The 126,078-nt window shown below is 39.5% G+C and overlaps 7 protein-coding genes and 3 pseudogenes across 12 annotated transcripts; 3 read left to right on the top strand and 7 right to left on the bottom strand.

The window, feature by feature from the left end:
* Positions 1-15,235: 15,235 nt before the first annotated feature.
* LOC144642537 (uncharacterized) lies at positions 15,236-20,539 on the bottom strand. Its single transcript, XM_078501509.1, has 2 exons — positions 19,854-20,539; positions 15,236-17,324 (listed from the first exon to the last, which is right to left on the bottom strand). Exons 1-2 carry the CDS (start codon positions 20,440-20,442, stop codon positions 16,432-16,434), a joined length of 1,482 nt encoding a protein of 493 aa, XP_078357635.1. The 5' UTR covers positions 20,443-20,539; the 3' UTR covers positions 15,236-16,431.
* Positions 20,540-28,881: 8,342 nt separating this feature from the next.
* On the bottom strand, positions 28,882-66,971 carry LOC144642533 (RING finger protein 145-like). Of its 2 annotated transcripts, XR_013568745.1 has the most exons (3): positions 66,574-66,971; positions 63,403-65,480; positions 28,882-29,317 (listed from the first exon to the last, which is right to left on the bottom strand). XR_013568745.1 is itself a non-coding variant. In XM_078501507.1 (2 exons), exons 1-2 carry the CDS (start codon positions 66,692-66,694, stop codon positions 63,913-63,915), a joined length of 1,689 nt encoding a protein of 562 aa, XP_078357633.1. In that variant the 5' UTR covers positions 66,695-66,971; the 3' UTR covers positions 63,033-63,912. The 2 variants fall into 2 exon arrangements, 1 of the variants encoding a protein (XP_078357633.1); XM_078501507.1 differs by lacking the exon at positions 28,882-29,317 and having other exon boundaries at positions 63,033-65,480.
* Positions 32,512-35,242, bottom strand: LOC144642534 (uncharacterized). Its single transcript, XM_078501508.1, has 2 exons — positions 34,532-35,242; positions 32,512-33,735 (listed from the first exon to the last, which is right to left on the bottom strand). Exons 1-2 carry the CDS (start codon positions 35,112-35,114, stop codon positions 32,771-32,773), a joined length of 1,548 nt encoding a protein of 515 aa, XP_078357634.1. The 5' UTR covers positions 35,115-35,242; the 3' UTR covers positions 32,512-32,770.
* Positions 36,899-45,458, bottom strand: LOC144642536 (uncharacterized; annotated as a pseudogene). The gene is made up of 3 exons (XR_013568746.1): positions 44,880-45,458; positions 42,029-43,195; positions 36,899-36,909 (listed from the first exon to the last, which is right to left on the bottom strand). The product of XR_013568746.1 is annotated as an uncharacterized LOC144642536 (transcript).
* Positions 50,913-58,293, top strand: LOC144642523 (uncharacterized). The gene is made up of 2 exons (XM_078501492.1): positions 50,913-57,760; positions 58,110-58,293. The coding sequence occupies exon 1, from the start codon at positions 51,265-51,267 to the stop codon at positions 57,268-57,270; it is 6,006 nt and encodes a 2,001-aa protein (XP_078357618.1). The 5' UTR covers positions 50,913-51,264; the 3' UTR covers positions 57,271-57,760; positions 58,110-58,293.
* On the top strand, positions 58,607-60,220 carry LOC144640506 (uncharacterized; annotated as a pseudogene).
* On the top strand, positions 66,863-80,212 carry LOC144642532 (poly(U)-binding-splicing factor PUF60-like). 2 transcript variants are annotated; one of them, XM_078501505.1, is made up of 12 exons: positions 66,863-66,977; positions 68,213-68,312; positions 69,747-69,955; positions 70,577-70,668; positions 70,852-70,972; positions 73,176-73,268; positions 74,036-74,163; positions 74,698-74,990; positions 76,479-76,652; positions 78,107-78,462; positions 78,875-79,064; positions 80,073-80,212. In XM_078501505.1, exons 1-12 carry the CDS (start codon positions 66,927-66,929, stop codon positions 80,180-80,182), a joined length of 1,917 nt encoding a protein of 638 aa, XP_078357631.1. In that variant the 5' UTR covers positions 66,863-66,926; the 3' UTR covers positions 80,183-80,212. The 2 variants fall into 2 exon arrangements, with proteins under 2 accessions (XP_078357631.1, XP_078357632.1); XM_078501506.1 differs by lacking the exons at positions 66,863-66,977; positions 68,213-68,312 and adding an exon at positions 68,344-69,317.
* A 1,947-nt stretch (positions 80,213-82,159) lies between these two features.
* LOC144642541 (glutaredoxin-3-like) lies at positions 82,160-94,653 on the bottom strand. Its single transcript, XM_078501516.1, has 13 exons — positions 94,531-94,653; positions 92,403-92,511; positions 91,789-91,863; positions 90,881-91,003; positions 89,089-89,173; positions 88,488-88,577; positions 87,678-87,760; positions 87,525-87,586; positions 86,556-86,613; positions 85,857-85,912; positions 85,677-85,716; positions 84,755-84,847; positions 82,160-82,475 (listed from the first exon to the last, which is right to left on the bottom strand). The coding sequence occupies exons 1-13, from the start codon at positions 94,590-94,592 to the stop codon at positions 82,431-82,433; spliced, it is 981 nt and encodes a 326-aa protein (XP_078357642.1). The 5' UTR covers positions 94,593-94,653; the 3' UTR covers positions 82,160-82,430.
* A 1,282-nt stretch (positions 94,654-95,935) lies between these two features.
* On the bottom strand, positions 95,936-101,161 carry LOC144642522 (uncharacterized; annotated as a pseudogene). The gene is made up of 3 exons (XR_013568744.1): positions 101,081-101,161; positions 97,188-100,711; positions 95,936-96,372 (listed from the first exon to the last, which is right to left on the bottom strand). The product of XR_013568744.1 is annotated as an uncharacterized LOC144642522 (transcript).
* A 4,036-nt stretch (positions 101,162-105,197) lies between these two features.
* On the bottom strand, positions 105,198-123,608 carry LOC144642530 (uncharacterized). Of its 2 annotated transcripts, XM_078501502.1 has the most exons (15): positions 123,075-123,608; positions 120,990-121,109; positions 120,435-120,592; positions 119,838-119,947; positions 119,190-119,250; positions 118,282-118,410; positions 117,290-117,474; positions 116,604-116,809; positions 112,780-113,007; positions 112,148-112,213; positions 110,111-110,289; positions 107,918-108,255; positions 107,083-107,225; positions 106,232-106,291; positions 105,198-105,823 (listed from the first exon to the last, which is right to left on the bottom strand). In XM_078501502.1, exons 1-15 carry the CDS (start codon positions 123,112-123,114, stop codon positions 105,693-105,695), a joined length of 2,154 nt encoding a protein of 717 aa, XP_078357628.1. In that variant the 5' UTR covers positions 123,115-123,608; the 3' UTR covers positions 105,198-105,692. The 2 variants fall into 2 exon arrangements, with proteins under 2 accessions (XP_078357628.1, XP_078357629.1); XM_078501503.1 differs by lacking the exon at positions 112,148-112,213 and having other exon boundaries at positions 123,075-123,606.
* Positions 123,609-126,078: the final 2,470 nt, after the last annotated feature.

The raw sequence follows: 126,078 nt of genomic DNA, 5'->3' as shown, positions 1-126,078 counted from the left end.
GATAATGTTTAAATGCTGTAAGATAAAGATTTCAATCAGAGCGAAGACGGTTTACCTCGAAAGTTTCAAATATTATCATGTCTGCCGCTTCGTAAATATGACGCGGCTACTATTATGCCCCAAGTTGCCATCTTTGTAACCATAAACTCTCTTCGGGGAGAATCTGAGAGAAAGCTGTTTGGAATTGGCTTGGTAAGACTCTTTCCCCAGGGGCACCGTTTCTTCGCGCAGTTCAGTCGCCTTTCCATCGCCCCCACAAAAAGCCCCTGGGTCTCCGAGGATGGTTTGGTTATTGATTATATTGAAATTGCATGCAACTCCTGCATTTTTAGCCAGGGGACATGGGAAAATACCTTCACCTCCTCAACAACGACGATTACTTTCACAAGAATGCCAAGGTATTTAATTGCCATATATATATATATATTCTTTTAAATCGTAGCCTGCGTAGCTGGTGCCTGTGTAGGTTTTGGGAAATGCGAACGGCGCGAGGGAAAGGGAGAGAGCCTTCTATCCTTTTCGCTCGCGTGGCCCTCTCGAGCCTTTCGTGTTACCCAAACATGTCCTCAAAAACTACACAGGCGTTTTAAATCGGTAAAACAGAAATTAATTGAGTTTTACTTCCATTCTACGAAGAAATTAACTTAGTAATTTATTTTATGTTCTTTTCAATTCGATCGTGTTTAAGATGTTTCTGTTGCCCTTTTATACTTCGATATCAAATATTATTGCTGGATTTTTCCAAGCAGATTGTAGTCAAAATACTACCAGACTTGTGCAGCTTTTACAAAGGACAAGCTAGCTGATTGTTGTGCCATAACCCTGGCTGCTGTACGAAGCAGTTCACGTCTCGTACGATCGCTTTCGAAGTAAAAAAAATGTTGTCTTTCACTCAGGCTTTCAACAGTTCCAAACTGATCAAATTCGACGTTCCTTTACAAATTGTAGGATGATAAGAAGTCTAACCGTAAAAATTTTATATTCAATCCCAAAGCATTAAAGATAGCGAGTATGAAACCACATCGACATCGTGAAATGATGAAAAGATGAATATTTTGTTCGCGTTTCAAAAACAACGAAGTTCCTCGCCATTAATTGTGAAGCGGCATCAAGTGATATTATCTCCGGCTGATAAGGTCCAAACGCAGTCCATTTTTTGGTAGCATTGTATTTTAAGTGAAACATTTTGAATCATGTTCTCTTTCATATTGTTCAGTTTGTTTCATGTTAAAAATTTTAAATAATTGACAATCCGACCATCCCAGGATATAATTTCCGCCCAACAATACTCTCGCAGAACTTCTTTTTCGCAAAAGTGTAGCCACTATAGATGCGAAGACTTTTCTTAGCGGCGCAGTTTCTGACTCGTTTCTCGTGCTTGCAATTGGTAGCGTCCTCTCATTTAATTTGTTTGCACCAGGAAAAATGCGTCTTAAACTCATGAGGTCCTGTTAGGCCGGTCAATTCCGAAAAGCGAAACGACGTTTAAACAGCGACATAGAAGAAATGAAAAGGCGAGGAACGACAAGACTTTTGTTGAAATAACGACAGCGAAAAATAGAATGAAATGAGACAACAACGGTGAATCTCTCGGTTTCTTAAATGTTCGACGGCGAACTGATGTAGTCACAAATCAGGATGTCATTCCAGCTGAGCGAGATCAAAATCCAGATTTGAAAAAATCGACGATGAATGCTTAACAGCGGGCAGCAGTACAAAAATAATGGTCCGTCTAGGACGAGAAATCGGTGGAAAAATACCTTTAACGATCGAGAATTTTTGACCAGCTAAAATATTTTTGTCAGTTGAGAAATTTTCATCGGTCAAGAATTAAAACAGCTTTAAAGGAGAAGTTCACTCCAGAATGGCCATTTATTTTCTTTACGCCAATAAAAAGTTTATACAAAGATACGTTATCCACCACAATTTCAGCCTCCAACGTGCGCTATAACCCTACGAAATCTTTCTTTGAAGTAGCCCAAAACTTGACAACTGAACGCCGCCATCTTGGAGCTGGTAATGTATGCGTGACGTCAAAGAGCTCAGCCTGAAGTTTAGCGGGGAAATTTAAATACTCGAAACTCCTTATTTCTTTCTATTGGCTTTTGTTTGTCAAAATGCCTGTTTGTGCAGCACCATTTTGCTCACACAGAGCTCCAAGAAATACTGTGACAAAAAAGAGGTGTTTGTTTTCACCGTCTTCCGATATTTAAAAGAACAATTGCTCAAAAGCGGACAAAAATATTTGTGTGTTCCGAAAACTATGTGGAAGACTGCTTCAAAGTATATCAGAGATGCAGTCTCCTGCGTGGAAATACCCACAAAAGATAGAAAAAGCCAGACGCAATATAAACCATTTTTAAGAAATCTCCTTCTGAAACGACACACAAGCGAAAGGACGCGAAAGAATAAGGAAAGAATGGAGGTTAGTTATTTTGCTTACCGTGTTTTCTCAAATCATATACCTCCGGCGTTTATTTCAAACTTGACGGGGTCCGGTGTTTATTAACGAAGTGCAATTTTCTGTAATTTTTTCAGTCCCGAGAACCACGATTTTTCTCGTCGCCCCGGCCGACAAACTGCTCTTGGGTCTCCGAGGATGATTTTTACCAAAGTAACAGCATTGCATACGGCAGGTGCATGTTGCAATCAAGATTTGTTACAAACCGAACTGCAGAACATAAACAACCAATGAGTCCATAAACGGCGGTGTCGCCAACGTCCTCCGCAGTTATAAACGTTCATAAACAACAGTGCGTCAGTCATGACAACACGAACGCGAACATAGCTGTTTCATTTTGTTTACAGCATCCATCCTAGTTATTTTACGCCGGACTTTCCTTGAACATTATAAAAAAATTACCAAAGAAGCAAACCGTACCAGTTTGTCGTAGCAGTGCTATTTAAGAGAATATATTTACTTGTTTGCTCGACCGCAAATAAACGCCGGGACCTCGATCAAACGTCCCCGGCGTTTATTTAAAAGTTAGCATTTTTGATCCGACGTTTATTAATACGAAGCCGGAGTTTAATCGGTGACCCGCGTTTAATCGAGCAAATACGACGACGGCAAATAATTACAGCATGAACAAAAATTGACTTAAATTGGCAACAACACTTCTCAGAAAAGAAATAACAAAACGGGCTAAGTTGTTAAAAATTTTGGATGCAATGACTGGGTTGTACATGTAAATAAATATAGAAGGAGAAAAAGACAGAGAAAAAGATGCAAACAAGTAATAAGTTAAGTTAAAATTTTGCTTGATCTAAAATGAAATAATTCAAACATTTCTAGCTCAGTCAGTCAAATACAAAAGTGACATAAAGTTCACTTTGGGAGTTGCGATTTTATATTTGATCAAGAAGAGTTTCTCTGGTTGATTAAAAGTCCTCCCTGAAATCAACTAAAAAGTGAAATAACATAAACGCATCATTGGTTGGTATTGCGTCTGGCTCTTTCTTTTTTGTGTGTGGGTATTTTCACGTAGGAGACTGTATCTGTGATCTTCTTCAAAGCAGTCTCCCGTATAGCTTTCGGAACACACAAATATTTGTGTTCGCTTTGGCAGTAATTTTTCGTCCCTACTCATTCTTATTGAGTGATTTTTCTTTTAGATATTGAAAGACGGCGAAAAGATTTTTGTATCTCATTTGTATTTTGACAAACAAACGCCACTACAAAGAAACAAGGAGTTTCGACTATTAAAATTTTCCCGCTAAACTTCAGGCTGAGCTCTTTGACGTCACGCATACATTACCAGGCTCCAAAATGGCGGCGTTCAGTTGTCAAGTTTTGGGCTACTTCAAAGAAAGATTTCGTAGGGTTATAGCGCACGTTGGAGGCTGAAATTGTGGTGAATAACATATCTTTGTATAAACTTTTTATTGGCGTAAAGAAAATAAATGGCCATTCTGGAGTAAACTTCTCCTTTAACTTCCTTTATGAAAAGCCCGAAAAACTCCCGCTCTTGTGTACTAAGTTAGTCTGTTAAAAAATTATATTAATTTTAACGGCTCTTTTAAAATGCACGAGAAACTACGACCTGCACTTTGTACTTAGTACCCACCTTGGATGTTGCTTGAATACAGCCAAGATTCTAACGTATTTGAATGCACTCGAGAAGTGTTTGCTTTGAAATTGTTACTTCTGATTGAATATTTATTATGGCGGGACTTAACATAAAGGTTTTTTTCTGCCGCTTTTTAAAATGTTTTTTTTTTTTCGTTATATCTCGTTTGCTTTTTAAGCAATGCAAAACCCCTATGCTCGTCCAATAAATCTATGTTTAGGGGTGTTGTGTAAATATTTGGATGATTTTTGGAGATTTTTGGGAGGAGATAGTTTTCTTAAAGGAGCTGTAAAATTTAGAGAAATAAGAAATATTAAAGATTTAACGCAGTTATAAAATACCAATTTAAAGTTAAAATTAAAGTTAAAGTTAAATTTTCTTCCATTTAATCCTCTTATAAATTACTCTAAATTTCACTCAAATTTACGTTAATTTACGTAAAGTAATAGCTAAACTACCACTCGTAAGTGCTAATTTATTATTTTGTGGGGAGGTATACCTGAAGGTCGTTTGTCCTCAACCTCGTTCCCAGGGTCTCTCTCTCCCCGCCCCCCAGAGCGAGAGAAAAGTTTTTCTCAGACAGTTCCCTGACAACCTGAAGTGCTCTTGCGTGGGGGTCAACTGTCTATTGGTGTTCCAAAAATAACTTTCTTCCTTTTAATCCTTTTATAAATTACTCTAAATTTCACTCAAATTTACGTTAAGTCCCCTCTTAATAGCTAAACTATCACTCGTAAGTGCTAATTTATTATTTTGTGATACCAATTATTTATTACTCGCGACTCGCCACTCGAACCCACCCTTTAAACAGGAAACCTCGCTTAGGGAGGGTGTATACCTGAAGGCCGTTTATCCACCGATAAACTTGGGTTAAATGCAAATATCTCGTTTGCGTTCTAAGCAACTCAAAATCTCTCTACTCATTACACGAACCTATGTATTGTTGTGTTTTGTAATTTTTGGGGGGATTTTTGGGAGGAGATAGTTTTTCTCAAAGGATTAGTAAAATTTAGAGAAATAGGAAGTACATTGAAGATTAATGTGACTTCAAAATTAAAATTTGAAGTTAAAAATTAGTAGACGGACACCAGACAGTCCCCTGACAACCTAGAGTGCTCTTGCGTGGGGATCAACTGTATGGTGGTGTTTCAATTTTTTTTTTATCTCTTCAACCTCTAAAAATTTCACTCAAATTCATGTTTATCCCCGGCTTAAAGGGGATTAGATACGAAGCAATCTTGGCATCCGATTTAAAGTGAAATTTAGAGAAATAAGAAATATTGAAGATTAAATGTGATTTTAAAATTATAATTTGAAGTTGAAAATTAGTAGACGGACACCAGACAATAGGGACTTTAAGATACCTGGACGGCTGACCTCGAGGACGGTAGAATTTCGCGAGGAGGACTGGGCTGATGTCGACGTTCTTGGCGGGAACTTCCAACGTTAAGAGCCGGCGTGTGTGAACGGAGGACGGCTTCGTTAGTGGATCAATAATTCCTTAGCCAAAAACATGCGAAGAAAAACATTTGGCGCTTTTAGCTCAAAGTGTGGGACCAGAATGCACTATTTTCATTTACAGGGTACAAATTCCAAGTGAAATTTTTGTAGAAACACAAGCAAGAAAGTTCATGATTTCACGCACGTGGCTTCGCCATCAGCGTTTATGCAAAGCACAGCAAATATATTCGCAACCGCAAATAAAACTTTACTTCTAAGCTTTTTATCAGTACCAAACCAAGAATACCATAAAGGACCACCTAACAAAGTAACAGAATTAAAAAAATAATGGGTTGTTAAATGAAATCAAACAAAAAGCACTCCCATTCACTGGTGGACGGCAAAACTCTACTTCTCACGTCCTCGACAACAGCTGAACGGAGCTGGACGGCAATGTGCGTGGAGCGGGCATGCGCAATATAGGCTACACGCGAAAAATTACTTCCGGTCAGCCGTCCTCGAGGTCAGCCGTCCAGGTATCTTAAAGTCCCTAGTCCCCCTGACAACTTGGGGTGCTCTTGCGTGGGGGTAACCTGTCTGTTGGTGTTCCAATGAATTTTAATCCCTTCTTAAAACCTCTTAAAATTTTACTCAAATTCACGTTTACTCTCGCCTTAACCTATTGATCATACTTGTGAAGACGCGATTCAACGCCGCGAACCCATGAATTTTGCCTTAAACTCATTAAGTGAGAATTTTATACGTATATTTTTGTACTTTTACAAGTGCCACGCAGCACAAGGAAATTTATTTTTCCTTTTACACTGGTGAAACCCGACCTGGTGAGTGATTTTGCCCTCCCTGGTGGAAATTTAACCTCCATGGTCCCTGGCGATTATTTGAAAAATCCCTGGTCAAATTTATTTTTTATTTTATGGTGAAAATAAGGAACTTTGAATTTAACTGAGAAGTTCTAGAAATAATCGAAATTTTTTACGTTTACTTTAAACTGCCTGGTTGCATATGAAACTCCCTTCAAAATGCACGAAATGTGATCTCGGGCTGTCTAATCTTTCAAAATTTTCCGGGGAGGCATGCTCCTGGATCCCCAGTAGCTTACACCTTCGGCGTTCACGCGATTGCATCTTTCAGATCGTTGGCGCTCTGAAAAACCGTCGTTTTAAATCCTGCTTACAGCCTGCTAAGCACTGGACTAAAGGAAGTTTAATCATATGACGTCAGTCCATCGCCTTATATCATTAGGCGGTCGGCGAAATTTGTACTTCTCTTCATCATCGCTTCTGCATGCATTGCGTGCCGTTTACGAGAATTTCAGAGGATTTCAGGAAATTAACCTCGGCAACTGCTACAAGTCCAAGTGCGAACTGACGCTGTCAATAGTAGGGTGACTCATTGGCTCATTATGACAATGATTTGCTTAATTTGACCCATTGCGGATCTAGCGGCGGTAATGCACTGTGCGATACAAAGAACGCTCGGGGATCGCGAAATCGTCCCGTTTTCCGTATTGCTGGTTTGCAGCTGACGTCACGGCAAACCAAACAACACGGCCATGCTGATGGACAAGAACAAAGCGTTTCCTTCCGCCGGGAACTTACCGGTAACTCTTTTTTCATGCAAATTCCGCAAAAATATTTTTCATTGTTTTTTCCACCAACATGGCCGCCTTATCACGTGGTTTCAAGCCAAGAATAACGCGAAGGCAAGAAATTAAGTCTGATGCCTTTTTTAAAATTATTTGATTCTAGATCTGTTTCTCCTTTGCCACTTTTCTTCGTGTAAGAGCAGGATACGAAACGAACGTTACTTCAGTTGTTTACGTACAATGCGAAAAACGACGGTGTCATCTACAGCCGTTAGTTAGTCGACATCGTTGCGAAAAGCTTTTGCACAACTGCCCCACTAAGTTTATTGCATATTGGGTCACAGAGTTTTACATGTATATACATACATGGTTAGATTTAATAAATCATCCGATCGACCTCCGTGGTGAAAAAAAATTAATCAACCTGGTGGGTTTTTGACTGCCCTGGTCGATTTTGTGTTGAAAACCTGTCGGAAAATCAGGTGTCACCAGGTCTGTTACAGAGGGGTGTGTAGAAAGCTTTGTGTTTAAAGCTCTCAGACTGGCAAGAGACGAGACTCTACTTTAAACCACTTTCTCGAATTCCCGAGCTGGTCTCTCGAAGCTTTTCGGTGAAAATTGTATATGAAAGCTTTTTGCTTCGATTGTATATGAAACACGAGGATATGTGCGATCACATTTTACAATCGTTTTCGCTGTAATTTTATTGAGATATTTCTTCACTGTTTATCTTGCAGCTCAGTTATGTATCGAGGGCCTGTTAGGGTAAATTCCGACAAGCGACACAACGTTTAAACAGCGACATAGAAGAAATAAACAGGCGAGGATCGACAAGACTTTTATTGAAATAGCGACAGCGAAGGATGTTCGAACTGATGTGGTCATAAATGCAATCAGTCAAATGCTGTCGTTGCTTAAACTACCCACAAGTATTGCGCTACAAATAGCACAAGGTGACAGATCCTTATTTGTTAAGGCTTCGGCTGATCATGATCAAGAAGTCATAACTTCAATAAAAGCACAGTTCAAAGAAAACAACTTACATAATGAGGTTTTACATTAAATAGATATAATTCCAGTTTAATTCAGCGATAGCGGGAATATTACTGCTCTAATCTTGCAACCAACTAACGTATAACTCTTTGTTAAAAAATAGCAAAGTGTAAGCAAATAGGACAAATAAGCCCACTGCAGGATGTCATTCCAGCCGAGCGAGATTAAACCCCAGCTTTGAAAATCTCTTCGTTGAAGTAATAATAATAATCAATACTAATAATAATCATTTTTATAGCGCCCTTGAAGGGCGCTATTAAAGAGTATTTTTCCACCGATTTCTCGACCTCGACGCACTATTATCATTGCACTGCTGCCCGCTGTCATTGGTCAAGAATTAAAACAGTTTAAACTTCCATTATGAAAAGTCCGAGAAACTCATGCTCTTGTGTATGTACTAAAGCAAGAGAGGATAAGGGGACCCTCTCTGTCCCCTTATCCTCTCTTGACTAAAGTTAGTCATGTCGTTTTTAAATCTGTTAAAAATTAAATTAATTGTAACGGCTCTTTAAAAATGCACAAGAAAATCCAACCTGCTCTTTGTACTTAGTACCCACCTTGGATGTTGGTTGAATACAGACTGAGAATTGGACTACCATCGTGAAGTGTTTGCTTTGAAATTGTTACTTCTTTAAAACACTGTTTTGAAAGAAACTCTCGCTCGTTTATAATTGGTCGACCGGGACATTAACTTCCTTTTTAAAATACCAGAGAACAGATACTCCTGCTCTGTGTACCAGGTTACGCACGTCTTTTTTAATTGGTTGAGAAATTAAAATATCTGAGAAACTTCTGCTCTGTTACTCGCGTCCGTCTTTAGACGAAATGACGAAATTCCGACAGCGACATGCGGACCATTCTTAGTTGCGACATGACAAGCTTTGAATTGAGACCGGAGGCATGTATACCTACCCTAACAGGGCCTCTATATTTAGCTTACGTCAGTACGTTCACAGAACTGTAACATTTCAGTTTTTCGCTTATATTTTTACAGTATACTGATGTAATAAACTCGATCGCTGGCGGCTCCCTACACAATTCGTTGTGCTGTTTGCGTCTTGACTTATAACGGAAATGTTTTTTATTCGGCTGAGCGAAGCGAAAGAGCAGGAAAGAGAATAGAACACTCTTTATAAATCATGCGGAAGACAAATAGTGGATCTGCGCCTTGAATAGCGCACTGTCTTTTTTCTTTTTCGAACCCAGACGCTCCCTTTTGTATGTTTTGCGCTCGAACTGAAATCCCGGTAAAAGCCTGGGTACAAGGTTGATAAAAGCAGAGTAAAAAGTACTCACAATAACAGAACATGGTGACGTGACTTGAATTGTAAGCAAGAAAGGAGCTTGCCAACATGAAATTAAAAACGAGGCTTTTGTCAGGAAAACAAAAGCACAGAAGAATACGTCGACGAGGAAAATGTAGAAGGGAGGAAACCAAACAACAAAAGCTTTTTTAATACTGGATATTTTTAATATCAGTCCTTCAGTTAGAAACAAAAGGCATTGAACTTTGGAAAAAAATTATATGCTTTTTAAAAAAATTCTCAGGCCATCGTGTTCAATATTGAACCCCAAAAAAATTGTCTTGATATTCAGTTAGATGCCAAAAAAGCACTTTTCTTTCGATCAGAAAGTTCCACACTGCTTTAAAATGAGCAAAGCTTTTAATTAGCAACCACTCGCCGGTCATCTTTTGTGTTATTATTCTTATTGTTATTTATTTTGCAACCCAAGTAAGAATGTTTGTTTGAATTACATTTTCGCTAAAAACGATTTATTTTACCAAGAGATGATGATTTGATTTAAGCTAGCATTTTCTTCAACCTGTTTGTAATTGCCACTGGAATTAGCAGGAAGGCTAAAATATCGAAGAGCGCGGGTAATTACATAAAATGGACGCTTACGTCAAGCTACCACCGCAGAAGGCAATTCTAATTGATTGGCAGATTTCGTGATCCTTTCAAACAAAAGCGAAAGTCAACCAGTATTTGCATGCAAATGGCGCAATATTTGAGTATCATTATCTGTACAGCTCTCAAGGGATTTCACAGCAAACGAACCAATTAATCTTACTAGCGACAAGTCCTTAACAGCAAAAGCCAGCTAGCTTTTGTGTTTACGAGTGCAACTTGATAAATTGTCCAGGCAACGGCTATCAAGCGAGCTAAAATTGAGCACGCAAAAAGTTCAGAAACAGATGTATGCAAAATGTTGCTTCTTTAGACAGTGAGCAAACAACGTGAAGTTGATTGGATATCAAGAAAAACGTTGGTAACAGAAAGAGGTTTCCGTATACAAAACGCCATCTCTAACAACACAAAGGCTTACGCGCTTGGAAGGAAGATAGACTGAGGAAGAAGCCACAGCAAGAAGGACGACTAAGGAAAAACACTAACATTGCAACACTCGCTTTGTGCTGTATTCGGCTGAGCCAATGGTAGCGCAGATTTCCGTCCAACTTGTTCATCTGCAGTGTGATTGCAAGTGAGAGCAGAACTTTGTGTTTACTACAAAGTCAAATGTGTATAGCTGGTGTGCGGTGCAAGAGAAGTATTACGTAGAATACTCAGTCGTAGATTTTACATCGTTGCGTCACTCAGGACCACTCATTAAGAGCTTGAGAAGTTGTCCATTGTGGATCATACTCGGATCAAACAATCTTGCTCTGGTGTGGAGGCAGCAAGAACAGACGCTTAGTGACAGCGTGGCGGTAAAGCGTCGATCAACCGAGCACAACACCCCAGAGAAACATTTCGTCTTGCATTGTACGGCGCGCAAGCAACAGAAGATACCAGACAGTAGTTTTGATATTTTCTTACAGCGTTTCTAGTTCATTCTACATACAGTAAGCCGGTCGCGGTGTGAATGTTTATTGGATTAACAGTTTGTTTGCACAGCAAGACACATTGTTTGATGTTCATCACGAGAAGATACTGATCTAAGGTATTCAGTAAAAAAGTTACTTAACTTAAAGTTTTCGCTTGCATTCGCCGAAGACTCGCCTGCTAAAAACAGGCTTTTACAACAACGTGGATAACAAAGAGAAAAAATTAAAGCGAAAGTGGAACCAACTATGTGCTCAAGTTCCAACACGTGAAGATTGCATGGTTACTACGAAGCTACGACGCCAAATATCTGCATTCACTTACTACAAGCATTTCATATTCGGTGTAGATTCAATCTCGCAGTAAAATGTTGCATGTACGGAATACAGCCCAACAAGACAGCGAAACCACGGTTATAAAGGCGAACAGAAAACACCAAATCGTTTTAAACATGGAAGTGAAACGCATAGAAATGGAAAAGAAAATGAGAGAGAGATACTTTTGCTTTGAAATGTCCCTCATAAAGGCTCGTCGGCTGAAAATACTTGATCGTCAAAAGTCTCTGGGAATTTATCGGCCGCATACCATGGAAAATGCGGGAAACAATCCGAGGAAGGAAGGGCAAACTAAATCGTTTTTCTTCACACAATCTGTTGCTAAGGATTCTAAAGTTAAACTTCCACCTGTATTAGAGAAAAGAAAGACTATTCCTGGGTTTCCAATCAAGCTGGCACACAACGAGAATCCCCGAAAAATCCATATGCTTTCAAAGAATATCAATCACAATACTGTTTTGACAAGGAGCGCGCGAAACTCCTTCACCCAACAGGCAAAGTGAGAGCATTGAAAGACGAAAACGGTCAGCTTAAAACTCAATGTAAAACAATTACAGAATCTCGAAAACTCGATAAAATTAAAGAAGATAATCTGGGGAAAAAAAGCAAGCTCAACGATGAAGGACTTTGCTGCTCTGCTGAAATATTAAACAAGGATTTGATCATTCAAAAGGACCATTCACAGTTGCAATTAGATGGTGGTGAAAGTATTGACAATGTCGGCTTTAAAAATGAAGGGAATGACGATGAAGCTAAAGAGGGCGAATTTTACAAAGAGAATCTAAAGGAAAATGAACAGGGCGATTCAAATTGCAGCAAAACCGGAGAAGAGAGGTCAGAAGTAAACGATCTTACGGGGAATTTAAAATCACAACCGTCCTCGCAAAAATTAATCCAGGCAGAAATGACCTCAGCGCAAACGCAAAAAATTAGTGACTTCCCGGCAAGTTATCAGGAGTTGCAAGCTTGGCACCGAAGCTTGGAAACTAGAATTTTTAATTCTGGAAAAGATTTCAACGCTACGAACAGATTAAAATCAGCCTCACTGACAGGGTATCGGAAAGATATTGACATTCACGAAGCTTGTGCGATTAGCACTCGACCGCAATCTGCGTAAGCAAGATTGTAACACTGAACGAACGCAGTCAGCGAACGCAGATTTTTTAAGGCTTAAACCTGTCTGTATTTACAGGCTATTATCATTGTGATATAATTTTGAGTGAAAATTAATAAATCATTCTAAGCGCACACCGTTAGCTTGCTTGTTGATAAAATGTGTTTTTTTTTTAATTAATAAACTGAAGAAAAATACAAATCACGCTATTTTGCCCGCGTAGCAGTCGAACCTTACTGGAAAAGATTACACATAAATGAAGGTAAAAATCCTCATTGATGCGTGACACTTTAAAAACAATCATATAAATAATAATAAAGAAAACTAAAAGAATGATAAAAGTGCCACTTTGCACAGGTCACAAACACTAACGTTTCGGGCGTAGCCGCGCCTTGTTTTCATCTCGAAGCAGGATTTTCTACCGTGATTTACGCCCAGTTCGCGTCTTATTTTGACCTCGTCTTTTTTTCTCGACGTATGAATAACGCTATTGAATGCGCGTGTAATAAATACGCTATAAAAGTTTATCAGGCGAGCTGCACCATGTAAAATCCTTACGCGGCTACGGGAACGCTTCAGCGAGAACCCGCGCAGCATTCGCAGTCTTTCTCCCGGGTTTCCCGTAACTGACATTTAAGCTCCGCCTCCCAGGGGGGTACTTGCAGTATACATGACGGGGGGTCCGATGGAACTTCATATTGCGAACCCAAAAAAATACATGAGCCTGAAATTTTACACCCAAAAAAAATACCTGGCATCAAAATTTTCTACCCCAAAAAGTACAAGACCTAGCACTTCGATACTGATTTATTCAATCAGTGTAAATTTTCAACCCAAAAAAATACGTCGGACCTCCCCGTCATGTATACTGCAAGTACCCCCCCCCCCCCCGCCCCGGGCTCCGCCTCCCACTCTATGGATGACATAATGGTCTGTTGCCTATGTGCGCGCTATTACAGTTGTTTTATTGAATGGCGTTGGTTCCATGTGGAAGGGCTGTCCGAAACGTCTGTGTTGACCTTCACTTGTTTGACACCGCATAGAGTATTTTACTTTGTAACTTTATAGAAGTTAAAAAAATATGTGATCTGTGGAGAACAGGTTATGTCCGAAAAAGAATATTCGTGTATACCGCTATTTTTCAAGCCCAAAGTACCCCCTGATTTGTTGGGTGGGGAAGGGCTTGCATCAATAGCCCATTTTGAACCAAAGATTTACTAGCTAAGATGTAATTAAGTTCAAGTTATCTCAAACACGGCCAATCTTGGTTTCAATCTTTTGTTACTACCTTGACTCCACTATGTACCGCAGCACAGTTTAGAGAGTTTCATTCTTAAATATCATCACTGTGGAAAAATTGAACCACTAATTTGTCCATAACTTAGTTTTTATGTGTGTATAATCCTACAAAGTACAAAGTACTACTCCATTTACTTTGAGATGCTTTGCGCTACATCAATTTAGTTACTTATTAAGGTCAACACACATGAAGGGCTAAGTCCTCACGACTACTCATAACTCCCTAAAACAAGTCCCTTGATTAGTTTACATGAGGTGACTTGTCACAGAGACTTGCTCCCTAGTGACTGCAGGACCATAATTTTAAAGGAAGAGGCTTGGGCAAAATACAATAAAGGGCCTTGTCTCTGGGCCTTGTCCCCTTGTGTGTGCTGACTTTTAACAACTTTCTAGCAAAAAATGAAAACTCTTAACTTCTATAGTATAGATATGGTATGATATGATATATGTAATGATACAGTGTATGAAAGAGGATAATACATGGATGCACGGAGATATGAAATTTATCTTCGAGTGTTCAAATCGATATCAGTCTGTCTGGTGAATCAGAAGTATTCTCTCAAAACACAAAAAATCAAATTGTTTGCAGAGAACATCTAAGAAACATACAATAACAAACATGTCTAACCTACTGGTTTGTTGTCAAGCCAAAATCACATGTACAGCTTAATGAACCTTGTTTGGCAACATCAGCTATTGCCATTGAAAGTTTCAATAGTGGAAAATAAAATAAAAATTGTTGACTGTTTCTACAGAAAATAGTGAGTTTTGTTTCCCATTAGGTCTTGTAAACAAAACTTACTGTATTTGGTTACTTTGTATTAATATGCCATGTTTGTAATTTTGATCTATTTTTTTGGATAATAAAGCATGTGTTGATGTTGTTATTGTTGTTTTCTTTGAGGGCAGTCATAATTTACATGCTTATTTTGCAACAGATCCCTGTAAAATACGTTCTACAGCTCCTGATTATGGCTACAATAATAAATTTATTATTGCTGTTACTGTAATTTTCCCAAGCTAAGGTAATACAGCAAAATCTGGATATTTCTTTAACTCTCCAAGAGAAAGGAGCAGGGATGGTGCAGTGGTGAAAGTGCTCGCCTCCCACCAATGTGGCCCGGGTTCGATTCTTGGACTTGGTGCAGCATGTGGGTTGAGTTTGTTGATGGTTTTCGTTCCTGCTCTGAGGGTTTTTCTCCAGGTTCTCCGGTTTTCCTCCCTCCACAAAAACCAACACTGCTAAATTCCAATTCAATCAGGAACAGTGGACGAAGAGCCATTCTGTGGAAGTGCCACTGAAAATTCCCACTTATTAATTTTCTATTGTTTTTTTTTTTTAAGGAGCATTGGTTTTGGAAACTGAGAATTCAAAGAAACTGGGGGTAAAATTGCAATGTTCAACTAAGTGACGCAATATCCAAGGAAAAGCCTTTTGGTTCGAGTTATCAAGAGGTTAGAGAGATCAAGGAATCAAAAGACAGGGATTCTACTGTATTTTATATACCATGCCATAGAAAATACAGCCAATCAGAATACAGGAATACTGTTGTATATCCGACAGTATTCAACCCTACCTTCCCATTGTGCGCTGCAATCAATATTCTCAACAAAATTAAGTAAATGTATTTTCTATAGCATGGTATAAAATAGTTACACAACACTTTCTCATCTGGTATACTATGGAAATCCCACTTGTCACTTGTATTTTCATGGTATATGCCTAATTGAAGAAACATTGACCATGTGAAAAGCATAAACCATGACCGAAATGACCCAATGGTATTCTGGGTAGACAGGCTTTGTACATGTAAGCTTAGTAATAGCGGAGCTCCCAGCAGCCCGAAGGGTCGCAGAGCAGAGCCCCGTACCCATAGAAAAATTAACAGACCCATGCTTTTGGTTTTTCTTGGTCATCATGGCTAGCGGTATGGTTTGCGGGCGCATGCAACAACGGTGATGTTGCCCCAACATGGAGGCCATACTTCAGAAATAGGTTTAAGGTTATGGTTAACCTTAGCTTACATCTTTGATATTGGGCATCCATGTTATGGTCAATTGACAGCTGTCAAAACAAGGTATCCGCTGACCAGTATCACATGACTATATCGCGGGCTCACATACGGAACTCATCGAGGTCAAATGTTTTTTTGAAGTTTACCGCTGACCAAGTAATGGTTTACATTGGATCCCGGGCTCAAGTGCTCTATTTTTTTTGCTATAGGTCAGTAAATTCGGATTTTCGAAAAGGGTGAAGTAAATAACCGGGGAGCTCCGCTTTTAGGCTTGGCTAAATCTATTTAATATTCCTTTTTTTGATAATCAAGATATTTTGTTTCTTTGAGAGCCTTAAGAGCATGATTTATGCAACCTGTCATATTATGAATCATGTTTATTCTGTCACACTTAGATGATGAAAAAGTTGTTCTGATTTCCCAGTTAACATTTGGGTCGCATCGTTCATAGTTTATGCTTTTCATGAGTCAAGGATTCTTTAATCAGGTATACACACTCACCTAAAGGCTTTTGTGTATACCGAGAAAATACAAGTGAATCATGGGATATTCCATAGTAAACCACTGGAAAGCGGTGCATAACTAGTATGTATCTGACTTAATTCATGTGGTTATGGCTCACTGTCCTCTGATGATAATTCTTCATCTGACTCTATCAGGATCCCCTCCTCATGTTACCCTAAGAAAGTTTTTTCAGCCTCAGAAAATTGCAAGGTGTGTAAGAAGTAAGTAGCTGTGAACATATTGTCAATCTTCGGGATCTTCTCTCCTTGCATCCTGTCATCGATACCTTGCTGAAGAAGGTCTGTCACTGGGCTCAGCTCTTCAATTGGTAAACAAGGTCTTTTTTCGTTCCTGTAACCCAAGTACCCTGTATCTAACTTTAACTCTTTACCATCTGGCAGGGTGAACTCAAGTTGCAATTGGTACCAGGATGGATAACTCACACCGTCACCATGCATACCACCCCAAAGTTTAATGACTTTGCCTCCCAATGACCTGAAAGAAACTCTGCCATGTACAAACTTGTCTGAAATTGAACCAGGGCTGTAACTGCTTTCTTCCAATGATGTTCGTAGAATTAAGTCAAGCAAAAGTTGTTTGGGCAATTTTTTCAGTTCGTAGTCAGATGCAATTTGATAAAACCTGCCAGCATCTTCCTGTATTTTTTTAAGGAACTTGGTTTCCGATCTCTGAGACAGGAGATGAATAGTTTCTAATATATTCTCGGAAAAGTGTGATAATTCTTGCTCTGCATCAATCTTCCATATAAAAACTAGATCTTGAAATTTGGATTTGGCTTCAGTTCGAAGATCCTGATCAAACAGATCTACAGCTGCCTGGACAGAGCCAGGAGTATGTTGGTGAAGTGGGTGTTCTTCAAGCAAGTTATTACCACCTGCAAAAAAGAAACACAGCCAGACAAAGAAAAGATCTGTTATTGGAGAGCTGGTGTCTCCAAGCTCTTTCTGTAGGAGCTCTATCACTGGTCTCATTGGTTTCGCAGCAGCAGGAATGGCTTCCTCTTCCCAGTACAACAAATCTTCAGGACAATAGCGGGTAAAACCTACAAAATAACAATAAATAAAGTCTTTATTATTCAATCACCCTAAAAAGCATAGAACAACAGACTTGCTGAGAAAAATATCATTTACCGTATTTTCTCGATTAAACGCCGGGTACCGAATAGACGCCGGGTCTCCAAGGTGGAGTTGAAAATAGGCCCATAAGATATTTATTTATGGTATAATAAACTGTAGCTATATCAGCCAGATACATTTTTGTCAAAAACAACGAATAAAAACCGTTGCTAAATGAAAACCAGGCTCGAAAAACTGCAAGAGTCAAATAAACGCCGGGTCTGCCAGGTCAAGTTTGAAATAAATGCCGGGGGCGTCTAATCGAGAAAATACGGTAATCAGTTAGTGGCACATCCAAGCTACCAGTACTTGAGGTAAAAAAAAAAGTAAAATTACTTTAGAATGCTTATTGTATATTTGTAAGTTGTGTTCAATCAAAATGTGCTGCAGTTTCAAGGATAATTATTGTGATATTAATTTTTCAATTTAAAGCAAAAACAAAGCAATCACACTGCTTATCCCAACAAGCATCAATAACACAATCAACCATTCAAATAGGAAGGAATTACAAGTAACTGGCACAAAATGTGGGGATATGTTTGTGCACTGTTTGATTGTTTTTCTGGAGTCCCTATTCCTCCCCCCCCCCCCCCCCCCCCCCCCCCCCCCCACAACCCACCCAACACCCCTGCAGGTAGCTTGCTGGCATAATGGTTATTCCAGATTGAGCAGTCTAGGTTCAAGCCTGTGGTTTTACAACTACTGTGTCCTGTTCTTGGGCAAGACATTTTGCACTTATAGTGCCGAATTACGGTCGTTTTGCCCAAAAGCCTGTTCGCCAGGAGTTGTTTCCCCTGAACTACGAGTCGATTGTTCCGAGCTTAGAGTCAATTCGCCGGGCCTAAAATTTGGTTCCCCCGTGTTTGTCATCAGGCCACTTGTTGTCACCCAGGTGTATAACATGGGTAATATTGTGCGATGGACCAACATCCATCCAGGGGGAAGTAGTAATACTCCTAGTCACTTCATGCTACTGAAACCAGGATAAGCTCCAGCCTATACACAGCTGGTATACGGCAGGTACTAAAACCCAAAACAATGAAACGAAACGGCCGTAACGAAACGAGGGAAACCGCCGAAACGAGCGAAACGAAACCGCCAAAACAACCGAAACGAAACAAAATTACCGAAACAAGTACAACTTCAATATTTTCGCCACTTACCGTACTATGCAGTCAGTTTAGCCTACTACACACTCCGGTTAGTAAGGATGGGTCGATACAGGTTTCTCAAAACGATACGATATCAATACGATATTTGCCTTTTTTCTTGATATCGATATCGATATCGATATTATGACGTCATTTCCATATTGACGTCATTGGTATGTCACATGATTTGTCTGATCATACAAAGGACAGTCTGGCATTATAAATGTTAGCCATGAATGTTGATTTTTGGTCTTTTTGTTTCACTGTGGACAAGATCAAGTCAAAAATCCAAGTATTGACAAGAAAATCAATATTTGTTTGCAAGCGCAAAAGTGCATTTTTAATCCTCAGGTACTGACCAGAAGACCACAGGCTCAGGTCACGTGTGCAGTATCGAAAACATATCGAAAGTGCGATATTTTTCGAAAGTATTGATACTTTTCAAAATTGTCAAAATATCGATGTATCGAATATTTGGTATCGAGTATCGGCCCATCCTTACCGGTTACCGTATTTACTCGAATAAGCGCCGCGCTTATTAAATTTTTCGCGCCTCAAGTGCGATGCTTATTCGAGGGTGGCGCTTATTTGAGGGCGGCGCTTATTTAAAATTTGGACGCCACAAAGAATCTTATCTTTAACAGTAATTAAAAATAGCGTCTTTTGATTGTCAGTATTCGTATCTTGCTGAGACAGAGGTGACACTAGCTGGCCTGGAAAAGCTTGCGGACTTCACAACATTTGCGGAACTGAACTTATTGTAAGAGTGTTGAATAGAAAAACTAATGGGAGAACGAAAAAACAATCACTCATAACTGCAAAACATCGCTTCTGATGCAAAAAAAATGTTCAAGCTTGTTTTAGAGTTGCTTTGTACTACCGTTTTTAGTTAAACAAAATTCCTCAAATAAGCACCGCATCGGGACTGTGGCGCTTGTTCGGGGGCGGCGCTTATTAACATTTTTGTCCCAAATGCGGCGCTTATTCGAGGGCGGCGGTTATTCGGGGGCGGCGCTTATTCGAGTAAATACGGTAGCCTACTTTTCACTTAGGTTAGTCTACTATGCACTCCGGTTAGCTGTTTACGGTTAGCTCTCAATTATTGTAATGGGTTTTGTCGGGGTTTTTGTTTGTTTAGGGGATTTAGTTTCGTTTCGCTCATTTCGGCCGTTTCGGTCGTTTCGGCGGTTTCGTTTCGCTCATTTCGGCCGTTTCGGTTGTTTTGGCGGTTTCGTTTCGCTCATTTCGGTCGTTTCGGTTGTTTCGCTTTAAGCCTTCACATTTGTAACCTAACTTAGTATTTACCTCCAGATGTTACATGTATATCACCACAGGTTACATGGATGCTCAGCTCATTATCGTAATTGCCAATGTAAGACATGTAATCACGGAAGTACGTAGTCTCAATCACCATGTCCTTATTGCAGCTTGGTAAATGGAGAGTTACACGCCCATAGTTGGTGATACAAGTAGCTCGCGGCCAGCCCTCCCTTTCAGCGCCTTCTTGATACCTGATCCACGTAAACAATTTAGCGACTACAGGGCCGTTTTTCTGCCAGGTATCAATCATTTTATCATAGGAAAGTATTCCTTTTGCTTCTGTAAGGCGCGCAGCACCTTCAAGAAGATCGCCTAATTTGTAGTATTTGCCGCTGGACAGCCCTCGAGCTACAATATCGACCAAGTAACTCTTGATGTAAAACATTGCTTTTGATCGCAAAAGCTTTGAATGTATTACATTCCTCGTGCTTTTGGTGACTTGCAGAAGTCTCTTGCAGCTGAGAGCAATGCTGTAAAAGGAGGGAGGATCGTCTAAACATGACACAATTCTATGGAGACAGTCGTTGTTGAGGCTTAACAGGGACGCCATGTTGTTGTGTCTTCGAAAAAACATGTCACGAAGGCTACGCCCGCTGATCCGCCCGCTGTGAGTACATTTGCATAATTGCCAACGAGACGGCCGAGCCAAGAGGCGAGGCTGTCGAGGCGGCAGAATCATAGAGCCGTGTGCGTATGAGTGTATAGGCAGAGAAAATCTAAGTTCTGCGTAAGGGTCTAAGGGACTTTTTTAACCATATTTGGGTGTAAGTAAACCCCATATTTGGGTTGTATTGTTCTTCCCAACTGGTTCCCAGTCTCTCACTCCTTGCTAGAGAGCAAATGTCTAAAATGGCGTCCACGCGGCTCGCTGTTAAAATTTTCAATGTGGTCATTCATCCCTTTACCGATCAATACACCTTTAGGGAATTATAAATCGAAAGAGAATACCCTACAGAATATTCGACCGCCGAAAAAATGAACATCAAGGTCTTCAAAGCGATGAAATAATGTTTCGACTTTGGGAGTCCTTTGATTTACGATCGAAGAGAGACATGAAAATTAAAAGCGGACTGTTGACTTCAAGTAGAGTTTTCTTGACTTATGAGAATGCTGAAGTCGGGTAAATGCTACCTTTTAGTGTTGATTGTGTTTATAGTAATTGTTTGACCGATGATTTATTCCAAATCAAATACCGTTTATATATTATTTGGCACGCATTTTCGCTCCGCGTAGGAATAACATCAATACAAAGCGACGCTCACTAAAGCATAACAGCTCTTATTAAAACGGCATCGATGCAAGCATAAGCACAAGCACAAGCACAAGGATCAAAATTTGTCCTTTTCTTGTGCTTGCGTTCGTGTGAAAACAAACATCGCATAAGCACAAGAAAAGTGTTTACGTCTAGCCGTGTCTAGCCAATTGAAGTACTAGTTCCAGCATTTGAACAAAGTCGCAGAGGCCGCGGTTGATTTTGATAAACGTTTTTCGAGAATGTTCGGAGAAGTGTAGACAAAAAACAAAAAGGCCCAGGCGCGGACTTGAGTAGCGAAAAAAAACGCAGACGAATGCTTTCTTTAAAAATATTTATAATCCCAAATGTTTCGTTTTTCTCCTTTATTAGTCGCTTTCACTTTCTTCGTCACACGAGTAGAGGAGAGATAGTTTCTGCCACAATATTTGCAGGGAGAACGGAGTCGAGAACGAAGCCTTCTAACTTGTAAACATCATATTCTTATGCTAACGTGCTTGTGCTTATGTCGACGTTCGTTTTCACTTGGCACGAACTACTTCTGCTGCTTGCGTTTGTGCTTGCGCTTGCGTCGCTAGTGAAAACCAGGCTTAAAATTACTGCATGTCATACGCACAAGAAAGTCAAACGTTTTTGCTTCTAACAGCAAATGTAATGTTAACTTGAATAAAAGTTTTGTTTCCAAATAATCCTTGACCGTTCAAGTTTTGTTTTCTGTTCAAATTTTTCAAGTTTTGCGTAACTGAACATGACACTTCGAATTCGCATGCGAGACTGAAATCTGACCCGTGCATTACTGTCTCTGATTACTGAAAATTATATTTAAAAAAGCATCTTAGCAGTTTTGATTTTGGGACTTGATTTATAAGAAGTTCTTGAAATGCAACTATCACTTTTGTGGACGGAAACATTTTAACCATCGTTTGTTGTATTTAAAAAACAGTGATTAAACCTCATTTATTGCCTACATTTTGTGACATTTTAACGTTGAAAAGAAAGATTTGTCAAGAGTTATCAATCTGTCAAACCCGTAGCCTGCGTAGCAGACATCTGTGTACGTTTTTTAGTGTGTTTAAAAAAGTGCGCGATCGCGAGATACGCGCGCTGGAAACTACGGCGCCTGCTACGCAGGCTATCAAGCCTGTGTCATTTATGAACACCAGAGAAATAGCATTTTATTCGCATATTACCTAAAATACAATTTACCATATTTTGGTCAATTCAAATATAGTTCTATCAAAAACCATTCAATATCTTTTCTTATGAACAAACATGAGTATTTCGCTCGTTGGCCTTATCGATAGGTACAACTAGTTAAAACAAGTACCGTATTTACTCGAATAAGCGCCGCCCTCGAATAAGCGCCGCATTTTGGCCAAAAAAGTTAATAAGCGCCGCCCCCGAATAAGCACCGCAGTCCTGATGCGGCGCTTATTTGATGAATTCCGTTTACCTTACAAAAACAACAAAGCAACTCTAAAACCTACTTTGCAGTTCAAAGTGATTGTTTTACCGCTCTCCATTAGTTTTTCTATCCAACATTCTTACAATACATAGTTCTGTAAATGTGTGAAGGCCGAGAACTTTGCCAGGACAGCTAGCGCCACTTCTTTCTTCAGCAAGAGATGAATACTGACAACCAAAAGATGCTATTTTAATTTACTGTAAAATATAAGATTCTTTTCGGTGGCCAAAATTTAAATAAGCGCCGCCCTCAAATAAGCGCCGCCCTCGAATAAGCGCCGCATTTGAGACGCTAAAAATTTAATAAGCGCCGCGGCGCTTATTCGAGTAAATACGGTAAGTCAATCAGTTTTCAGTTTGGAAGACCGTTAGCACCAGGCAAATATCGGCTGGTCTTGTGTTGTTTACTTTCTCCGATTCATATAATTAATCCTACTGAAAAATGTGATATCGTAAAATTCCGAAAATGAGTCCAACTTCCACCCCACCCCCCCAAAAGTATCCCATTTCAAGAGTTTAATTGTAATTTACTTTCAATAATAATAATAATAATAATAATAATTTCTTTGTAACGCTGTTGCAGTAATGGCTAGAAGATTATGTACGGAGTACGTTGATCCTATCAGTATTGAAGCAGTGTTATCCAACCGGTTAATTCCACTAGACAAAGGAGAGGGCGCGGTCCGACGGTGTTGGCGAAGTTCTTCGCAGGATTATCGATCGGGAAGTGTGTTACGAAAGTCTGATGTCATCGAAGCAAGTGGCTCACTTCAAATTTGCGCTGGGCTGAAAAGTGGGAGTGCCTTTAATGCGTTGAACAGATCGGCAGCACTGCAATTTATGCGATCGATACTTACAGACAATCCGCGCGACTCTTTGTTCTCGGTGGGCAAGAGTTGAGATCTGCAGAAGGTACCACGCAGGGTGATCCCCTTGCTATGAGCATGTACGCCAATAGTCTCCAGCCGCTCTCAAGCGCGACCAAACAGTGTTGGTTTGCTGACGACGTAACCGGAAGCGGCTCGCTGGATGACGTCAAAAAATGGTGGGACGATCTTTCCGAGAGTGGACCAGCACTCGGATACTTCCCGAACGCGAAAAAGTGCTGGTTAATTACCAAACCTGACATAGAGGATGCTGCAAGAGAGGTGTTTGCTAACACTGCAATCAACATAACATCTGAAGGCCACAAGCACCTTGGTGCAGTTCTCGGATCCAGGTTTTTCCTGGAGGAATATGTCGGAGAGATGGTCGAGGACTGGGTTCACCAAGTTAGCAAGCTCGCGGAGTTCGCCATATCCCAACCTCAGGCGAGCTACGCCGCTTTCACCGTTGGTCTGCGTCATCGTCTCTACAGACGAAAGCAGCTTACTCGCACTTCCAGTACGTATGGGGGGACTGGGCCTCGCAAATCCATCAGAATCGTCATCTCTAGAATACGAGGCGTCGGTCACTGTCACAGAACCCCTTGTACAGCGTATTGTGGCTCAAAATCACCAACCTCCAGATGCGGCAGATATGCGCTCCGCAATATCTCACGCGGGAGCTAAGAAAAACGAGTTCCTTAAGGGGAGGGAAGAGACAGTTAAGAACAGTCTATCTCCAAGATCTCTGAGAGCGGCAGAGCTAGCATCGGAGAAAGGGGCCTCGAGCTGGCTCACTGTGATACCCATAAAAGATCAGGGTTATGATCTTAACAAGCGTGAATTCAGGGACACTGTTAAGATGCGGTACAGCTGGGGTTTTTTTTTGACCTACCAAAGCCATGCGTGTGCGGAGATATATTTGATATAACGATGTCGAGGTGGAGCCAGTCCTCCAACAAATTACCGGAGAGACACTGAACAGGGGCGCAAACAGAGCTCCCGACGCCCGTTTGGATATACACGCCAGAGGTTTCTGGGAGAGACAGAGATCTGCATTCTTTGATGTCAGGGTATGCCACCCAAATGCAGACTCTTACCTTGAACATAATCCTGAACAGATCTATAGGCAACATGAGAGTGAGAAGAAATGACAGTATGCTGACCGGGTCATGGAGGTTGAACAGGGAACATTTACACCATTAATCTTCAGTAGTACAGGCGGAATGGGAACTGAATGTAAGATCTACCTTATTATAGGAATATAACGAGGCATTTTAACAACACGAACAAAATTGACGCGTAATAAAATTAACGCGAACTTATGAAAAGTTCTGGTTAAATGCTTATAGTAAACGTATTTATATTAATTAACATCAATAAAATTAACGCGAATTTTTGAAATTCGCGTTAATAACATGTATCGTTAATTTCCTATAATAAGGTACTAAGAAAGGAGAAAGCTATGCACACCCCTCTGTAACAGACCTGGTGAAACCCGACCTGGTGGGTTATTTTGCCCTCCCTGGTGAAAATTTGACCTCCCTGGTCCCTGGTGAATATCTGAAAAATACCTGGTCAATTTTATTTCTCCCCGGTGAAGAATTTTGTTTACCTGGTCAGGAAAAATCAACCAAAATCTTTCTGCTGGCTTTAATAAACAGAAGAAAACGACGCACGGCAAAAAGAGAATTTAATAATTCACTATAACTTGATGTAAATATAGCAAAAAGTAATTGTTAACTTTTTTCTATTGTTTTTGTCGCTTGTTCCGTTGTCAAGCACATCACTGAAGAGACAAAACAGATCTGTTTCCTTTTCTGTATGTAATACGAGCTTGTGAATGATTCAGAGCGATTTGAACAGCGCGCGCGGCCCAAAACAAATGTGTGGAAGTATTTTTGACCCGGCTTTCTACAGCGTTTTATCGAATAACTACGCAGAGGATAATCAGCTTGACCGACATAATTCTTGGTGAGTATTAAACGGCCTTTTTTCGTCGATTTAGTAGCCTTGAGCAGTTTGAGAGGCGTTTGATGTATAAAATATCGTGTTAAACTTTGCAGCCCGCCGGCACAATGTGATGCAAAAAATACGCAAGTTATTCAAGTACATTCAAGATCAATCAAGTGGCGTATGACGGTAAATTTTAATTAAGCTGCCTCAAATTGTAAGTATTGTCTAAATATTACTTTGTGTAGCTTTCGCCTGCATGAAACTATTGATGCCGATGACTGCAGTCATTAAAGCGTATTTTTCATTGCTCGCTTCAGTGTCGCTTAATCCGAAAAAAGAGACAATTTATTCGACCTGTGAAAGATATAAGCAAACGGTTTTCTATTTTGACGTCTTTATGCTATAACCTACTGAAAATGGATCAACGAATAAGGGCCGGCATTTTTAACATTTTGCAATTTTAATGGTAAACGGACCGTTTAAATTTAGGCGCGCCTGTGCTAGACAACCTCTGGATCTGTCTCTTGGTGCTAGGCTCTTTTGATAATAAATATTTATGTCATTTACCTTCTGGAAAAGTAATTAAACTTGTAGTCAGATTAGCAGGGCTTGAGAGACGTTCAAACTAGGGAGTCGAGAACATGATCCCGCGAAACGTTCTCCCAATTTGTTTTTGAAACATATCGAATATCTGGCTGAATTCACGTTAACCTAGACTTTGTAAAAGTCCTTCAACACGCGGTTTAGGTATTTAAGTCGTAAATGTATGTTTTGGTGGTGTAATCCGCCAAGCGCAAGGTTGGTTGCCGGGTGAAGCGCGTTCCCCTTCCAAAAATTAGGAGCTTTGATTTTAACTGAAAAGGTCTAGAAATAATCGTGTTTTTTTAGTTTACTTTGAGCTGCCTAGTTGCCTATAAAACTCCCTTCACAACGCACGAAATGTGATTTCGGCCTGTCTAATTTTCAAAATTTCCCGGGGAGGGATGCCCCCTGGACCCCCAGTAGTTACATCTTCGGCGTTCACACGATTGCATCTTTCAGATCTTTGGCGCTCTGACGAACCGTCGTTTTAAATCCTGCCTACAGGCCTGCTAAGAACTGTAAAAGTAGCATGCATCTAAAGGAATCATTTTAAGGCGACAACGTCAGTCCATCGCCTTATATCATAAGGCGGTCGGCGGAATTTGTTCTTCTGTTCGTCATCGCTTCTGCATGCATTGCGTGCCGTGTATGATCTCTGATGGACAAAAACGTGCGAGAATTTCAGAGGATTTCAGGAATATAACAGGACTGCTTCAAGTCCAAGTGCAAACTGACAGTGTCAATAGTATGATTATACTCATTGGCTCATTCTGACAATGATTTGCTATATTTGACCCATTGCGGATCTAGTGGCTATAATGCACTGTTCGATACAAAGAACGCTCGGGGATCGCAAAATGGCCCGTTTGCCGTATAACGCGAAAGCCTAAAAGGACTTGTTATAAGAGAAATTAAGTCCGATGCCTTTATTCGATTCTGTTTTTCCTTTGCCACTTTCTCCGTGTTAGAGCAGGATACAAAGAGTACATTACTGCAGTTGTTTACGTACAATGCGAAAAAACGACGGTGTCATCTACAGCCGTTAGGCGACATCGGTGCGGAAAATTGTGCACGATTACCCCGCTTAGTTTATTGCATACAAAAAGTAAGTAATCAACCTGGTGGATTTTTTACTTCCCTGGTCGATTTTGGTTGAAAACCTGGTGGAAAATCAGGTGTCACCAGGTCTGTTACAGAGGGGTGTCTATGCGAATACTCTAGGGCACGGCATTCGTGGAAAGCAGCTTTTTATATTTGTACATATATTTTTATATTTCCCCTCTTTCTTGTATATATATTATAGTTAGATTGTTGTATTGTAAGCTGATGAATTTGACCGTGTTTTAAATAAAGATTATCCATCCATCCAATACCATGCAATGGGTGAGAGCAAGAGTCTCCTTTGCTCTAATACGCTCGGCCTTACTGTGCCTTAGAGGATCAAGATCCATAAGATCTAGAAGAACACAGGACACTAACAATGTAGACATTGCAATAGATTTAACGCAACCGCCCGTCTAACTTAGTTTTATCGAATTTATCATATTTTTATTTTTTGTTTGTTTTTATTTTTGATTATTTTTTTAGATTCATATTTCGCTATTATTTATTATTAATTACTCTGTAAATAGACAACCAAAAATAAGTCTTATTTGTAATGTATGCTCAAACTTAAGTCAGAATGTATTTTTAGCCATTGTAAATATTTTAGAAATAGAGAAATAATAATAATAATAATAATAATAATAATAATTTATTGACATGGCAGTACCATCAGACAGAAACACATCCGTGAAAGTCACTGAAAAACTATCCAAATATAAGGACTTGGAAATCGAAACAAGCTGAATGTGGGGCATGAGAACGGAAACGATACCAGTTATCACTGGAGCACTTGGAGCTATCAAAAAGGGACTAGAAAGTTATCTTGGAAGAATCCCCGGCCAAATAAGCATCAGTGAACTACATAAGATAACCTTGCTGGGTACAGCGCATATTTTGAGGAGGGTGTTGTCAACCTAAAAACTGGCTACCCTTTAGTGCCCCAGGACCATGGTTTGGTCTCGGCGCTACGTCGAGAACATAACAATAATAATAATAATAATTATAAGTACCAAATAAATGGATGCCCACCCCCCTCCAAATGCAAAAGCAACAGATCCCGGAAGTGAAAAGAACAGGCTTAGTTTTAACAAATGGTAAGCCCCACAGCATGCACTATAGAGTTATGATGCACACGGGAGGCAGCTGATCACAAAAGAAGCGTAAGAGTCTCTCGAGGTATAGCTGAGGGCAACTCTAGCTTCTCGAGTTTTTTGCAAACCTCCCAAGTGCATCCACAGCTCAAAACTGCACCTACAGCTTTGACCATTTCTACAGTTTCTAAGGGCAGATCCAACAAAATTTGTTGGATTTTCTGAATTTAATTCAGAAAGAGGGGGGAGGGCAAAAAATTGCGGCAAGAGTGCAAGCCCTCTTGTACTTTCTTTTCTCTGCATTAATTGCCCGCACCACCTCCACGTCATGGCACATCAGCATGTGCTCAAGTTGAAGGCATTCAACAGCACCTTGTCTTGGGCAAAAAGTAAATGCTAAATTTACCAATCAGTGTGCGCTTTAAGTTTACTGTTATGCTACAAGACATTACAATTTATGTAATAAACCAGGTTTTTTGATGTGTCTGAATGTAATTTTGGCTAAGTTAAAGTCAAGCCAATGTGGCTGGTCAGCGGAAATCAGTGGACCATGCCGCGGCCATGATGTCACATATGGGGTTTTCCCAATCTTGTTCTCAGAGACTGCGTTCCCCTTAACCAGCTTGAGGCTCGTTTTTCGCTATGGAACCACCACCCACTATCATAGGCATCTTCCCCAAGTTCATCTATTGGCGACGAGTTTAACTGTGGCAAAAATAAATCAAAATGCTACAGGACAACAATAAGCACCTGCAATGGTTGCATGTTACTATAAAATATATTTTATTTATTTTCACCTTCCTATTAATATATTTATTTTTTGTATGATAAATGTTTAACAAACAAGTAGCAACAAACATAACGAGTAAACATAATTTGGACTTTGCCTTATTTATAACGTACAGTTAATTCCAATTTATATGATTCTTACACTTTAAACTTGGCCTGTGAAATTTACAATTTCTAATAACAATAATAATTATTATTTCCTTTCAATTGACAATCATAACATCAAATGTTGAACATTTTGAGACTTATGTCAAAGCTACATAATAGTTTCCACTAAAAAATGTACATTCCAATTTTATCAGTCTGAATTTGGACCAATGTTTGAATAATTTTTTAACAGCTTACAAACTGACCAATTTTACAGTCGTTCCCGAAAAACCGTGAACACCAGAGAAAAGTTCTGGAATGTTTATTGTTTCGCGACCAATCAGATGCGAGATGAAACCGCAAAAGATAACCGCCAAACCGCAGCATGGATTAGTCACGACTTGACTCGGAACAACAAGCTGGCTTTTTCTTCCAGGACAAACCTTCAATTTTACTGTTATTCAAATACTGAAATTGTTCTTTTTGTATTTAAGCTATGTATCAGCAAATAATAGATATGAATGATATATTCAATACGGAAAAACGATTCATCGAGCAGACAGGATCAGACACAGCTAGACAGCACGTCTGAGAGCAAAAAAATGATCCAATCACAAGCGACGATGACCGGTGTTTGTTTCTCGTGCAGTTCAAAAGGTCAAGCTAGTGGGCTGTGATTGGTGGTTTTCGATCCATAATTTTTTGTACCTGAGAAACTCGCACCTGTCAAATGAGGCAAACTTGTACTGTTGTAAATTTTGACAATTTACACTCGCTTTTTGGTCTATTCGGTAGTTTGGTTTCTGAACCGACAGAATCAAGTAACTGGTGTTGGTTTATAGTAAAAAAATAGCAATCTTTCACAGAGAACCATGAGGATAAATGAATGAGGATGTTTATGCAAACAGCGAAGAGTACTTAACGTACGAATCGCGTCAACCCAAACTGGGACATTGACATTGTTCAGTTGTGAAGCCACAGTGTCTCTTTGCTTAGACAGCAGCTCACTGAAATAAAAAAAAGAATAAAATTTTCGATATTTTCAAATGTATTTCGATATAAACGCTGCGAACCGAGGAAATTAGCTTGTGGAATTTGAGAATCGTTTTGCAGCAGTTTTGCGGAATCGTTTTGCGTGACATCTTGAGCCGGAGAATTCTCATAATATGCCAGGTGTTATGTCTCGTGTTCCGGCACCGAAGTACATGTAAGGCGATGTAAAGCTTTTTTTACAAAGCTAAAACCCAGAAATATTTACCCGTATAATTCACAACACTGTAGACACCGAAATAAAAATTGAGAGGAGAGTACATTTTTTCTGCTCTCAGACGTGTTGTCTAGCTGTGTCTGATCCTGACTGCTCGATTCAACATAGCTTTTCCGAAAAATATCGTTCATATCTATTCTTTGCTCATACATAAGCTTAAATAGAAAAAGAACAATTTCAGTATTTGAAAAACGTTAAAATTGAAGGTTTGTCCTGGAAGAAAAAGCCAGCTTGTTGTTCCGTGTCAAGTCGTGACTAATCCATGCTGCGGTTTGGCGGTTATCTTTTGCGGTTTCATCTCGCATCTGATTGGTCGCAAAACAATAAACATTCCAGAACTTTTCTCTGGTGTTCACGGTTTTACGGGAACGACTGTAATGCTGTCTTTCTTTTGAAGAAAGTTATTTGATTAAATTTCTTGAATCAGCCCCCTTTTGAACTTCAGATAGTTAATAAGGGCTACATGTACACACAGAAATTATTTTACATTGGAATCCTATACATATGCCATGTAGCAAAGAAAAACTAAGTAGGCTCTTTAAAGGGGCTATGTCACCGTGCGGTATTTTATTTGTATTTTATATACCATGCCATAGAAAATACAGCCAATCAGAATACAGGAATACTGTTGTATATTTAACAAATAGATTCCATTTTGCCGTGCGTCTGTTCAGTTATAGATCACAGATGACGTCAAAATGTGGTATGAACAGAGAAGTGGCCCACGAGGCGCTAGCCGAGTGGGTCACTGATGTTCATACCACATTTTGACGTCTTCTGTGATCTATAACTGAACAGACCCACGGCAAAATGGAATCTATTTGTTTTATATAATAACACAAGACTTCAGCACACTTCAGTGTGAGCAATGCCGCCGTAAAGATGAGCTAAGTTGTTTTGATTTAACTATTAAGTTTTCGTTAACACGAAGCACTGTTATAATCCGATTAATTAAATAAACAGAAAAATGGTCAATTGAAAGTCAATGAAAACTCTAACCTTTATTCCGATTTGGAAAGTTGTTCAAATCTGTAAACATAACCGAAGCGTTCAACCACAATTCGTTTCTTTCCCGTGGCGTCGTCCAATTGCACAACATCGGTCAAACTTTCATAAAGATTTCGGATAATTTCTCGAATAATTCACTGTCTTTTTCAAGCTTGTTTCGCCCAGTTAAATGCTTCGAAAGGTGAATGATGCTTGGCGTATTGTTTCTCTCTGGACATTTGTAATTAAGCTGAACTTTTTTTGCTTTGTTGTGGCCTCGCAAGTTTGAAAAACTTTGCCGACAACTCTGATCTGGACTATGAACTCTAATCACGCGCGCGAGTCACACCACCGCGTGACGTCATCCATGTGTCTGTACTCTGATCGATCATAAGTAAGAACCAATCAAAATGCGCGTAGAATTCAGGTTATTATATAACAGACAATATTCAACCCTACCTTCCCATTGTGCGCTGCAATCAATATTCTCAACAAAATAAAGTAAACATATTTTCTATAGCATGGTATAAAATAGTTACACAACACTTTCTCATCTGGTATACTATGGAAATCCCACTTGTCACTTGTATTTTCATGGTATATGCCTAATTGAAGAAACATTGACCATGTGAAAAGCATAAACCATGACCGAAATGACCCAATGGTATTCTGGGTAGACAGGCTTTGTACATGTAAGCTTAGTAATAGCGGAGCTCCCAGCAGCCCGAAGGGTCGCAGAGCAGAGCCCCATACCCATAGAAAAATTAACAGACCCATGCTTTTGGTTTTTCTTGGTCATCATGGCTAGCGGTATGGTTCGCAGGTGCGTGTAATGACGACGATGTTGCCCCAACATGGCGACCATACTCCAGAAATAGGTTTAAGGTTATGGTTGATATTGGGCATCCATGTCATGGTCAATTGACAGCTGTCAAAACAAGGTATCCGCTGACCAGTATCACATGACCATATAACGGGCTCACATACGGAACTCATCGAGGTCGATTTTTTTAAAGTTTACCGCTGACCAAGTAATGGTTTACATTGGATCCCGGGCTCAAGTGCTCTATTTTTTCTGCTATCGGTCAGTAAATTTGGATTTTCGAAAAGGGTGAAGTAAATAACCGGGGAGCTCCGCTTTTAGGCTTGGCTAAATCTATTTAATATTCCTTTTTTTGATAATCAAGATATTTTGTTTATACAACCTGTCGTATTATGAATCATGTTTATTCTGTCACACTGAGATGATGAAAAAGTTGTTCTGATTTCCCAGTTAACATTTGGGTCGCATCGTTCATAGTTTATGCTTTTCATGAGTCAAGGATTCTTCAATCAGGTATACACACTCACCTAAAGGCTTGTGTGTATACCGAGAAAATACAAGTGAATCATGGGATATTCCATAGTAAACCACTGGAAAGCGGTGCATAACTAGTATGCATCAGACTTAATTCACGTGGTTATGGCTCACTGTCCTCTGATGATAATTCTTCATCTGACTCTATTAGGATTTCCTCCTCGTGATCCCCTAAGAAAGTTTCTTCAACCTCAGAAAACTCCAAGGCGTGTAAGAAGTAAATAGCAGTGAACATATTGCCAATCTTCGGGATCTTCTCACCTTGCATCCTGTCATCAATACCTTGCTGAAGAAGGTCTGTCACTGGACTCAGCTCTTCAATTGGTAAACAAGGTCTTTTTTTGCTTCTGTAATTGAAGTATCCTGTATCTAATTTTAACTCTTTACCATCTGGGAGGGTGACCTGGAGTTCCAATTGCTCCCAGGTTGGATAACCGTCGCCATGCATACCACCCCAAAGTTTAATGACTTTGCCCCCTAAAGACCTGAAATAAACTGTGTTCTCCACAAACTTGTCAGAAACTGAACCAGCATTGTAATTGCTTTCTTCCAGTGATGTTCGTAGCACTAACTCAAGCAAAAGTTGTTTGGGAAACTTTTTCAGTTTATAGTCAGATGCAATGTGATAAAACCTGGCAGCGTCTTCCTCTAATCTTTGAAGGAGTTTGGTTTCTGATCTCTGGGACAGGAGATGAATAGTTTCTACAATCTTTTTGGAAAACTGTGATTCTTCTTTATCATCTTTCTTCCATTCAGAAACTAGATCTTGAAATTTGGCTTCAGTTTGAAGATTCTTATCAAACAGATCTACAGCTGCCTGGACGGAGCCAGGAGTAGGTTTTTCATTTCTACCGGCATCTTTAAAACTAAGTCGGTGTTCTTCAAGCAAGTTATTACCACCTGGGAAAAAGAAGCACAACCAGACGAAGAAAAGATCTGTTATTGGAGGGGTGGTATCACCAAGCTCTTTCTGTAGGAGCTCTATCACTGGTTTCATTGGTTTCGCAGCAGCTGGAATGGCTTCCTCTTCCCAGTACAACAAATCTTCAGGGCAATAGCGGGTAAAACCTACAAAATAACAATAGTTAAATACAGTCTTTATTATTTAATCACCCTAAAAAGCACACAATCATTTTGGTTGTTAACTTGCTGATTTCTCTCATTATAGATCAGGTTTCAGGGCCGTACGCAGGATTTTGCATGGGTGGGTGCGAGCACCAGAGGCGCGAGCCTCTCAAGGGGTCCAGGGGTATTCTCAGCCGGGAAATCTTGAAAAATCAAGTTGTTTAAGTCCGCATTTCCTGCATTCTGAGAGTCATTTTAACCCTCACTCTCGGATAAGGCGGACCTTTGTGGCCCGTGGGTAGGCGCGGACACACCCATAGCATCCTCCCTGCTAGACTTGCCACAAGTCGACCTCACGAGTTTTCACAGTAAATAAGCGAGCGAAGCGAGCCTTTCAGGCCGTGAAGCAGAAGGACTTTATTGAAAGTCTACCTCCCTGCCTACGGCCCTAGGTCTTGAACCTCAACTGCCCTTTTATCCTGGTCTCAAATGTAGGAGAGGATTGTTAAGAAGGACAGACATTTTACATCTGAAAGCAAACTAATGTTTGGTTGTCCTAAGGCAATGCTTAAAAATTGCTAACACATTCTTCGTCGATTGAATATTTACATCACAGATCCAAGTCACGCTGAAGCCAAACACTGCCCCTTAAAAATTGATAATTCTAATATTTTTGCGGGAAACGCAAATGAAAACCTAGTAAGCGGGCCAAGTCTACCTCTCTCGACTTGCATCACTTAACTGCATCACTTAACTGTGCCTTCACATTTTTTAACCTAAATAAACTTTTAGAATTTACCTTCAGATGTTATATCCAAATCGCCACAGGTTACATGGATGCTCAGCTCATCATCATAATTGCCAATATAATCATGAAAGTACTTAGTTTTAATCACCATGTCCTTATCGCAGCTTGCTAAATGAAGTGTTACACTCTCATATTTGGTGATACAAGTAGCTCGCGGCCAGCCCTCTTTCTCGTTGCTTTCTTGATTCCTGATCCACGTAAACAGTTTCGCGACCACAGGGCCGTTTTTCTGCCAAATATCAATCACTTTAGCATAAGAAAGTATTCCTTTTGTTTCTGTAAGGCGCGCGGAACCGTGAAGAAGATCGCGTAATCTGCAGTATTTGTCGTAGGGATCGGGGCTATCGGCACCTCGAGATCTGCCATTTATATTGGTAATATCGACCAAGTAACTCTTGATGTAAAACTCTGCTTTTGATCGCAAAAGTTTTGAATGTATTACATTCCTCGTGCTTTTGGTCACTTGCAGAAGTCTCTTGCAGCTGAGAGCAATGCTGTAAAAGGAGCAAGGATCGTCTAAACATGACACAATTCCATGGAGACAGTCGTCGTTGAGGCTTAACAGGGACGCCATATTGTAGGCTCGATTTTCGTCGCTCTCTCTAGTCCGGCACAGGGGGCCCTCAGATAAGACGTTGGATCAGGAGTTGAATAAAAGATAAATTTCTAGCTTTCTGCTGTTTTTGAAGTAGCCATTTTGAATTCGTAATATTAAAGCGGTCTACAGATGGTCTGGAACCGAATAAATTATACGCGGTCAGCTAGTGCGAGGTCTGGAACCGAAAAATCTCCCCGCCGGCTGGGCCTTGGCACGAGGAAACAAAGGGCTCTGGGGACTCATCTGGGGACAAAGGATTTCCAGTCCTAGATTCTAGGACTTCCGGTCTTCATGTATGCAGTCGTGACGTTTCAAAAGAATGTATGAGAGAGTCGTTACGTTTTCGACTTCCGTTTAGGAATTCTTTGTTCCAAACAGCCAATAAAAAAAATTCGAATTAATTTAAACCATCTGTAATCTCCAAGGAGAAAAAACATCTGTCATCTGTTCTTGTATCTAATGGATATCCTTTTTGCGACTTTTTTTGCTTGTTTACAAGCGAAAATAGGAGAATAGCAGTTATGTGGGGCAAAATTTGGAACATTCTTGTCATTCTTGTCTACTCTCAAGGGACTTTTTTAATTTCTCAAGGGAATATTTTAATTTCTCAAGGGATTACTTTCCGCTGTGGGTGATCACGCGATCTCGTGGAAAAAACGTGACTTGTCATTTACAAACGTTATATAACAATGTTAAAAGTGACATGTCAGCTTTCTTATCTCAACGCACGTGTGTCTGAAAGGCGATCTATAAAAAGCGTCGCACAAACAATGGATTGCGTAACTAAAACACGAATAAATAGCCACTAGCACTTACATCGTTTAAAAATTACAAACGTCAAAAATAAACCATACCAAAAAACTTGCTCTTTTCAAAGATATTATTGAAGTTAAAACAAATGCAAGAGATGGGGGCTTCTTTTAAGGCTTCTTTTTTAGGCCAAATTTGGTCGCTACAAGCGCCCATTCTTTTTCGTCATCAGCCTAGGTCGTTAGGGACGTGACCTCGCGTTGACAGCAATGTTGCATCACAGGCAGACCACCCTATGTGTTCGTGGTTAATTATTGTTGTTGACATGAGACGAACAAAAGAAATTTTGAAATCTATAAGGGTTACTGAAATAAAGCTCTGGAAATAACATATCTAACTACATTTCGCTCTAAATATCTCAATAAAGTTTAATGAAACGTTTATCGACTCATGTGTTGTATTTCTTCGCCTGCGCGGGCCGTTTTAAGCACTTTTTTAACTGATTTAGCCGGCCGAAGGCCAGTAAGAGAGAAAGAGGAGACAAGGCTTGCAAGTCGGCGGCCGCCAGCAGCGACCTCCTCCACTTCAAACCGGAATTAACGCCAAACTACTGAAAATCTCACCTATCTGACGACGGCTATCGATCGGTGAGTTGTTGCTCTATCTCTTCGCCGAATTTGAACTTCATCCCTCCAATAGTTTCCGAGAAAATCCACGCTGAAATCATGCATACGGCTTTTTGACTGCACAGGATAAACCTTCGACTCATACTGCATGCAAAAAAAGTCGGTATCTCGAAGAGACTTTGATTCTTTCTTGCAGAAGATCACCAAGGCTAGAAAACCGAACACCAGTGCTGAACCCGTGGCTGAGTTTAAATCTACTGCCGTTCTACCTTATGTCAAAGGTCTTTCTGAGCAACTTCGCCGCTGCCTACAACAACAAGGCGTACGCGCTGTTTTCAAGTCGGAAACTACCCTACGATCACAACTAGTACGGCCGAAAGACGCTGTTGATTCGACTAAGCTTAACAGGGACGCCATATTGTAGGCTCGATTTTCGACGCTCTCTTGAGTCTGGCACAGGGGGCCCTCAGATAAGAGATTGAATCAGGAGTTGAATAAAAGATAAATTTCTTCCTGCTGTTTTTGAAGTGGCCATTTTCAATTCGTATTTTAAAATAAGCGGTCTGCAGATAGGCCTTTCTCGATTATGCTAGTAAAACTGGAATTTAATGCTACTAGAAATTCTCGCATAAAGCCAAAAAAATGCTAAAATAATGCCTGATTTCTTTAAAAAATGCCACTTGAATTCCAAAGAATGCTTTGTTTTATTTCAAACAAAACGTACAAATTCTTACATTGTATGCTCATATCAACAACAGGTGATACTTAATAATTGTTTGTTTATAAAATAAAAAATAAAAAAAATAAAAATATTATTTAAAACAAATTATTTAAAAAAAGAGAAAAGATTATTTTTTAAAAAATTAAAAAAACACACATCTCTGATGATGATGATGATGATGATGATGATGATGATCGAACAGATCGAAAACGTTTAGCATCAATTTTAACAGCTTTTACCTTAAGTTTTATTTTTAACCTTTTATCGGTGAAATGTATACAAGTAAACAAGTAACACAACGCACAAACAGTCGAAACCGACAGAAAACAATCAAATTAAGTAATCAAAATTGTGAAACTTTAGGATTATTTATCCTTCTGAGTTCTGAAATCTGGATCACAGTCATGAAAAATGACAGAAAATGCTAGCAATTCTTTTTCAAGAAAAAACGAAAAAAAATGCTCGTTTTCCCAAAAAATGCCGAAAAAAATGCTAGCATAATCGAGAAAGGCCTATCTGCAGATGGTCTGGAACCGAATAAATAATGCGCGGTCAGCTAGTGCGAGGTCTGGAACCGAAAAATCTCCAAGAGCCGCTTGTCTCTGTTGTCTCTGGGTACATATGCTTTGATTGGCTGGATTTTAACAAAAGAAGTAGCCAATCAAATCAACCGTTTTAAAAATTTCAGTTTGGAAAGACTGAAGAGTCAAATCATCTGTAGGCAGGCTCTATGACAATTGAATTCCATTCAGTCAAGTTGAAATGAGCTCCATTTCTGAACGTTCTTCAATTTACTACGCCGGGTATATTTGTCTGGAGTCATGTGACATAGATTCCTTTTAGTCAGTTATCCGGTTAGGTGGCCCAATGGTAAGCATGCTGGACTCTGGATCAAGTGGTCTGTCTGGGTTCAAGCCTGGGCTGGGGTACTGCGTTGTGTTCTTTAGCAAGACACTCATACTCTCATAGTGCCTTTCTCCACCAAGGTGTATATATAGGTACCAGCAAATTTAATGCTGGGGGTATCCTTGCAATATTGGACTAGCATCCCATCCAGGGGGGAGTAAAAATACTTCTAGTTGCTTCATGCTACCGACAATGGGATTAGCTCCGGCACGATGAGCCACTAGACTCAAACGTAGACCTTTATGCATCAGTCAATTCCAGCAGTGCCCATCCCCCCTCCCCCCGGGCAACCGCGGGGCATTTCCTAATGTTGCCGTCCCGAGGGTGGGGCATTTGCGTGCTTCGGGTTGACCCCGGGGCATTTGACACGTGCTTTCAAAACCGTGGAGTACGGAGTGAGTCACGTATTCGTGATGGAGGCGTTTATAGGCCAAGACGTGGACTACGTTGCAGATTAGCTAGTTCATGAAGGACTAGAGAAGCTCATGGATGTTCGTGGATGTTTTTAAAAAAGCAACAACTTGTATTATATTCGCATATCACCTATCGAGAGATTGAAAACAATCAACCTGGGAGCAGAGCATTTGTCCGGTTCCTTCATCCCCGCCCCGGGAATTTCCCAATTTTTTTAAAGAAATGCTAATGCCCGGGGGGTTAGCCCGGGGGGGGGGGGGGATGGCTACTGCTGGAATTGTCTGATTAGTGATATGCATTAATCTTTTAACATTTTCATCGCTGCACATTTATATAAAACAGAGACTGAATTTTTCCAAAAAGCTTTTATACAGGAACAATTTTTCTTATTCATCATCATCGTTATTATTATCATTAATCATTATCATTTTCCGAGGGGGAGACCTCAGGTGGTCATTTGGAACCAAAGATTCACCACCTCAGATCAGATGTAACTTAATTCATATCATCTCAAACACTACAAGTCTTGGTTTCTTGGTTTTGATATTTTATTACTAGCTTGAAGCCTATAATGTTACACAGTTTAAAGTGTTTCTTCTATAAATACAATGTTCATAAATATCATCACCGCTGGAAAAAACTGAACCACTAATTTAGTTTATGTGTGTATAATCCTTTTAAAAAGTGTTACAATACACACTACTAATCCATTTAATTTTAGACGCTTTGCACTACATCAAAATATCTAGTTACCGTAATGATTCGATTTAGTGCCCTCCTTCCAATAAGCGCCCTCTTTCGAATAAGCGCTCCCTTTCAAAAGTATTTTTGGCAATAAGCACCCCTATTCCAATAAGCCCCCCCCCATTCTTATAAATGCCCCATTTTTCTAAGCGCCCCCATCATGGATAACTGCCCCAACTGAAGTCATCAACGTCGAAAAGATAAACTCATGAACATTTACCGTACCGTTCATGTATATATTTACTGCTAAAATGAACAATCCTTTTAAAAGTAACCTAACTTTCAACAATTTGTAACGTTATAGTTTCCGCTATTGTTAGTTATTTCAATATTTATTAAAGTTTTGTTTTGAACATTTGGTTGTTTCTTTCTCAAAAAATAATTAAATAAGCGCCATGTTCCGAATAAGCGCCCTGTCTCGAAAAAGCGCCCACCCTTAAGCTGCCAAAAGTAAATAAGCGCCCCGGGCGCTTAATTGAATCATTACGGTACTAAAATTATTGCGGTTTTCAGTGATCATGCGAACTCTAAAATTTTATCCTTACCCAACAGTTTACGCGTTTTGCTGCCATCAATCATCTTAGCAGACCTCGCAGGAAACAGAAGTTCACTTCAACCTGGTCAAAAGGTCACCTCTGTCAGTTGTGATTGGTAGATTTCGATCCATTTTGTTTGTTTCTGTTTTTCATGGTTCATGGCTGTCACCATAATTATGATTGACGGCAGCGAAAAACGCAATCGCTAGTTGGAATTTGAATTTCAGAGTTCGCATTTCATTGAAAACCGCAAAAAGGTTAGCACACAGAAAGGGATAAGTCCTCACGAGTACTCGTAACTCCCTACAATAAGTCCTAATGACTAGTTTACATGAGGGGACTTGTCTCGGAGACTTGCTCTCTAATGACTGCAGGCTGGAGCAAAATACAATAAAGGGACTTGTTGCATGAACTACTTGTAGAGACTTGTCCCCTTGTGTGTGCTGACCTTCATCAACTTCTGAAGTATTGAAATATCTAAGATATGTTCTAGAAAGAAAAAAATGAAAACTCTTAACTTCTATAGTATAGATAATGTATCATGATAGAAGATATAAATACTTTATTTACCCTCGGATTTGTTGAGTATATTAGTATCTGATATCTCGATCTGAGCATTTCTCACCCCACCCATGACAGTTTCAACACTGGGAACTTTTGATTAAAAACTGAATTGACATTGAATTTTGTAACTATATAACTATCAGTCTGTCTGGTGTGTCAGAAGAATTCTCTAGAAACACAAAAAAATCAAATTGTTTGAATGTAGAGATCTAAGAAACATACAACAACAAAGATCTCTAACCTACTGGTTTGCTGTTGGGCAAAACTCACAGCTAAATAAACCTTTTGTTTGACAACCTCAGCTATTGTCATGGAAATGATGTTGAATTTACTATTTAAAAATTATGTTTAGTATTCAAAAATTATATACCCCCAGGGGGGAGGGGAAGCAACTTCCCATACATTCTCTTATATGAAATCCGAGTGTTGTTCTCACAACTTGCAAAGCAATCAGCGAGGCGGTAGTTAGTGGATGCCTCTAAGGCGCATGAGCAGCTCCTCTCATTCTGAACTTGCCAAAACAATAACAACAACATGGGGCCACTGGAAAGCTTGGTTATTTTTTATAGTAGTAAAAGAAGTTTTCTAAGTTGTGTCTTTTAAATCAGCGAAAATGATTCCAGAAAGGTTCTTGTTGTCAACATGCGGTGTAAATTGTTATGAAATAAAACTATTACTGTAATGGTAATTTTTCCCATGCTGGTCAGAGCTAGTGTTCTTGTTTTATTGTTTTGAGGTTGTTTGTTGACTTGGTTGTTCCTTGTTTTACCTCATTTCCAATTGCCACGTAGGTTGAAAATCATGGTACAAACATTCAGCGCTAAAAAGTAGCACAACATCACAAAATTCTGCGTTTTTATAACTACATGAAGATAACAAAATTTTCGGATAAAAACAGTGGATATATAGTTGTGATCTTTTTACAATCACTGAATCCACAGCATCATAGTCATGATAGTCAGGATTCCATTTTGCGGGAAAGGATGGCCTGCTGCGCCATCGTCCAAAAACCACTGACTAGATCGTGCAGTGATCGTGTTGCAAGTTTTGAGAAAATAGCTATTCGGTCCCAGACATTGTTTCCCCCCCCCCCTCCTGTTATACCCTACTATTTTCAATAGTAGGGTACCAAAAAATTGTTGACCATTCATACAAGAAACAGTGAGTTATGCTCCCATTAGGTCTTGGGAATCGAAACAAAATTTATTGTTTCCCTTGAGGGCAGTCATAATTTACATGCTTAACTTAAACAGCTCCCTAAAAAATACATTCTACAGGTCCTGATTATGGAAACAATAATTATTGCGGTACTCTATTTTGCCCAAGCTAAGGTAATACGGCAGAATCCGAATTTCTCAAACCTCCTAGGGAAAGGAATTTGAAGAAACTGGGGGTAAAATTGCAGTGTTCAACTAAGTTATGAAAATCCAAGGAAGAGTCTTTTGGTTCAAGTTACCACGAGGTTTGAGAAATCACTGAATCCAAAATAGGTATTCCACTGTATTGTTTTACCATGCCATAGAAAAAACAGCCAATCAGAATACAGGAATGCTGTTGTATACTCAACGGTATTCAACGCAACCTTCCCATCCTGTGCTGTGATCATATTCTAGACGAAATTTAGTAAACATATTTTCTATTGCATGGTATAAAATAGTTACACACACTTTCATGTGGTATACTACGGAATATCCATCACTTGTATTTTCTTGGTATAAACACTCGTCTAAAAGCTTGTGTGTATACCAAGAGATATACAGGTGTCTCGTGGGATATTCATAGTAATAAATATTATACCACACGAAAGCGTTGCATAACTTAATTCACGTGGTTATGGCTCACTGTCCTCTGATGATGATTCTCCAGTTGATTCTACCAGAAGCCCCTCCTCGTGTTCACCTAAGAAAGTTTCTTTAGCCTCATAAAACTCCAAGGCGCGTAAGAAGTAAATAGCTGTGAACATATTGCCAATCTTCGGGATCTTCTTCTCACCTTGCATCCTGTCATCAATACCTTGCTGAAGAAGGTCTGTCACTGGGCTCAGCTCTTCAATTGGTAAATAATAATGTCTTTTTATGCTTCTGTAATTGAAGTATCCTGTATCTAATTTTAACTCTTTACCATCTGGCAGGGTGAACTTGAGTTCCACTCGCTCCCAGGTTGGATACCTTGCACCATCACCATGCATACCACCCCAAAGTTTAATGACTTTGCCCCCTAAAGACCTGAAATAAACTGTGTTCTCCACAAACTTGTCAGAAATTGAACCAGCATTGTAAATGCTTCTTTCCAATGATGATGTTCGTAGCACTAAGTCAAGCAAAAGTTGTTTGGGCACTTTTTCCCGTTTATAGTCAGATGCAATTTGATAAAACCTGCCAGCATCTTCCTGTATTTTTTTAAGGAACTTGGTTTCCGATCTCTGAGACAGGAGATGAATAGTTTCTAATATATTCTCGGAAAAGTGTGATAATTCTTGCTCTGCATCAATCTTCCATATAAAAACTAGATCTTGAAATTTGGATTTGGCTTCAGTTCGAAGATCCTGATCAAACAGATCTACAGCTGCCTGGACAGAGCCAGGAGTATGTTGGTGAAGTGGGTGTTCTTCAAGCAAGTTATTACCACCTGCAAAAAAGAAACACAGCCAGACAAAGAAAAGATCTGTTATTGGAGAGCTGGTGTCTCCAAGCTCTTTCTGTAGGAGCTCTATCACTGGTCTCATTGGTTTCGCAGCAGCAGGAATGGCTTCCTCTTCCCAGTACAACAAATCTTCAGGACAATAGCGGGTAAAACCTACAAAATAACAATAAATAAAGTCTTTATTATTCAATCACCCTAAAAAGCATAGAACAACAGACTTGCTGAGAAAAATATCATTTACCGTATTTTCTCGATTAAACGCCGGGTACCGAATAGACGCCGGGTCTCCAAGGTGGAGTTGAAAATAGGCCCATAAGATATTTGTTTATGGTATAATAAACTGTAGCTATATCAGCCAGATACATTTTTGTCAAAAACAACGAATAAAAACCGTTGCTAAATGAAAACCAGGCTCGAAAAACTGCAAGAGTCAAATAAACGCCGGGTCTGCCAGGTCAAGTTTGAAATAAATGCCGGGGGCGTCTAATCGAGAAAATACGGTAATCAGTTAGTGGCACATCCAAGCTACCAGTACTTGAGGTAAAAAAAAAGTAAAATTACTTTAGAATGCTTATTGTATATTTGTAAGTTGTGTTCAATCAAAATGTGCTGCAGTTTCAAGGATATTGTGATATTAATTTTTCAATTTAAAGCAAAAACAAAGCAATCACACTGCTTATACCAACAAGCATCAATAACACAATCAACCATTCAAATAGGAAGGAATTACAAGTAACTGGCACAAAATGTGGGGATATGTTTGTGCACTGTTTGATTGTTTTTCTGGAGTCCCTATTCCTCCCCCCCCCCCCCCACAACCCACCCAACACCCCTGCAGGTAGCTTGCTGGCATAATGGTTATTCCAGATTGAGCAGTCTAGGTTCAAGCCTGTGGTTTTACAACTACTGTGTCCTGTTCTTGGGCAAGACATTTTGCACTTATAGTGCCGAATTACGGTCGTTTTGCCCAAAAGCCTGTTCGCCAGGAGTTGTTTCCCCTGAACTACGAGTCGATTGTTCCGAGCTTAGAGTCGATTCGCCGGGCCTAAAATTTGGTTCCCCCGTGTTTGTCATCAGGCCACTTGTCGTCACCCAGGTGTATAACATGGGAAATAAATTGTGCGATGGACCAACATCCATCCAGGGGGAAGTAGTAATACTCCTAGTCACTTCATGCTACTGAAACCAGGATAAGCTCCAGCCTATACACAGCTGCTATACGGCATGTACTAAAACCCAAAAAAACGAAACGAAACCACCGTAACGAAACGAGGGAAAACGCCGAAACGAGCGAAACGAAACCGCCAAAACAACCGAAACGAAACAAAATTACCGATACAAGTACAACTTCAATATTTTCGCCACTTACCATACTATGCAGTCAGTTTAGCCTACTATGCACTCCGGTTAGCCTGTTTACGGTTAGCTCTCAATTATTGTAATGGGTTTTGTCGGGGTTTTTGTTTGTTTAGGGGATTTAGTTTCGTTTCGCTCATTTCGGCCGTTTCGGTTGTTTTGGCGGTTTCGTTTCGCTCATTTCGGCCGTTTCGGTTGTTTTGGCGGTTTCGTTTCGCTCATTTCGGCCGTTTCGGTTGTTTTGGCGGTTTCGTTTCGCTCATTTCGGCCGTTTCGGTTGTTTTGGCGGTTTCGTTTCCGCTCATTCCGGCCGTTTCGGTTGTTTTGGCGGTTTCGTTTCCGCTCATTCCGGCCGTTTCGGTTGTTTTGGCGGTTTCGTTTCGCTCATTTCGGCCGTTTCGGTTGTTTTGGCGGTTTCGTTTCGCTCATTTCGGTTGTTTCGCTTTAAGCCTTCACATTTGTAACCTAACTTAGTATTTACCTCCAGATGTTACATGTATATCACCACAGGTTACATGGATGCTCAGCTCATTATCGTAATTGCCAATGTAAGACATGTAATCACGGAAGTACGTAGTCTCAATCACCATGTCCTTATTGCAGCTCGGTAAATGGAGAGTTACACTCATATTTGGTGACACAAGTAGCTCGCGGCCAGCCCTCCCTTTCAGCGCCTTCTTGATACCTGATCCACGTAAACAATTTAGCGACTACAGGGCCGTTTTTCTGCCAGGTATCAATCATTTTATCATAGGAAAGTATTCCTTTTGCTTCTGTAAGGCGCGCAGCACCTTCAAGAAGATCGCCTAATTTGTAGTATTTGCCGCTGGACAGCCCTCGAGCTACAATATCGACCAAGTAACTCTTGATGTAAAACATTGCTTTTGATCGCAAAAGCTTTGAATGTATTACATTCCTCGTGCTTTTGGTGACTTGCAGAAGTCTCTTGCAGCTGAGAGCAATGCTGTAAAAGGAGGGAGGATCGTCTAAACATGACACAATTCTATGGAGACAGTCGTTGTTGAGGCTTAACAGGGACGCCATGTTGTTGTGTCTTCGAAAAAACCACAGGGCGCCCAGACAAACTGTTTGTGTATGGACTGTGCACATTTACATTTTTGTAGAGAATGTATGGAATTTACCGAATGGTTTGTAGAATTGCGTATAATGGTGCAAAACATTAACAAATTTGTGCTGAATAAATGTTAAGTTTACTACCTTTTGTGTAGTGTCGTTTTTTTGGCTTGAAATGGCGAATTTGAGTCGATTGAAGGGTATTTTGCTTTCGCTGTTTACTATACATCTAATTATATGGAAAGGGTGGAAACTCCAACAGCTCCAAAGTAGAACACTTCCCGCGCCGAGCCGATTTTCGACCTGATAATCCTATCGCACAGCTTTCAAACTACGCACCAGAAAAGAGGAAAGCTTGACGAATCTTCTTGTATCATTTGATCGAAAATTTATCCAAACGGTCCGGAACAAGCCCTCAAACGAAAACCGGTATCCAAAATTTTTAAGCCGTCCGAATGCGTAGCACCAATTTGTTGTGCCGAAGGGAAAACGCTATTCCCTGGCCTCTTTGTGATTGGATACAATTGAACAATGGTCGTTCAAGATTTTGTTTCGTGGATGGGGAGGCAAAGGCAAAACCATTACTCAATAGTATAGGGAGTGATGTCAATGGTACGACACAACCTTAGGACCCTCGCGCAAATGGCAATTACGACGGCGATGCCGAAAGCGACGCATTATCATCTAAATATGCGTCGTTGCAACTTGAATGTGTCGAAGTAATTATGAAATATTCATACTGACTTAAAATAAACGAGTAAGTATCTAGATCTAGTAGTTATGAGTTTCGTTTTTAATACTAGCTAGCTTCTAATAAAAGACAGTTTTCATTTTTCCAAAAAAAATATTTTACAGACCTACAAAAAAATATCAGACTTTAGTCATCTCACCTAATTGTTTTACAGAGATTGCAAAACAATACACCCATATGTGAAACTCTCGTGCAAAACCGTTGTTGTGATTTGCTATTCTTATGTTATGGTCCGACTGATTGGGAAAACCCCACGAACTCCATCACGACTTTCGTAGCCGGAGAAAATGTAGGCGACCGCGAGTTTGCGGAAAAGTGGTCTGTTTTCGGGACATACGAATATGGCAAGGTACTCGTGTTTGGGTTCCTTTATTTTTCTTTCTGCCATTTGATTGTTTAAACATTTATGGCTACAATTACTGAAATGGTCTTCATTTTCTAGAAACCTTGACTTTTGAACAATCTCAAATCCTACACATAGCCGAAGCTGGGCACAATATTCTTGTAACTGGAGAGGGAGGGAAATCTTTTGTGGTGAAGGCTATCAACAGTCGACTGCTAAAGCAAGGGAAAAAGGTTTCCATTGTTTGTGCGACCGGTGTTTCGGGAAGTGTGTATTTGGAAGTAAATAAACAGACAACAACGGCGCACTCCTTTTACTTCGACACATTCAAGTTGCAACGACGCATATTAAATGATAATGCGTCGCTTTCGGCATTGCCGTCGTAATTGCCATTTGCGCGAGGGTCCTAAGGTTGTGTCGTACCATTGACATCACTCCCTATACTATTGAGTAATGGTTTTGCCTTTGCCTCCCCATCCACGAAACAAAATCTTGAACGACCATTGTTCAATTGTATCCAATCACAAAGAGGCCAGGGAATAGCGTTTTCCCTTCGGCACAACAAATTGGTGCTACGCATTCGGACGGCTTAAAAATTTTGGATACCGGTTTTCGTTTGAGGGCTTGTTCCGGACCGTTTGGATAAATTTTCGATCAAATGATACAAGAAGATTCGTCAAGCTTTCCTCTTTTCTGGTGCGTAGTTTGAAAGCTGTGCGATAGGATTATCAGGTCGAAAATCGGCTCGGCGCGGGAAGTGTTCTACTTTGGAGCTGTTGGAGTTTCCACCCTTTCCATATAATTAGATGTATAGTAAACAGCGAAAGCAAAATACCCTTCAATCGACTCAAATTCGCCATTTCAAGCCAAAAGAACGACACTACACAAAAGGTAGTAAACTTAACATTTATTCAGCACAAATTTGTTCATGTTTTGCGCCATTACACGCAATTCTACAAACCATTCGGTAAATTCCATACATTCTCTATAAAAATGTAAATGTGCACAGTCCATAAACAAACAGTTTGTCTGGGCCCCCTGTGAAAAAACATGTCACGAAGGCTACGCCCGCTGATCCGCCCGCTGTGAGTACATTTGCATAATTGCCAACGAGACGGCCGAGCCAAGAGGCGAGGCTGTCGAGGCGGCAGAATCATAGAGCCGTGTGCGTATGAGTCAGAGTGTATAGGCAGAGAAAATCTAAGTTGTGCGTAAGGGTACTAAAGGACTTTTTTTTACCATATTTGGGTGTAAGTAAACCCCATATTTGGGTTGTATTGTTCTTCCCAACTGGTTCCCAGTCTCTCACTCCTTGCTAGAGAGCAAATGTCCAAAATGGCGTCCACGCGGCTCGCTGTTAAAATTTTCAATGTGGTCATTCATCCCTTTACCGATCAATACACCTTTAGGGAATTATAAATCGAAAGAGAATACCCTACAGAATATTCGACCGCCGAAAAAATGAACATCAAGGTCTTCAAAGCGATGAAATAATGTTTCGACTTTGGGAGTCCTTTGATTTACGATCGAAGAGAGACATGAAAATTAAAAGCGGACTGTTGACTTCAAGTAGAGTTTTCTTGACTTATGAGAATGCTGAAGTCGGGTAAATGCTACCTTTTAGTGTTGATTGTGTTTATAGTAATTGTTTGACCGATGATTTATTCCAAATCAAATACCGTTTATATATTATTTGGCACGCATTTTCGCTCCGCGTAGGAATAACATCAATACAAAGCGACGCTCACTAAAGCATAACAGCTCTTATTAAAACGGCATCGATGCAAGCATAAGCACAAGCACAAGCACAAGGATCAAAATTTGTCCTTTTCTTGTGCTTGCGTTCGTGTGAAAACAAACATCGCATAAGCACAAGAAAAGTGTTTACGTCTAGCCGTGTCTAGCCAATTGAAGTACTAGTTCCAGCATTTGAACAAAGTCGCAGAGGCCGTGGTTGATTTTGATAAACGTTTTTCGAGAATGTTCGGAGAAGTGTAGACAAAAAAACAAAAAGGCCCAGGCGCGGACTTGAGTAGCGAAAAAACGGAGACGAATGCTTTCTTTAAAAATATTTATAATCCCAAATGTTTCGTTTTTCTCCTTTATTAGTCGCTTTCACTTTCTTCGTCACACGAGTATAGAGGAGAGATATGTTCTGCCACAATATTTGCAGGGAGAACGGAGTCGAGAACGAAGCCTTCTAACTTGTAAACATCATATTCTTATGCTAACGTGCTTGTGCTTATGTCGACGTTCGTTTTCACTTGGCGTTTGTGCTTGCACTTGCGTCGCTAGTGAAAACCCGGCTTAAAATTACTGCATGTCATACGCACAAGAAAGTCAAACGTTTTTGCTTTCAACAGCAAATGTAATGTTAACTTGAATAAAAGTTTTGTTTCCAAATAATCCTTGACCGTTCAAGTTTTGTTTTCTGTTCAAATTTTTCAAGTTTTGCGTAACTGAACATGACACTTCGAATTCGCATGCGAGACTGAAATCTGACCCGCGCATTACTGTCTCTGATTACTGAAAATTATATTTAAAAAAGCATCTTAGCAGTTTTGATTTTGTGACTTGATTTATAAGAAGTTCTTGAAATGCAACTATCACTTTTGTGGACGGAAACATTTTAACCATCGTTTGTTGTATTTAAAAAACAGTGATTAAACCTCATTTATTGCCTACAATTTGTGACATTTTAACGTTGAAAAGAAAGATTTGTCAAGAGTTATCAATCTGTCAAACCCGTAGCCTGCGTAGCAGACATCTGTGTACGTTTTTTAGTGTGTTTAAAAAAGTGCGCGATCGCGAGATACGCGCGCTGGAAACTACGGCGCCTGCTACACAGGCTATCAAGCCTGTGTCATTCATGAACACCAGAGAAATAGCATTTTATTCGCATATTACCTAAAATACAATTTACCATATTTTGGTCAATTCAAATATAGTTCTATCAAAAACCATTCAATATCTTTTCTTATGAACAAACATGAGTATTTCGCTCGTTGGCACTTATCGATACAACTAGTTAAAACAAGTACCGTATTTACTCGAATAAGCGCCGCCCTCGAATAAGCGCCGCATTTTGGCCAAAAAAGTTTATAAGCGCCGCCCCCGAATAAGCACCGCAGTCCTGATGCGGCGCTTATGTGATGAATTCCGTTTACCTTACAAAAACAACAAAGCAACTCTAAAACCTACTTTGCAGTTTAAAGTGATTGTTTTACCGCTCTCCATTAGTTTTTCTATCCAACATTCTTACAATACATAGTTCTGTAAATGCTGTGAAGGCCGAGAACTTTGCCAGGACAGCTAGCGCCACTTCTTTCTTCAGCAAGAGATGAATACTGACAACCAAAAGATGCTATTTTAATTTACTGTAAAATATAAGATTCTTCTCGGTGGCCAAAATTTAAATAAGCGCCGCCCTCAAATAAGCGCCGCCCTCGAATAAGCGCCGCATTTGAGACGCTAAAAATTTAATAAGCGCCGCGGCGCTTATTCGAGTAAATACGGTAAGTCAATCAGTTTTCAGTTTGGAGACCGTTAGTGTTAGTTTTGAAACGCCCCCAGTTCTTTCTTATTATTTTTAAAGGTATTTCCTAGTAATAATTATAGCTGTAATTTCCGTTAGTAGAACGTGCTCAAAACTGCATGACGATTTAGTTAGGAATTTGCCAATTCATGCTTACTCACGGCTAAATTCGCTGTTTAGGAAATGACTTTATCTAGTATACTCGTTTGTGCTACGCCCTAGGCATAATCACGTAGCTGTACCTTATAAAAAGCGACTCGCAATAGCTTTAGTTGCTAGTTATCCCGCAACCGCTACGATCAGAGGATCAGCTACAGGCTACCTTTCTTGAAGACTTTGGTTTTCAGCTATCTTTGTGCGAGCCGTCACCAAAGTAAGTTTGTAGTTCTTTATCTTATTTTCTAGCCGTGATTGCCGAGTAATTAGCCTTTTCAACGCTAGGTTTTATCGTCACGCTATACTTGCAATTGCCTATTTTTACCAAATTATTGCTCGTGATTTAGATATGTGTAGTGTTAATAAATTCAGTTCAGTTTTTACACCACTTTGTAAGATGTTCTCGGCATCGAATCTTTGCGTTATATTTATAGTTGTTAGTTTATGTTATTAGCTTTTGGAGACACTTTTCAAGTATCTATTATCGAATTATCACGCTCGTTTAAATCCATATGTAGCTAACTGCTATGTCTAAGCAATACTTTATTTAATTATCGTATTTCAGTTCGAACCTACTACTATCACCTACTACTACTACTCTTCCCTACTACTACTACTACTACTATCACCTACTATTACTACTACTGCTACGTCTATTGCTACCATCGCTACTACGAACTTTGTTTCGTCGCTACCTGTGTAATTCTAGAACTTTGAACTGTGATTAAATGTGTTTTTAATCATGCTATCAAGTGGAGTTCGAATCGTCTATCGTCTCGCACAGCGCTATTCCTGTAATTGTTAAGTTTTCTAAGTAATGCGCAACCTTGGAATCTTGGCACTTACATTAGTTCGAATTTGTTCGGCAAGCGTCATTTTAACTTCGAAACGATTAAGCAACCTCGTGCCGTGAAGGAATTTGGCTACGTCACCGAATCAAGAAATCGTCATCCGATAACTGGATAAATTGAACCGGACGTGAATTGGTTGAGACATCAATCACCGCAATGGAAACAAAACGAACACGTGGTAACGCTAAGGGCGTCGTAACTAAAAAGGTCAAAGAAATTACCGATCTGATGACAGATGAAAGTAATGTCGATCGAGTAATCGAGAAAACAAAAGAATTAGAAGAAGCACTTAAGAAATTCCAAGCAGCGCACAGAACATATCACAGCCAACTTACAGAAAGAGAGGAAATCGAAGAGTCATCGCATTATTACAATTTAGTAATTGACCAGGTAGAAGGCCTGCAAGAAAACGTCGACTTTTGGGTAACCGGAGTCGAAGCGACCAGACTTATTAACTCTTTCCAAGACATTAGGCCAGAGGATAGCGTGTCAAACATCGGCACGCCTTCGCACGTGTCTAGAGTTTCGTCACGCAACTCACGCACGTCGCAAGCCTCACGCAACTCGCGCAAATCGCAAACTTCGCGCACGTCGCAGTCGTCACGTACCTCATCTGCTAGCGCTAGAGCAAAGGCCGCTGCCAGAAAGGCCATTTTAGAAGCAGAAGCCGCGACGCTCAAGAGACTGCACCAGATCGAAGAAGAAGAGTTAAAATTGCGACAGCGCAAAACTGAACTTAAACTCGAAACCGAGTTAGCAATGGCAGAAGCCGAGGAACTAGCTTATGCGCAAGCGGAAGGAAGAGAAAACGCCGCAAACAAAATCTCAAGCGATAAGCGCGATACAACAATTTCGACTGGTGACGATCAAGCTCTTAATGCAGACAAAAGGAATTTGAACCTAGAGAAAGCGAAGGATAGCGTTACGCAGCCTAAGGACACCCCAGAGCAGCCACCTCCCGTTGACCCTCTAGTGCCAGTCAACCCGAAGCCAGAAGAGCCGGCGAGTCAACCAACACCAGATGCCCCCGAAGGTGGATATGAATTAACACCCAGTCAGAACCTCAACAGTTCGCCGCAGACCACCCCATCTTCTCTACCAAAGGGCGAAGTTCAAATCCTTCTACACCAGCAACAAGAGGCTATTATGGCATTAACCTTACCGCAACCCGAAGTTCCTGTCTTTAACGGCGACCCAATCGAGTACTGCGAATTCATTCGCGCCTTCGAAAATCTCGTAGAACGAAAAACCTCTAGCCAAAGCAACAGACTGTATTACCTTTTACAGTACACTAGCGGTCCAGTGCAAGATCTTGTACGAAGCTGTCTTACTATGCCAGATGAGATCGGTTACGATGAAGCAAGGAAGCTACTGGCAGAACGCTACGGGCAGCCATACAATATAGCCACCGCCTATGTAGACCGTGTAATCAACGGAGCACCAATCCGCGCTGAAGATGGTTCTGCGCTTCAGAAATTTTCGATTCTGCTAACCAGCTGCCGCAACACACTTAAAGAAATCGGCTACCTGAACCGGCTTGAAAACCCAGACAGCTTAAGGAAAATTGTCGAGCGGCTACCCTATGCACTAAGGCTGAAATGGCGCGAACTCGTGGATATGATTTCTCAGAGAGAAAAGAGGGATCCCAACTTGAAGGACATCTCGGAGTTCGTAGAAGCAAGGTCAAGAGTGACTAACCATCCCATTTTCGGCAAGGTCCAAACCGAGCAGAGGCCACCCTTCAGTAACTTGAAGCACAAAAATAGGCCGAGAAAGGATGCAAATTCTTTCGCCGTGCAAGGACAAGAACAAACCCCTCAACAGCGGCCGGGCAATAAAGAAGACAGAAAGGAACTTAAGTGCCCTTCCTGTAAGAGAAACCATTGGCTATCGCAATGCGAAGATTTCAAAAAGCTAACTTTGAGCAACCGCTACCAGTTTGTTCGCACTAACAAGCTGTGCGTAAATTGTTTAGTCACCGGTCATTTTGTGCAAGATTGCCCAAAACGTAGTTTCTGTCGAATCGAAGGGTGCACAAAGAAACATTCTACTTATTTACACGTTAAAGAAACGCCTGCGAATCAGACCGAGCAATTGACCGAAGCACCAGCAAATACCACCGCGACACAAGCAAGTAACTGCTACGTAAACGTCAACGCATCTGATGTTGCCAGCGATTCTGTCGTAGGAATGTCAATTGTTCCCGTGAAGGTCAAGGCAAAAGGCCAAAATCAAATCGTGCAAACGTATGCCTTCTTGGACTCCGGTTCGAACACCTCCTTTTGCACTGAAAACCTCCTGAAACAGCTTCGTGTCAGTGGAAAGAAAACTCACCTTTCACTGACCACCATGCAAACAGCAAATGAACAAGTCCAGTGCTCACTAGTCGATTTAGAGGTGTCTGACCTTAACGGAAGCAACACAGTAGAGCTACCCAAGGTGTACTCAAGGCCCAGCCTTCCAGTGTCGACTGAGGCTATCGCCAAACAAGAAGATGTAAACCGCTGGCCGCATCTTAACGGAATCAAACTACCAGCAAACACCAATGCAGAAATTGGTTTACTTATTGGAAGTGATGCACCGCGAATACTTCAGCCAATCGAAGTACGTGAAGGAAAACATGGTGGTCCCTTCGCAACCCGAACAGTCTTCGGCTGGACACTCAATGGACCCCTGGGAAGAAAGCAGCCCAAGATGCCAACCGCCAACTTCATTGAAACCACTACAGACTTAACCAAAAGGTTCGAAGACTTCTGCAATCTTGAGTTCAATGACTCAACGTACGAACCAAAATCAGCGATGTCACAAAACGATAAACGTGCGCTAGAAACCATGACAGCTACCGTAAAGCTTTTAGACGGCCATTATGAAATCGCCCTGCCCTGGAAGATTGATCCACCTCCTTTACAGAATAATAGGGCGCAAGCAGAAAAGAGGCTTCAACCGCTAAAGGGACGTCTGCAAAGAGACGCAATCCTGAAAGAAAAATATACAGATTTTATGGACGACCTTCTTCGCAAGAATTACGCCGAAAAAGTGACCAGCGCAGACCTGTCCCTGAAGGACACGTGGTACCTACCTCATCATCCCGTCTTTCATCCGCAGAAACCAGAAAAGGTCAGAGTCGTATTCGACTGCTCGGCAAGGTACCGCGGAACTTCCCTCAACGACCAGCTGTTACAGGGGCCGGATTTGACCAACACCTTAGTTGGTGTTCTAACGAGATTCCGAGAAGATCCGGTTGCCCTTATGTCTGACATAGAAGCGATGTTCTACCAAGTTCGAGTCCGGCCAAGCGACCGAAACTACCTGCGATACCTTTGGTGGCCGGACGGCGATTTAGAAAAAGAGCCAGAAGAATATAAGATGTCAGTTCATCTCTTTGGCGGTGCTTCATCTCCTAGTTGCGCAAACTACGCCCTTAAGAAAACTGCTGAAGATAACAAGAAAGATTTCGATGAAATAACAATCGAAACCGTTAAGCGAAACTTCTACGTTGATGACTGCCTTCGATCAGTGCCAGGAGATACCGAAGCTGTCCGCTTGGTAGGCCAACTTCGTGAGCTGCTCGCAAAGGGAGGCTTTCGACTTACTAAGTGGATATCCAACTCAAAGAAAGTAATTAACTCTGTTCCCGAATCAGAGAGAGCACCATCAGTGAAGGATCTCAATTTCGACCACAATGCCGTGCTGACAGAAAGAGCTCTTGGCGTCCAGTGGAATGTCCTCGCAGATACGTTTAGTTTCAAAATCGCAAAACGAGAAAAACCCGCTACTCGAAGAGGAATTCTGTCGATAATTTGTTCAGTATACGATCCACTGGGGTTCGTATCTCCATGCATGCTGCTGGCTAAAGCTATTCAACAAGATCTGTGCTTAAAGGGCCTCGGCTGGGATGACCAGGTCCCGGAATCAACGCAACGTCAATGGGAGGCCTGGCTTAGCGACCTCCCTAAATTGGAACGGTTTGAAATACCGCGATGCTTCAAGCCACCAGAATTCGCAGCCGTACGACGTCGCGAATTACACCATTTCTCAGACGCATCCAGCCAAGGATATGGAGCTGTATCCTACCTCCGCCAAACGGATGATAACGGAAAAGTCCACTGCTCTCTGATCATGGCGAAATCGAGAGTAGCTCCACTTAAATCAGTAACGATTCCCAGAATGGAATTGTCCGCAGCAGTTCTAGCAACACGACTGGACCGTATGATCAAGCAAGAAGTTACCGTGCCTATTGATAGTTCAACGTTTTGGACTGACAGCACCTGTGTTCTTCGCTACATAGAAAACAAGGACAAGAGGTTTCAGACCTTTGTCGCAAATCGCATCTCAGCTATTCTAGATCAGTCTACCGCAACACAGTGGAGGTACGTTGATACTTCACTCAACCCTGCCGACGAAGCGTCCAGAGGCATGACTGTCGACGCACTCCTAAGCAATGACCGCTGGACACAAGGACCGGATTTCCTAACCAAGTCAGAGGAATTATGGCCGCAAAGACCTGCTGATTTGGGCAAGATCTCCGCTGACGATCCAGAGGTTAAGAAGACCGCCGAAATATTTGCAAACGAAGCAAGCAAGCAAACCGAAGATAATTTGAGCAAGGTCTTCGAAAGGTTCTCCTCATGGACCCGCCTAAGAAAAATCGTGGCTTGGATTTTACGCTACAAAAACATTCTACGAAGACAAGTTCAACGACGCAAGGCGAACGAGAAAATCAGCTACCAAGCGAACGCTGAGAAAGTCACCCCACTGAGCGTATCCGAGATGAAGGAAGCCGAAGTAGAAATTATTAAACACGTGCAGAACCAAGGCTTCAAAGAAGAAATGCAAGATCTCAGACACGCCGCTAATTATAAAGAAACACAAGAAACAAGAAACAAAAACGCAGTTAAGAAGTCAAGCAGCATTCACAAGCTTGACCCAGTCATGGAAAACGGCCTTATCCGAGTAGGAGGACGTCTTCACAATGCACCGATCAAGAGCGATGCTAAGCACCCCGTTATTCTTCCAAGAAAACATCACGTAGTTAATTTAATCATTAACTACTACCACCGGGCTTCTGGACACTCTGGAGTTGAATATACACTATCGCTGATCAGGCAGCAATTCTGGATCATCGGTGCGCGATCAAGTGTACGCAACATACTCAACACGTGCTTCGACTGCCGAAGACGTCAAGCACCAACTATGCAACAGAAAATGGCAAGTCTACCAGAGGATCGAGTAACGCCTTCAAAGCCACCATTCACATACGTCGGAGTAGATTGCTTTGGTCCTTTTGCCGTACGTCGCGGACGATCAACAGCTAAAAGATATGGGGTATTGTTCACGTGTCTTACCCTCCGTGCAGTCCACATTGAAGTAGTTCATTCAATGGATACAGAGTCCTTCATCGAAGCTCTTCGCCGCTTCATTTGCAGAAAAGGATGCCCAGAAGAAATACGATCGGACAACGGAGGTAATTTTGTAAAAGGCGAAAAGGAGCTACGCGAAGGTGTTCGCTCGTGGAACCAAGCTCAGATTCACGAGTACCTGCTGCAAGACAACATAAAGTGGACGTTCAATCCACCTGCTGCGTCGCACCACGGAGGAGTATGGGAGAGGTGCATCAGAACTGTACGAAAGGTCATGAAAGCGGTACTCAAGGAGCAAGTCCTTAGTGATGAAGGTTTGAGCACACTGATGTGTGAGGTAGAATCAATTGTAAATGGCAGACCGATCACTAAGGTCTCTGATGATCCAAGGGATCTCAATGCCCTCACGCCCAATCATCTGCTGCTACTCCGAGAGGGAACAACAATGCCACCTGGTATATTCTCCAGAGACGATAACTACGCCTGTCGCAGATGGCGCCAAGTGCAATATCTGAGCAATATCTTCTGGTCACGCTGGACCAAAGAGTACCTGCCATCCTTACAGCAACGCCAAAAGTGGAACAAGCCACAACGTAACCTCGCAGTAAATGATATCGTGCTGCTTCTCGATGAGAACACGCCCCGCAGTGTCTGGCCATTAGCAAGAGTGTTGGAGGTCTACAGCAACCGCAAAGATGGACTAGTACGTTCAGCAAAGGTCAAAACAAGGACTTCCGAGCTGGTAAGACCTGTTGACAAGATTGTGCTCCTCGAAGCAGCAGAAATGACAAGCAAGGATTAAAGGAAACGTTATCACAATGAACATTTAGTATGAACATTTACGGTTTAATAATCAATTAGAAATTAGAGTTAGCGTTTCAAACCTATTAGTTTATATATTTAGTAAAGGCTTATCGCCTTTAAGGGGCCGGAATGTTAGTTTTGAAACGCCCCCAGTTCTTTCTTATTATTTTTAAAGGTATTTTCTAGTAATAATTATAGCTGTAATTTCCGTTAGTAGAACGTGCTCAAAACTGCATGACGATTTAGTTAGGAATTTGCCAATTCATGCTTACTCACGGCTAAATTCGCTGTTTAGGAAATGACTTTATCTAGTATACTCGTTTGTGCTACGCCCTAGGCATAATCACGTAGCTGTACCTTATAAAAAGCGACTCGCAATAGCTTTAGTTGCTAGTTATCCCGCAACCGCTACGATCAGAGGATCAGCTACAGGCTACCTTTCTTGAAGACTTTGGTTTTCAGCTATCTTTGTGCGAGCCGTCACCAAAGTAAGTTTGTAGTTCTTTATCTTATTTTCTAGCCGTGATTGCCGAGTAATTAGCTTTTTCAACGCTAGGTTTTATCGTCACGCTATAATTGTAATTGTCTGATTTTTACCAAATTATTGCTCGTGATTTAGATATGTGTAGTGTTAATAAATTCAGTTCAGTTTTTACACCACTTTGTAAGATGTTCTCGGCATCGAATCTTTGCGTTATATTTATAGTTGTTAGTTTATGTTATTAGCTTTTGGAGACACTTTTCAAGTATCTATTATCGAATTATCACGCTCGTTTAAATCCATATGTAGCTAAATGCTATGTCTAAGCAATACTTTATTTAATTATCGTATTTCAGTTCGAACCTACTACTATCACCTACTACTACTACTACTATCACCTCTCTCTACTACTATCACCTACTATTACTACTACTGCTACGTCTATTGCTATCATCGCTACTACGAACTTTGTTTCGTCGCTACCTGTGTAATTCTAGAACTTTGAACTGTGATTAAATGTGTTTTTAATCATGCTATCAAGTGGAGTTCGAATCGTCTATTGTCTCGCACAGCGCTATTCCTGTAATTGTTAAGTTTTCTAAGTAATGCGCAACCTTGGAATCTTGGCACTTACAGTTAGCACCAGGCAAACATCGGCTGGTCTTGTGTTGTTTACTTTCTCCGATTCATATAATTAATCCTACTGAAAAATGTGATATCGTAAAATTCCGAAAATGAGTCCAACTTCCACCCCACCCCCCCAAAAGTATCCCATTTCAAGAGTTTAATTGTAATTTACTTTCAATAATAATAATAATAATAATAATAATTTCTTTGTAACGCTGTTGCAGTAATGGCTAGAAGATTATGTACGGAGTACGTTGATCCTATCAGTATTGAAGCAGTGTTATCCAACCGGTTAATTCCACTAGACAAAGGAGAGGGCGCGGTCCGACGGTGTTGGCGAAGTTCTTCGTAGGATTATCGATCGGGAATTGTGTTACGAAAGTCTGATGTCATCGAAGCAAGTGGCTTACTTCAAATGTGCGCTGGGCTGAAAAGTGGGAGTGCCTTTAATGCGTTGAACAGATCGGCAGCACTGCAATTTATGCGATCGATACTTACAGACAATCCACGCGACTCTTTGTTCTCGGTGGGCAAGAGTTGAGATCTGCAGAAGGTACCACGCAGGGTGATCCCCTTGCTATGAGCATGTACGCCAATAGTCTCCAGCCGCTCTCAAGCGCGACCAAACAGTGTTGGTTTGCTGACGACGCAACCGGAAGCGGCTCGCTGGATGACGTCAAAAAATGGTGGGACGATCTTTCCGAGAGTGGACCAGCACTCGGATACTTCCCGAACGCGAAAAAGTGCTGGTTAATTACCAAACCTGACATAGAGGATGCTGCAAGAGAGGTGTTTGCTAACACTGCAATCAACATAACATCTGAAGGCCACAAGCACCTTGGTGCAGTTCTCGGATCCAGGTTTTTCCTGGAGGAATATGTCGGAGAGATGGTCGAGGACTGGGTTCACCAAGTTAGCAAGCTCGCGGAGTTCGCCATATCCCAACCTCAGGCGAGCTACGCCGCTTTCACCGTTGGTCTGCGTCATCGTCTCTACAGACGAAAGCAGCTTACTTGCACTTCCAGTACGTATGGGGGGACTGGGCCTCGCAAATCCATCAGAATCGTCATCTCTAGAATACGAGGCGTCGGTCACTGTCACAGAACCCCTTGTACAGCGTATTGTGGCTCAAAATCACCAACCTCCAGATGCGGCAGATATGCGCTCCGCAATATCTCACGCGGGAGCTAAGAAAAACGAGTTCCTTAAGGGGAGGGAAGAGACAGTTAAGAACAGTCTATCTCCAAGATCTCTGAGAGCGGCAGAGCTAGCATCGGAGAAAGGGGCCTCGAGCTGGCTCACTGTGATACCCATAAAAGATCAGGGTTATGATCTTAACAAGCGTGAATTCAGGGACACTGTTAAGATGCGGTACAGCTGGGTTTTTTTTTTTGACCTACCAAAGCCATGCGTGTGCGGAGATATATTTGATATAGACCATGCAATGATATGCAAGAGGGGTGGTTTTATTATACAGCGACACAATGAGCTTCGAGACCTTGAAGCGGTCTAACTCAGCACTGTCTGCAACGATGTCGAGGTGGAGCCAGTCCTCCAACAAATTACCGGAGAGACACTGAACAGGGGCGCAAACAGAGCTCCCGACGCCCGTTTGGATATACACGCCAGAGGTTTCTGGGAGAGACAGAGATCGAGATCTGCATTCTTTGATGCTGTCAGGGTATGCCACCCAAATGCAGACTCTTACCTTGAACATAATCCTGAACAGATCTATAGGCGGGTCATGGAGGTTGAACAGGGAACATTTACACCATTAATCTTCAGTAGTACAGGCGGAATGGGAACTGAATGTAAGATCTACCTTATTATAGGAATATAACGAGGCATTTTAACAACGCGAACAAAATTGACGCGTAATAAAATTAACGCGAACTTATGAAAAGTTCTGGTTAAATGCTTATAGTAAACGTATTTATATTAAATAACATCAATAAAATTAACGCGAATTTTTGAAATTCGCGTTAATAACATGTATCGTTAATTTCCTATAATAAGGTACTAAGAAAGGAGAAAGCTATGCGAATACTCTAGGGCACGGCATTCGTGGAAAGCAGCTTTTTGTATTTGTACATATATTTTATATTTCCCCTCTTTCTTGTATATATATTATAGTTAGATTGTTGTATTGTAAGCTGATGAATTTGACCGTGTTTTAAATAAAGATTATCCATCCATCCAATACCATGCAATGGGTGAGAGCAAGAGTCTCCTTTGCTCTAATACGCTCGGCCTTACTGTGCCTTAGAGGATCAAGATCCATAAGATCTAGAAGAACACAGGACACTAACAATGTAGACATTGCAATAGATTTAACGCAACCGCCCGTCTAACTTAGTTTTATCGAATTTATCATATTTTTATTTTTTGTTTGTTTTTATTTTTGATTATTTTTTTAGATTCATATTTCGCTATTATTTATTATTAATTACTCTGTAAATAGACAACCAAAAATAAGTCTTATTTGTAATGTATGCTCAAACTTAAGTCAGAATGTATTTTTAGCCATTGTAAATATTTTAGAAATAGAGAAATAATAATAATAATAATAATAATAATAATAATAATAATAATTTATTGACATGGCAGTACCATCAGACAGAAACACATCCGTGAAAGTCACTGAAAAACTATCCAAATATAAGGACTTGGAAATCGAAACAAGCTGAATGTGGGGCATGAGAACGGAAACGATACCAGTTATCATTGGAGCACTTGGAGCTATCAAAAAGGGACTAGAGAGTTATATTGGAAGAATCCCCGGCCAAATAAGCATCAGTGAACTACAGAAGATAACCTTGCTGGGTACAGCGCATATTTTGAGGAGGGTGTTGTCAACCTAAAAACTGGCTACCCTTTAGTGCCCCAGGACCATGGTTTGGTCTCGGCGCTAAGGACCTTAAGCAAACATTACGTGAGAACATAACAATAATAATAATTATAAGTACCAAATAAATGGATGCCCACCCCCCTCCAAATGCAAAAGCAACAGATCCCGGAAGTGAAAAGAACAGGCTTAGTTTTAACAAATGGTAAGCCCCACAGCATGCACTATAGAGTTATGATGCACACGGGAGGCAGCTGATCACAAAAGAAGCGTAAGAGTCTCTCGAGGTATAGCTGAGGGTAACTCTAGCTTCTCGAGTTTTTTGCAAACCTCCCCCGGGGGGGGCACTCAAAAAAGTTTTATACGGGGAGGCTCCGCCCCAAGCTCTTACCCCTTACCCTTTTATATACCATTTTGACAGAAATTGTACCCCTTTCGTATACCTTTTACTGAAAAAAGGTACCCCTTTCATATACCTAAAAGACGTGACATAGCCTTAGAACAGGACGTTTTTTTCTCATTTTTATGTAGCGCTTAATAAATTAAAATAATACAGCCATAAAGTGCGTCTGTTCGAAATATTTTAATTACAGGCCTTTTAAAAAACCTAAATGACGGATTTTCATACCCTTTCATATACCTAAACTTGTGAAATCGCTACCCTTTTATATACCTGAAGCCTGAAAAAGGTACCCCTTTCGGGCGGAGCCTCCCCGTATAGGCCGTTATATGGAGTACCCCCCCCCCCCCCCCGAAACCTCCCAAGTGCATCCACAGCTCAAAACTGCACCTACAGCTTTGACCATTTCTACAGTTTCTAAGGGCAGATCCAACAAAATTTGTTGGATTTTCTGAATTTTATTCAGATAGAAGGGGGCAAAAAATTGCGGCACCCACCTCCCCTAGCACATCAGCATGTGCTCAAGTTGAAGGCATTCAACAGCACCTTGTCTTGGGCAAAAAGGAAATGCTAAATTTACCAATCAGTGTGTGCTTTAAGTTTACGGTTATGCTACAAGACATTACAATTTATTCAAAATTGAACTGTAACCAGGATAAGACATACAATTTACAATTTATGTAATAAACCAGGTGTTTTGATGTGTCTGAATGTAATTTTGGTTAAGTTAAAGTCGAGCCAATGTGGCTGGTCAGCGGCAATCAGTGGACCATGCGCCATGATGTCACATATGGGGTTTTCCCAATCTTGTTACCAGAGACTGCGTTCCTCTTAACCAGCGGTCGGGGAGCTCAACGGCTCTGGACGAATCCAAAACCGGAACCAGGAAATCCTGGTTCTGGTTTGATTGTGCATGTGCACCAGAGATTGTGGTGAAACGAACAAGTTTTCAACAGCCAATCAGATTCAGATGCCTTTGTGGTGGCTTTCAGAATAGCCCAGAGGTTCCGATCACTGGCGCAAACCAGAAGGATTGCGGCCTCTGGGGGCGAGATATTTGGGGTTTTCCCGATTCGTATTCCAGCTGAGTGTGGTTGTGCAGTCCCTTTCTAGTTCGAAACGTGCATTTGTAATGCTGTTTTCTCCCTCACCCTCGCTCCCTCATTGATGGATCTGGTCAGTATAGGGTTGGTCAGTGTGACGGTGCCTGGTGGGTGGTTGCCACTCTCAGAGTTGCCATGGATACCTGCATGCCCTGCTTGAGGCTCGTTCTTTGCCATGGAACCACCACCCACTATCATAGGCACCTTCCCTAAGTTCATCTATTGGCGACGAGTTTAACTGTGGCAAAAATAAATCAAAATGCTACAGGACACCTACAAATAACACCTGCAATGGTTGCATGTTACTATAAAATATATTTTAATTATTTTCACCTTCCTATTAATATATTTATTTTTTCTATGATAAATGTTTAACAAACAAGTAGCAACAAACATAACAAGTAAACATAATTTGGACTTTGCCTTATTTATAAGTTAACGTACAGTTAATTCCAATTTATAGGATTCATACACTTTAAACTTGGCCTGTGAAATTTACAATTTCTAATAACAATTATTTCCTTTCAATTGACAATCATAACATCAAATGTTGAACATTTTGAGACTTATGTCAAAGCTACATAATAGTTTCCACTACAAAATGTACATTCCAACTTTATCAGTCTGAATTTGGATCAATGTTTGAACAATTTTTTAACAGCTTACAAGCTGACCAATTTTAATGCCGTCTTTCTTTTGAAGAAAGTTATTTGATTAAATTTCTTGAATTAGCCCCCGTTTGAACTTCAGATAGCTAATAAGGGCTACATGTACATACAGAAATTATTTTACACTGGAATCCTATACATGTGCCTAGTAGCGAAGAAAAACTAAGCAGGCTCTTTAACAATCCCAGCTGGGTTTTTCTAGCCTAGGCAAGTTTAAAATTACCCCAAATTCATTGTTTTTCAGTAAAAACGGTCAAAACTCACTGGAGATAAGCTCTCTTTCAGCAGCTGAAATTAGCTGATAGATGGCTCTTAGCTGCTGGTAAATAGCTGCAGATCCAGAGGAGATGGACATTTTGCTTAAAAGCGGCCCAGTGTGAAGTGGGTTTTTTCTTCATCAAAAAAGAAGGGACAGAAACATTTTCAACCTCATCTCCTTCTAACTAAATGGGGGAGGGGGAAGGGGACCCAGACCTGTCACTGATTCTGAATAAGTCTACGTTGCATGCATTTTGTTTACAGCGACAGAAGCGCAGTGTGGCACATAGGGCACTTGTTCTGTACATTAAGCCATTTGCGAAGACACAGGCTGTGAAAGTAATGTCTGCATGGTGTAACTTTCGCAGCTTTCAACTCCTCCAAGCAGATGGAGCAAACATCCTTCAGCTCGTCAATCTCCTCCTCAGTTGCAGACGGCAACGAATTCAACTTTTGGTTCACCTGGTGGCGCTGTTTAAGACTTTGCCAGCCTTCCTTGGCTGGTGTCCAGATGTTAAAGTAGAGATGAAGTATCGCCATGACGATCTGAAAAAGCGTCCATTCTAAACTGAAGTCACAGACTCTGTAGAAAAGTACAGCTGAGATAACGAGAAACTCAAACACTTTGCAAGAACCATTTATGAAGTACACATAGTCATCAAGTGCCTCCCATATTTGAGTTTGTCGAGATTCGTAAACATACAAGAAGTACAATACTAAAGCAGCGACTATTTGAGCTATGGTGATAACATTTGGCGTGATGAATGGAATCTTTTCTTTCAAGAAGTACAAATTCAGTGCCAAATAAATGGATGCTCCAAGAAGAGTTACGCAGAATGACAAGACCCGAAAGTGTTTGCGGTACACAATGCTTGGCTGCGAAGCAAGACCCAAAAGGACTGGCTCAGCTATTTCGAACATTGATCTCACCATTGCTGAAATGATTAAATAAAATATCAGTTCCAGAAGCACAAGTTTTCTACTGATCTTTGAGCCTGAAAGCCCAGTGTACAGACCAAGAAAAAAGAATCCAAACCCTTCTCTCAGACCATCTGGAGAGCTGTAAGGGTCGCCAGGTGGAGCAATGTTGTCCTCATGGTGGTAACGCTTGACAATGTTCAAAATGAACCCTGACAGCTTGTAAATTACAAAACAACAAGATGCCATTGATAGGACAGAGTTGCAAGTTAATGCCATAGTTAAGTTGAATAGCTGCAATGCTGTTAATGTTTCACTGGAGTAAAGTAAAAAGGTCAAGCCATTGTAGAGGAATAATACCAACCATAACGCCATCATACAAAGAGGAACTTTGACCCTTCGCCAGTGAAACACGACAGTGACAGTCAATCCATACATTCTGTACATCCACTGCATGATATGAGCTGATGTTATAAAATGGCAGACAATGTCATGTATACATTGGTAAATGCTCATTAGAGTCAAATAAAATGCATAGCCAAAGCAAATGCACAGCCACAAAGGTGGATCATCATTTCGGCTTGAAGGTGACATGTAGCGCAGCATCACAGGAAATGCCGTAATTGAAAAAAGTACTGGCTTGATGGAGGAAAAAACTCTGGAGTAGAACACCAATGATATTAAATACACTATCCAGGCACCAGTGATCATTAAAAATAGCAATACAGCACCATCTTCTGTGATTAAGTTCGTTATTCCTTGTTCTTCCAAAGTGTAGAAGAGGTTCAAGCTATTGTATGCATTCAAGAACAGCATGAATGTCACAACGGTGACGAAAAGCGCTTGACTGTAGAAATTAACCAGTTCATCTCGGCCCAGCAAGGAAAGTGCCAAAAATAAAACGATTCCTGAAATAAATTTAACAATGACTAATGTCAGGTTTGTTTTAAACAAAAGAATGTTGATTATTAAGTATAGGTAATCACATGATTTCGAGTGCAATTTGGGATAAATAAGCTGGAGTAAATTTTCAAAGGCTAACAAAACCCTGGCGTTTGATTGGCTCCCTGTGGCTGCCTTTGTTTATTAACCAATCAGAATGCCGCATTTGTTTATTTTTTTTGCACTGAATTTCATCATTTCTGCACTGAATTTCGTCATTTCTGCATCGAATTTCCTAAAAACTGCATTTCTCTAAGCCAATCAGATTCGAGAAATTTTTTGATGTATATTATTAGTTATGTTATAATTATTCAGTAAACATGTACATAGACTGATATGTACAGTGTAGGCTATTTTATCATCAGGGTATTGAACTCAAATATATGGCAAACACTGGAAATGCATGCTGAAGATCCTTGGTACAGTATAACCTATAGAAAATGCAGCCTGAATCATGTGACATGTTTAGACCAATGGTACTAGAGTAAAATATTTCATAGATCATAATGTCTGAAAATAATTCGACCCCATGTCAATTAAAAGTTGAATTCCACAAAAGTTTTAAGGTTTTATTCTTAATTTGTTTCCTCAATCTGGTTATGCCCAGGTTTGGAAATGACTCAGCCATTACAATTATTTTCAGTGTCAGGTTTAATATTTTCACTTTCCAGCAAACAACAAAACTGTTGCATTAAATGATCTTTAAAGTATGGCCACTAGCCAAAAGTTACTCCAGACAATGATACAACTTTTATAATATAAAACTTACAACAACAGAGATGCTTTATATTATGTCGGCATAAACTAGCTAGAAAAACTGCAGCTGATCTGCTAGCTTACTTTGATAACTCATTCAATAACATTTCTCATATACGATGAGCACTGCAGAGCAAGACTTACGAAGTCCGATCCTGGAATATAAAGATGTTGATTTAGCTTATCCAATACGTCTTTTCAACAGACGTCGTCAAGCATAAAATAGTCAAAATACGCTTCTCACCAAAACTTTGGCGTACGTAAAAATAGCTTGAATTACAATTAAAATGAAATCAAACCTACCTATAAGCTGTATAATTCTTCCATATGGTGACCAGTCGCTGTACTGTTTGACATCTAGACACAGCAAACACTCCAAAAGAACAAGAAATGGCACACGAAACACCACTTCGCTGAACGCCATGTTTCCCGGAAATCGCAATCACTACTTTCTTTATGGCACCAAATGGTACGACCAATCTGATTGGCTCGAATGCCTCTAAACCAATGAGTAACGTTTTTATATCGAATCGCTTGCTAATAGTACGAAGATTATGATTGGTAAGCGATGAACCAATGGTAATAGAGGAAAGAAATTAGCAATATGATAATTTTTCCCAGTTTGCATCGCTTTTATTCTTCACACACGTTGAATCATGGCGGCTGCTGTTGTCGAATTACCGACGCAAGAAAACTTGAATGGAGAGGTAACAGAACTTTGTGTTTTATTTGTTTGGACTCCTACTGATCTGAAGGTTATTTGTTGTTCGTTCTTGCGTTTGTCATTCCCTCTTTACGCTTATAAACCTTTCTGTATCTCAATGTATCGTGCGTACTATACCTTTACACGAGTTTCGGCCATTTGACTTAATTCACCTTATTTTAGCGATATTCCTGTAATGTTTGACTGCTTAATGTTTCTTGCATCTTTTCGTTGCACTCAAAATGTGAATTTTCGAAAAAGCTTGCTAAATAAGAGACCTGAGTTGATAAACATGAGAAGAAGCTAGATCATTCGATTAAATTAATAAGCTTAATTCAAAATGCGAATGAACGATGGATCATGCTAACTTTATTAATATGTGTACATTGTATAGTCAAACAGCGTAATGTTTTGGGCTGTTGATCCGGACCCTAGCTCAGAGCTTTTTTGTTGAAATATATAATACTGACACCCCATAATACATTAATATACCTGTGGTCCGGACTTGCCTGTATAACATGATTTGAACTGACTGCGTTGCTAAGAGAAATAAACCACTGCTGTGTTTCATTGTACATAGTGATTATTATATTCTAAGCCACTACTGAGGCCTTCCAAGGGGGGTAGCCGTGCTGCAATGTCGCATGTTTCTGAGAACCCATGTCGCCTAGCCAACAGCTGTAAATGTCGCTGTTGTTTTTTACCCTATTGCGTTGCTGTCGCATTGTGTCGCTGTGGCATTTCAGTGCTGTAATGATGTCGCTTGTCGCCATTAAAATGTTCCTGTGTCGCCAGTATTTAGGGTCTTGTCGCTTGTCACCTTTAATTTACCCCTTGGGAGGCCTCACTACTTACCATATCTCTTTGTTCAGAGATGCCAACCTGGAGAAATTGAAATCCAGAAGATCCCCAATTTTGTATTAAGGACCTTTTCCTAACCTCAACAATGGAGTAAAAAATTGAGCTTGGCCGATTTATAAAAAAAAACGTCAAAAATCTAAAGAAAATTCACCGCAAATTGCCCCAAGTAGGCGTCAAAACTTGGAGGTGTATTTCAAGCACTTTCCTTCATATCTAGGAGATAAAAAAATAAATTTTTAGTGAACTGTATGGGAGACAGTTCTGTATCCTGGGGGACTCCTGGATACGCTTTTTTGTATGTTGTACACCATACAAAAAGGCGTCTATGTTACCAACATTCCTGTATACATGTACATTGTTTTTGTCACTACTGTACAGGTTGATAAACCGTCCGATTCTGAAGACAAGCTGAACAATGAGAGTGAAGGTAGTCAGAGAAGGAGAAGGAAGCGGGGCTTTGATGTTGGCCCTGGAGGAGGTTGGTTGGTCTTTGCAAATAATTATTAATAATGAAAATAAGCTTTTTACACAACATATAAACATGCTTGTGTACTTTAATTCGTTTTTTCTTGTTTTGTTTTTCAGAAAAGGATTTTTTCTTTTTACTTTTTTCCCTTTAGGGCGCAAGTTGCATTGCATTATTTTCCATTTTTGCCATCTGGTATACGTATCCGTAATACGACATTTGAAGTAAAAACTAACTTTTTTCTTGTGAACACTTAATCCATCCAGTTTCCTTGTTGCTCTTAGCTGACTGCAGATGATATCTAATCAGTTGTTTTCCTCATACTCAAAAATTCTATCTTTACTGTGATTAAAACATGTTTTAGTGCCTTTTCACACCACAACTCTTATAAAAGCTGTTCAACAGGAAAATTTCCCCTCTTATAAATTATTTATTAATTTTCACAATGGTGCGCAGCACTCTGTTATCAATTTTTGTTATTGTTTGACCTCTTATTGTTCAATATACAGGCTCTATTTGAAGTCTCTTACTACATCATTATTATTATATTCTAATTCGCTCCCCGCTCAACCGAATTTAAAACATTTATCATGTAATAGGCAACTGACGCGGTCGTAAGACTAGAATGAATACAAATGAAGACAACGCAATATATATACCCAACACCCCGCAAATGAGGCATTGTACAGAATGCCACATAACACCCCCGAGACTTGGTTACGTAACCCATGATAAATTCATTTACACAGTTGTACCTGGCCCACGACTGACTACAAATGTAAAATCAAGTTAAACTTAAAAGTATACTGCACCGCCCATACTGTACAAATAACTCTGTTCAGCTGATTTATCCCAGTTGATTGTGTTTGATACAACTGATGTATGATAACGTTTCTGTTTCCTTTCTCTCTTTTTTTTCTCTTTCTCTGTTTTTTGTCTTTTGCATCCAAACCAAGTTAGTCCCTGCAGCTTTGGCTTGATGCCAGGATAGCGTACGTCGTGACTCAATCTTTGGTGGTAAAACAAGTCTAGTATGCTGGTTAATTGTAATTTGTAGTACTAAAATACCATGTTCATCTTGTTTCTTCCAATGTTACATTTTTCCAGAAGACTTTAAACCTTATACTTTCAATCAACCTCAAACTTCGTTAAAGTAATAGTTTTTTTTTTCCTGAAATGTGCACTACACAGAAAAATACACTTGGTGACTAAAGCTAAAAGTTTTTTAACAACTTGACAGGCACAAATCACGAACTTTTGATTGACAAGTATCGTTTAACTGACGTTTTGTCAAAAGCCGGCTTAATACAAGTATTGAATTTATTCTTCTCAAGCAGGGGCTAAATAAGTAGCAAACATTTTTTTTTTTCATCACCTAATGCAAAACATCTCTCTAGATTGTCACTATCTTTAAAGTGCGATTAAGACATGTTAATTATCCAATAGATTCCCCAGGATCTGGTGCAGCAAACGGTGACACAGAAGACCAACCTATTGACGATGGTTCTAAAGGGGAACTTATCATTGGACCTGGTGCAGGCGGCATGCAGCCACGCCCCTCTGAAGTAAAGAAAGCTTTGCCGCCTCTCACCTACCAACAGGAGGAGATGCTCAAGAAAGCCAAGAGATTTGCTATGGAACAGTCTGTGCAACAGGTTAGTTAATTAATTTAGATTAAAGTATTATTTTCTATCTGTGTTAGTTTTGGCACTTTTGCATTACAGTCAATCTTGGACAAAACTGTTGAGACACTTAGGCAAATCTACACCAATTGGGTACCACTATTTGCCTTAGAGACAAGGCAGCATATAAGTTAGCTCTACCTAAGCCCTGTACTGATTTTTTAAAACCTAAGTTTCTGTTACAGTAGGGCACAGTTGTGGAATAGCCTTCCCCACGATGCCAGAGCTGCTAGATCCTTTAGCCACTTTAAAAGGCCTATCAATTGTGTGATGTCTCCCTCATGCTCCCACACGGCAAACATGAAAATCAGTTTTTTTATTGTGTTTTAATCCATTCTTATAACTGATGTTTTTTACCGTGTCTATAGAAAGTATATGTTATGTTATGTTATTGTTCTTCCCCCCCCCCCAACCCCTATTTCAATGTTGTCATTGTGAAAACAAAGCTTGGTGAATGGTAAACCCTGTGAAACAACACTGATCAGGGGGGAGGGGGATAAAATTACTCACTTTATTATCAGTGGGTGGTTCAAGCAAAGAGGCAGCTGCAGTCTGTGTTGCTATAGCAATCTAAATATTTGATCTTGTTTGCAGGTGTTGGCCAAACAACAAGCTCTTCAGCAGCAACAGATGTCTGCACTGCAAACCGCTGCTCAGCGACAGAGAGCTCTAGCCCTCATGTGCAGGTACCCCACAAATAACTTGTCTTTCTGTTATAACATCACTGACTAATAAATACATTTGTATTCTACTAAAAAAAAATTCTACCAGGCCAAGCATGTCTTATAAAAGTATTAATAGATTAATACATGTACACATGTTATTATATTCAATTTATTAAACATGATAGTATCAATCTCCTTTCACAGGGTCTACGTTGGGAGCATTAACTTTGAGCTACGTGAAGAACATGTTCGACAGGCGTTTATTCCTTTTGGTCCAATTAAAAAGATTGACTTGTCCTGGGATCCTCTCACAATGAAGCACAAGGTGGGTTCTTTGTGATAGTTGCATGCATGTAAGGGACCATTCATTTTTTAGAAGGGGGGAGGGCCGGAGGAATCTTGGGGGGGGTCACTAATTTTTTACAGTGGCAAAAGGGGAGGGTCATCGTTATTTTCGTTTTTGAAAAGGGGGGGTCGCGTAGAAAAACACTGCATTTTAATCCAAATCAAAATATTAAGTGATATAAAATGTGACAGGCCAAGCACGACTCCCGCTGGTTGCTAAATGTTAGCCTTCAGTCTGTTAACGGATGATTTGATTAACGCTCTCTATTTGATTTGATTAACGCTTTCAGTGATGATCTTTATGCCATTGTGTTTGCTAGCTCTGTGACATATTTTGTTAGGTTTATCGGCTCATGTTTGTTGAAAGATTCTTAAAAGCCTTTAAAGGAATGTTGTAGTCTATATTGTGTATCGGATTGATCAGTGGATTTCTAACTGTCAACTCGTATTCTGAAGTGGCGGTTAGTTCGTAGGATAACGTTTCGTTACCACAGTTGCGAGGGTCTATAAAGATCCCAGTCTTTTGAAGGCTTGCAGTCTCTAAACATTGAGAGCAATGGTTTCTTTGAGTTGTTTTTAAGCTCCCCTTAGTTTGAGTTGTTGTGATTTGCGCTCTGGGAGCTATAAAAGACATAAAACTTTACCTCCATTATTGTTGATCTGTTTTGTTGCGTTACTTGCATCCACCAAATAAATTCTATGGCAGTTTGATTACTGCGTTTGAAGTCTCTAGTATGCCGCAACCATCTCTTCTGTCAAATGTTTTATCTAAAGCAAGACTCAAGTTTCGGTCCTTCAGTGGACCTCATCAGATGCTCCTATGTCAAAGTCTCATTGAATGATTTGAAATCAATTGATTTGCCGTGTTTGTACTTGTCTGCAGGATCGAAAATTCTGGTTTTTAATTGGCTCACGTAAATGGACCAATTGTGTTAATGTAGTTTTGATTCGTGCCTAAGTGTGTTTGTTTATAAGGCTATTTTTCGCATTTTTGACCGTTTAAGGTCACTTCTGATGCTAAAGAGTGCGAGAGTAGTGTTCCACATAATGAAGAAGGGCTTCAATTTGTGTATATAGCACGGCGTGCGTTTGACTGTAGCATAGATTTTTTTGCGATCAAAGATAATCTTGTGCAACACAGCGGAGTGGAGCTCTGTCAAAAAAAAGAGGTTTGATGTGATTTTTTTTTTTGAGGTGCATGTGTGTGTGGGGGGGGGGGGGTCGCAAAATTTAATATTGCACTTTTGGGGAGGGCCTTCATTTTTTTACTCTACTATAGGGGGAGGGCCAAAAAGTTTCAACTGAATACACACAGGGATTCCTCCGGCCCTCCCCCCTTCTAAAAAATGAATGGTCCCTAAATAATTTTTTATGTATCATCATTAAAATTTTACTCATTACGTACAAGACTCTAAACGATCTGGCGCCTTCAAACGTTCGCGATCTTCTTACTCCTTACACTCCACCTCGTCAGCTGCGTTCATCTTCTAAAAACCTTTCAATTCCGAATTTCAATTTGAAAACATATGGCGCAAGATCTTTCTCTGTGGCAGCTCCTATACTCGCGCTATACAAATAGTTTACTATTATTATTGTTATGTTCTTTACGTAATGTTTGCTTAAAGTCCTTAGCGCCGAGACCAAACCATGGTCCTGGGGCACTAAATTATTATTATTATTATTATTATTATTATTATTATTATTATTATTATTATTATTATTATTATTATTATCAAAAGTCTCATTTGCGATCCTCCGATCCGCCTTAATCTGCCTAAGGGGATCAAGAACTGTAAAGAGAAACAGGAACATTGACATTTATGATATGGACTTTCAAGTAGAGAATTCTCGTACTGCAATTTAGATCGAATATTTTTTTTTTAATATATAGTTCTTCTTTTATTATTGCTCTTGAAGTCGCTTTTACTATTTTTCTACATTTTTAAAGACACTGTTTTTATTATTATGTAAATAATATGTTTATATATAAAGTTCTTATTCGAATAGTCAAATCATTGTAATTCTTTTAGAAATTGGTTAATAAAGTGTTTATTTATTTTATTATTAAAAAAAATTATTATTATTATTATTATTATTATTATTATTATTATTATTATTATTATTGTTATTATTATAATGAAGACGAGTGTATAAACAGTTAACTGATGTTTTTCTCTCTGTAGGGTTTTGCCTTTGTGGAGTATGATTTACCAGAAGCAGCTCAGCTTGCTTTGGAACAAATGAATGGAGTTCTGCTTGGTGGGAGGAACATCAAGGTTTGCATCTATGTTATACTGCATGGTTTATTTGTATTATTTTTTTTTTACATATTCGTGAAGAAATAAATGGGAGGCATGGTGGCCTAATGGTTAGTGCGCCAGACTTTGGGATCTTGTGGTCCGGGTTCGAGCCCTGGCTGGGGTCACTGTGTTGTGTTCTTGGGCAAGACACTTTACTCTCATATTGCTTCTCTCCACCCAGGTGTATAAATGGTACCGGCGGCATAATCCTGGGGGGAGGGGTACCCTATGATGGACTAGCATCCCATTCAGGGGGGAGTAGAAATATTCCTAGCTGCTTAATGCTGCTGAAACCGAGATAAGCTCTGGCAGTATGGGCCGCATGGCTTGAGGCTTCCCTTTTTTTATTCTTGAAGAAAATGTTATGGAGATTTTTTTAAAAAAATGCTTTGTTCCTTTGTTTAGTAATTTAGTTTCAACTGATTTAGCTTTGTTGATTCAGTTGAATCCCGATTACTTGAACCTCCCACTAACTCGAACTTTTTTCAGTTCCCCTCTGGGTATTGTTCTTACTAATATTATCCTTGATAACTTGACCCCTGAAAACTCAAATCTTTTTTTGGTTTCCCTTGAAGGTTTGAGGGTTTGAAAGTTTAATTAAGTTATTTAACGTGTATTGCTGCAGGTTTGGTAGAACTACACTTACATACTATCTTGGGAAAAATGTAGTTATTTTAAACGTGTTTGTGATTTAGTGTTGTCTAATTGTGTTTACAATGATGGCAATGATTGCTCTGTCTTAGGTGGGTCGTCCAAGTAACGTTCCACAAGCAGCTCCACTCATTGAGCAGTTTGAACAGGAAGCAAAGAAGTATGCAAGAATTTATGTTGCCTCAGTTCATCCAGACTTGGCTGAAGACGACATCAAAAGGTGATTATTCTTTTGAACTCCCCAGCTGTTTTCATTGACGTGTACCGCTACCATTTTTGTGGTCAATGGTATATGAGCTCATATACATGTACCATTGTCTGTCAACCAATCAAAACTCAGGAATTGCAATATACCATTGCTAGTTTTTAATAAATGTACATGTCCTGTAACTGTGCTCATATCATTGGTGACTCCTTCTAAAATGTTCTACGATTGGTATAGCATTTAATGGAGCCAAAAAATGCCAATGGTGGAATTGAACACAGTAATTTTTGTGCATCGTGCTGATAAATGGTTACAGCAATTAGATATTTGCAGGAGCGCCATTACGTTTATGGTCTGTCTTCTTAGAATGTATGATAATGAATATAAAACAAAGGAAAATGCCATATTGTACAAAGGGTGAAATTGAACTACATGTGCAACTTACAGATACATGTAGTAAGTATGTGTATTTCACTTAGTTTGTTTGTTCTTACAGGGCAAAAAATTGTAAAACTCAAAATTAATGTGCTTGTTTTACCTTCATTTCAGTGTATTTGAAGCATTTGGTCGAGTACAAAGCTGCGCTCTTGCCCCAGACACCATGCCAGGCAAACACAAGGGATACGGCTTCTTGGAGTATGAAAACCAACAGTCAGCGACTGATGCTATTGCCTCTATGAACCTGTTTGATCTGGGAGGACAGTACTTGAGAGTCGGCCGTGCCATCACACCTCCAGCGTCAGCACAGAGCAGTAATGGAACGCTTCCTCCGGCAGCAGCTTTGGCTGCCGCTGCAGTGTCGGCAAAGATACAAGCCCAGGAACAAGGACTGACAAGTACATGTAAGAAAGAACTAAGTCTTTTCGAGTTTTTAAACCCTTTATTTCTGAGAGCCATCGACATTCTACATGTACAATCCTCCAAGTTACATTCATTTTTGTCACCATGGCAACTAGAATTTTGGAACTGGCAACTAAATTGTAGTCCTGGCGACTTCAAGAGGACTGCTCTGGAGCTTGAGCAGACTATCAACAGTAAAATTCTGAATTAAAAACTGCTCTGTACATTATGGACTCACTTTGAAAAATTTCTGGGTTTTTATAAACTGATCTTTTTATTCTTTTTGTTTCTTTCATTGAGTTTTTCCAGAGAAAAATTTTGCGCTAAAATTGTGTTTCATTCGCGCTTTTTGTTGGCTAGATTTACAGATAGTAATATTTTGGCGGCCAAAATTTTCTATTGGCGACTTCACCAGTAAATAGATAGTCGCCAAGTGGCCACTAAGGAAAAAAGTTAACTTGGAGGGTTGATGTAATACAGAAATATGTACATGTACTGTAATACTAAAAAACTAGAGGTGTCTACCATAGGGAGGTGACCAAGAAGTGTCTAGCATACTGCTTTCCACCTTAAGGGAAATTGTCTACTTTGGAGAGGTGTCCACAACAACAAGTGTCTGGTGTCCACCTTAAAGTGCCACTATGATCAAATTTTCGATTTCTATTTTTTTACATTTTCTGTACAATAAGACTTTCTTACACCTCAATTTTCAATCCATTACGAACATCAGAAGTCTTTTTATTTTAACGTTTATTTCATATTTACGGCATAAAAACTTCCAGCTTGGTTGCGAACAGGGAGAAAATGACGTCAAAGGCTGCAAATACCTCACGGATTGAAATTATAATAACAATTTGTATTGAAACTCACGCGAAAAGCAACAAAAACTTCGGGCTTGTTTTCCTGCAATTTTCTATGCTGATTGTTATTCTAATTTCAACCCGTGAGGAATTTGCAGCCTTTGAGTCATTTTCTCCCTATCCCAGCCTTGGAACACGGTTGTTTAATGGCGGCGTAAATTATCGGAAATAAACATTAAAATAAAACGACTTGTGATGTTCGTAATGGATTGAAAATGGCAGGTGAGTAAGAAAGTCTATTGACACGAAAATGTAAAAAAATGGAAATCGAAAATTCATATAGTAGCACTTTAAGGGAAAGGTTTGCCTTAGAGAGGTGTTCACCTTTATAAGGTGTCCACTTGTATAGGTGTACAGCATGTGGAGGTTCCTCCTTCGTTGTCCCTATGAAGGTGTCCAGCTTGAACAGAAGTGTCTAAGAGAGGTGTCCATCTTATCTAGAGGTTTTCAGCTTACAAAATTGTCCCTCATGGCGATATGCCTACCTTAAGTGAAGTGTCTGCCTAGGATAGGTGTGCACCTTAAAAGCAATGCTCACCAGGGATGCCACCAGTTAGATAAGAAATTTAAAAATGGCTATTTTAATTTGTAATAATTCATTAACAAGTTGCTTTTTGTTTTTCTCTACAGTTCCAGCAATCACAATCGCTGGTAGTACAGTGATTACTTCTATTGTGGGTACAGCAGGCTTGGTCGCTTTACCAACTATGGCAGCAGGAACTTTGACCCCAGGAACCCTCGCACCAGGAGTGATGTCAACGAGTATTGCTGCACAACCAATCATGACTACAGCACTGTTGGCAGGTAACGTGTCCCTGATTATTGCAAAGTATGTTTGCTGTTCTAAATAATGTTTCCTGCCATACACACTTGTGATGACAGTTCAGGGCTGTCACTAAGGGCCGGGGGCCGGGGATTTTCCCCGGCTACAACGACTTTGAGCCCCGGCTACTTTGACTGATACAAAACCAAAACATTGGAAAGTGAAAAATACATCAAATGACAAAATTGTAAATTAAAAAACAAACCAATAGTTTATTAGTGCAAATTATTATTACCGTATTTTCTCGGTTATAAGGCGCACTCGGTTATAAGACGCACCCCAAACTTGGCAACTTTGTCATCCTAAGTTTCCAAACTGAAAAATAATGTTCCGAAAACACTCGGTTGTAAGACGCACCATGAGTTTGGAAGTTAAAAAGATGCAGTCATCAATTTAAGAACAGTTCTCCTTACAGAATTTGAATGTTTGAATGTTGCTCATACTCCTTGGTACAATTTTCAGGTAAAGAGGTAACATTTCCTGCTAATATAAGGCGTAAATTAGCTCGAGGTAAACATTTTTCCATCGTTTTGCTTCGATCTTGGCTGCTCAGTAACCTGGCAAATGTGTAGTTTCCAGTGACCACTGAGTTTGAAGCTTGGTTACCAAGTTCTCAAGACGCTTCGTACTGCTTCGCGCCCTGTTCGCACTTTGTTTATCGAGTGGTTTTCAACGATTCTCAGGCTTTTTTGGTGTTTCCTTGTCTTCTAAAGTCATTTATCAACTTTCCAAGATGGGGAAGATTTGTTTAATATGAGTATGCCTGAATTTCTTTGTCTGTTTCAACATAATGCTGACATGTATACGTAAGCAGTCGTTACCAAAACTTGTCAACTCGGATAATAAACTTTTCGTTGAAACTTTCCTGGATGTTATGCATGCTTTTTTAATTAATTATTATTATTTTTTTTTGCTTTTTTGCATTGCTGCTTACAGGGGTCGAAATTGAAAAAATTCTTAAGTTGCCACTTGCCGACTAATTGGTAAAAAATAGTCGCCAAATGCAAGTTTTTAGTCGCCAGATTGTAAAATACTCCATTTCAAGAGACACAATCCATGGGCATACATGACGTACTTGGTGCTCAAGGGTTTGCAATGCATTATAGGGTGATTTTAGATGCAGTTAGCCATATGCAAGTTTTCCAATGTGAGAAAATCTTTTACAGCATGTTATTTTGAATGTTTAGAAGCAAAGATCCTTTAATGTAATTTTCTGGAAGAACACAATACCTGAATAAATAATTCATCATCAACACAGAGAAATGTTGGTCGCATTGGCGACCATATCAGTCGCAATTTCAAGCCCTGCTGCTTACAAGTACATAATTTATCAGTTTGTTGTTGTTTTTCGCATGTTTTGTCTTCTAGCACTGTCAAAACTGTACATTTTTAATCACTATTTTTTAATTATTTAAATTTTACTCTGAATTCACAGGACCACCAGCAGCAGTAGTGACACCAGTTGCTGCCACACCTGTGGTCACAACCACAGGTCTCCCAGTCCAGTCAGCAGCAGTCCAACAACTGCAGCTTCAACAACAACAATTTCAACAACAGCAGTTACAGCAACAACAGCTACATGTACAACAACAACAGCTTCAGCTACAGGAGCTGCAGCAGCAGCAGTCGGTGCAGGTCATCGCGCAACAGCAGGCTGAGGTGCGTGCCAAGATAGAGGAAGAAACACAGCGGAAGGTGGCAGAGAGCAGCATTAGCCACGAGGAGAACATGTCAATATCAGGAAGTAACGCGAGATACATGGTCATGCAGAAGTTGTCACGCAAAAGTGAGGTGAGTGCAACATTGAGTCTTGCTTGTAAATTTAGGTTACATGTACATTATTTGATTTAAACATTTATATCTCAGCATTAGGGATTGATGAGCCATTGAGGTAGAGTAAGCTGTAGTCCCCAGATTAATGAACGCCTGGTTTCAGGCTACACCAGTTTACAGTTTTCTATTGATAAAAACCCTCAGAACAAGAAAGAATGTTTGCTGTTTTTATTGCAAACGTTCACCTATCCAATGATTAAACTGTAAAGATTTGGTAGTCAGTGTGAAATCATGTTTTATACCCCTGATAATACATCATTTTTGCATGGCATGTTAATGCTTCGATGCTAAAGAGAGCATCGCAGCAGGCAAATATTCTTAATGCAGTTACATGTAGTCAATGCTATAGCTGTGATGTTTTTGTCTTCAGTCCAAAGTGCTTGTTCTGCGTAACATGGTTGGAGTTGAAGAATTAGATGAAGACTTGGAGCATGAGGTAACAGATGAGTGTAGCAAGTTTGGTGTGGTCAATAGAGTTGTGATTTATAATGAAAAGCAAGGTGAAGAAGAAGATGCTGAGGTCATTGTTAAGATCTTTGTCGAGTTCACACAAACATCAGGTAACTATGACCACTAAGAATCTCCCACTGTATGTACAGTAAATGTAATGCACCTATCAATGCCAAGCCCCGGGGTGGGGGTGGGCAGACCCAGGGGAGTTTGCATTTTTTTGGAAGCCAGAGTCAAATGCCCCTTCCCTGGGCACCTAGTGAATGTCAAATTTCACAAGGTATCTCTTCTAAATTTCTAACCCAGCAGACTATTTTAGATGTCAAAATCCCTACCCTGGGAGAGCTTCAGTGTCAAATTCCCGTGGGTTGCCCCCACCCACCCTGGGGCTTAAATAGCAGTTTTATCCAAATAGGTGTGTTCAATACAGTTAACATCGCGCAAAATTCACGATCAGTACATTGACATATTGATGTGCGTATTATTCTTCGATAAATTTCGAGTAAAATGCGAAAGTTTCAGGCGAAGTTATTGGAAATTTTTGACAGGCATACAGCACGTCATTTATTTTGATCGAGTCACCTTAAATCTGCACTAAAAACATTAAAAAATTTTTGTTTCGGAAATTTTATTATTGATCTATTTTTTAGTGGGCTCCCCCCCCAACCTAGTTTTATGTAACCTTAATTTTTTCCTTTGATAAGTTGACCCATTTCTAATCACTTATTTTATTTTTTAGTGTCTTAGGAATTCTAACATTATATTAGTTTTAGCTAACCTCTTTTTAATATAGAAATGTAAGCGCATTGAGTTTTTTAAATGTGCCCAAAAAACTTTATTATTATTATTATTATTATTATTATTATTATTATTATTATTATTATTATTATTATTATTATTATTATTATTATTAAAGCATTCTTGTGTGGACGGGGAAGAAATTGGTATTTCAGTATTGCTTTTGTTTATGCTGTTTTTCATGGTGGCTTATTCACATATTCACTTTTTTTACTTTTATTGGTTTGTTTTCATTTTCTGTAAACAATGGAAACCAATTCCAGGTTTGAACACAATTGTTGGAAACAGTCATTAATTTTATCTGTTTCCTGTCTTTACAGAAGTTGAGAAGGCAGCCAACGCTCTTAATGGAAGATGGTTTGGAGGCCGAGTTATTAAAGCCGAGGGTTACGATGAAATCAAATTTAGTGCAGGAGATCTGTCTGGATAGCATTCATCCTTGTTCAAGAGTCGCCCTGTTCACCTACCGTTACAAACAGAACTAGTAATTTTGTTTGGAGTCATTCACTGTACATTTTGCGTTTCTAAATTCTGCACAAAACTTGCATCTTTCCATACACAGTGCAAACTGTTTAGTCAGAGATAACATGCAAGTTGCAGAAATTTAATCTAGTAAGTAATTTACAAAAGAAGCACTGATCGAGATCTCTAATTGTACTTGGAAGGTCTTTTTTCCTCATCTGGAGAGCGTTGTTGTACATAATTTCAAAAGCTCAATAGGTTTTATTTTCAGTTGCCTTTTGAATAGGAAGCCTTAATGTCATAAGTCCCCAGCGTTGACCTTTTAGGCCATTGAGGGGGGGGGGGGGGGGGGGCAGGGGGTCTGAGCCTCCCGCCCCTTTTCCCCCGGGCTCCCGCCCCCTGTCCCCCTCCACTATTGAATTGGGCACTTGACTGTTGCTTTGAGATGCTCAGTGATAGTCTGCAAGCAGTTGTAGTTCCTTTTTCATTCATGGATTGAGTGAAAACAAACATGAATATAAGTGCTACCCCGATACTGAAGGTCACTACTGTAGTTTTCTCTTACTCAAGGAAACCCAATGAAAAAATGATTTTTTTTTTGTGCAACAGTGCTTAAATTACAATAGTGTTGCGTCAATCTTCATGTACAGTTGTACCACTTATATGGGATAGACTACTTACTGTATCAGGCAGCTCAAGTCCTCATAGCTAAGACCACAGTAAAATCTCACTGAGACCATGATTCTCCTTTGTGAGAAAGCTTAGTAGCAAAATAAAATTATTTCAACGTTTTAGCTTTAAATGTTTGTCAGTTTTCTTACACAAGGTGTTGTCTAGTCTATGATTTCGTTAGGCAAACAATAACCAGTAAACATCCTTAACAATGCTATGACTTACAACAGCAGGTTTGAGGCAGTTCATAACCTGTAGATACATGATACTGTATTATTATAAAGGTCATTCGGTAATTAAAAAAAAAAAAACAGTTATACATGAAAATGATTTCACTTCTGTTTCAACGTTAAGGCATGTCTGGCCCCAGGACCTCACTCTGCATGGAGTGGTTACCATTTGTCGGAAAAAAACTGGTTGGTACGACCATTGAATAATGGTAGGGGTTTTTCGAAAGAGATGACACTTATCATTTGTAATTTGGTTTGTCTTACATTGATGAGAGACTGGAACTGGGAAACTGTGCAAATGGAAAGGAAATTTGAAAATGATAAGAGAAATTCCAGTTGGTTCGTTCCAACAGGATGAATCCCCCGCACAACAACTTACCAACTTGAATTTTGAGGTCATTAAATTTTGTCCATTTGGCTAATCAGAAAGGTGGTGTTTTGCATAGCCCCCCTACCCCTACAGAAGGTGGGTCCTCGTCGAGTACACTTGTTATGACCACTTTCCAAGGTCCAACTGGAATGCCTGAAAAAATTAACCTTACCATTTGCATTCCAACTGAAAATACCTGTTTTCGTGGCTTAATGGTAAGCACCTGTTGTCTTTGATTTCCCTGGAAGTGAAATTTGCAGGGTTCATACACTTTTTCAGGCCAAAAATTCAAGGACTTTCCATGTTTCCAGGACCCTTGAAAATTTCAAGGACTTTTTTTATGAAATTTACCTCAAACCAACGATTTCCAGTCTGTTGTGCCGTTGATGTGCTTGCTGAAGAACTAAAAAAATCGCTTATTTTGGTGGTGGTCTCGTTGCCTTAAAGCCTTTTGACGTTCAATAAAAAAAAAAATCAAGGACTTTCAAGGACCAAAAACCAATTTCAAGTACTTTCAAGGCCTTGAAATCTAACTCCTGAAATTCAAGGGTTTTCAAGACGCGTATGAACCTTGAATTTGACATTCATAGACGATAAAACTCAGTAAAAAAAAAAACAGGAACCCATGTACTGATGCTCCAAGTTACTTCATAAGCCAATCACAAGCCAGCTCTTTTTAAAGTTGTATTTTATTGGCAAGCTTTTCATCTAACCCTTGCATCAATCAGGCAAATGAAACTCAAGTTACTGGTCTAAAATCAACACTCTTAAAAACGTTTTCAGACTATTTGGTTGGTTTGTTTTTGTTCTTCATGTTGCTCGCTTCCAGAATCCTCTGAACTTCAAAATTTATGGCCCTGGTTATTGATCCATAGCCACTTATTCAATGTTAAATAAAGATGATCTTGCAGCACGAAATCACTCTTGGCTAATGTAAGCTGTTTTCAACCTGTCAAGGAACTTTCGAGTTCTCCCTCTTGATCAAGTTCCTATAAAGAAAACCAATAAAATCACTTCATTAGTCAAAGATGACATGTGCTCTGCACTATTATTCTGGGGTAAGTGGAGTACAAAGGACTAATTTAATGAAAATAACCCACTCGACGGTTATTTTCCCAGTAATGTACCTTCCATTATGCATCAGTCAATTGAAATCCCGGCCCCCCGACCCCCGGGACTTAGCGGGGATTTAACGCGTCCAAAGCCGGGATTTAACGCACTTTTAACGGCGCGTTGGCCCCGGTGGGCGGTGGATTTAACACAATTTCAGTAGACCGGGGCCGTTGAGCGGTGATTTAACAGCACGCGATCACCTGAATCGGGGACGACAGCTGGGGTTTAACATGAAGGACTAAATGTTTTCCTCGAAATGTTCGTTCTGGGGAATCCGTTCTGAGAATTCTTGTACTCCCTTGATAAAGCCTTTCGTGACGCCTGGCAGATGACACGAATAGCAATTCATGTATTCATGTTTGTATTAAATGTGTTCGCACGTTAAGGATAGACTCCTTATGGACTCTGCCATGGAGCGGTGATAAAGGGGCGACAGCTGTTTTAACATCAAGGACTAAATTTTTTCCTCAAATGATGTTCGTTCGTTCTTATGGAATCTGCCACCTTTGTACACTATCGTCTCGAAGAAAGTAGTTTATGTTTCTGAGATTTCAGTCGTGAATTATACCGTAGGGTGAAAGGTGTTTGCCTTTCGAAACTGAAAATAATTTTTCTATTTTGTTTCTGCTTTATATGTCCCACATTGAAAAGACGTCGTCAATGAATCGTTTCCAAAGGATAGGTTTATTGCTACTTTTTCTGAATAAATCGTTTTCTATTTTGGCCATGAAGATGTTAGCAGATGGTACGGCGATTTTCGTACCATAGCTGTTGGATGGGTTTGAGGATTATCTTTTCCACTGAATTGGAACGTGCAGTTTTCTTGAAAGATTAGACTCGGAGCATCTTCGTCTCAAAAAACCTGTTAGGTACGGGAGAGTTGATGAGACAGAGAAGGCTTTTTAGGCTGTTTAGGCAGTGCAAGTTATTAAAGTCTGTCGCACAAAGCTTGTTTCTGTGTTACCGTCTGAAGTTGATGGTCAATAAAAGCTGAAATACGTTCTTCCGACAGGTGTGTTCATAATAGCTAATTTCGGGTTTGAAATTTGGCAAATTTGTGACTCTGACTACGAAAAACGAGTCACTTCTTATTTTTCTCAAAGTAAAAGGCTTTTGTGGAAACAAACTACTACTCTGGTTTCTTTCCTATCTTATAACTATATATAATGAACAATAAATGAAAGAGATAGATTTTTAAACTTCCGCAACGAAAGAAATCAAGATTTTTGCCTGGTTTTGGCTGAAAAGTCGCTCTTGAGTTGATTCTTTATTTGGTTCCTTTTTCCCCGCTATGCGGGGCTTTTAACAGACGTCTTGGCCCCTATGGCGGGGTAAAAAGCCGGGTTTTAACACTTGGTAAATGTTAAATTCCCCGATAAGTCCCGGGGGTCGGGGGGCCGGGGTTTCAATTGACTGATGCATTACCGTACCCAAATTCGCAAGTAGCCAATCAGAAGCGCGATCTACTGTCCTGATATCCTACGATATCAAGTCACTGACCTGATATGCCACCATATCACAGTCACTTTGAAGTGAAGTAGTGTTACTGTACAATGAATTGAAAAGAGGTTTACCAATAAAACAGAACTTCGTAATTTAAATTAAGCGGTGTTTAGCGGTCGTAAAAAGAGAAAAACTTTCCCGCCAAAACTAAACTTGAACGCGCTCGCCAATTGCGCGATGTTTGCCGATGAGTACTGAGACATTCAGACTGAGAAATGGAGTCGGAATTTCCAAATTTTCGGCTTAATATTGATTTTGAAAATTTAGAGAATGAAACTCTAAACAAACAAGTGAAAAAAAAGGCAGAAGAAGAACTTGGTAAAAGTGTTGAAGACCTGGTCAACACAATTTGCAGTACGTACATTGCAAGCATGGCTTCAACAGAGCGATAAATATAACCGGAGCTGAATTTGGGTACGGTAAATACCTAATCGTGCCTTTTTGGTAAGCTTCGGCTGCATATCAGGCTCGTTTGGTCTCGCCAAAAAACGAACCATGGCTCGACCAAACTCGCCTGATATGCCGCCGAAGCGTACCAAAAAGGTACGATTAGGTATAATAACTGAAAATGTTCATCAGTCAACAGTTGAAACACTGTTTAGTAGAAACTTAAGGTACTGTAAAACATTTTTAGACCCCTAATTACACCCACCGTTATGATATCTAAGCCTCCAATGAGCTCTCCCTTTACATACACTTGTGGATAAGTCGGCCAGTTAGAGTATGTCTTGAGACCTTGGCGAACCTGGTGAAAATTTAAAATCAAATTAATGGAAAAATTAATTTTAGGGGGGTCCAACATACTGATGACAACCAATTACTGTCACTTCTTCCAATTCCTGGCAATTCAAAGTTTCTACAAGTGGGAACCATTCACAGTCTTCCCTGTTGGTAATTAATTACATGACTGCAGGACCGTAACTAGCAAGAGGCAAGACAAGGCACTTGCCTCGTCTTGATTTGAATCCAAAACTAAAAACAAAATATGCTCGGTTGGGAAAATAATTTCCAGTTGAACAAAATTGATTTTTTTTAGAATTTTTATAGTTCTCCAAAATGGCATGCCCCCTAGCCTTCTAGCAAAATCTTGCCTCGTCCACGCCAAAGGTCTGGTTACGGCCGTGGACTGTACGATTGCAGCGATTGTTGAGTCCGACTCTCTTGCGTATTTTCCAGTCTAGACTGCGCGAGCATTTTTATTAATTAAGTGGTTTACCCATAGAATTTTAGAATTTTTAGAATTTTTAGAATTTTTTTTTTAATTTAGAATTTTTCAGTTATTATAAATGTACATATTGTATTTTACTTATTTTTAGACGTTGGTGTGATATCCGTATGGACTTTTTACCGACATATTAAAATGTAGATGTACCAGTAGATATTGTTGGGATTCAGTAGCTACCAAAAAGGTTAAAAAGTTATAACATGAAAAAAATAAAAGCAGTGATTACCAACTTCAGTTTTCATGTCATTAAAAAACTTGTATCTTGTTGCATGTGAAATCATATCAAAGAGACTGTACAGCAAAGGGAAACTTGTAAATATTTTTATTCAAATCAAAAAAGAGTGCCCACCTCTTGATCTTCCAGTATATCAAAAGACTTAAACTGGATACTGAAAGGGAATGAAAACATCAAACTTTTAAAACAACCTTATTTACTATATTATTTTTTACGAGTTCACAGTAAAAGTCACACCTATTAGGATAGTGTACAAATTTAGATACCTTGGAGTAAATAACTGGCTCTACTCACCTGGGATATTTTTTTAAGATCTCGCACATCTTTTTACTGAAGCCACACCTAGGAGCCTACAGGTAGAAATAATTGTAAAAGAACAAATAATTACAAAACCTGGCCCATTTCAATCAGAATTCTCTACATTTTTTTTTTTTTTTTTTTTTTGGGGGGGGGGGAGGGATAACTATTCTTGTATCACAATCAGTCACAGTGGAAGCAAATGTGTCACAGAGATACAAATAAGCGGTAAGCTAACAATCTTTTTTAAGCGACAATGTCAGCATCGCTTTATGCAGGTGGTTGGTTCTGTTTTTCTGTTGCGATCGACCAATCAATAACGTGAACAGAAATCCCTTTAATTTATGCATGGACGCAGGAATCTGGGTATGACAAGAATACATGCATGCACTGGAAAAAATGTGAGATTTGGCATTGTTTTGCGACTGGAAGTGAAACATTTTTGGGGTTTTTTATTTACACAAGTATTTGCCCTCAATTCACATACATTTATCATGGATACAAAAAAAAAACAACGACATTGTTGCTGTCAAGGCAATTAATTCTATTTAGACCGGCTTGTCAGTGATCAGATCACAGGGTCCCAAACATCGTTGACTACCCAATTTATATTTAAACCTTTCAAAAGAGAAAAATAAATAGTAGTATCCATAATTTGCTTCACAAAAATGCACTTAATAAGTTAAGCAAACTCACATCAGGGCTTCCTTTCATGAATACCATTACTGGGGCAGATGAAATAAGAGACTGTAACCTAGAAGACAATAACATGAATGTCCATGAAATAACTAGCAATGTCACTGACTTACTGATTCTAATGCATATAATGCCAAGTTGTATGGTTGGTATGAAGTGAGAAATTCTGGGCCAAACATTAACTGGGGTCTGGGGGCATGCTCCCCCCCCCCCCCCCCCAACTGAGAACATTTTTAAAAATGTTGGTTGCAGAGAAGCAATTTCCTTCATTCTGGGAAAGCGCTTGCTGTTTGTTTGTTGACTAATCTTGTACCCAGATCTCCCACGACCATGGACTGGAAGATCTGGGTAGATGTTTAATAGGTAAGATCCAGTTGTGACGGTGAGTATATTGACGATTAGGATCAATTAGGGTTCATCTCTACCAAAGAACAGCTAAAAGTATATCTCATAATTTAAATAAATTTAGACTTCTTCTTCAAGTTGTAGTGTTTAGAAAAAACCGTAGTATTTTGTCTGAATGAAAGAGAGATTGGGTCAAAAGAGTGAGTCTCATGCCAAATGCGCGAGACTTGATATCTAGATGCAAATGTTACAAAAATTAATGTGAGGCAGTATCACCATATATTTAACGAGTTTTGCAGCATTTTGGCAAGCCCATAGGTAAGTCAAAATACAACAAATTAAAAAAAATTAATTTTAGGGGCAGTGTATTACACCAAGTGTACATCTATACCACACATTTAAAATTATGTCTAAAAAGAGAAAAATGTATCCAACATAAGTTTTCTTTCTCAAAAACCAAACTTTGAACTATACTTCGCTTTGTACTTGCTCAGGAGAACTGACAGGACTAAAGCTTTCCTGTAAAACTGGTTCCTAGCCTACCCATCTTTCGCCCTTGTTTTCTCTAACCACCGACAAGCCGTCAGTCACAACTGCAGTGTAGTACTTGACAAAGGTAATTACCTTTTGTTAAGATCCTCATCTGTTGGTAATGTTGAAGCTAGATCTCCACTTGCTGCCAATTCCTGAAATGAAAGACAATAGTGTCAGCCAAAATGACAATGCTAAAAAACCAATGTTTTACTGCCCAGTGTGCGCAATAAGTGAATTTCTAACCTTTACGATGTCTAGCCCTCCTATTAATTCACCATCAACATACAGCTGTGGATATGTCGGCCAGTTAGAGTATACCTTCAAACCTGAAAAAAAAATCAGAAAACATTTTTATTAATATCTAAATAAATAATGGACACCATAAGAAAATAATGTGGGAGACGCGGTGACCCTATGGTTAGTGCCCCGGACTCCAGATTAAGTCGCCTGGCTTTAAACTCCAGCCAGGGTCATTGCATGGCGTTTTTGGGCAAGACGCTTCACTCTCACACTGCCTCAGGGGAAGTCAAAATTCTCCTAGTTCCAGTTGCTACAGGAACCAGGGTAAAGCTCTGGCAGTATGCGTCACTTGCTCTCACGCAAACTTTACTTTGCCTTATAATACATATCACAGCATCAGATCCAGACCTTCAGATAAGGGGAAAGGGGGGGGGGGCCGATCATCCAGATCTTAGAATAATGGGGGGGGGGGGGTATATCGAAAATAATTTTCTTGGCTCTTTGGGTCTCTTTTTGTTCTAAAAATTAGGTGGGGGCCCCGGGTCCCTCAGGCCCCTCCCCTAGACCTGCCACTGCATTAATGCATAATTTTGTAACTTTATGTAACTATGTACTACATGTAGTCCATCACAAGCTTTCCCTAGGGGCAAAATATCAGATTGCTGCAGCTAACAATTTACACACCCACATATGCCTTGCTGAAGGATACAATATTTTCTTTCTGACAATGTCCTCTTTAGCACCATTTTTTTAACACCACACACCATAAATTAATAAATAATTTATTTTTGCTACCATTATGATGTCTGTTACCTTGTCTGACATCATTGTCTGTGAGAATGTCAAAGTGACTGTATTTTGCTCCATGTTTATTCAACAGCTCCACCATCTGTCTACTAAATCCTAAAATCAAATTGAACAAAATCAACATTTTCACAGAATGACGCTTTTTAAATGAGGTTAAATGCGATTTAACCAAGTTAAATAAAGCAATTTAACCAAGTTAACCACAACAAGTGGGTAGTCAGCTGTCCATGTTTTGCAAGTTTTTCCCCTCCCTCCCTCCCTTCCCTGCTTCTTGTTATTAGTTATTCATTTTTCCACTGATTTAATCAGTGTGACGGGTGTCTGTGTGTGGGGGCTCTTGGCTGTTTTGTTGGGATTGCCAGCCTTGGCAGCTTTATTCTATCTGGGGAGGGCCGGCTGACCTCAGTGGAGGCCCTCCCGGGTATCCCAGGCACCCATCCTCCATATTCACGAGGCAGTGGTTAACCCACTAAAAACAAATTTTAGGTTCACACTAGGCTGAATTGAAAAGTTACCTAGCAGACAAGTTTAAAGTGGCAAAGTTCCACTCTATAAAGTCAAATAGATATATTGATAAAATTGATCTAATTGGTTATGCCTTCCTTACCACATCGAGGTTCCTGAGGTGATCCCTTCATGAACAGAACACAAGGTGCTCCATTTATAATATTTTTTAATCTTGTATTTATATCCTGCAAATAAAACAATAAATTATAATTATGCATTATAAATTATTTACTAGGTCCTCCACCACAATCGGCAGAGGGTATTATGAACTCTTGGTAGTCCCTCGGCAATGCTTGTAAGATAACCAGCTGACCCCAATAGTGTTTCCATTACCATTTAACAACCCTCATACTATAGAGTGTGTTTCCTCAAAAAATCAAACAACATAACATAATGTTTTAATGGAATAATCACACTGGTCTTCATGAACTTTAATAAAGGTTATGATAAACAGTGTACAGTACAATTTACTGGTATTATAAAGAAGTTCCAAGGACTGGCAAACATGTTTGTTATAATGAAGGTCCACTATAATGGGAGTTCTGTTTTTGTCATTTTACTGTACTTAAGTAACTTTGGCCAGGCTAAAGAAAATCAATCATTATTTAAAGGGTTACACTGTAAAAGTCTTAAGAACAAACAATAAATAAATAAAAATAAATGGGAATCTGCAGTGGCATTCCCACAGAGTGGCTCTTCGTCCACTGTTTCCGATCAATTGGAATTAAGGACGGTGCCTCCTATTGCTACTGCGCACTTGTTCTGCGCATCACGCAATGCATCGATCACAATGGGCGCGCGCGCTTTTAAGTAATTCGCTCGCTCAAAATGACGAATTCAACTACGCGAACAAGCGCGCGACTAAAAATCAAGAAAGTTTTCTCTGCGACGAAATCCAGTTTATGGACATATCCTAAGCCAGGAACAGCGGAAAAGCAACATATCAGTAACCATTGACCGCTAACCACTGAAAATGGCTCACATTAACAGTTAAAAACAAATCGCTAAGCGCTAAAACGTTACCCGCAAACTGCTAACCGTGACAAATGGCGTAGTGCACGCGCGAGATGCAAATATTCAACTCGCTAGGGAGGGGGATAGCAAAAATGTAACAGACCCCAAAAGCGATTTCATAGAACCTGAAAACAACTGGACGGTATAACTTTTAAAAACGCGTGGTGACCCCTACTTTTTATTTTATAAAATGTAAGTGGTAAGTCTATAGAGCACATGTTAAATTTTTCATTAAGTGAAAAAAAAAATTTAGGCCGATTTTCTGGCCGTGCAAGTGAGAGCTGCTTGAGTCAAAAATGGCTCAAACGCAATTATTTTGTTAATAAAAATGTGGATCACGCAGTTCCGAAGACATTATTTGTTAGTTATTGTAAAGATTGTTATATTTAATGTTGATTTTGTTCATGAAAAACCAATTTCAAATGGAATTTGCAAGGAAATTGTATTTAGTTTTACTTTATTTTAAAATGTCACATCAGCACTTTTTCCAGATTTCAAACCTAATTATCTCGAAAATTTGCGTGGCTACCCCCAATTTTCTTTTTGAATTTTAGTAGCCGTTGGTAACATCTATGTACATTTCTTGTATAGTCATCGGCCAGGCAAAAATACTTTGTTATTAGTAGGCACCGTCCTTAAGCAGTGTTGGTTTTTTGAGGAGAGAGGAAAACCGGAGAACCCGGAGAAAAACCCTCGGAGCAAGGACGAGAACCAACGACAAACTCAACCCACATATGACGCCGGGTCCGAGAATCGAACTCGGGCCACATTGGTGGGAGGCGAGCGCTCTCACCACAGCGCCATCCCTGATCCCCTGATTAATGCATCACAATCATTTCACCTATAAATTACTGATAAAAAACACAACTAAAACAAACCTGTTTTGTGTCTTGTTCTTTTGGTTCAGTAATAGCAGGTGTGATGACATTAGCATGCTGTTGTACTTTTTTGGTCAAATTAGGAGCATTTGCTCCATCTAACCGATCCACAACCTTCTGGTTCTAAAGACGCAAGATAAGAAAGTTTTAAAAACAGTTACAAACACACTGATTTCTTCAATTTTACCATTCAGGGATATAACTTTTAAAAAAATCTCAAATGCTATTAGATAGATGGTGGGAGGCGCAGTGGCCTAGTTAGCGTACTCGACTCCGAGTCGAACGGCACGGGTCGAGCCCTTGCCGGGGTGCTGCGTTGTGTTCTTTGGCAAGACACTTTACTCTCATAGTGCCTCTCTCCACCCAGGTGTATAAATGGGTACCGGCGAATTTACTGTTGGGGGTAACCCTGCAATGGACTAGCATCCCATCCAGGGGGGAGTGGCAATACTCTCAGTCACTTAATGCTACGGAAACCAGGATAAGCTCCGGCTGTATGGGCCTCATGGCTCGGACACAGACTTACCAGATATACCTTAAAGTTATTCACTGGTTTTGCAGATACACTGTAATACACAAATATTTTATGAATTCCATTGTATCAGTTTTCTGAGCCCTCCAGGGGCTTTTTAAATCAAAGCTAAATAAATTATATCTAAATTTTTAATTAAGGAACTTTGTTTTTTATATATTTTATGTATTTTTGTATTTTTTTAGAGAGTTTTTTTGTAGGGTTAACCTTGTACTTTCCTTTTCTTGATGCATTTTTTTCTTTTCTATTAATTTTGTTTTCACTTGTAACTTTGCATCTTGAATAAAGAATGTATAAATGTATAAAATTCAATCAAAATCCTGAACTGAGCATCCTGAATGTAATATGATATGACTGGCCCAGTTAAGTACTTTACCTTGAAAAGGAGAAATGTTGGCACTGCACTGATTTCGTATTTATGGGATACTTCTGGTAAATTTTCAGCTTCCAGCTACAAATAGAAAAAGAGGACAAAAAAAATTAGTTGCAGTGTAAAAGCTATACCAAAAGCAGGATCAGAAATCAAAGTCGGTCATCAGACAAAGGCCTACCAAAATTTGCCGTTGTCTGATGAAATCGCAACCATGGTCGGACATGCCAGTTGTATGACTATTTATTTGAATCATAATCATGTCCCAGGCACTTATGTTTTCATTTCTACAACTGTTCAAAACAAATCAACAGTTCTTCCAATCTGGAAGTGCTCAGAGTAACATACATGCAGACAGACGATTTTGACCAGCACAGATGTCAAATTATGGGCTATAATTATATATAATTATTATTATAAGAATAATGGTGAACTGAGTTTCTGCCAGGCAGCTTTTCTACCTTTCATTCTTCCCAACTATACAGTAAGCTTTACTTTCTTCATTAGCAAAAAGATTATTTTGATGAAACTGGAATAAATTTGGCCTGATGTTTAGAAATAACACAATGTACATGTACAACACTCTTACTAACTGTAAAATGAAAATGACTGTGCCATACCTTATAGAATTTCACATGTGAGTTATCTTTAGCCAGTTCTGTCATAACGTCATTCATCTGAGTGCATTGTGAAGCCCATGGCGCATGAAAGTGAACCACTGTAAGAATGCTTTGAAAAACAAAAATACAATGCACACATAATGGATTGATAATCACACTTAAAAATGCAGTTACAGCTAATTAAACCAAAAGAATTAGAACTTTGCATAATTCAACAGTATAACACTATTAAATGAAAAGAAACTTCAGGCAAACAAGTGAAAATGGAAAAGTTACTTGCCCAACAGAAAAATACTACCCATCCCAGATGACAGAACAGGATTTTTTCCAGTCTTATAAAGATATCTTTCAGTCGATAAACTTGAGTATTTGCTGATAAAAGTTTAAATGCAACAGAATCTAGGCTTGTAACCAGAGAAAATCTGTCGTGTCAAAACAAATCTGAGTCCTTCTGAGTCCTTATTTTTAATGCACCATGTGCCTTTTGAGGCCTTGCATGTCCTGCTGTTTGAACTGTCCCAGATAGTTTAACTCTGACAACCTCACCTCTGATAGTAACTCAAAAATGTATAATTTCTAATGTGTGTACATGTGCTGCTGTTCAACTAATAAGGTTTAAAATTAAGGTGGTAATATACAGAAAGTTTTTATGGTTATTAAGGACTTGTCCACCCCTTACATGCGACATTATGACAGTGAAATATAAATTTTTATCTGAAGGTTTCATTTGAATATTAGACTTCTAAAGACTCCTGCCTTTTTACTAACAAAAAATGTTTATGTTCAGTGGAACGTGATTTTGTGGCTTTTTTCACCTTGGTGGATTAGACTTCGATTCACAAGGATGGGGCTATTTTTGATCACATTCTTGTTTTAAAAACATTATGTGATAAATATATTTTACACTGAATTGTTTATACTTAAGCTTTGAAAACAAAGATACGCACTGTAAAACACAATCATGTTTTAGCAACAAAAAACTTATAGTTTCCTAGTTAGTTAGATCACGTTCCCTTGTGTTTACTATCTTTAGTTTAAAAATAAAACCATTCTGCCCTCAGGCCACGTCAGTTGACAGCAGGAAATAGTTGTTAATTAAAAACAGAATAATACTTCAGCATGGAATGGTCAGGAACGATCGCAAAACCTTCAACTCCAAGTTCCATCTAGTAGATGAAATTTGTTTACCTAGGAGGTATACATTATTAATTTACAAAAAAAGAAACTAATACCCCACCCTTTTACAGCATTTTTATAAAAAAAATTCTGTCAGTCAAAAAAGATATCACACAAGTGTCATAAAATATTATCAGTAAATTTAAGAAATGATTGATAAAAAAAAACATGCTTGTGGCTTAAAAAATTGAAAACCAAGCCACAATTCTTTATCAAGAAGATCAAGATAATGTAAATGAAGAATAAATAAGTGAGAAAAGGAAATAAGCAAGCTTACAACCGTGCTAATGAATCCAACCTTAAATAATTGATTTAAAGACTCACAATTCTTACAAAGATCTAACAAAACAACAGTTAATGTACCCTTCCTGCCTAAAGTTACTTTTTCACATGCGCAATTTAAAATAGTTCACAAAGCTAAGCTGGCTGATCATGACTTAAGACTAATGTTTTAAAAACAACAACTGATCTGAAACAAGACAATTAATAACCGATAAAAAATAACATCACAAGCAAACTATCACACCTTGGAACTTTATAATAATAATAATAAAAGATTTACAGTAAAGAGCATTTGAAGAGTGTAGTAAGCTATATAAGCAAAGGCTTAAAAGTTTAAAGCTATTTAGCTAGAAGGATCGACCAATACTAAACTTTCTCATTCGATATGCACAAAGTGTTCAATTGCAAATTCATTGGGAAATAAAGAAGAGAGCTCAAAGAAACCAGTTCTGCATTCAACGAAAAAAGCGCTACTCGACTACTCCTTTGGAGAAATATTTGGCTGAAAGAAACTGCGCAATATTATGAGACAGCGAAATCTTTCAATCAAGATACAAAATTGTAGCTGTGCGCATTCGCTGTTGCATATGAGAAGATTGTCGCTATAAAAATCTATTTTTAGTTCAGGAGAAGCTTAATGTATGGATTAGTTGAAACACTGTATACCCACCTGGAAGAACCAGCCAAAATTTTATCAAATTCGGCGTTATTCTGGACCTCTTGTAAAGCCATCTTCTTTCAATGTCTTGTTAGAGCTTCGTAACTTACGCAATCAACCAGCAGTGATGTACAAAAATTCATGCGCAGTACTTTTCATGAGAACAGGGAGAGACTGGGAACAAAGATCTGGCGGGAAAGGATCGCGTGATCGCGTGTGGAGATCGCGTGACTTAACATCAGGTGATTCTTTTTCGTGGCCTCCCATTGCATCGAGCCACTTTTTGAAGTCACCACAAAAGCGGAAAACGATTCAAACTCCGTCTTTCTCAGAGACGGATCGGATCGCCGCAGCTTTAGACCTGTTATGCGTGCCATCCTCTCTCCGGCACGCAACACTACCCTTCCCAACATCGCATATACGCCGAGATACGGCCGTGAGGAGTTCCGTTCCCACATATATTTTCACAACAGAGACTAAAACTACCAAAAATCAATCAATCAGTTAATCAATAAAACTTTATTTGGAATGGATGACACTTGATATTTATAAAATTAATGAACTTTGGCCTTCTTCTTATTTGCTAAGTTTTAAAAAATTATTACAATTTAAACTCTTTAATAAATCTAGTTAGAAAGAGAGAAAATAAAACATAACGTAAAATCTTACTACTTGGTGTATTCGATCGAAAAGTAATTAAAAATATAACTAATAATTAAAAATAAAAATTACACGTGCACTCCAAGCTACTGAATTCAAGATAAAACTCTTGCAAGTGTCAAAATATTTTTTTAAACGTACAAACGTTTCGGGCTTAGCCCTTCTTCAGTGTTTAACGCACCGTTTACACGGACGCGGTTTCATTTGTAACCGCATACACGGCGCTGATCGAGACACAACTGAAACCGGAGCGTTTTGAAAACGCTCTCAAAAGTGGAGCGTTTTCAAAACGATACGGTTTCATTGGTCGTGGCAAAACCGCATCGATTTGAAAACGGTCAAGTGTTTTGCCACAAATTGACTGGATCGCGAAGAGTAAACATGACGAACCTCGCACAGAGTGCAGCGCTTGCTTATACAAACACGTTCGAAAACACGTGGAAAACGGTAGGATATGTTTCGTGTAAACACTTCGAAACCGTGTGGTTTTCGATGCGGTTTCGAGGTCATGAATCCGTGTTGATTAATAACCGCGTCCGTGTAAACGATGCTTAAAAATGCCAGTGTTGAAACGCGAGTAGCCTGCGTCGCCAAAACGCGAGTTGCGCCATACAAAAATACAATCATTACTGAATTCAATTTACTGTTTAATTTGATCTATGACTGTATTAAACCAACAGTCACAGTCGCAAACTAAGTTAAACGTTATCAATGTTCATCTCTTCTTTTCTGGAAAATTAGGCTGCAAACGCATTATTTCCTATATTTGCTTAATAAGTACCATCTTTTAAAATTCGGCTGAAATGTTTTAGGACACCTCCTCAGAGTACAAGAGGCGACTGGTAACTTTTTTAAATTACCGTAAGCATGCTTGAATGAACTCACATCTGATAAAGCAATGATCAGAAAAGGTGCCTGGACCTCACAGAGTTCCTCCATTGTGGCACTGATTAACAGCAATCATGCCCACTTACATATTATTGTGATTAGCAAGAAACTCTTAATCCGAGCCTCCCAGATTCTTCCCACAACTGGGTGTAGTCCCCACAATTACAAACGTGCACACGGTATAAAATAATTAGAGTGAACTTGTGAGTGACAAGTATGCAATTATACATATTATACAGTAGGTGGTCTGGAATGTGGCTCTTCTCGAGCTGCGACTAGGCTGCTCTCATCTATTTGATCATACAGCTCCTGCAACAGAAAAGGAATCTTTTAAAAGGCATAAACTTGTGACCAAAAATTTAATCTTAATTTACCTTCATTGAATTGTTCTTGTTTTGCCTTGGAGAGGTAATGTTTCGAGTGCTACTGAAAGTTAAACCAGGGAGGGAAATCGCAAGGCATTTCGAGGCGATCATTACGTTTGGTTTCAAGACAAACGTGGTCAGAACTATTGTACTTGGACGGACCTACCATTACCTAAAAGAGTTATTGGTCTCTTTATGCACCCCACTATGTCACGGGGATTTCACAGATTTTTGGTCTAAACTGTTCTGAAATAAGTGGTTGGCAAGTTGACCCATAAAAAAGATTACCTTTGAACATTCAACTGAAGATATAACCTTTATTTGGGGATAGAAATCAAACTTCGGCTATAAATATCAATTTTTTTTGAAGGCGCGCGGAAACAGCTTGAAAACGTTGGCTAACGTTTTCAAATTGCAATCCATTTCCATCCGAGCATGATCCGCAGCCAAACGCGCTTTTAAACAGTTTTAGTGCTCTAAAATAGCATATTGTTAATAAAAATGGATCATTTTTTTTAAGTTTCCTACGACACAAATATAAATTTTGGCTGTTCCAAAATCTGTTAAAACCCGTGCCAGTCCTTTTAAAATATACACGGTGTCTTCCAAAGACAAAGTGGCTTCAACAAGAATAAACTTGTTATAGCCACTTCCCTAAGACAATAGAGAGTTGGTAAGTAACCTTTCCGCCCTTGAACGCAAATCTGTGTGGATCGATAACCAATCTTGTGAAAGTTCGAAGAAAGTAATACTTACAATGTTCTTGTTGATTTTTTCCGAAGTCTATCGTGACGTCATCACCAATCAGTACGAACGGAGCCCAGTACTTTACAGCACCAAACTTCTCTGATTCTCGAAGACATTTCCTAGCCCGGTTGACAGCCACACTGCTGCAGTCTCCATCTCGCAGATGCTGGTAGAAACTTTTCATAAACTCCATAGTGGCCTCGTCATCAATTGCCCAGAGTGACACCAGAACAGAACGAGCACCAGCACCCAGGAAGGCCCTTCCAATACCGACCACACCCTCAGGCGTAACACGCCCTCGAGCACTGTGACAGCAACTGAGCACAACAAGCCTTGCTCGTAGCTGGACAGCTTGTACATCTGCCATTTTCAACATGAAATCTTTCTCTTTTGGATTGTAGGATGTCGTTGTGAGATTTGGAGCCAAAGCAATTTCACCAGCTTCCATATCGCCATGTGCTGCAATGTGTACCAAGGCAAATGAACCGATTCGACGCAGCACCTCCTCTTTCGTCGCATCTTTTCCTGTGAGAGGTTGGATATCCAGCATCTCTCCTATCATTTCAACTTCCTTTCTGGCGTATGGCAAAGGCGTAAAAATCGGCTTGCCTAGGAGGTTGGTAAATTCCTCCAAACATGGGTCTCCCACGAGCAGTACTCCACTCGTTCTGTGGTAGTCATCAGCGGAATTTGTGATCAGTTTTAAACTCGTCAATGATGGAAGAATGCGTGTCCTGATGGATTGACTAAGATATCTTGATTCATCATCCATAAATGCAGCAAAAGGAGCCAGGCATAATGGACCATCCGGGACAATGATTAGTGTCGTCCCCTTGAAGCAAGTCTGCTATGGGACCAATGAAACAATCATGAAAAAGGCGCAAGGAATTTGTTTTGCAGTTCGATTTCTTTGTTTCCTGGACAGATTCTTGACCGGGCGGCAATCTGTTTCTCAGCTCATCCAGTGAACGATCTTCACAGGTAACTCGAGCTCTAATTTGATTTTCTTTGAAGACAGCTTTCCTTAAACCTTCCAAGAAAGCGACAGCGTCTTCGTCTAATTCCTTTTGTCTAAACTGCACAGGCCTTTCTTTGCAGGCTACCCATAAATGGATTGTCTTACCTGCCAGTGCGACAAACACAGTTTGTGCTGATAGATTGCTTAATATGTCGGAAATCGTCCCTGTGCCTTCAAATGAACCAGACGCTGACAATGCAGAGTGATACTGCAATTTCATAAGATCCGTCAAGGCTTGTGCTCGTCCTTGCTCAGCAACACACAAAGCCTCATCAGTTTTTGAAAGCCTTACCAGAATTCTCCACAGAGCAGTGTAAGCATGTTGACGTGCATCACGAAAAGATATTTTCAACACATCTTCTGACTGTAGAAGAGCACGAATGCAATCAAACAGTTTTACGCTGGATCGATAATAATCCAGAGCCTCATGCAAAGCACCGGAAGATTCAAAATCACAACCTAAAAAGTGACATGCAACTCCTTCATTACATGTCTGCCCCAACTCTTTGGCAATGCGAAAAAATTTCTTATGGTACTCAATGGCTCGTTCATAATCACCTAACATTAGATAAGCATTGCCAAGTTGGCCATAGGCACCTCCTTCTCCAGCTCTCTGCCCAAGTTCTTTGGCAATACTAAGATGTTTCTTGTGGTACTCTATGGCTTGTTCAAAATCGCCCAGACTATGATGAGTATTACCAACGCCTGCGTAGGCACGTCCTTCGTCATGTCTCAACCCCAGTTCTTTGGCAATGCTAAGACATTGCTTATGACACTCCATGGCTTGTTTAAAATCAGGCAGACCATGATAAGCATTACCAAGATGGCCATAGGCAACTCCTTCTCCAGCTCTCTGCCCCAGTTCTTTGGCAATGCTAAGGTGTTTCTTGTGGTAGTCTACGGCTTTTTTATAATCACCCAGATTACGATAAGCATTGCCGAGGTTGCCATAAACACTTCCTTCTTCGTGTCGCTGCCCCAGTTCTTTCGCAAAGCTAAGACATTTCGTGTGGCACTCTATAGCTAGTTTATAATTGCCGAGACTATCATAAGCACAGCCCAGATTGCCATAAGTAAACCCTTCTGCATCTCTCTCCCCCAGTTCTTTGGCTATGCTTAGATGTTTCTTATGGTACTCTATGGCTTGTTTAAAATCACCCAGCCCATGATAAGTGCTGCCAAGATTTCCATAGGCAAGTCCTTCGCTTTCTCTCTTCCCAAGTTCTTTTGCAATGCAAAGATGTTTCTTGTGGTACTCTTCGGCTCGTTTAAAATCACCCAGACTGCAGTAATCACAGCCAAGATCGCAATAAGCACATCCCTCTCCATCTCTCCTTCCCAGTTCTTTGGCAATGCTAAGACCTTTCTTGTGATGTTCCATGGCTTGTTTAAAATCACCCAGACCATGATAAGCATTACCAAGATTGCTATAGGCACATCCTTCTTTATCCCTCTGCCCCAGGTCTCGGGCAATGCTAAGGCTTTTCGTGTGGCACTCTATAGCTAGTTTGAAATTGCCAAGTCTATAATAAACACAGCCTAGATCGCCATAAGCAGACCCTTCTCCACCTCTTTCCCCCAGTTCTTTGGCTATGCTCAGATGTTTCTTGTGGCACTCTATGGCTTGTTTGAAATCACCCAGACTAAGGTGAACACTGCCGAGACTGCTATAGGCACTTCCTTCTTCATGTCTGTGCCCCAGGTCCTTGGCAATGCCAAGATGTTTCGTATGGTACTCTAAGGCTAGTTTAAAATTGCCGAGACTAACATAAACACAGCCTAGAGTGCCATAAGCAGATCCTTCTTCCTCTGTCTGCCCAAGTTCTTTGGCAATGCTAAGATGTTTTTTAAGGTACTCAATGGCTTGTTTAGAATCACCCAGGCAATAATAAGAACTGCCAAGATTGCCATAGGCATTTCCTTCTTCATATCTTTTCCCAAGTTCTTTGGCAATGCTAAGGTGTTTCGTGTGGTACTCTATGGCTTTTTTAAAATCACCCAAACTTAAGTACACACAACCGAGATTGCAATAGGCCGTTGGTTCCTCATCTCTCTGCCCCAGTTCTTTAACAATGCTAAGAAATTGATTATGGTATTCTAAGGCTTGTTTAAAATCACCCAGGCCATGATAAGCATTACCAAGTTTGCCATAGGCACGTCCTTCTCCAGCCCTGTCCCCTAGTTCTTTGACAATGCCAAGACATTGCTTATGGCACTCGATGGCTTGTTTAAAATCACCCAGATAATGATAAGCACTACCAAGATTGCCATAGGCATTTCCTTCGCTTTCTCTCTCCCCCAGGTCTTTAGCAATGCTTAGACATTGCTTATGGCACTCTATGGCTTGTTTAAAATCACACCGCCTGTAATATGCATTGCCTAGATCGTTGTAAGCAACTCCTTCTCCAGCCCTATTCCCCAGTTCCTTGGCAATGTGAAGAAGTTGCTTGTAGTCCTCTATCTTTGTTTTTGTCATTTTACGTAACGAATTTGCTGCCTTCTGTCAAACACACACCTAGTATAAAAGATGGAATATATTTTGGCGTGTTGATTAACTTCAGTTTATTTTGATGTATCTATTGCAGCTTATTTAAAATTGTCCTAAATTTGGTGGTGATTTTCATTCACTGTATTAAGTGAGCTAGGTAGTGATATTTTGATAGTCTTCTAGTAATAAAAACAATTGTTCCAAAAAACACGCTTCAAAGCTCCCCATTGGTGACCCTCATCTGCAATTGATTATTATTTTTTTAAGTCGTCAGCAGGTCTGATTGTAATTCAGAGAAATGTAGACAAGCTACAAGAGAACATGCACGTGTTTGTTTACTGTGATACTAATCGATTAGATTTAGCTACTGAAAAATATATTTATAGAGCTACTTACATGCAGTGAGATAGAAAACAAGCTTTGAAACAAAACGAAGGCCACAACGGCAGTACACAATAGTTTTGGACCAGTTATCCGTGATAGCGAAGACCTCAAACTTATTGTCGTGAGATCCAATATCATAAATATTATTTTCTAGAAGTTTTAAAAAATATCGAGTTTGTCATCTTACCATTTTGATTCTTGTCAAAGCATGCTGATTGGGTAAAAACGGTTCGAAACAAACTTCACAGCTCAAATTCGATTCATTGCTTTATGACGGTGGAAACTGAAATTAAAATTCAGGTTAGAAATTCAGTGAAACGTATTGACTGACATTTCCCATTTCAGGAAACATACGAAAGGCATAGATCGATAGATTTACCGAAACTTGATTATAACTCTCAACTTATGAGAGCAACCGAATATTAATCGTTTCGCAATAGTTGTCACGGAATTTTTACAATTTTTACTAAACTCAGAGTTACCGTATTTCCTGGAGTATCCCCCAGATCGTTTCTTTCAATTTCTTCCCTTGTCAACTACCATAATTAAACCCAAAGGACGTTCTATACAATTTTAACAAACAATACCACCACACAAGTAATGCAATAGCATACTTGTTCAGATTACAAAGAATGAAGGGGAGCCTAAGATCTTTCTGTAGCAACCGTGCGGTCATAGTTTTATGGCTGGGTGATCGTTTTGTTTGGCGAATCAAACTTTTTCTATTCGAGATAGCTACGTTCCGACACTAAAACGTCTTTCTAGCTAGGGTTCCATCTAAACATCTACTCACTCCGTCCACCCCGTCTTTCTCTCATCATATATTGTTCGCAGAGAATTAAGTGGTTTCTATGAAAAAGAGTAGCTTAATATATTTCCAAAATCGCCTCTCTTTTGGTCAATTCTTGAGGACGAAGGGTCTTTTTTTATATAGACAGTTAAAAAAATGTGAGTGAAGATATAGATGGCATTCGCATATTAGAGGTTTTGAATTCAAATCAGAAAGTTCTCAATCATAAAACTCCTGAAAATCTTTTTCGTTATTGCTCACAACGTTGAGTCAGATTAGAAATTCGAGTGCAAGAAGTATATTTTATAGATTCTGTTGTGCATAGACCCCGGTGGGCGAACATTATGTGCGCGCTTTTGTACACGAAATCTTTGTAAGCAGTATCTACTCTTAGTCTTAATTTCTAAAGCCTCAAGCTTTTTTGAAACAAATTTGGCTGGTTTCGATTTGTATCTGGGAAGAATGTTGTTCTAGTCAAGCGGAAGGAACGGTTTTGCTTGTGAACAGGCAGAAGAAGCAATGCGACAAACGCTTTATCCTTAAAGCGACATCTTTTACAGAGGGATTTATCTAAAAAAAATGCAGATGTTTCATTTACAAGAACTGCAGTAGGATCATTACCTGCCAAGTGCGGTATATAGGGTATTGGAGTCGTAAGCCTTTGGTACAACATTTCGGTTTCCATCAAACCATCTGATCTCAAGTACATTTGCAAGAAAATCCAAAAGTATGAAGTTACATGTTTCCACGGAAAACGAAAGTTTTAAGCTCGCATACATTTCAAAGTAACAAAACAAAAATGCCAGGTTACATAAATATAGCTCATAAGTTCGAATGAAGCTACTTGAAGGCGCTCTTATTCGTAGCCTCCTAACTCCAAGCAATCTTCTTTGGGCTCATTGAGAAATCTTTCCTTTTCACCAAGAACACGTGATAAGCATTCTGCCTATGAGGCTAACGTATTCCAATATTTGGGGGCCAAATATAAAATGGCAGAAAATTAAGTTTTGGTCCGACGATCGTGAGTTGTCAAGATCTCTAAATTCTCTTGCGCTGTTGGTTACCCTCTATTTAGCTCTTAATAAATTTGAACCTGTTCAATTTTTTTCTTGTCAGTTGAAGAGAATCCTCTATTGTTTAGCCAACGCTCACTGAGAGTTGGAGGAAAATGCTTCTTATCCCTCAAATATCGCGACTGCCGGTTTAAACACGGAGATTGGCAACAAAAAAAGTGAAAGTTGAAATACTCGCCACGATAAAATTCGTAAGACATTAACAAAAAGACAGACAACAAGTGAAACGTTTAAATAACTTACTTTAATGTTTCTTTTTGTGTTGAAGCAGGGGATTCGGCATAAATTATTTACGATAATTAATTATATGTCATCACTTTTTTATCTCACATTAACTAAATATTAAAATTTGACTTTCTTTTTTAATAATTTACATCTCATCTCTGAATAAATCCATGCAATTCGAAATATAAATTTATAACCAAGAATTCATTTGCACTTGTCACAAAAATGTACAACACACGTCTAACTGACAATTTTGCATTGCCATGTAGAGACGAAAACTACTTCAAGAATTTTATAATCAAGCCTCGTCTACACGAGTAATTTTTATGTGACAATTTGTATGTGACAATTTTTATTTGCTCGTGTAGACGAGGAAAATTAACCAATTTTATGTGACAAATATATTTGTTGTGAAGCTGGCGTGTTTCTTTATTTAATGTGACAAATAAATGTTGTCACATAAAAATTGCTCGTGTAGACGGCTCGTTACATAAAATGTGGCAAATATCGCGACAGTATTGCGTATGCGTTTCTGCGTATCTCTGCTGTCCAAAGTCATTACTGGCGCACTAAACTTTGAACTGTTGATAAATAATTGTTGTGCCATCTACACTATTTAAATACATTTGTCACATAAAAATTGCTCATGTAGACGACGCTTCAAGACTCAACTCATCACCGTTTTATGCACCTATCAGGCAGCTCCCCCCTGAGACTGTCCCCCGTGCCGACTATAAGGATTTTTTTGAAGAAAACGAGAAAGTTCACGGAATCTTCACCTGTGGGTTGGGGAAGCTTCAAGACTTCGTCGGATGTGTAAGATTGTAACTAGGGATTACGGGGAAATGTGTCTGAAGAAAATGCAACCCGGGGAACTGTGCCTTTTATAACGCTTCTGATTGCCCCAAGGGTCGTCCCCAGGGGAAAGCCGGTGATGTGCGTATTAGTTGCTCCGGCAAAATCAACACAACACAATCCTAGACAATCCTAGATCTTCAAGAAACGAAATTTAAATTTAGTAAATCAAATAAACCGTTTTTAAATCTCTTTGTTGTAAGGGATTCTACTATGGTTGATTTAATTGGCTAGATTTAGATTCGCTTTTTGAAGTCATTCAGGAACGAAACGAAAGGGTTGAGCTAAGCACGTACAAACCATGGCTGCTTTTTTTCTTTTCGCCAAATGTAACTACTATATTTATTTAATGCCTATTTAATATACTGTCTGGCAATGACACAAATCTCGCTCCCAGGTCTCTTTTCTCTCCAACACGAGGAAGGAGTAGACCTGGGTAAGAGATTAGGCAAAAGCCTCGTTTTGAGTCAAACGTCGTAATCTTCTCCTTTCCCTTTTTGTCTGAGGGGAGGGGACGGTGTGGAGAAAATATTAAGACATTGCTCTCTGAAAACCTTAAAGGTATTGGAACGTGTGAGACGAACCTTAAATTACACCTAACTAGCGTAATGGAATAAAATCTACATCGTTGTAATAAATACTTAACTATACTCTGTACAAATAAAAATCTTGAATAAATCAGTCTTTAAAATTTACGCTCTTCTGTTGATAAGTATTAACTCTTTTATAAAATAATAATAATTTGATTTATATAATATATACAAGAAACATACTGTTGAACTTTATATAATAATTCTGAATGAGCACAGGGTTGTATTTAAATATCTGGACATCGTAAGCTGGAATTGCTAAAAACTGCAAGAAAGCATTTATAAATTATCCAAGACAAACTAGAAAATCTGAACCTTGCATTTCTAAATTTCGTTCATTTTGAACTAAATTCCTTTCCTCGCAATCGTTAATTCCTAATGGGTCCCTGTCATGTGTCTAACACGGTCAAAAAAAATCAAGAAATCCTGTTAAAATGAACCTGGTGACGATGTCCCTTTAAAAACAGTGGAATACTTGAATCATGGTAAAGAAAACACTGCATCACAGTCCTTAATTTTGCGTGTGTTTGGGTCTGATGGAGAGGGCGTGATACCTGAGGTGATCCGAGACTCCACTAATGAGAAACTTTCTCCTGTTCGCCGAGCGCTCTTTTCGCCTTCTACCCGATAGAAGACACTTTACTTTCACGTATTACTCTAACGATAACGACGCTTACAGAACCATTTTTAAACGATCACCGAGTGGAAACGTCTTGTGTACTGCTTGCGCAAATCTGAAGTGTTTCACAGTACTTCGCGCCCTTCCATCGCACATTCAAGATCCCGTATTATCGGCCTCGTTCCGGGGGTCTCGATCGCGAGAGACCCTGGGAACGGGTTGGAGCATAAGACCGTCATTGTTCAGGTCCCAAAAGGCGGGTACTCCAGAGCCCTGATGCTTTCACTTCGAGGCCCGGACTCCAAAGCTCTCCTCTGTTTACAACCCAGGGCAAAAACGTCCATTTTCGTCCCTCGGAGCCATGAGGTAATGTAACCAAGCCTCTGCCCTGTAGCCGTGGAGTCCTGGAGCCCTAACTCCTCTGGGACCCTGACTTATTCTTACAGTATAAGATATAATTATCTATTTATTATTAAAAGTTCCAGCTCATAACTTTTCTTATCTTTTTCTTTTTCTTCGGCTTTTCTTTTGAGTTTCCAAAAAACCGGTTTGATCGCGTCTCTTCTTCGACGCTTTCTTCGACTTCTTCTCCGGCAGTGACGTCTGGAGGAGAAAAACAACAACAACAGAAATAGGTTTAAGCTAAAGGAAAGAGAAAACGCCAAGTGCCACAACAACGATACAACATCCTCGTACCCAGGGTCTTCGTTCCCTGTGACCAGCGGTCGGACTATGCAGAAAGAACGAATACTCGAGATACGAGAATGACGATGCGATAGAAGAAAATGGCAGAAGTACTGTTTTCTGCTGCGAGAAATATATAACATAAGGTGGATTTCTACTGACGCGTAATTTTTTACTGCGTTTACGGCGTGAAAAAAATTAGAGACACTGTATGAACGACTTCGTAAACAGAAACTTAGCTAAGAGTTCCATTGTTGTATTGGGTAAAAACAGTGAGAAAGAAGCCATATTCAGAAATTGACATCCTGACAAATTTTCTAAGCTTACCTAGATCTTCAGGTATACTCCGGTTCTTGGAAGTTTTCTTCTTGTTTTTCTTTCTTGCGTCTGCAAAATAGATTGAAAAAATAACGAAAAATTACTTTTTAAGAAGGTTCTAGTCCTGTTCAACTTAGCAAGTTTTAGTTCACGATTTACAGAATGGAGAATAAATAAGGAAGCCTTTCGCTGGACACTTGAAAGAAAATCAAAGTGGAGTAGGCGGAAGCACCTTACTGTTACTTATTTTCGCGGGACTTAATTTTCAACAATTGGTCAGAAATACGTAATCAACATAAAAAATACAATAAAAATACGTTAAAAATAATTTTTCGCCGGTCTTTGATTTCGCGATTTTTTGAAAATCGCGAAAATCACGAAAATTAAGTCCCGCGAAAATAAGTAACAATAAGGTGTACGTAATCACGACCCTGGATCACAACTTCTTGTAGGGGGGCAGCATTTAGAAGCTTGTCTCGATGTATCACCTAATTCTGAGAACAATAAAAGAAATGTTCAACAACCAGTAGGGAGATTTCATATTTTCATATCCCATGTTTCTGAACTTCCCCCTTGACCCACAACTGTGCGAAAATAATAAGCAACTAGGAGAGTGTTATGTAACAAGTGTTATTACAGTTATTAGCAGTGAGTGAATCTCTGGTAATTTTACAAATCATAATGCTTGACTGACAAGCCAAGTAAGATAACTACAGTTCAATTCCGATAACTCGAACCTGCATGGGAAATTGAAAAAGGTTCGAGTTATCGAGGGTAAAATTAGTAAGAAAACAACCTAGAGGGGAATCGGAAAAGGTTCGAGATAGCGGGAGGTTCGCGTTATTGAGATTCAACACTACCTATCTGATCCTGTCTGGAGCCCTGCACTTGCGTCACATGACTGGATTTATCTGAAATGACTGGCAGGATCTGGCCAGCGGTACTTCCCGCTGACGGACGCTTGTCTTTCACCTTACGGAAAAAGTCTGGCTCGACATTGTCACTAACAAAGGAAAAGAGAAAAAAAAAGCTAACGTTGAAATCAAGAAACAATAACAGCTTGTGATGGTCTCTAAAGCATTTGTTTCTGGGAAGGCGCGGGACAGCATTTTGGTAGAGACGTGATCAGAATAATGAAGATAAAAAAAATTAGGAAATCGTATAGGGATATACACTACATTTGACATGCCACTAAATTCTCCACACTAACATTAAAAAAATGTACGAGAATCGGTTAGGAGAATAACTATCAAAAAACTTGGGACAAAAATAAACTAAAATGATCTACAGATTAATCGAACCAAGCCAATCTTAACCAAAGCAAAAAATGCACTGAGCCAATAAGAACTCGAAGCTTAGACGAGCAATCAGCGCCAAGCGCGGGAAACGGGGGTAAACCAAGTTTTCCCTTTGCTCCTGATTGGCTGAATAAGCAGTATGTGTTACCTGATTGGTCAAGACAGAGCATTGCACGAGTTTTTAAACCAATTATAGAGCTAAGCGTAAAACTAAAACAAACACATTAAAACACTACATGTATATTTCACACTTGGCTTGGTGAAAAGCTCAACAATCTTTTCTTTGTAGTACCATGCAAGCCAAAGAATAACTACATGCCTATATAATCCCATAATCGCTACTCCCAACATTTTCAACAATAACAGGGCTTAATTAATATATAATATAAATTCCAACCTGACAGGGGAGAGCGTAAGAGGATCTGTCTTGACTTTCCCTTTCCTTGCCCACTGTTTACCACTGTCGTTGTTTTCTGGCGTCCCTGTTTCCCGCGGACTACCTGGACTGGAGTGTTGAGTCTTCACGTTCATAGGGACTGGGCTCTGTTTAGCTTTAGCCACCTTGAGTGGTGCTAAGTGTGTGTCCGTTGAGGGGGAGGGTGGCTTTATTTCGACTGGTTTCACAGGGGAGGACCTGTAGTTATTCAGTCGCAATCTATCTGGCATTGTCTTGGATTTGATTGGTGCCAGGGTGGAGAGGGTGGTGCCTGATGGACGTACAATGGGTATTTGATCCTAAGCAAAACACAATAAAAGCCAGTTCATTAAAAGCTCTATTAAATGGGAGTACTACAGTAAAAACCTGCGTATAAGAACCTGTTAGGCTAAAATTTCATTTTTAAGCACCCTTCACATAAGAACCATTTTAGGCTAAAATTCTAAAACAGGTCCTTATTTTCAAAAAAGAAAAAAATAATCTTCTCAAAAATATAGAATTAAAAAATCTTCTCAAAATCATATTTATAACACGTCTGTTTTAAAGAGGAACTTTGACATTTCATCATATTATGTTGTTTTGTATACAAGATTTATTGGGAATTATAGTGAAGGTTACAGTATAGGTTTGATTTTAACAGAATCAGATTAAAATAGTATAGTATTTTGCTTACCGAAGCCTCCAAGAATACTGTTATCGGACATTAAAGACCAGATCATTTAAAAATTCTACTTTATTTCTTGAACAAAATTTAAGAATCTAATTAAGAACCTAGTTAGCCTAATTTTACACTAAATACCATTTATATAAGAACCTGTTTACACTAACTTGAAAAAACCTAGGTTCTTATACGCGGGTTTTTACTGTATAAGGTCACCAGCGTTTTTTTTAAAATCTCTTTTTATCTCTCAAATTCACCGTGACTGACTAGCAAACTTATTGATGAGACGGCACAGTGACCTAATGGTTAAGCGTGCTGGACTCTGGAATCAGAGCGGTCCCAGTGTTCGAGCAAGACCTTGTTCTGGCACTTAACCGCCGACCGTTTCGCTCAGTTGGTAGCAAAGCTGTGGTAGAGCGCCGGACTGTCTCGTGCACAGGAATTGGTCTCGGGTTCGAGTCCCAGACCGGACAAAGACTCAGGGTCTTAAAATAACTGAGGAGAATATGCTGCCTTTGCAATGACATCAGCAAAATGGTTAGATATTCTAGTCTTCTCGGACTAAGCGACGATAAACCGTAGGCCCCGTCTCCTGCATCTTCAGTGTTATAATCAACAGGGGACGTTAAAGAACCCACAGACTTATCGAAAAGAGTATGGCACGGAGCTTCCCGGTGTTGTGGTCTATCTATTCCGCATTGTGTTGTATACTGTGAAATGCTCGGTTTCATTAGCATATACTTGCTAGAGCCCTAACACGGCTCATAATACCGAGGGTAAAGAAAGTTTCAGTTCAGTTCACTGCTTTGAGTTACTGGGCAAGGCACTATACTTTCACAGTGCCTCTCTCCACCCAGGTGTACAAATGGGTACTGGCAAATTTAACACTGACGGACTAGCATCCAATCCAGGGGGGGGTGGGGGATACTTCTAGTCACTTAATGCTACGGAAACCAAGATAAGCTCCAGCTGTATGGGCCACTTGGCTCGATGCAGACTTACACTAAACTTATAAATACAATAATAACGATTTTGTCATTTTTTAATTGCAGCAAAAAAACTGTTGAATATTGAAAACCGAACTTACAAATTGGTGTTTGACCATGTGCCGAGAGTATCCATATATCCATCCACACAACCATATGTCTGGAAATGCTGCAACTTTTTTGTCATTTTAAGCAGGTTATGTCTTTTTTCCAAACAGTCAGAATGAAAGCTTGACACCCCCCATTAGGAAAAAAATTTGAACCCAAATGTCCCATCTACAAAGGGATCTAATGCGGGTTAAATTATGCAAATAAAGAACTTGATTTTTATTATCTTTGTAATGCTAGTAATGTTCAAAACTCAAGTGAAACCACGGACGGTTAGGATCTTATTCAGCTTATGATGTACCGGTAAGTTATGTCCCCGTTCCCTGTAACTTGCATAATAATTATTGTAGACAACTGGCCAGTGCATTAAAACTGCTTGAAGTATAAAAAGAAGCTTACCTCAAAACTAAACCTAGGCAGGATAGGTGGCCTTTTTGGGTTGTTGTGGTTCACATCCTCAGGTGGGACAGGCGAGCCTGGTATGGGGGTAAGAGCCATCTGTGGAGGGTAACGACTGTCTTCCTCGCTGCTGTAACCTGCTGTATCACTCTCTCCATTCATGTTGGGATGGAGATAATCTAAACAACAGAACACATGAATTAAAGAAATCAATTCATTTAGACATTTTAATAAGACAGCTAAAACGATTATTTTTAAGCGTGCTTCTTTAAATTGATAAATGTTATTGTAGTTATTTATTTTAATTTATCTTTTATCTTTTTACTTTTTACTTCATTTTATAAAAGGATTTTTTTAGCTTCTTTGATGTTTAATTGCAAATTTTTGATTTTAACCCTGTAAATAGCGCCTTTGGACCCTTGGGAAAGTGCGCTTTAGAAATCGTATCATTATTGTTATTAATTCCATTAATTAAAAAAATCAATTAAATTTTATTCAAAGATAGACACTCCTTAGGACACTACATTTAGAAAGGACTGTCTTTGTTCTAACATTCTAGTATTAGATGCCCTGTGCATGACGAGCTTAAGAGCATCTGTCTACCTTTGCACATACTGGGCCCAAATCTGCACACAATTTCTGTTTGTTGCAAATTTTACAAATGTATGTGTTTACTCAACTAAACAAAAAAAATTTAGCAGCTAGTTCAAAACAAGATCTACCCCTTTTGATGCCCAATCACAACTTAAACAGTATGATTGCTTCTTGTTATACAATCCATTCAAGGTATAAAGGCAATTCCATTCGTCCAAGAGACAGATGTTAAGTGCGTTAGGACACAGAGTCTAGACAGGGACTTTGTGTCCTAACACACTTAACATCTGTCATAGTGTACCTTAAAATACACGAGAGGTCATGTTGGAGCAACATGCGGCAACATATAGCAGCAACAAAATCATGAACTATTCACACATAAGGGCGTATTGCATGGACATATATGGCATAGCGACAACTCTTGTTGCTGCAACATAACCTCTCACGTGACTTGACATTAAACTGTAAATTATCAGCACAGTAGAGTCCTCTGTAAGGTTAGTATGGGGGTTAGATTATGTAAATAAAAAAGTAAAGATTATAAACTTGCCATTAGTCTATCAGATTATTTTCTTTCCACAATGTATTGATCACTAATTAACAAATGGTAAACGCCATAGCGTACACTATTGAGTTATGGATGTACTTGGGAGGCTTGCTAAGCACGAAAGAAGCGCTAGATTCGCACGAGGCTATCGCCTCATGCGACTCTAGCTTCTTGAGTGCTTAGCAAGCCTCCCAAGTACATCGGTTTCCATAAAGTTCTCAATAGTGTACGCTATGGCGTTTACCATTTGTTTTATAGCACAACTTTTAGGTGATTTATCGCAGTTTCTTTGAGGTAAAAGGTTAGTGTGAATGCTCATTTAAACAAATGCGTGTAGTGCTCGCGTAAGCGCTGACAAAAAACCTAAATGAAAAAAACACAAAAAAACAAACATTTGAATTATTTCAGACGTGCCTTATGCATAAAAGTCTTTCACCATTATGGAGAGATGGAATTTCTTATGTTTAGCTTTTCAAATTCACAGGAAAATCTAGAAAATACACCTTCTTGTGCCATGTTGCATGAGATCAGCGTGCGCGCTCAGGATGAAGGCATACGTCAGCGTACACCCATAGTAGACCCTAAATTAACCAATCAGAGCGTGCGCTTTACTTTAGTTGTGCTATAAAAAACCTTTTTTAGGAGTGTTCAATAAAACTTCTATTCTATTCTAATATACTGGTATACCAAATGAAAATTACATGAACTTTCATTTTTAAACCTGCACTTTTGGAACAAATTGCCTTCCAATTATTGTAAATAAAGTCCAAAATGCATTGAAAACAAAGGATAAATAGCTATACATAATAGGTTGGAGTTGGAAAACATTTGGATGGCAATATGTTTCAACAGTGGAAATCTCTTTAAGAGTAGAGGATACATTTGTATTATCTTACAGGGTGATGCTGGGGGCGTTATACTGGGCCATGCACTAACATCATGCAGCAATGAAACCATGTCCCCTGTACAGGAAATACCCTAAATATTAGTCACATAGAGCATGCAATAACAACTCCAGACAGAGAAAAACTTAAAATTTTATATTTTTAGTAAAATAAATTTTTTTTTTATCAGTGTAAGACAATCACATCACAACTCTATTTTTGCCTTAACAAGGGAAAGACAGTTTAGAAAGTATAGTAAAAAAATTGATCAAAGCAGATTCAAATAATCTTTTTTGACTCTGTCTACGTGGCAAATGATATTAGATATGACAATAATTTTTTATTTGGTACAGCATACATGTACCTTCTTGAGTGAAAACAGCCTTAAAACTGTTTATTAAATTATGCATTTAAATGAATTACAAAAAATACCACATTCTTGAATTTTGAATGATATATCCCATAATGAAAAAGCAAAAACCCTAAAAAATTTCTTCTTGCAACAGATTGTCAAGTGTGATGAAAATGACAAAAAATAGTCTTGATGTAACGTCTAATTCTCACCACTAGACGTATAAGAAGAATAGACATTTTGATACAAAACACATTTAATAAACACAGAGCACAGAGACAAGGCATCCAACCTGCTTCAGTGGTATCATCGTCCTGACCATTCATCTCCACAAGAACCTGCACAGTGGCAGTAGTGCCGTTACCAAGTATCTCCTGAACCTCTGAGTCACCAAAATCTGCCGCAGACTGTGAGTCAAAACCATTTGTTATTCCAGTGCTGTGGACCCTGTCAAACAGTTGTACACCATCCGACCCATGCCGGCTATTGTCGGGAACAAGAAGATTCTCTACAGGTGACTCTGTAAAACAGATACACACAAAAAAGAAATAAATCAAGCAAACCTGAGGGCGGTAAGGGGGGAAGGGTATGGATCATGTTTCACAGAAAATAAAACAGCCTTTTCACAATTCAACACTGGCACTTCACGCTTCACAGAAAATAAAGGATTTTGGAAAATAACAGTTCAAGGTTACTATGGAAATCACGATTTGCGAGGGAAAAAAGCCATTTCACATCTCACGGATATAAAAATTAAGGGCCGATCATGGGTCACGAAAGTACTCTTTTAATTACCACCCTGGGTAGCTAAGGGCAAACTGCGTGGTTTTACAATATAAAAATGTCATTTCTCAAACACCCAAGGGAAACACAAAGTGGTTTGAGAAATCGGGGAATTCAAGGAACAGGTAAAATTGCAGCATTTGACTGATCGAGGGATGTTGGGGTTCCGCTGTACTTTGAATTCCTAACTAATTTTAACACTGCAGTAATCACAAGGCAAACAGTGTTTTAAAAGTAACTTCTGGGGTGGCACAATTATCTCCTTCCAACAGAAAGCCATTTTCTTACTGACGTACAGTTGAGCCAACAATACATTAAAGGAGGTCACTTTGTCTAAAAATAATATCAGTCAACAGTCAGGAGGTGTCCACACTTGTACATTGAAAGTTTGACAGTTTAAAAGGTTTGTAGAATACATAATAATATGCCAGTGCAACAAAAACTACATTAAAATTGTGTAAATCTCACAAAGATAAATGATGCTGTACATTCACACAGAAAAACAAAATGAATGTCAGTTTCTGAAAGTTGAGAGAGCAGTATAAAGTAACAAGACATGCAACTCTACAAAAAAATAAATATCTTTAGTCAGAATGTTCCTTATTACAAAACTGCCTCAAGCCTTCATTTTACAAAATAAAAACAGTCAGGTGTCAACACCTTGTACATGTGACAGTATAAAAGGTTTGTAGAATACATGTGCTGGTGCAACAAAAATTAATTTAAAATTTTGTAAATCTCGCAAGGACAAATGATGCTGTGCATTAAGTAAACACAGGAAAAAAAAACTGATGGTCAATTTCTGAAAGTTAAGGGAGCAGAACACAAATAATTATCTTTACATGCACTGCATACATATCTTTAATTCAAGAAACTATAATTTATGTACCAGTAGGTCAGAATGTTATTTATATTACTAAACTGCCTCAAGCTTCATTTTACAAAATAAAATAAACATATTAAATTATTTAGTAACATAGAATCACATGAAAAAATAATGCTTCTGTGTAAAACTTAAAAAAAAGCAAGTTTGAACCATAAACAATAAACCTAATTTTGTATAAAAGTAATAATTTAAAATTTCCTGTGGTTTTAAAATCAAAAATAGATTTGAAGAAAACACGTGATAATAAAGCACACATGATGCTACATATTAAAGCATAATTTGTAGCTTCCCAACAACACAGTGAATGAAACAAAAATCAGGCCCCCTACTATGCAAACCTCAAATTTATGACACAAATTTGCTGTGTATTTTTTCAAAACCATATCTTGAAAAACTGCAAAAGCTTAAAGACATCTATTTTGTAAGAGAAAATGTAAATATAAAACTGATCGAGGCAGACATTATTTTGTAAACTGATGTTTGAAATATGCTAACACAGATGTACACACCAATGTACACAAGCACATGTACGGTAAAGCACGTTTATGGCTCACAAAAGCCTTAGCCTTTAATTTCAAGTGATTCCAAATAGACCTGTATCTGACATTTGACATATGATCATGAAAAACAATCATTTTACAGTACTTACTCGCATGAAACGAAACCACGGCGGTAGATAAACTCACATGTACTTACTGATCAGGCGCTTAAGATACAGACTCAATGAAATATCAAAAGACTGGATGATGTTCTCAGTTCTACAATGAACACAAGACACCTTGTTCCATCAATTGCTTTAAAGACAAACTCCAGCCAAGCAAAATATATCGCTTAGTATTTTTGTAAAAAAAACCTCCCCAAAACATCAATCCTTTCGTATTTGCCACAAGCTGGGTCTAATTAATGTCAACATTTCAAAAACAAAATGCAAATTTTTCAAATAATATTTAATTTCAGCAAATAAAACTCAAACACCAGGCAGCTGAATTGATAAACAGCAATATACATGTTGTTAAATTTAAGGTAAGAAATATATATAAGAATAAAAATAGTCTAAAATGAAGTGGTCTTACCCATTGTGAGATTTTGAAGCACTGTTGTAAAATACAGAGAACAGATCCTCTGATCTTATTATCCAGACCAAGGTAAAAAGAACGCTTTTTTAAGCCATACCCATTTAGCAATACAATATTAATAATTCTTCTGGCATATTAACCTACAGTAATTTGTTCTGAGGGCAGGTGATAATTTACATATTTTCAATCAAACAGTCAAATTGTGACAGAAAAATAAGCCAGACTGAGAGGAAACAAAAAACATTATTCAGTGACACAGCTACTTCAGAACAAGTGACTAATTCACTAAAATCCTGCATTGAGTTCATTTAATTGCATTATTTCTTTTCTAGAACTCACATAATATATACTACAGGTACATGATTGTATAGAATTTTGTAGCAACACTATCATTTGTTAACCATTAACCATTTCACTAAATTGTGATTACTGACCATAATGCACAAACCAATTTTACCCTATTTCAGACCAAAATAGTCAAAATCTTTACCCTGGCTATTTCACGCTTTCAATCATTCTTCTCAGTTTTAGTTGCCAGGCTGGCGACTTCAGGTCCAATTTATTCGCCAGCTCCAAAATTCTAGTTGCCATGGAGACTAAAATTTTGGAGCTGGCGACTTGGAAGGTTGTATTTTAGACCAAATCGGCTTGAAGAACCACACCCTTTGGCTTCACACATGCCTAAAAGTTATTATGACGGAGCACCCCTACTCTGGGTAATTCCTATTCTTGGTTTTCATGTTACGTCATAAAATTCTGAAATCAAAATCCACTAGGCCTACTAAATTTTCGTTGTCATTAGACGTAAGATAAACTAAAAAATATATCTTCTTGCAAATTTCCAGATCGATAGTACGTGTCTTTCATTTTTTAAACAGAGCATTTTGAATATTTGAGATCTCCGTCGTATGTGACATCAAGCTGAGTGCTGTGACAAGCTGTTTTGTTTGAAAAGAGGCCTTTTCTTTCCATTTTCAGCAGATTGAACATTTTAGATATAATAAGTGGTGTTTATGTGAAACTGTACTAGCTCATGAGCCAAAGATTGCTGCTGTTGTAAACAGAATTGAGTTCCAGATGGTTTCTCTGACATCACGGCGGCCATATTTGTGTCCCTCGGAAGGACACAGTTATGGCGTCTCCATACTATAATTATAACTAAGCTTTATAAATTTATTTGCGTGGAAAGGTTTGGCAAATAACTCGCGAACGGTACATCGCACAGACCTGAAACTTGGAGAAATTGTTTATCTAAAATATCGTCTATAATATTTGAAATATATAGCTTCTGTAGTTGAATGGTTTCGAATTTATTTTTTGATTGTGTGACAGTGAAAACCAGCAGCATAAAAACAAAAAACAAATCGTTACCTTTTCTCATTGGTACTTCTGTGGCAAGAGGATTGTCTGGGTCATGATCTATTAACAGCTGACAGCAAGCAGTGTGGTGTCCCTGTTGTGCATATTGAAAAGGTGTTCCACCGTGCTTGTCTTCTGCATCCTTGTTGCTTTCAAGCCTCAGCAAGTGAGCGACACAGTGGACATGTCCAGTTGCCGCCGCCCAGTGAAGAGGAATTCTACAAGTCATGTGACATGCAATAATTACAACGTGACACTTCATCTCCACAGAATATTATAGCTTGATGCACTTACAGGGTGTCCAATATAAATTTAGCTGTGTGTGTGTTTGATCAACAGGGTAATTTCTGTACAATTTCGCTTATAAGCCCCCTCTCAAGCTTATAAGCTTATAAGCCCACCCCCCCCCCCCCCCCCATCTACCAAGAGACAAAAAAACACATCCAGTTATAAGATCCTTCAAGATATGAGCCTCCCTCTGCTGGATGGCAGTACTGAACAGGGGAGAAATGTTGCCTTATTTCGACTTTTTAACTTAAAAACGTATTTCGATCGACACCCCCATGGCTTGTTTCAAGAAGTTCTTTTTAACCAGAATTCAATGTATACCATTGAATTCCGTTATTGACAAATTCTCTCAACTAGTTCTATGTAAAACATTATTGAGAGCGATAGGGAGAATTCACATGTTGATCTACCTGCCATCATTATCCAAGGACTCAATGTTTGCAAATGCCACTGCAGTCAGTTCAACCAGGACAGCGTACTGTCCAGCGGCAGCTGCCAAATGAATGGGTGTCCGTCCAGAAAAGTCCTTTCCATTGACTAAGTTGTGGCTGTCACAAATCTCTAGCATTACTTGACATGTTGGTAGGTAGCCATTCTGTTCAAGAGAAAAACTAAGATAAACAAAGCGTCCTTCTCATATAAAATCGAAGCAATCTCAATCAATTAAAGTTTTTAAAGTGATCGAATGATAAACTTTAATCTAAAGCTATCTTATAACAGGTATGCCCTGAAATCAAAAGCAAACAATTTAAAACTCAGGAAAGCGTCAGCAAAAACGTTAGTCTGTACAATGTACATTGTTAAAGCCATCTTAATAACCAAGTCCTACATTCTTGGTGGCAATAAGTTCTGTTAGTGATTTTGGGGCATCACCTGTCCCACCTGACCCAGCCCTCTGCTCTGCAAGCAAGGTTGGAAGTGTTTGGAATGATTCTGGTTGTTTAGGGTGTGTACCCACAAAGGGTTTTTTGTCCTCACCACAAGTGCTAGAAACTCCAGTTAGCATCATAACTTCCCTTTAAAAGTTCTAGCTTCCGAGATCCCTCTCAATCAGGATTTTCAGTGACCGTTAATGTGGAGTGAGACAATTGATTGACCAGGTTATGGTCAATTGACAGCTGTCAGTACAAGGTGTCTGCTGACCAGTATCACATGACCATATCACAGGCTCAGGTGTGTAACTCAACGAGGTCACATTTTTTATTTTTTTTTTCTACAACCACACATTACTATAATTAAAAGTGGGTGGTTCACTTCTAACAATTGAATTCTACATGTACAGTAGGGTGCAGGGCTATTACAAAAAACTTTGGTACCGTAAAATGAGTGAATAAGAATACTAGATGTACTAACTACTTCAGCCTGCACTATGACATTACAGATTTGTTAGTAAGTCACAGACCTGAGCAGCCCAGTGGAGTGGCAGTTTTCCATCTGTGTCTCGTGATAATAGATCAGCTTTCTTCTCCACTAACAACCTGACATGACCTGTTCTGCCATGGAAAGCCGCCCAGTGAAGAGCAGTCATTCCCTGGAGAAAATAAAATGTTCATGTCATTGATCGTATGAACTTTAACCCGTTAACCCCTTAGAGTGCCAATTGGCACATGGTGTCATAACTTGGTCAATATTTGTTAAATTTATTTGAATTTTTGACAACAAACTTGTTTTCAACAGATCTGCATTTTGAAAGCATTAAATTGTACCTCCCCCTATTTGTGACATGATTGACCACCCCTATAAGTTCTGCAACTTTTTTGCCTGACACATAGGTGACATGCAACATTACTGAAATTAACCAGTAAACTGAGAGCTGGACAATTAGCTACACGTATAGTTAAGGGGTATATCTACTATATACGGAGAGAAACATTTTTTTAATCTTTTTCTTTTAAATGTTTCAACCCATTTCATTCAAAGCTATAACTTTCATCTTATTTGTTCAAGTGTTTTATGAAATTTTCTGATCAACAGCTTTCAAATGGTGTATCATATATGGATATCAGGTTTATATTTTTTTTAATTTACGAAAAAATACCATTCCCCTTAAAGGGGGTAAAGGGTTAATGTTCAAAACATCATTATTGTTGCAAAAGTGAACTTTTGAGTGCATTCCTTTGGGAAGATCTGGATCAGGATCAGTGGTCCAAGATCATTGGATCATGTTGCATCAAAAGAACCAATGGATCTTCTCTGGGCAAGGAATCATCGCCTTCTTCAACACACCATGATGCAATCGTCTTGGCTCATTGATCCTGCTCTGGATCATCCCAAAAGAACGCACCCTTTCTTATGATGTAGCATGCATACCTCATTATCTCGAGCATCGACATCTTGAAGTGAGAGATGCTGGAGCAGAACTTCAAGGGAACTATCAGAGCAGTTAATGCATATAAGTACAGGCATGAAATCACTGCCATGCAATCTTCTTGACAACTTCAATCATCTGGTGTCCAATACCAAAATAATGTATAGACCATGTGTAGAAGAATTTGTAGGCAATGACATCAGAGCCGAAGGTGAACAGACAACTAAGCAATTTAGTTCTTGACGAAGCATTCAAGGGACAAGCTGATTATTTTTTCTCAACCCGAGGCTTAATTGATACTCAAACCTCGAATATTTCAACTCAAGACTTGAGGATTGAGGAGGCCCTGACAGGGCCTCATTGAGTCTCGAGGCTTGAGGGACTAGCTGTCAATTTACATTTGAGAGGTACTGTAGGCATGTATGATACATGCTTAGTTCCCAAGTAAAGTGACCTATCTCTTCCCGCACTTAATTCTAGTTCCTAATTTGCTAGTGATGCATAAAGGATTTGACCACAAAATTTCATACTGACCACAAAGCTCTACTGAAATCTGGTAGGTGTAACTTCTGATTGGTTACTACGTGGTTTAGAATTTTCACAGGGAAGTTCATGTAACAAGCAAAGAAGACATAAAGAAAAAAAATTACTTTTCACTGCTGAAGTATGTTGCTGCATGAAGAGGAAGCCTGCCACAGTTATCGGCAATCAAGCAGTTGGCACCTTTTGCAAGTAAGTAATATAATCCGTCATGCCAGCCCTAAACAGCAAAACATGACTTAATTTCACATTTATAATTTAAAGATGATAAAACCTAAATTACCCACTCTAAGTGGCATCACCCTAATAATCAGAGCAAAACAGGATTAGGGGATGCACTTTATTATTAATGCTTGATGCATTAGTTGCGCACATGGTTTGATTTGTGGTATACATGTGTACAACAGGAGTCTTGTTACAGGTATGTGCTATTATGTTTTACTAATACTGACATGCATTGTTGATGGTACTGTTTACTTTTTGCAGCTCCAAAAAGTCACACAAACTGTCTGCCATCTATTCAGGTAATGGTTTGAATCACGACTAGTACAGTACTACTATACAGTACTCAGTGCATAAATGTGGTTCCTTTTTTTCAATAATGACTTACATTTAAGAAAATTGAAAGTAAGTTCAAAAGTTTCACCCTTTTCAGGAAAACTAATTTGTTAGTTTGAAACAATGTTATGTTAGCTTACAGCACTTACCTGATAAGCTGCCAGTGCAACAGGGGTCCTTCCAACATTATCGCGAGTATCAATATTTGCACCGGATGTAACAAGGAACTGAACGCACTCCAAGTTATTACAGCTCACAGCTTGGAACAATGGTGTCATGCCCTGGCTATTCTTGCCTTCTAAAAGATCTTCAAGAAAGTAAATTCAAGTTATTTTATTGGCATTGTTATTTTGACACCTGGACCTGTCCCATTCTTGTCCCCCGCAGTGTCCACGATCCTTCTGGTCTGCGCCAGGGTTTTAAGACCTCTGGCCTGCTACAACATTGAAGTCCGCAATTCATGGACTCATTGTCAAAACTGACAAATCTGATTGGCTGAAAAATACAGAACAAGTACTCTGTGCATGCTCACAATTTGGGACCAGCCAGTGATCTCTATCCCTGGTACAGGGCCCTTTTAAAAAAAAAAAAAAAAAAACAACCTTTCAACAAGCCAGAAGGATTGACTGTATACTCTGGGGATGAGAATGGGACCTGTCCCAACTCAATACTTTACAATACATGTAATTGATTCATTTACACACCTATGTCCTTAGCAAGCTCCTTCCTCAATTCTTTCAAGTCGCCCTTCAACACAAGCTGGTGGATCAACATTACTCTTCCTGCTGTTGTTGTCTGCATCAGGGGCTCACAGATCGAGCCTCCTATTCAAAATCAAATCAATAAACAAGTAACCCGATTGATTTCTGTATCATCAAATGACCAGAAATATTATCATTTTTTTATTTGCAGTAATTGCTACTGCTGCTGGATTGAATGGTACATGTAATCCACTGCAGGTAATACCCCAGCATAACAATACCTGGTTACCCACTTGTACTCCAGGGTGAAAACACACAACGTGAGAAACAAGTGTCTTTCTCAAGAACACAACGTGAAGACTGAGGCCTTCCAAGGGGTAAAAGCGACAAGCGACATGACCCTGGAAATTGGCGACACAGGAACCTTTTAACAGCGACAAGAGACATCATTACAGCACTGAAATGTGACAACGACACAATGCGACAGCAACACAATAGGGTAAAAAACGACAGTAACATTTACAGCTGTTAAAGCTAGGCGACTTGGGTTCTCAGAAACATGTGACATTTCGACACGGCTACCCCCTTTGGAAGGCCTCATGTCCAATATGATAACCATTTGGCCACGGGCAATAACGCTTGATTACAGCTCAGTTATGAAATCCTGACTCAATCAGGGCTTTCAATGAGACCTGGCACTTGCCGGAGCTCTGACAGATGTCTTCACAAGAATCACCAGCTAAAATTCATGCAGCTCCCTATAAAGGGGAGATTTTTTAATCTTCTTATGTTGCTTTCCGATAGGTGTCGCACAAGGGTATCCACCTACTCCAAATCTTATTGAAAGCCCTGCTCACAGGAAATAAGAGCTCCGCAACATAAACAGGGTAAGCTAAGGTGATCAGAAATTCCAGGGGGGGGGGGGGTTAGAATGAAAGCTATGAAGTCAAACTGGATCAATTTCCAGAGGGGTACTGTGAGGAAACGAATGCTGCAAAATGCTTGAGATTGCTTCTTTCGGAGACTTTGTTACTTTCAGTAGTGGGGGAGGGGTTGCAACTTTCAGATTATTTACTGTCAAACAACCATGAAATTCGAAGGCTCACTACTTTAGGGTTCGGAATTTTACAGAAATAGAATGAAAAGCCATGGTTTCATTTCTCATCAAAAGTCCTACAGCATTTTGATCATAAAATGGTTTCAAAAATCTTGTGTACTTTTTGCAATGTTGTGCATGTTGTTGTGAACAAGGCCTCGGATATTTACATTTTTTTTTTCTTTTATCTGGAAATATTTAATAAAATATTTTGCTAAAGGGCATAATCCGAACTCCTCTTCAAGAAAAATCGGTTTAATAAATTAAATGACTGTAGGAAACTACAAACTTTGTTTCATCACCTCATTACCACCGTCAATAAATGCAATTGCAGCATTTGTAATAAATATGCGTAAAGTTTGCCGTGGAAAAAAATAGGATTGCTATTCAAAATAATAGTTTTCTCAAACAAACTCAACAATTAAATTTAAGTGAGAATGGGAAAACGGAACCCACGGAGAAAACGTATTCTCCAAACATATGTTTGGGGAAATCCTCCGGAAAATTTGAATTTTCCAAAACAAAGAATCACCGCGCGCAATATAAGCTTTATAGATTCGAAAACAGTCGTTTTCAAGCAATTTTTCTGTGTTATTTTAGGGGGAAAGCTTCTTTCTACTACAGCATTAATGTGCGTCAAAACTAAACGACTGTGAAAAATTATATCCGAGATAAAAATTAGGATTAATTGTCCTTTTTTCTTCGGATCATTAAATCGCATGTCATTTTGCTTAACAACCGACCACATACACATTATACGCTACACACCACGCAGCGACAGGACATTTATGCGACAAAATGAAAAGCAAATATATCGAGCACATACAGAATTACTATGTCAAACTCTATAAACTTGAATTACCATGCCAGGGCTAAACATCCGCTATAAGCTACTGCCACTAAGCTTATACGTGTTCAAGACAAAGATGTTGATGAGCAATTCTATTTGAGCGCGAGAAATGGGAAATCACTTCGGTGAATCGAATACTTACTTGGACGGTCTCTTGGACCTCCAAATGACGGATTCGACATCTCTAGTGACAGTCAATGTTTTCAAAGTTGTCCTTGTCGATTAACCAACATCGCCATGCAACGTAGGACTTCTCCAAAGAACCAGATCTATGATCGGATGTTCTCTTGTGGTTTCCGCCATGCACTGGCCGGAAAACTCTTTGCCGTCTTCAAGCAAGCAAATCGAACATGGCGTTTAACGAAGGGAACTTCGAAAAAGTCCAACAATGGCAACAGACAATGCCAAATCAAGCTTAATGACTGGAGATTACATAAAGCCGCTCAAATTTATCGCACTTGTAATTGGAAGGAGATGCAAAGTGAACGAGGTCTTGCGCGCTTTGGTCACACTCGACTTCCCATAATTGCAGCTGCTCGTTTTCCGATTGGTCGACGAACAATGCCGATTGTAAACGAGCTAAACACCTGCTCGCAAAACTCTGTTATGAAGATTTTTCAATATCACAAAACTCATCATGTTGGAAAGCTGAACAGAGAGGGCGGCATATCTCTAGGAGATTCGGAAACAATTGTTTTCTACATGCGACAGCTATCTTGTTGTTTCATTGCGTCAAGTGAATAAGTATCTTTCGCACGAGTCCTTTCCAGAATTAATCAGAAAATAGGTTGGGAAAAAGATCTTTTCAGTTTCGATAATTTTTACCGTTGTAGATCATAGCGCTTTTGATATAAGTTTACATGTCGTGATTTTACCGAGACATTTTTTTTTCTTAGTTTTGTTATATGTAAACAATTGAATGAATTGCAAATTCGAAGCCAGCGGCGATAAGTGAATCAACTGATAAATCGAATAAATCTAATTTCTGAACAAAATTACAGAAGATTTTCTCGTTTTAGAAGGAAGTTTAATAAAAAACTGGCCTTTTTAAAAAGAACAGTGTACATTTAATTTCAGATGCAATCGACCAGAACTGGTTGACCGAGCCGGTTAAATAAACAGAAAGATCTGTTCACAGGTTGAGCATTAAGAAGTTAAAAAAATAAGATAATAAATTCAATCTACGAAAACAAAAAGATTGAATTCAGGATCGATGTTTTTATTCACTGTACTGCGTACGTAGGTTTGCATTGGAAATTATATTTATCCACAGGGCAGCATAAAATGTCTACAGGACGTCCCTTAAAAGCCTTCCGTTGTTGGAAATTTTACAGTTACTTAGATTATAATTTACCAACCGTAAAATTAAAGCAATAACAGGGTTTCATTTCTCTTAACTAATAAAAGTACTAAAAGTACCTCACCTGGACGATCAAACACAAGACGAAGAAGCTTTTTAAGGAATAGTGTTGTTGACTTGTAGCCCGATTTCGAGAAGTTTATTCCAAATCCCAGAGATAATCTTACAAATAATCCCACTATTTAAATCGCTAGATAAATATTTATAGAACACTGAGTTTCCACTCAAAAATAAGTGACAATTGATTTATCAGTGGAAGCTGTGCACGAAGTTACCTGTAGGGTGGGTTCTCATATAATCGCCCTGATCGTTTCTATCGCCTCTGTCACTTCAAAAAGTTTTCTTGCAATCGGGGCCATTATGACATTACACAGACGATCGCTAACTTCTGCACGGAGATTGGGACTCGATGGGACGATCACGACCGCTTGGATCGCCCGTGTCCCGGGGGGGTTTGACAGAAAAGGCACTCCTTTCGTATACCTTTTACTGAAAAGGTACCCCTTTCATATACCGAAAAGACAGGACACATGCCTAAAACAGGAAGTCTTGATGCCATTTTTATGTAGCGCTTAATAAATTTAAATGATACCTCCATAAGGTGCGTCTGTTCGAAATATTTTAATTGAAGGCCTTTTTAAATACCTAAATGAGCGATATCCCTACCCTTTTATATACCTTAGCTTGTGAAATTCCTACCCTTTATATACCTGAAGCATGAAAAAGGTACCCCTTTGGGCGGGGCCTCCCCGTGTAGGCCAATATAGGGAGTACCCCCCCCCCCCCCTGGGGCCCGTTTTCTATCCTTTAAACTTCTCTTTTTATTCTTCGCCGTAAAACTGCAATATCTGAGAAGATAGGAGGCCACAAGTTTTGCTGCTTTCAAAAAAGGCTGCCATTTTTGCTAGATCTAGGCTTAAAATGATTGTATTTCGTATAGGTCTTAGCTCATACCAAGCGATCAGGACGATCGATCATATGAGAACCCCCTGATTGCTTCCATCGCCTACCGGATCGTCTCAGTAGTCGCAAACGATCGATGCGATGGAACGATCGGGGCAATCATGCGAGAAACAGCCTTAACGCGCAAATAGTATTTACAGAGAAAAATAAAAGTTGTTGTTAGAGAGGCTTGAAGGGGAAAATTGGGTCACTGGGAAAATTGGGTCACTGGGATTGGGAATCACAACCAAAAAACAGAAATGGGAGTAAGATTGGGCCAAAAATGCGCTGAGAAGAGCAAGTTTTAGGCGGGAAATATATACCACATCACCACCCCTCTTCTCGTCTCCTTCAGGACCCTCTTCTGAAGCCTGTGGTCATAGAAACTGATTATTCGTCAGTTTCGCCTTGATTTTATTGGCTGGCAAGACTCGTGAAAAGTTCATAAATGGTGATTGGTCATGGTAACATCGTCACTTCCAATGAGCAATCAGAATAAAAGCTAATGACGTGTGAAGACACAATCAGCCAATCAGAAAGGGCGTAAGCACGGGAAAGACGCGCGTGGAAACATCACGGTCGGTTGGGTCTCACTCGAAAAGGAACACAACCGTTCACACTGATTGAAAAGAGCCCTGGGATCGACCGCGGTCAAACGACAGAATTATGCAAAAAACAAGAAAAGTACTTCAAAGATAAGGTCTTGTTTCCTCAGGGTCTACTAAGTTTTTTTGAGCTTTACTAAAAAAGTTATACGTGTTTCAAAATAGCGGCATGCGCACTTGTCGGCGCCATTTTGTCAAAGCACTTTGTTTCGGATGCGTAACATTGAAAAAGTAAAAAC

The sequence above is a fragment of the Oculina patagonica genome, chromosome 2, assembly GCF_052425735.1.
Source record: "Oculina patagonica isolate OP01 chromosome 2, crgOcupat, whole genome shotgun sequence".
Classification (NCBI taxonomy): Eukaryota; Metazoa; Cnidaria; class Anthozoa; order Scleractinia; family Oculinidae; genus Oculina; species Oculina patagonica.
Note: the sequence above shows the minus strand (reverse complement) of the source record. Positions and strands in the feature narration are given on the sequence as shown.

Coding starts and splice junctions, on each gene's coding strand:
- LOC144642537 (XM_078501509.1), bottom strand. CDS start 20,442: ATGTTTTTTCGAAGACACAACAACATGGCGTCCCTGTTAAGCCTCAAC. Junction 17,325..19,853: donor TATACATGTAACATCTGGAG/GTAAATACTAAG, acceptor GTTATTTTGTAG/GTTTTACCCGCTATTGTCCT.
- LOC144642534 (XM_078501508.1), bottom strand. CDS start 35,114: ATGGCGTCCCTGTTAAGCCTCAACGACGACTGTCTCCATGGAATTGTG. Junction 33,736..34,531: donor TTTGGATATAACATCTGAAG/GTAAATTCTAAA, acceptor GTTATTTTGTAG/GTTTTACCCGCTATTGCCCT.
- LOC144642523 (XM_078501492.1), top strand. CDS start 51,265: ATGGAAACAAAACGAACACGTGGTAACGCTAAGGGCGTCGTAACTAAA.
- LOC144642533 (XM_078501507.1), bottom strand. CDS start 66,694: ATGGCGTTCAGCGAAGTGGTGTTTCGTGTGCCATTTCTTGTTCTTTTG. Junction 65,481..66,573: donor AAGAATTATACAGCTTATAG/GTAGGTTTGATT, acceptor AATTTATTTCAG/GAATCGTTTTATTTTTGGCA.
- LOC144642532 (XM_078501505.1), top strand. CDS start 66,927: ATGGCGGCTGCTGTTGTCGAATTACCGACGCAAGAAAACTTGAATGGA. Junction 66,978..68,212: donor AAGAAAACTTGAATGGAGAG/GTAACAGAACTT, acceptor ACTACTGTACAG/GTTGATAAACCGTCCGATTC. Junction 76,653..78,106: donor GACTACAGCACTGTTGGCAG/GTAACGTGTCCC, acceptor CTGAATTCACAG/GACCACCAGCAGCAGTAGTG.
- LOC144642541 (XM_078501516.1), bottom strand. CDS start 94,592: ATGGCTTTACAAGAGGTCCAGAATAACGCCGAATTTGATAAAATTTTG. Junction 88,578..89,088: donor ACCTCAGGAACCTCGATGTG/GTAAGGAAGGCA, acceptor ATTTGATTTTAG/GATTTAGTAGACAGATGGTG. Junction 87,761..88,487: donor AGACAATGATGTCAGACAAG/GTAACAGACATC, acceptor TTTTTTTTTCAG/GTTTGAAGGTATACTCTAAC.
- LOC144642530 (XM_078501502.1), bottom strand. CDS start 123,114: ATGTCGAATCCGTCATTTGGAGGTCCAAGAGACCGTCCAA. Junction 120,593..120,989: donor GGAGCTTGCTAAGGACATAG/GTGTGTAAATGA, acceptor ACTTTCTTGAAG/ATCTTTTAGAAGGCAAGAAT. Junction 107,226..107,917: donor CTTACGCTCTCCCCTGTCAG/GTTGGAATTTAT, acceptor TTCCTTTGTTAG/TGACAATGTCGAGCCAGACT.